Source organism: Moschus berezovskii, chromosome X (genome assembly GCF_049115385.1).
Source record: "Moschus berezovskii isolate FMDL1 chromosome X, NW_MosBer_1.0, whole genome shotgun sequence".
Classification (NCBI taxonomy): Eukaryota; Metazoa; Chordata; class Mammalia; order Artiodactyla; family Moschidae; genus Moschus; species Moschus berezovskii.
The window spans coordinates 3,283,250-3,405,145 of NC_142488.1; the positions used below are offsets into that span (position 1 = coordinate 3,283,250).

Here is a 121,896-nt window from a genome sequence, read left to right on the forward strand (position 1 = left end):
ACCCACCAGAGACTCCCGGACACCCATAGGCAATCAGGGACAGTCTCCTCTGGGGTCACTGTTCCTTTTTCCTGGGTCCTGGTGCACAAATTCCTGCTGTGCCCTACAAGAGTCTATTTCGAGTCCTGTGTAAGTTATGGCAACTCTATGGTGGGGTTAATGGCGGCCTCCTCCAGGAGGAATTATGCCATACCAACACCCAGGGCCCCTGTCCCTTGAAACTCCCAGAAGCGTCCTTCTGATGAAGCAGAACGAGAAAACAGGAAGATGTGCCAAGCAGTACTTAGCATTATTTGGACGTAGTTATAGCAGTAAACTTTATGTAAGATGGTTCTAGTTTTATTTATTATTCTATCGCCTACATTTTCACCAATATTAAAGAGAATTGGGATGAAAGGGCATACAAGACCTTTCAGAACAAAGCAATAGGATTTTTTTTATCAGTTTCCTTAAGAATGAAATCTTATATCTTTTCTATTCTCTCTTTTAATTGGTGGAGAATGTTTTACAATGTTCTCTGGGCTCCTGCCATACAACATTGGAAATCAGCTGTAATTATTCATTAATCACCCCCTTTTTGAGCCCCTTCCCCTCACCGCATCTCACCCCTCCAGGTCACCACAGAGAGCCTCTCTGGGCTCCGTGTTTCACCAACTTCTCATCAGCTACATATCGTTTGCAGGGAAGAAACAGAGAGGCAGATATAGAGAACAGAGTGTGAGCACAGGGAGGGAAGAAGAGTGCTGAGACCAGTGGAAACCAACACGATTACTACAACTGTCGCAAGAATCTCTGAGAAGAACTAGTGTCTAAGTTCCACTTGATTGGTTGTTAGAAAGACTTCCTAAGATGGGATGGGCATAGGATACACTCCCAGGGGACACACGTTGATAAGAGTCCAAAAGGAAACCCTGGGAATGCTGGCGGTACAAAATAGAGATGGAAGGGTGATGATGGGTTGATAAGGGGTGTTATCTGGGATCACAGGACCACTCAAATTTACCCGAGTCAGGGACTTCTCTAGTGGTCCAGTGGTTAGGATCCTGTCCTTCCCCTGCACAGAGTATAGGGTTCATAGGGGTTTCATCCCTGTTGGAGAACTAAGAACCTGCATGCTGCATGGGGCAGCCTAGATGAAGAAACAGACAAAAAAAAAAAAAAAAGAAAGAAAGAAAATGAATATCTGGGTCAAAGACCAAAGAGAGGAAACGGTTTCAGGATATTCAGAGATATGAAACCTTCAATCACGCAAACTTTCCAGCTGAAAATATGACACGATAATATACAGAGTAATGCAGGAACAATGGAGATAACATGATTTTGTAACTGAAAGAAAAGAGAGTAAAAGGAGAAAATATAGATACTATTTTCGGTCCATGTGAACATGAAGGGAAGTGATCCTCTGAGGATGTGAGATGAGGACGTCCTTGAGACGACAATGTCTCCTCAAAGGTCTGAATTCAATCCAAATGAAGGAATCTGAGCTCCAATCAGTCCCAGGAGCAAACAGCACTGGGTCAGTTCTCACTTCGTTGACTCAGGAAATCTGAATCTCATTTCTTCTTTTCTGTACTCAGAAAAAAATAAATCTTTTAAAGTATTTATTTGACAAAAAAACAGTGAATAAAGATGAAAATAAGTAAATTTTGATTAAAAATGATGAACAAAATGACTCGCTATTTCTGTGATCTTGAGTTAGGAAATTTGTTTTTTCCATTAAAAATTCTAAAACTTTCAAGAACTGCTGTCCAGCCTTTTTTGCATACTCGGAGAAACAACTGAGTTAGCGAGTAAATATAATATAAAGGATTAAATGGGTAAAAGGGGGTCTGTACAGAAATCACTGAAAATAAACTACTGATATGTCTTCTTCAGATGACTTTAAGCAGTGTATTACCAGATCGACTTCTTAATACTTAGTAGGAAAGAAGCCAACATTGGGGAAGGAGAAATTGACAAATACACTGTGCTGCCCTGCTCCCCACCTCAGAATAATAGGATTCTTTCCTAGGGTCTCTTTGGAAATAGTGTTCCCTTGGCTAAACCACACAATCTTTACTTTTAGAAAATAAATATTACACTATCACCTGCATATTAACAGAACCATGCAGAAGTGAGGGATATGTACCTTGGACAGCTCATCTCATTTTGGATCTCATGATAAGCAGGAAAATAACTAATTGTCCTCTTGCAATATCGGATGTACTGCAGTTTCTCACTTTAATGGTCAAATGCCCACAACCACATATGCTTCTCTTAAAACAAATATCATTATTAAAATGACAGAATGCCAGAAAATTTTATCTCTACCAACCAGGATACTGAAGGTGCCGTCTGTTTTAACTGTGGTCATATGACGAACAACCATTGGTTCACGATGTGTCACACCAACAGATGCAGGCGATAAAAGTGGCAGCACTTTTGCATCCTTTCCAACCCCTGGGACACCCTCAGCTTCTAGAGCAGAAGGGCCACGAGAGTCAACATGATGAAGGCTCTGCTGTTCAGTCTTGTCCTTGGACTACTTGTTGCCAGTCAAGATGAAGCTCAGACAGACGTCTCACAGGTACCAGGGCATTTGCACGGTGGTCCAAGCTTGGGAGGAGTTCTTAGCGTGTATCCGTGTGAGTGTCCTTTTTGAGGTTTGGTCATGTGGCCTGCTAAGTCTCGCCATCTCCCTGCAACTGAAAATTGCTCCATTCACTGGCTCTATGCCTGCTGTTTGTGAGGTCTGTATCATCTCTACCATCCATTCATCGGCTCACATGTATGTTCACTACTCTTGTAAAACCGAAGCATGATCTCACAGCTCTTGGATTGGGTTTCCTGCATTTGACAACATAGCTCAAGCTATCTCATTAATACCTCAATTATTTCCTTTATCTGAATTGAGTTTTCAAGTGATTTTATACGTAGGACTGTGTTCATAAAGATAAGTAACTTCTGCTAAGCGAAAGCACAGGGAATCTCCTGAGGGATGATGTCGAGCAGAATTTATAGAGATGGACTAGGGTTTCTGAAGGGAATTTTGCTTTTAGCTTACAGGAAGATGGTTAACCCAATACGTGCAGCGAGTACCAAAGAGAAGATCACCGAGGGGGGGCCATTCCACGCTTTCATGCGTTACATTGAGCTTGATGAAGAAAATGGAACAATACTGATGCACTTTTATGTCAAGTAAGTAAAAGTCACCGAAAAGGAAAACACCTGTATACTCTAGACTGGGGGAGGGTGTCTCTTCCCCATCTGCAGGCAGCTCTCTGGGTGATGATGAGAGGAAGACGCCCTGAGATGTGGGGCTGAGCAGGGATCCTGGGCTGGGGGGAGGGCAGTTTCACTGTGAGCACCAGAGAATGTCCCGTAAGTCTGCGGAGAGGGGGAACCAGAAGCTCACTGTCATCAACTCATTACAGTAAAAAGGGACCCAGCCGAGGGAAGAGGCTCATGTCCTGGAACCCACAGTGCCCACCAGGCGCTTTGACCCCTTCCTGCAGAATTTGTAAGAGACGGTTCCCACTGAGCCCAGAAGTGAGAGCAGGGGGAGAGCACACAGTGAGCTCTGCACTCGGGGCTTCCTCATGGGAGGTTTCAATATCACTGAGTGTCCCAAAGCCGTCAGAGCCCCTAGTAACTTTCCCAAGTCCCTTCTCAGGCGCTGCCATTGCACGTGACAGCAGTTCGATCACTGGGTCTGGAAGATCCCCTGGAGGAGGAAATGTTGACCCACTTCAGTATTCTAGCCTGGAGAATCCCATGAACAGAGATGCCTGCTGGGCTATAGTCCAGGGGTTCGCAATAGGTCAGACAGGACTGAGCAACCAAGCACACATACACAGAGATCCAAGTACCATTCATGGAATGACCACTATACTGCAGATGGTTTCTTAGGAACATGCAAAGTATGGCAGAAATCAACACATTTGTTCAGCAATTATCTCCCACCCCACCCCAACCCACCCGAAAAAAACAAACCAGAACATGTAAACTCAGGTATACATTGTGAGGAATAAAAGTATTAAGAACAGAAACAACTAAATATTTTATGCTTGGAGATATTGCTTTATAAATATATATCACCGATTATGTATTGTATATAACCATATGGCTCATAGCATCAGTTCATTCGCTCAGTCGTGTCTGTCTCTTTGCGACCCCATGAACTGCAGGAAGTCAGGCCTCCCTGTCCATCAACAACTCTCAGACTTCACACAAACTCATGTCCATTGAGACGGTAATGACATCCAACCATCTCATCCTTTGTCAACCCATTCACCCCTTACCCTCAATCTTTCCCATCATCAGGGTTTTATCCAAGGAGTCAGTTCTTTGCATCAGGTGGCCAGAGTATTGGAGTTTCAGCTTAGCATGAGCCTTGCCAATGAATATTCAGGACTGATTTCTTTATGATGGACTAGTTGGATCTCCTTGCAGTTCAAGGGACTCTCAAGAATCTTCTCCAATACCACAGTTCAAAAGCATCTATTTTTTGGTGCTCAGCTTTTTTTTGCAGTCCAAGCCTCACATCCATATATGACAACTGGAAACACCATAGCCTTGACTAGATAGACCTTTGTTGGCAAAGTAACGTCTCTGCTTTTTAATATGCCATCTCGATTGGTCTTAACTTTCCTTCCAAGGAGTAAGCGTCTTTTAATTTCATGTCTGCAATCAGGATCTGCAGTGATTTTGGAGCCCCAAAAAATAAAGTCTGACACTGTTTCCACTGCTTCCCCATCTATTTCCCATGAAGTGATGGGACCGGATGCCAGGATCTTAGTTTTCTGAATGTGAAATTTCAAGCCAACTATTCCACTCACCTCTTTCACTTTCATCACGACGCTCTCTAGTTCTTCTTTATTTTTGCCATTAGGGTGGTGTCATCTGCACATCGGTGGTTATTGATATTTTTCCTGGCAATCTTGATTCCAGCTTGCACTTCTGCCAGCCCAGTGTTTCTCATGATGTACTCTGCATGTAAGTTAAATAAGCAGGGTGATAGATACAGCCTTGACGAACTCCTTTTCCTATTTGGAACCAGTCTGTTATCCCATGTCCAGTTCTAACTGTTGCTTTCTGACCTGCATATACGTTTCTCAAGAGGGAGGTCAGGTGGTCCAGGGTTTCCATCTCTTTAAGAATTTTCCACGGTTTATTGTGATTCACAATGTCAAAGGCTTTGGGCATAGTCAGTAAACTCGAAATAGATGGTTTACTGGAACTCTTTTGCTCTTTTGATGATCCAACAGATGTTGTGAGTTTGATCTCTGGTTCCTCTGCCTTTCCTAAAACCTTCTGGAACTTCTGGAAGTTCACGGTTCATGACTTGTTGATGTCTGTTGTGGAGAATTTTGAGCATTATTTTGCTAGTGTGTGAGATGAGTTCAACTGTTTGGTAGCTTGAGCGTTCTTTGCTATTCCCTTCCTTTGGCATTGGGATGAAAGCTGGCATTTTCCTGTCCTGTGGCCACTGCTGAGTTGTCCAAATGTATTGCCATATTGAGTGCAGCACTTTCATAGCATCATCGTTTAGTATTTGCGATAGCTCAACAGGAATTGAATCATCTCCACTAGCTTTGTTCATGGTGATGCTTCCGAAGGCCCACTTCATTTCACATTCCCGGATGTTTGGCTCCTGGTCAGTGATCACACCATCGTGATTATCTGGGCCAAAAAAGTTCTTTTTGTATAGTCTTCTGTGTATTCTTGCCACCTCTTCTTAATATCTTCTGCTTCTGTTCGGTCCATTTCTGTCTTTATTTTGCCCATCTTTTCATGGAATGTTCCCTTAGTATCTCTACTTTTCTTGAAGAGATCGCTAGTCTTTCGCATTATATTATTTTCCTCTATTTCTCTGCATTGATCACTGAGGAAGGCTTTCTTATCTCTCCCTGCTATTCTTTGGAACTCTGCATGAAAACGAGTGTATCTATCTTTTTCTCCTTTGCTTTTTGCTTCTCTTCTTTTCACAGCTATTTGTAAGGCCCTTCAGACAGCCATTTTGCTTTTATTCATTTCTTTACACTGGGGATGATCTTGCTCCCTGTCTCCCATAGTATGTCACGAACCTCCATCCATAGTTCATCAGGGACTCTGTCTATCAGATCTAGTCCCTGAAATCTATTTCTCACTTCCACTGTTTAATCAGAAGGCATTTGATTTAGGTCATATCTGAATGGTCTAGTGGTTTTCCCTACTTTCTTCAATTTAAGTCAGAATTTGGCAATATGGATTTCACGATCTGAGCCACAGTCAGGTCCCACTCTTTTTTGCCGGACTGTATATAGCTTCTCCATCTTTGGCTGAAAGAACATAATCTTCAGCCAGATCCAGACATCCTAGACTGAGAAGTTAAGTGGGTCTTAGGAAGCATTATGAAACAATGCTAGTGGAGGTGACAGAATTCAAGCTGTGGTCTTAAAATCCTAAAAAGTGATGCTGTTAAAGGACTGCAGGCAATGTGTCAGCAACTTTGCAAACCTTCACAGTGGCCACAGAACTGGAAGAGGTCAGTTTCCATTTCAATCTCCAAGAAGGACCATGATAAACAATGTTCAAACTACCGCACGGCTATGCTCACTTCACATGCGAGCAAGGTTCAGTTCAGTTCAGTTCAGTCCCTCAGTCGTGTCTGACCCTTTGCGACCCCATGAATCACAGTACGCCAGGCCTCGCTGTCCATCACCAACTCCCAGAGTTCACTCAAACTCATGTGCATCGAGTCGGTGATGCCATCCAGCCATCTCATTCTCTGTCGTCCCCTTCTCCTCCCTCCCCCAATTCTTTCCAGCATCAGAGTCTTTTCCAGTGAGTGTTCAAGATCCTTCAAGTCAAGATTCAGTGGTACATGATCAGGCAACTTCCAGAAATATAGGCTTTATTTCGAAAAGGCAGATGAACCCGATCAAATTGTCAACATTCACTGGATCATGGAGAAAGCAAGGCAATTCCAGAAAAAAAAAAAAAAAACAAACAATTTTTTTTCTGCTTCATTGACTATGGTAAAACTTTTCACTTTGTGGATCACAACAAACTGTGGAAAATTCTTCAAGATATGGTAATACTGGATTGCCTTAGCAGGCTTCAGAGAAACCTGTATGTGGATCAGTCAGCAATAGTGAGAACTGGACATGTAACAAAAGATTGGTTCAAAACTGGGAAAAGAGTACAAGATAGTATAGACGGTCATGCAGCTTCTATAACATATATACAGAGTACATCATGCTGAGTGTCAGGTTGGATGAATGACAAGCTGGAATCAAGATTGCTGGAAGAAATAGCAACAGCATCAGATATCCAGATGATACAACTTTATGGCAGAGAGTGAAGAGGAACTAAAGAGTCTCATGATAACGGTGAAAGAGGAGACTGAAAAAGCTGGTCTCAAACTCAACATTCAAAACCAGGAAGATCATGGCCTCTGGTCCCCTCACTTCATGTCAAATAGAAAGTGCAAGAGTGGATGCAGTGACAGATTTTCTCTTCTTGGACTCGAAAATCTCTGTGGATTGTGACTTCAGCCACGTAATTAACGATGATATTTGAAAAGAAGGCCATGACAACCCAAGAGAGCTTATTAAAATGCAGATACATCACTTTTCCAACAAAGGTCCGTTTAGTCAATAGTATGTTTACTTTTTTCCCCACATTTATGTATGGATTTGAGCGTTGGACCATAAAGAATGGTGCGCACCAAAGAACTGATGCTTTTGAGTGGTGGTGCTGGAGAAGACTCTTGAGAATGACTTGGACTGCAAGGAGATCAAACCAGTCCATTCTAAAGGAAACCAGTCCTGAATATTCATTGGAGGGACCGATGCTGAAGCTGACGTCCCAGTACATTGGCCACCTGATGGAAAGAACTGACTCATTGGAAAAGACCCTTATACTGGGAAAATTTGAAGGCGGGAGGAAAAGGGGATGACAGAGGATTATATGGTTGGATGGCAGGATCGACTCAAAGTACATGAATTTGAGCAAATTCTGGAAGATCATGGAGGCCAGGGAACTTGGTGCAGTACAGTTCATGGGGTCATGGAGAGTCAGACATGACATAGCAATTTAATGTCAACAAGAACAACGTGGCTAACCATGAGTGTGTAATTTCTATTTTGTAGGAGTCTCACAGATAATTTACAACTGGTTTATGAACTAAGATCACGGGGTCTATATTGAGATGGCACATTAACGCCATTCACTTTTTTAAATTTATTTTTAATTTTAATGGAGGCTAATTACTTTACATTACTGTATTGGTTTTGCCATATATTGACATGAATCTGCTCCGGGTGAATATGGGTTCCCCGTCTTGAACCCCCCTCCCACCTCCCTCCGCATCCCATCCCTCTTGTTCATCCCAGTTCACCAGCCCCGAGCATCACTTTTTAAAGACAATCTTATAATATCTGAGTCCATTCAACGTTAGATGGATGAACTTGAACTCAAGGAAATCATCGAGAGTTCAACCATAAAGGCAGCTTCTATACAAAGCAAAAAACATGCTGGTTAAGCTTTGTATCTCTGAGCTCTTTATAATGGCCCTAAATAGAATTATTATTTTCACACAGCCTAAAGGAAACATGTTTGATTAAAATGTAAACACATCAATATGTGATCACAACCCTTTCCTAAACGAAGAAGAAACACAGTACATATGCGATAGCCACAAATTAGTAAAATTCATGCCTGAAATATTTCCCCATACTTTGATGGATAGCTTCTGATATTTGAAGTTTTCAAAATTGTGCTTTCATTTTTCTTATTCCCACTATACGGTTTCTTTTGGCCAAATCATGAACGCTTCCACTGTCTTTACTCTTCTCCATTTTTGCAATCCATTTTAGCTTGAATTTTACACAGTGACTTAAGAAGGAAGACAACAAAAGTGCAAGACTTCTTGGAAGGTCTCTAGGTAACCAACCATTGCAGGCTTCCGGTTTGTTTAGAAACGGTGAAGTGAAGCTACCTCAGGCCCAGTTACCAGCAGTGGCCTTGATGGTGACCTGATGCCCTGAAGATAGCTTTGTTCTCACTTTCCTATCACCTTCATTAACATCACAGTCAATTCATTGATGTTGCTATGTCCACCTCGGTAAATCCATGGTGAACCACAAGTGGTCACTGATAATCTGAGGACATTCATAGTCTGAATTAAGCTGTCCCAACGTGAGCAAGGCTGGTGGACTCAGCTTGGCCTTGGGAAAATTGCATATTCTTGTCAGGGCTATGAGAGTCTGAAGCTGCTTTGGATGCCTTCTTTTTTTTTTTTTTTTTAAGCACACTGATAATTTTCAGAGGCTCAGACACTGAGCAGTGGTTTTTGCAGGCTTCGGGAATACAGATGTGCATTTTTACATTCCATGTTGCTGAGTGATTGCAGGAAGGTGAGATAGAGGCCAGGAGAGAGAGAATGGACATAGGGGGTGTGGCGGTGACACACAGTAGGTCAGAGCTGCTTCTTGTCCAGACATGCGGGCAGGGCAGAGTGGAGGGGCAGAGCTCCAGGTGGGGAAGGAGCTCACCATTAGGAGGTCACTGCTTACCTGTCCCAGCAGGTAAGCTGTCTTCACACCAACAGACACGACAGGGGGCTGTGTCATAGTCCAGTGTGAGAGGCTTGAGAAAAACAATACTTAAAGTGCTCAAAAGGTGACCTGCCTGATGCAACCACTCAGGATCAGAAGGTGATGAACACAAGGTAGGCTGACATTTGCCAATAGAAACCAATTCCATGGCTGGGGTCACAGCAATACAAATAATTTTTGAACCTGGATTGGATAATATGTGTATGCTGCTTAAAACACTCTCGGGGACTTCCCTGGTGGTCCCGCGGATAAGAATCTGCCAGCCAGGGCAGGAAACATAGGTTCAATCCCTAGTCCAAGAAGATCTCACATGGCGTGTGGGAACTAAGCTCATGTACCACAACTACTGATCCTGCTCTCTAGAACCCCAAGCTGTAACTACTGAAGCTCATGCACCCCAGCACCTATGCTCAGCAACAGAGAAGCCACTGCAATGAGAAGCTCGCACACCACAATTAGACTGTACTCCACCTTCACCACAAGTGGAGAAAGCCCACGGGCAGCAGGGAAGGCTCAGCAAATCAAAAAATAAATACTTAAAAATGCAGAAAAGCAATCTGTTAGGTTTATCAGCACACACGTTCTATAAAGCATCTTAGTAAGATAGCAAGGAGTGACTGGTTAATTGTAGGAAAAGGTGGGGATGAGGAAAATCGTACCTCCTTCTGTGGCCATGGTTAACGGTAGCATTCTGTGCAGGATGAAGTGAGTGGGTCCATACAGGATGGACCATTCTTCATGCCCGCCGTGTGCCACAATAATCTAACTGACAACAAGTTAAGATGGGGCTGTTTGTACCTTTTCTCTCTCTCACAGACGCGGGTCACAGTGAATTTCAGCTCCTTAGTGGGGACGAGAACACGCTCTTAGTGTAAGATGTCAACGTGGATGGACATGGCAAGGAGACAAAACTGGTGGGATTATTTGGTAGGTATGATATTCTAAAATTCCCGTAACCATTGTCATGTAACACTTACACTGTCAGGATTTTCCTTCAGAATATCAGGAGGTGCTGCTGACAGCATTCCATATTCAGGGTGCAAGGCCTGCGTGTTTATGCTCACCAAATTAAGGATCCTGGAAGGTAATCTACCAAGAAACAGGAGGCCATAGGGTGCAGAATATCACATCATCAGGCATTTCACAATGATTCGTATGTGTTGAAATCTTTAAAAATGAAGTTTTACTAGAATATTTTATTTTACATATGTCAACAAATTTCAAGCCATGTCTGTAATGAAGCTGACTTTATTTAGTGTTTAAAATTTTATTTATTTTTTAATAGAAGGATAACTTCTTTATAGATTGTACTGTTTTCTGCCAAATACCAACATGAATCAGCCATAGGTATACATATGCTTGTGTGAATGTTGCTCAGTCATGTCTGACTCTTTGTGACCCCATGGACTATACAGTCCATAGACTTCATCAGGCCAGAATACTGGAATGGGTAGCCTTTCCCTTCTCCAGGGTAACTTCCCAACCCACAGATCAAGCCCAGGGCACCACATTACAGGAGAGTCACAGGGAAGTCAATAGGTATATATATGTCCCTTCCCTTTTGAAAATGAATCCCATCTCCAACCCACCCCTCTAGGTTGATTTAGAGCATATGTTTGAGTTCCCTGAGACATACAGCAAATTCCCATTGGCTATCTATTCTACATATGGTCATGTCAGGTTGCATATTTAACTGTCCATACATCTCACTGTCTCCTCCCCTCTCCCCACGCACATACGTCTCTTCTCTATGACTGATTCCCCACTGATGCCCTGCAAATAAGTCCATTATCAGTACCATCTTTCTAGGTTTCATAGATATTCAGATTCCATATGTATGTGCTAGTATATGATATCAGTTTTCTGATGCACTGTAAGCCTTGGAATAGACACTTATAAATCTTGGTCCTGTTCCACGTTTTAAATACTTTGTTCTCATGAACACTGACATCACCCTCTCAAGTAACCACACAGAAGCACTGAGATTGTGTGTGCCATGGGGACAACAGGTGTCTATTCAGAAAAGGTTATTGGGTACAATGGCAGGTTCATGAAAGAGTACATCATGCCCTGTTATTATGTGTAATCAGGTGAATGTGTCCATGGAAGCGGAGGAAGGTGCTTCCTACTAAGTTTGGTGTACAAACAGATATGAGATGCAGGTATATATGCGAGGATGGTGAGACAAGCAAGTAGGTTCCATATTAGGATGGACTCAGCCCCAAATTCATGAAGATCCTGGCAAGTTTTTGGGGTCCAGGTCCTGATGCTGAGGAGTAGGGTGTCTTACTCACCACGTTGGACTGGGGTCAATTCTTAAGACAGAAAGCACGTTTGTGTTGTGGGAACCACTGAAAGCTCTTAGATTCTAAAAGTGAACCTCTGATTGTCACGTTCCATTTCTTCTGTAGATTCAGAAATTTCCATGGGTTCCCGGGGGTCGACAATTCTGTTTTTTGCTCGGTGATCTTACAGGCAAAGGAAATAATGGAGACTCGAAATACAAAGAGAAGGTCGACAACACGGTGAGAGAAAACGGGATTCCGGAAGAAAATGTCCTGAACTTACTCGACATTGGTAAAGGAATTATACTTTTTCCCCTGCCCATACCATTCACCTGTTGTGTATAAACCAGAAAACAAGTCAACTTATTCAAAATGTCTTCTTCCACAAGTAATCTCTTTTAATATCCGTTATTAAAACAAAGGAAGGAAGGAAGGAAGAAAACTTGGAAATGCTGGGGAATGTTACTAATCGGTGGCTCTTTCATTTCTCCCATTTTGTTTTTCCCTAGATAACTGTCCAGAGGAGTGAAAAAAAGTGACTCTGACACTCTTGTAAGTAAACACAGTCCATTACTAATGCCGCCTTTCTAGAAGAAGCAATAACTGAACACTGTTATTTCATATGTGTGAAATGTTTGTTCCACCACTTTAAATGTATGACTAAAGAATTTTTTGTTCCATAATGTCTCTGCTCTTGAGCCATATTATTGCAAACACTTTGATTAATTAACGCCAAGCAGCTGTGGTGAGAGAGTCTTATCCTGCAGGAATCTTGCAGACCAGAGTCATCTGACAGCAGCAGGAATCCCCATGAGTTGGTGATAATTATTAGTGTTCCCATCAGTCTTGACCTCGTGGTTGTCCCCACACAGTCCTCCCCCAAGTGAATAGGTATGAAACAGAGCTCTGCTTCTCTGAAGCAGGGCTTCCCTGATACCTCAGTTGGCAACGAATCCGCCTGCAATGCAGGAGACCCCGGATCTATTTCGAGGTCTGGAGGATCTGCTGGACAAGGGAAAGGCTACCCACTCCAGTATTCTTGGTCTTCCCTTGTGGCTCAGTGGGGGAGAGACCTGGGTTGGATCCCTGGGTTGGGAAGATTCCCTGGAGAAGGGAAACGTTTCTCCAGTATACTAGTGTGGTGAATTCCATGGATTGTCTCGGTCCATGTCATTACAAGGAGTTGGAGATGACCGATCGGCTTCCACTCTCACACTTTTCGCAAGACTAGCGTTTGATCTCATATGATTCTGAGAGAATCAGTAGATGCCTTCCCACCACACTGTCTGAAACATGCGTTTGCAGTATATTCCTACTCAGATGTTCCAAAGGGAGATATTTAAACTTTCTAAACTAATAAAACCTCTATAAAGGACACTGATCCAAGCTAAGGTATGGCGTTTAATGTTCTGTCGAGAAAGAATCTTAACAAAAAGAGTGATTAAAAGCACGAGCATCCAGGTGAATGTGATAACAACGATGTGGTACCTATATTCAATGGAACATTACTCAGCCAGGAAAAGAAGCAACTAACTCTATTTACACCAACATGGATGGACCTAGATGTTTGTCACTTTGAGTGAAAGAAGTCAGAAAGAGAAAGACCAATACCAGAAATGTCACTTATAGTTTTCAGTTTAGTTCACTAACTGTCATATCCAACTCTTTGTGACCGCATGGACTGCCGTATTCCAGGCCTCCCTGTCCATCATGAACTCTCGGAGCTTAATCTAACTCATGTCCATTGAGTCAGTGATGACATCCAACCATCACATCTTTTCTCGTCCCCATCTCCAACCCTCTCGAATCATACCCAGCATCAGGATGTTTTCAAATAGGTCATTTATTGGCATTAGGTGGAAAAGTATTCGAGTTATAGCTTCTGTATCAGTACTTCCAATGAATATCAGGACTGATTTCCTTTAGGATGGAGTGGTTGGATCTCCTTGCAGTCCAAGGGACTCTCAAGGGTCTTCTCCAACTCCACAATTCAAAAGCATCAATTCTTTGGTGCTCAGCTTTCTTTAGAGTCCACCTTTTAGTTTAGTGTAGATAAAATGCCATGGTGCAGATGGTCACAAATTTGCCAACAATGCAGGAGACCCACATTCGATCCCTGTTTCAGGAAGATCCCCTGGAGAGTGAAATGGCAACACACTCCAGTATTCTTACCTGGAGCATATCCATGGACAGAAGAACCTGGTGGGCAACAATCCAAGGGGTCATGGAGAGTTAGACACGACTGAGTGACTTTCACTTGTGCATAGATATCACTTCTGCTTGGAATCTAAACCATGACACGGAGGAACTTATTTACAAAACGGAAACAGGCTCACAGGTGTAGAAAACAGACTTGTGGTTGTCAAGTCGGAGGGACTTTGGTAAGAGAAGAATCGGGAGGTTTGTGGTTGAAAAGAGAAAGTGAAAGAAAGGGCTAGTTGCTCAGTCATGTCCCAATCTCTGCGACCCATGCACCATAGCCTTCCAGACTCCTCTGTGCATGGGATTCTGTAGGGAAAGATACTGGCGAGGGTAGCCATTCCCTCCTATGTAGGATCTCACCAACACAGGGATTGAACCTGGGTCTCCTGAATTGTTTGCAGATATCTTACACTCTGAGAAGTGTGGGGTTAGTAGATGCAAACTATTATATACAGGATGGATAGAGAACAATTTTCAACTGCATAGCACAGGAGACTGTACGCAATACTCTGTAAAACCTAAATGGGAAAAGAATCTGAAAAAGAATAGATCCTAGTTTTTGTATGTATAATCACTTGGCTGTACACCTGAAATCAATGCAACATTGATAATCAACTATACTCTATAATTTAAAAAGCAAAGAAGTTAATTCTTGAGGACCCAAAAGACAAAACTTGCAGGATTAGAGTTGTCTGCTGCAATTACCGAGCCTTAAAACCATCACTAGAGGAAGATGTACATGCATTGTGAAATCATTACTCATAGAACCAATCCCCATGGGGAATTTCCAACCTTGTGTACATCCTAGGACAATTCCACAGGCAACCCTCTGTCACAGAGGTGGAGTGTTGAGGTCCACCTGGAATTGGACACTGGATCAGCTACCACCTCCCTGTAACCTGGACAGCTGACTTCCTGAAGCTCACCCCTGTCAGCCATCACACCGTTGACTGTACTAAACCTCTGGTTCTCTTTTATTCACCTAGAAAAAGAGTCACTGAGACAAGATATGTCCTTGTGTCCGTGGAATCAAGATCAACAACACGAAGATGACTTTCCTGGTTCTTGATTAACATGATCCTGCTCTCTTCACACTCACACTCCCTCTTCCACCGCATCGCTCCCCGTCACTACATCATGTCTTGATTCGTGTTATTTGATTGTTGAGGGTTTAAATAAATAGATTGAATATCTACCCTGCACACGCATGTCTGTGCAAAGTCACCTCATTTAAAACACACAAAGTCCACACTAAGTATCCAGGAAACTGTGCCTTTCATAGGACAGGGGTTCATCAGAGACACTCCTTATGTAGATTTGGTAGATATGCCCTCAGATGTCCAGGGAAGAGGGAGAAAGGAGACTAAAGAATCATCATGGGGCAGAGTTATGGATCTTCCACCATACGGGCTTCTCTGATGGATCAGATTGTAAAGAATCTGCTGGCAATGCAGAAGACCCAAGGTCTATCCTTGGGTGAGGAAGATCCTCGGGAAGAGGAAACGGTAACCCACTCCAGTGAAGAATGCCATGGACAGAGGAGCCTGGTTGGCTACAGTCCATAGCATTCTAAAGAGATGGACAGGCCTGAACAACTAATACTTTCACTTTCTGTCTCCTGTTCGGAAGGGGGCAGTCTGATCAAAGGAAAGTGTCTCAAATGCATCTTATTCATTCCCAAGAAAGGAAAATACATTCCACTCACTAAGGCTTGTGCACAGAAAGCGCAGGATGACATTACTGTTCTGTTCAGTTCAATTATTCAGTTGTCTCTAAATCTTTGAAACCCCATGAATCGCAGCATGCCAGGCCTCCCTATCCATCACCAACCTCCAGAGTTCACCCAAACTCATGCTCATTGAGTCGGTGATGCCATCCAGCCATCTCATCCTCTGTCGTCCCCTTCTCCTCCTGCTCCCAATCCCTACCAGCATAAGGGTCTTTCCCAGTGAGTCAACTCTTCACATGAGGTGGCCAAACTATTGAAGCTTCAGCTTCAGCTTCAGTCCTTCCAAGGAACACCCAGCACTTATCTCATTTAAGATGGACTGCTTGGATCTCCTTGCAGTCCAAGGGACTTTCAAGAGTCTTCTCCAACACCACAGTTCAAAAGCATCAATTCTTCAGTGCTCAGCTCTCTTTTATAGTCCAACTCTCACATCCATACATGACCACGGGAAAACCCATAGCCTTGGCTAGATGGACCTTAGCTGACAAAATAATATCTCTGCTTTTTAATATGCTATGTAGGTGGGTCATAACTTTCCTTCCAATGAGTAAGCGTCTTTCCATTTCATGGCTACAATCACCATCTGCAGTGATTTTGGAACCCAAAAAATAAAGTTTGACACTGTTTCCCCCTCAAGTTCCCATGAAGTGCTGGAACCAGATGCCATGATTTTGGTTTTCTGAATGTTGTGATTTCAGTCAACTTTTTCACTCTCCTCTTTCACTTTCACCAAGAGGCTCTTTAGTTCCTCTTCACTTTCTGCCATAACAGTGGTGTCATCTGCATACCTGAGGTTATTGACCATGTATCCTTGAGGCAACCTGGAATTTTGAGTGGCCAAGATCAATAGGCCTCCTAGCAGTGTTAAGTTAGGAATTGTGCAATCTAAAATGTAAAAACAGTGGTTACAGAAAAAAAAAAAAAAAAGAAAGAAAGAAAAGAAACCAGAAAAGTAAAACAAAATTAATAATCTGTTGTTAGAGGCTTCTCAGTTACAAAAACGTGAATGAATTTGAGGAGAAAACAGGAAGATGTACCAAGCAGTACTTAGCATTATTTGTAAGGAGTTACAGCAGTAAAAATTTTGTAAGATGGTTCTGGTTTTATTTACTATTCTATTGCCTACATTTTGACCAATATTAATGAGAGTTGGGATGAAAGGGTAAAAGAGACCTTTCAGTACAAAGCAATAGAATTATTTTTTTATCAGTTTCCTTAGGAATGAAATCTTATTTCTTTTCTATTCTATCTTTTAGTGAGTGGAGAATGTTTTACAATGTTCTCTTGGCTTCTGCCATGCTGCTGCTGCTGCTAAGTCGCTTCAGTCGTGTCCAACTCTTTTGCGACCCCATAGAGGGCAGCCCACCAGGCTTCCCCGTACCCGGGATTCTCCAGGCAAGAACACTGGAGTGGGTTGCCATTTGCCATACAACAGTGCAAATCAGCAAAAATTATTATTTACTCACCTGCCTTTTGAGCTGCTCCCCTCACACCATCTCACCTTTCCAGAACATCACAAGCGCCTCTCTGGGCTCCGTGTTTCACCAACTTCTCATCAGCTACATATCGTTTGCAGGGAAGAAACAGAGAGGCAGATATAGAGAACAGAGTGTGAGCACAGGGAGGGAAGAAGAGTACGGAGACCAGTGGAAACCAACACGATTACTACAACTGTCGCAAGAATCTCTGAGAAGAACTGTGTCTAATCTCCCCTTGATTGGCAGTTAGAAAGACTTCCTAAGATGGGGTACACGTGTGTCTAATCTCCCCTTGATTGGCAGTTAGAAAGACTTCCTAAGATGGCATGGGCCTAGGATACACTCCCAGGGGACACACGTTGATAAGAGTCCAAAAGGAAACCCTGGGAATGCTGGCGGTAAAAACATAGAGATGGAAGGGTGATGATAAGGGGTGTTAGCTGGGATCACAGGACCACTGAAATTTATCCAAGTCAGGGACTTCTCTGGTGGTCCAGTGGTTAGGATCCTGTCCTTCCCCTGCACAGAGTATAGGGTTCATAGGGGTTTCATCCCTGTTGGAGAACTAAGAACCTGCATGCTGCATGGGGCAGCCTAGATAAAGAAACAGACAAAAAAAAAAAAAAAAGAAAGAAAGAAAATGAATACCTGGGTCAAAGACCAAAGAGAGGAAATGGTTTCAGGATACTCCGAGACATGAAACCTTCAATCACGCAGACTTTCCAGCTGAAAATATGACAGGATAATATACAGAGGAATGCATGAACAAAGGAGATAACATGATTTTGCAACTGAAAGAAAAGAGAGCAAAAGGAGAAAATATAAATACTATTGTTGGTCCATGTGAACATGAAGGGAAGTGATCCTCTGAGGATGTGAGCTGAGGATGCCCTTGAGAGGACAAAGTCTCCTCAAAGGTCTGAATTCATTCCAAATGAAGGAATCTGAGCTCCAATCAGTCCCAGGAGCAGACAGCACCGGGTCAGTTCTCACTTAGTTGACTCGGGAAATCTGAATCTCATTTCTTCTTTTCTATACTCAGAAAAACATCTCTTCACAGCCGCTCCAGCAAAGTGCAGCCACTGTACCTTACCTTGGACGAGGAGTTTTTCCTCAAGGCCGCCCCTCCTGACCTTGAACACGGAGTAGCTCCTCTCGGCCCTCCTGTGCCCGCTCAGCCACTGCCTGTTGGACGTGGGGTCTCTCCTCTTGGCCGCTGGCCCTGGCATCAGGCGTGGGGTAGCTCCTCTCGGCCGCGCCTCTTTGCCTGGTCGGCTGCAAAGGGGCCGGCATCTCTCGCGTGAAGGTAAGAAAAACACAAATAAGACGGTAGGTATTGCGAGGGGGCATCAGAAGGCAGACACACTGAAATCATAATCACAGGAAACTAGTCGATCTGATCACATGGACCACAGCCGAATGTGGTCCACTGGAGAAGGGAATGGCAAACCACTTCAGTATACTAGCCTTGAGAACCCCATGAAGAATATCAAATGGCAAAATGATAGGATACTAAATGAGGAATTCCCCAGGTCGGTAGGGGCCCAGTATGCTACTGGAGATCAGTGGAGAAGTAACTCTAGAAGGAATAAAGGGATGGAGCAAAAGCAAAACCAATACCCAGTTGTGGATGTGACCGGTGATGGAAGCAAGTTCCGGTGCTGTAAAGAGCAATATTGCATAGGAACCTGGAAAGTTAGGTCCATGAATCAAGGCAAATTGGAAGTGGTCAACCAGGAGATGGCAAGAGTGAATGTCGACATTCTAGGAATCAGTGAACGAAAATGGACTGGAATGGGTGAATTTAACTCAGATGGCTATTATATCTACTACTGTGGGCAGGGATCCCTTAGAAGAAATGGAGTAGCCATCATGGTCAACAAAAGAGTCCAAAATGCATTACTTGGATGCAATCTTAAAAACGACAGAATAATTTCTTTTCGTTTCCAAGGCAAACCATTCAATATTACAGTAACCCAAGCCTATGCCCCAACCAGTAACCCTGAAGAAGCCGAAGTTGAACAGTTCTATGAAGAACTCCAAGACCTTTTAGAACTAACACCCAAAAAAGATGTCCTTTTCATTTTAGGGGACTGGAATGCAAAAGTAGGAAGTCAAGAAACACATGGAGTAACAGGCAAATTTGGCCTTGGAGCACGAAATGAAGCAGGGCAAAGGCTAATAGAGTTTTGCCAAGAGAACGCACTGGTCATAGCGAACACCCTCTTCCAACAACACAAGAGAAGAATCTACACATGGACATCACCAGATGGTCAACACCGAAATCAGATTGATTACATTCTTTGCAGCCAAAGATGGAGAAGCTGTATGCAGTTAGCAAAAACAAGACCAGGAGCTGACTGTGGTCAGATCATGAACTCCTTATTGCCAAATTCAGACTTAAATTGAAGAAAGTAGGGAAAGCCACTAGACCATTCAGATATGACCTAAATCAAATCCCTTATGATTACAGAAATAGATTTAAGGGTCTAAATCTGATAGATAGAGTACCTGATGAACTCTGGACAGAGGTTCCTGACATTGTACAGGATACAGGGACCAAGACCATCCCCATGGAAAAGAAATGCAAAAAAGCAAAATGGCTCTCTGAGGAGACCTTACAAATAGCTGTGAAAAGAAGAGAAGCGAAAAGCAGAGGAGAAAAGGAAAGATATAAGCATGTGAATGCAGAGTTCGAAAGAATAGCAAGGAGAGATAAGAAAGACTTCCTCAGTGATCAATGCAAAGAAATAGAGGAAAACAACAGAATAGGAAAAACAAGAGATCTCTTCAAGAAAATTAGAGATTTCAAGGGAATATTTCATGCAAAGATGGGCTCGATAAAGGACAGAAATGGTATGGACCTAACCGAAGCAGAAGATATTAAGAAGAGGTGGCAGGAATACACAGAAGAACTGTACAGAAAAGATCTCCACGAATAAGATAGTCACGATAACGTGATCACTGACCTAGAGCCAGACATCTTGGAATGTGAAGTCAAGTGGGCCTTAGAGAGCATCACTACGAACAAAGCTAGTGGTGGTGATGGAAATCCAGTTGAGCTATTTCAAATCTTGAAAGATGATGCTGTAGAAGTGCTGCACTCAATATGCCAGCAAATTTGGAAAACTCAGCAATGGCCACAGGACTGGAAAAGGTCAGTCTTCATTCCAATCCCAAAGAAAGGCAATGCCAAGAACGCTCAAACTACCGCACAATTGCACTCATCTCACACGCTAGTAAAGTCATGCTCAAAATTCTCCAAGCCAGGCTTCAGCAATATGTGAACCGTGAACTTCCAGATGTTCAAGCAGGTTTTAGAAAAGGCAGAGGCACAAGAGATCAAATTACCAACAACCGCTGGATCATGGAGAAAGCAAGAGAGTTCCAGAAAAACATCAATTTCTGCTTCATTGACTATGCCAACGCCTTTATGTGTGGATCACAATAAACTGTGGAACATTCTGAAAGAGATGGGAATAGCAGACCACCTGACCTGCCTCTTGAGAAACCTGTATGCAGGTCAGGAAGCAACAGTTAGAACTGGACATGGAACAACAGACTGGTTCCAAATAGGAAAAGGAGTGCGTCAAGGCTGTATTTTGTCACCTTGTTTATTTAACTTATATGCAGTGTACATCATGAGGAACGCTGGGCTGGAAGAAGCACAAGCTGGAATCAAGATTGCTGGGAGAAATATCAATAACCTCAGATATGCAGATGACGATGCCCTTATGGCAGAAAGTGAAGAGGAACTCAAAGCTTCTTGATGAAAGTGAAAGAGGAGAGTGAAAAGGTTGGCTTGAAGCTCAACATTCAGAAAACAAAGATCATGGCATCTGGTCCCATCACTTCCTGGGAAATAGATGGAAAAACAGTGGAAACAGTGTCAGACTTTATTTTTTTGGGCTCCAAAATCACTGCAGATGCTGATTGCAGCCATGAAATTAAAAGACGCTTACTCCTTGGAAGGAAAGTTATGACCAACCTTGATAATATACTAAAAAGCAGAGACATTACTTTGCCAACCAAGGTCCGTCTAGTCAAGGCTATGGTTTTTCCCTTGGTCACGTATGGATGTGAGAGTTGGACTGTGAAGAAAGCTGATGGCCGAAGAATTGATGCTTTTGAACTGTGGTGTTGGAGAAGACTCTTGAGAATCCCTTTTACCGCAAGGAGATCCAACCAGTCCATTCTAAGGGAGACCGCTCAAGGGTGTTCATTGGAAAGACTGATGCTAAAGCTGAAACTGCAATACTTTGGCCACCTCATGCGACGAGTTGACTCACTGGAAAAGATTCTGATGCTGGGAAGGTTTGGGGGCGGGAGAAGAAGGGGACGACCGAGAATGGGATGGATGGATGGAATCACCGACTCTGTGAACATGAGTTTGAGTGACCTCTAGGAGTTGGTGATGGACAGGGAGGCCTGGCGTGCTGTGATTCATGGGGTCGCAGAGAGTCGGACACGACTGAGCAACTGAACTGAACTGAACTGATACTCAGAAAAAAAAAATCTTTTAAAGTATTTATTTGCCTATTAACAGTGAATGAAGATGAAAATAAGTAAATTTTGATTAAAAAGGAAAAAAAAAGACTCACTGTTTCAGTGACCTTGTGTTAGGAATTTGCTTTTTCCATTAAAAACTCTAAGAATTGCAGGAACTGCTATTCAGATTTTTTTTTGCTCAAGGGAGAAAGAACTGAGTAAGTGAGTAAATATTATATTAAGGATTAAATTGGTAAAAGGGTGTCTAGACAGAAATCGCTGAAAATAAACTACTGATATGCCTTCATCAGATGACTTTAAGCAGCATATAACCAGATCGCCCTCTTAGTACTTAGGAGGAAAAAGCCCACATTGGGGCAGGAGAAGGTGACGAATACTCTGTGCTACCTGCTCCCCACCTCAGAATAATAGGATTCTTTCCAAGGGACTCTTTGGAAATAGTGTTCCCTTGGCTAAATCACAAAGTCAATCTTTACTTTTAGAAAATAAATCTTACACTATCTCCTCCATATTAACAGAACCTTGCAGAAGTGAGGGATATGTAACTTGGACAGCTCATCTCATTTTGGATCTCGTGATAAGCAGGAAAATAAATAATTGTCTTCTTGCAATATTGGATGTACTGCAGTTTCTCACTTTAAAGGTCAGATGCCCACATCCACATATGCTTCTCTTAAAACAAATATCATTATTAAAATGACAGAATGCCAGAAAAGTTTATCTCTGCCAACCAGGATACTAAAGGTGCCGTCTGTTTTAACTGTGGTCATTTGACGAACAACCATTGGTTCACGATGTGTCACGCCAACAGATGCAGGCTATAAAAGTGGCAGTACTTTTGCATCCTCTCCAACCACTGGGACACCCTCAGCTTCTAGAGCAGAAGGGCCACGAGAGTCAACAAGATGAAGGCTCTGCTGTTCAGTCTTGTCCTCGGTCTGCTTGTTGCCAGTCAAGGTGAAGCTCAGACAGACGCCTCACAGGTACCAGGGCATTTGAACGGTGGACAAGCTTGGGAGGAGTTCTTAGCGTGTGTCCGTGTGAGTACCCTTTTCGAGGTTTGGTCATGGGGACTGCTAAGTCTCGCCATCTCCCTGCAACTTAAAATTGCTCCATTCACTGGCTCTATGCCTGCTGTTTTTGAGGTCTGTATCATCTCTACCATCCATTTATCGGCTCTCTTGTATGTTCACTACTCTTGCAAAACTAATGGATGATCTCTCAGCTGTTGGATTGGGTCTCTTGCATTTGACAACATAGCTCAAGCTATATCAGTAATACCTCAATTATTTCCTTTATCTGACTTGAGTTTTCACGTGATTTTATACCTAGGGCTGTGTTAGTAAAGATAGGTAACTTCTGCTAAGTGAAAGGGCAGGGAAACTCCTGAGGGGTGGTATCGAGCAGAATTTACAGAGATGAACTAAGATTTCTGAAGGCAATTTTGCTTTTAGTTAACAGGAAGATGGTTAACCCAATACACGTCAGCCAGTAACATGGAGAAGATCACCGAGGGGGCGCCATTCCACGCTTTCATGCGTTACATTGAGCTTGATGAAGAAAATGGAACAATACTGATGCACTTTTATGTCAAGTAAGTAAAAGTCACGCAAAAGGAAAACACCTCTAAACTCTGGCCTGAGGGAGGGTGTCTCTTCCCCGTCTGCAGGCAGCTCTCCGGCTGATGTTGAGAGGAAGACGCCGTGAGCTGTGGGGCTGAGCAGGGATCCTGCGCTGGGAGGAGGGCAGTTTCACTGTGAGCACCAGGGAATGTACTGAAAATTCTGCAGATTGGGGGAACCAGAAGCTCACTGTCATCAACTCATTACAGTAAAGAGGGACACAGCCGAGGGAAGAGGCTCATGTCCTGGAACCCACAGTCCCCACCAGGCGCTTGACCCCTTCCTGCAGAATTTGTAAGAGACGGTTCCCACTGAGCCCAGAAGTGAGAGCAGGGGGAGCCGACACAGTGAGCTCTGCCTTTGGGGCTTCCTCATGGGAGGTTTCAACATTACTGAGTTTCCCAAAGTCGTCAGAGCCCCTAGTGACTTTCCCAAGTCTTTTCCCAGGCGCTGCCATTGCACGTGACAGCAGTTCAATCCCTGCGTCAGGAAGATCCCCTGGAGAAGGAAATGGTGACCCACTTCAGTATTTTTGCCTGGAGAATCTCATGAACAGAGATGCCTGCTGGGCGATAGTCCAAGTGTTCGCAATAGGTCAGACAGGACTGAGCAACCAAGCACACACACACAGAGATCCAAGTATCATTCGTGGAATGTCCACTATACTGCAGATGGTTTCCTAGGAACGTGCAAAGTATGGCAAAAATCAACACATTTGTTCAGCCATTATCTCCCACCCCACCCCACCCCACCCGAAAAAAACCAGAACATGTAAACTCAGGTATACATTGTGAGGAATAAAAGTATTAAGAACAGAAACAACTAAATATTTTATGCTTGGAGATATTGCTTTATAAATATATATCACAGATTATGTATTATATATAACCATATGGTTGATAGCATCAGTTCATTCGCTCAGTCGTGTCTGTCACTTTATGACCCCATGAACTGAAGCAAGCCAGGCCTTCCTGTCCATCAACAACTCTCAGACTTCACACAAACTCATGTCCATTGAGACGGTAATACCATCCAAGCATCTCATCCTCTGTCGTCCCATTCACCTCTCGCCCTTAATCTTTCCCAGCATCAGGGTTTTTTTGTCCAAGGAGTCAGTTCTTTACATCAGGTGGCCAGAGTATTGGACTTTCAGCTTAGCATCAGCCTTTCCAATAAATATTCAGGACTGATTTCTTTAGGATGGACTGGTTGTGTGTCCTTGCAATTCAAGGGACTCTCAAGAATCTTCTCCAATACCACAGTTCAAAAGCATCTATTTTTTGGTGCTCAGCTTTGTTTTACAGTCCAAGCCTCACATCCGTACATGACAACTGGAAACACCATAGCCTTGACTAGATAGACCTTTGTTGGCAAAGTAACGTCTCTGCTTTTTAATATGCCATCTCGATTGATCTTAACTTTCCTTCCAAGGAGTAAGCATCTTTTAATTTCATGTCTGCAATCAGGATCTGCAGTGATTTTGGAGCCCCCAAAGATAAAGTCTGACAGTGTTTCCACTGCTTCCCCATCTATTTCCCATGAAGTGATGGGACCGGATGCCAGGATCTTACTTTTCGGAATGTGGAGTTTCAAGCCAACTTTTCTACTCTCCTCTTTAACTTTCATCATGAAGCTCTCTAGTGCTTCTTTATTTTTGCCATTAGGGTGGTGTCAACTGCACATCTGTGGTTATTAATATTTTTCCTGGCAATCTTGATTCCAGCTTGCACTTCTGCCAGCCCAGTGTTTCTCATGATGTATTCTGCATATAAGTTAAATAAGCAGGGTGATATATACAGCCTTGACAAACTGCTTTTCCTATTTGGAACCAGTCTGTTGTTCCATGTCCAGTTCTAACTGTTGCTTCCTGACCTGCATATACGTTTCTCAAGAGGCAGGTCAGATGGTCCGTTATTCCCATCTCTTAAAGAATTTTCCACAGTTTATTGTGATTCACACAGTCAATGGCTTTGGCATAGTCAGTAAACACGAAATAGATGTTTTGGAACACTTTTGCTCTTTTGATGATCCAACAGATGTTGTCATTTTGATCTCTGGTTCCTCTGCCTTTTCTAAAACCTTATGGAACTTCTGGAAATTCACGGTTCATGACTTGTTGAAGTCTTTCTTGGAGAATTTTGAGCATTACTTTGCTAGTGTGTGAGATGAGTTCAATTGTTTGGTAGTTTGAGCATTCTTTGCTATTCCCTTCCTTTGGCATTGGGATGAAAGCTGGCATTTTCTTGTCCTGTGGCCACTGCTGAGTTCTCCAAATTTATTGCCATATTAAATGCAGCATTTTCATAGCATCATAGTTTAGTATTTGAGATAGCTCAACTGGAATTGCATCACCTCCACTAGCTTTGTTCATAGTGATGCTTCCGAAGGCCCAGTTCACTTCTCATTCCTGGATGTCTCTCTCCTGGTCAGTGATCACACTATCGTGATGATCTGGGCCGAAAAGGTCTTTTTTGTACAGTTCTTCTGTGTATTCTTGCCAACTCTTCTTAACATCTTCTGCTTCTGTTCGGTCCATTTCTGTCCTTTATTTTGCCCATCTTTGCATGGAAAGTTCCCTTAGTATCTCTACTTGTCTTGAAGAGATCTCTAGTCTTTCACGTTATATTATTTTCCTCTATTTCTCTGCACTGACCACTGAGGAAGGCTTTCTTATCTCTCCCTGCTATTCTTTGGAACTCTGCATGGAAACGGGTATATCTGTTTTTTTCTCCATTGCTTTTTGCTTCTCTTCTTTTCACAGCTATTTGTAAGGCCCTTCAGACAGCCACTGTGCTTTTATTCATTTCTTGACCTTGGGGATGATCTTGCTCCCTGTCTCCCATGCAATGTCACCAACCACCATCCATAGTTCATCAGGCACTCTTTCTATCAAATCTAGTCCCTGAAATCTATTTCTCACTTCCACTGTTTAATCATAAGGGATTTGATTCAGGTCATATCTGAATGGTCTAGTGGTTTTCCCTACTTTCTTCAATTTAAGTCAGAATTTGACAATATGGAGTTCATGATCTGAGCCACAGTCAGGTCCCACTCTTCTTTTGCCGGACTGTATACAGCTTCTCCATCTTTGGCTGAAAGAACATAATCTATCTGATCTCAGTGTTGGCCATCTGGTGATGTCCACGTGTAGAGTCTTCTCTTGTGCTGTTGGAAGACGCTGTTTGCTAAGACCAGTTCGTTCTCTTCGCAAAGCTCTATTAGCCTTTGCCCTGCTTCATTCTGTACTCCAAGTCCAAATTTACTTGTTACTCCAGGTGTTTCTTGACTTCCAATTTCTCCATTCAAGTACCCTATAATGAAAAGGACATCTTTTTGGGATGTTACTTCTAAAACATCTTGTAGGTCCTCATAAAACCGTTCTATTTCAGCTTCTTCAATGTTACTGGTTGGGGCATAGACTTGGATTACTGTTCTGTTGATTGGTTTGCCTTGGAAACAAACAGAGGACATTCTGTCGTTTTTGAGATTGCATCCAAGTTCTGCATTTCCAACTCTTTTGTTGACTATGATGGCTACTCCATTTCTTCTAAGGGATTCCTGCCCACAGTAGTAGATACAATGGTCATGTGAGTTAAATTCACCCATTCCATATCCATTTTAGTTCACTGATTCCTAGAGTGTCAATGTTCACTCTTGCCATCTCTTGTTTGACCACTTCCAATTTGTCTTGACTCATGCACCTAACAGTCCAGGTTCCTATGCAATATAGCTCTTTACAGCATCAGACCTTGCTTCTATCACCAGTAACATCCCCAAATGGGCGTTGTTTTTGCCATCCCTTCATTCTTTCTGGACTTCTTTTTCTACTGATCTCCAGTATCATATTGGGCACCTACTGACCTTGGGAGTTCACCTTTCAGTGTCCTATTATTTGCCTTTTCATACCACCCTTTTCTTTACTCGTTATTATATGTCTACGCCTAGAGCCATAGGTAAGAACAGATCTGCATATTCTAAACTTTTCTGGCTCTTCACGTGAGAAAATTATGCACTCTGAATCATATTCCCCACCTTCCCTCTCTCAGCACAAAGTTTAAAGATGTTATCAGCGTCTGCATATGCAAGACGTTTTCCAAGCCAAATGAAAGGAGTTTGTCTGCTCAGATAAAATGTTGTGTATTTGCAGTTATGTTGGATAATTGCTGTGTTCCCACTTTGTGGTTGGTTTTCAGTGAGTTCAATGCATTTCAATTCCCTAATGACTAAGAGGGCTTCCCTGATAGCTCAGGTGGTAAAGAATCTGCCTGCAATGCAGGAGACCCTGGTTCAATTCCTGGGTCAGGAAGATGCTCTGGAGAAGGGATAGGCTAACAACTCCAGTATTCTGGCCTGGAGAATTCCATGGACTGTATAGCCCATGGGGTCACAAAGAGGCAACATGAATGAGTGACTTGCATTTTCACTTTCAATGACTAAGAACACTCACCACACTTCACTGTGGGCATTCTTTTCCAAGGTGTCTGTTCAAAAATCAATCCAGTTCCTGTAGAGTTATTTACCTTTTAGTATTTGTTTCATGAAAATTCTTTATATGGGCCAAATACACATTTATCACGTACATATTCAGTATGTGAAGCCACGTACTCCTGTTATAGAGGTGACAATATATACTTATCATATACTATATCCATAAATTTCTTCATGATATCATACAAACACATCGTGTGTTTTTAAGTGTTTACTTGTGTAAGTGTCCGTGAGAGTGCAAAATGTTTCTGTATACAGACATGTGTCTTTCAAGTTTAATCCTCATATGGTATTGAGATGGAGGAAGAGTGTGTGTTTGGAGAAAATTAAACTTTCTTTAAATTTTGTGATTTTGGGGTCTCATATTGTCTAATGAGGGCTTCCCTGGGGGCTCTTATATTGTGTAAGAAAGCCTGGTGGATTTCATATTGTCTAATAAGTTCTGGCGGCTCTCATATTGTCTAAAAAGGGCTTTCTCTGGTGTCTCAGAGGGTAAAGAATCTGTCTATAATGCAGGAGACCTGGATCCGATCTCAGGGTCAGGAAACTCCCATGCAGAAGGATTTCGCAACCCACACCAGTCTTCTTGCCTGGAGTTTCCCACAGACAGAGGAGGAGACTGGTGGGCTACAGTCCATGGGGTCGCAGAGAGTCAGACACAACTGAATGACAAACACTTTCCCTTTCATTGTCTAATAAATCAGTGCCAGGGTTGTGACAATGCTCAAGGTTTGTCTTGATGGCTAAGCCTCTTATTTTTCAGAAACCATATTAATGAAAAGTTCATTCTTTTTCTTTCTTCCTAAAATTCTACATTTTGCCATGTTTATTGTCTTTGCACACTACCTGTTTTGTATCTGTGGTTACCTTTGGAACGACTAGTCAGATTTAGCTTGTAGACAGATCATCCTTGTGGCTTGATATATGCTGGATCTGAGACAACATATTTTGTCTCTTTTGAAGGTCAAATTGTTCACCAGCACTGAGGTGATACCTCACACATATTCTTGGGTGTCACAAAGAAAGAATCCTAAATATACATCAAATTTTTATTATGCTAATCAACCAACATGAACATATTTTGTTTTTAAGGAAGAATGGAGAATGCATAGAAAAATACCTCTCAGGCACAAAGGAAGGAAACGTTTATGCTCTTGACTGTAAGTATGAATGTTTCAGTGGAAAGACGACGTTCAGGTAGAAATCTTGGTCTCAGCTTTCCTCACTAACCCCATACACCTGAATTCTACTCCCACTAAATTCAGAGGTCAGGGACTGGATAGCCTTTCCTCAACGGAGTGTTACTCAGAGAGACCAGATCCAGACATCCTAGACTGAGAAGTTAAGTGGGTCTTAGGAAGCATTATAAAACAACGCTAGTGGAGGTGACAGAATTCAAGTTGTCTTCTTTAAAATCCTGAAAAATGATGCTGTTAAAGGGCTGCAAGCAATGTGTCAGCAACTTTGGAAACCTTGGCAGTGGCCAAGGACTGGAAAAGGTCAGTTTCCATTTCAATCTCAAAGAAGGACCATGACAAAAAATGTTCAAACTACCGCACTGCTGTGCTCATTTCACATGCGAGCAAGATAGTGCTCAAGATCCTTCAAGTTAGATTCAGAGGTATATGATCAGAAAACTTCCAGAAATATAGGCTTGATTAAGAAAAGGTAGAATAACACGATGAAATTGTCAACATTCAGTGGGTCATGGAGAGAGCAAGGCAATTCCAGAAAAAACAATTTTTTTCCGGCTTCATTAGGGGAAAGCTTTTGACTTTGTGGATCACAACAAACTGCGGAAAATTCTTCAAGATATGGTAATACTGGATTGCCTTACCAGGCTTCAGAAAAACCTGTATGTGGATCAGTCAGCAACAGTGAGAACTGGACAGGGAACAACATATTGGTTCAAAATTGGGAAAAGAGTACAAGATAGCAAATACGGTCATGCGGCTTCTATAACTTATATGCAGAGTACATCATGCTAAACCCCAGGCTGGATGAATGACAAACTGGAATCAAGATTGCTGGAAGAAAAAGCAACAGCATCAGACATGCAGATGATACAACTTTATGGAAGAGAGTGAAGAGGAACTAAAGAGTCTCATGATAACGGTGCAAGAGGAGACTGAAAAAGCTGGTCTCAAACTCAACATTCAACACCAGGAAGATCATGGCCTCTGGTCCCTCACTTTATGGCAAATAGAAAGTGCAAGAGTGGACGCAGTGACAGGTTTTATCTTCTTGGGCTCGAAAATCTCTGAGGATTGTGACTGTAACCACGTAATTAAAGATAACTGATACTGGGAAGGACAGCTATGACAACCCAAAACGGCTTATTAAAATGCAGAGACATCACTTTACCAACAAAGGTCGTTTTAGTCAACTGAATGTTTTTTTTTTTTTCCCCGTATTTATGTATGTATTTGAGAGTTGGACCATAAAAAAGGCTGCGCACCAACGAATTGATGCTTTTGAATAGTGGTGCTGGAGAAGACCCTTGAGAGTCCCTTGGACTGCAAGGAGATTCAACCAGTCCATCTTAAAGGAAATCAGTCCTGAATATTCATTGGAAGGAATGATGCTGAAGCTGAAGTCCCAGTCCTTTGGCCACCTGATGTGAAGAACTGACTCATTGCACAAGACCCTGATGCTGGGAATATTTGAAGGCTGGTGGAGAAGGGGATGACAGAGGATTAGATGGTTGGATGTAATTATCGGCTCAAAGTACACGAATTTGAGCAAAATCTGGAAGCTCATAGAGGACAGGGAACTTGGTGTGGTACAGCTCATGGGGTAATGGAGAGTCAGACATGACATAGAGATTTAATATCAACAAGAAGGATGTGGTAAACTTGAGTGTATATCGATTTTGTAGGATTCTCACAGATAATTTTCAACAGATTTATGAACTGAGGTCCTGCACACCACAACTAGACTGTACTCCACCGTCACCACAAGTGGAGAAAGTCCACGGGCAACAGGGAAGACTCAGAAAATCAAAAATAAATAAATAAAAATCAGAAAAAGAATCTGTTAGGTTTATCTGCACGCACGTTCTATAAAGCATCTTAGGCTTCTCAGAACACACATTCTATAAAGCATCTTAGTAAGACAGCAAGGAGTGGCTGGTTAACTGTAGGAAAAGGTGTGGATGAGGAAAATCGTACCTCCTTCTTTTGCCATGGATAACGGTAGCATTCTGTCCAAGCATAAAGTGAGTGGGTCTATACAGGATGGACCGTTCTTCATGCCCGCCATGTGCCACAATAATCTAACTGACAAGTTAAGGGTGGGCTGCTTGTATCTTTTCTCTCTCTCACAGATGCGGGTCGCAATGAATTTCAACTCATTAGTGGGGATGAGAACACTCTCTTAGTGTATAATATCAAGGTGGATGGACATGGCAAGGAGACAGAACTGGTGGGATTATTTGGTAGGTATGATATTCTAAAATTCCCATAACCACTGTCATGTAACAGGTACACTCTCAGGACTTTCATTCAGAATATCAGGAGGTGCTGACAGTATTCCATATTCAGGGTGCAAGGCCTGCGTATTTATGCTCACCAAATTAAGGATCCTGGAAGGTAATTTACCAAGAAACAGGAGGCCATAGGGTGCAGAATATCACATCATCAGGCATTTCACAATGATTCCTATGTGCTGAAATCTTAAAAAAAATGAAGTTTTGCTAGAATATTTTATTTTACATATGTCAACAAATTTCAAGCCATGTCTGTAATGAAGCTGACTTCATTTCATGTTTAAAATTTTATTTATTTTTTAATTGAAGGATAACTGCTTTATAGATTGTACTGTTTTCTGCCAAATATCAACATGAATCAGCCATAGGTAAACATATGATTGTGTGAAAAGTACTCAGTCTTGTCTGACTCTTTGTGACCCCATGGACTATACATTCCATCGAATTCATCAGGTCTGAAAACTGGAATGGGCAGCCTTTCCCTTCTCCAGGGTAACTTAACAACACACAGATCAAACCCAGGGCTCCCACACTACAGGAGAGTTCTTTACTAGCAGAGTCAGAGGGAAGTCAATAGGTATATATATATATACACACACATATATGTCCCTTCCATTTTGAAACTGCCTCCTATCTACCTCCCACCCCTCTAGGTTGAGATAGAGCCCCTGATTGAGTTCCCTGAGACATACAGCAAATTCCCATTGGCTATCTATTTTTCATATGTTCATGTCATTTTGCATATTTCTCTGACCATACATCTTACCGTCTCCTCCCCTCTCCCCATGCACATATGTCTCTTCTCTATGACTGATTCTCCACTGATGCCCTGCAAATAAGTCCATTATCAGTACCATCTTTCTAGATTCCATAGATATGCAGATTCCATATGTATATGTTAGTATACAATAACAGTTTTTTGATACACTGTAAGCCTTGGAACACTTATAAGATAAACCTTTGACATGTTCCATGTTTCAAATGCATTGTTCTTATCAACACTGATATCTCCCCGTCAAGTAACCACACAGGAGCACTAAGAGGTGTGTGTGCCATGCGGACAACAGGTGTCTATTTCAGAAAATGTTACTGGGTAGAATGGTAGGTTCATGAAAGAGTAAATCACGCCCTGTTATTATGTGTGATCAGGTGAATGTGTCCGTGGAAGGAGAGAAAGGTGGTTCCTACTAAGCCTGGTGTACAAACAGATATGAGAGGCAGGTATATACGCAAGGAAGGTGAGACAAGTAAGTAGGTTCCATAGTAGGATGGGCTCAGCCCCAAATTCATGAAGATCCTGGCAAGTTTTTTGGGTCCAGCTCCTGATGCTGAGGAGTAAGTTGTTCTACTAACCAAGTTGGACTGGGGTCAATTCTTAAGACAAAAGCACATGTTTGTGTCGTGGGAACCATTGAGATCTCTTGGATTCTACAAGTGAACATCTGATTGTCACGTTCCATTTCTTCTTCTGTAGATTGAGAAATTTCCATGGGTTCCCAGGGGTCGACAATTCTGTTTTTTGCTCGGTGATTTTACCGGCAAAGGAAATAATGTAGACTCGAAATACAAAGAGAAGTTCGACAAGGCGGTGGGAGAAAAAGGGATTCCAGAAGAAAATGTCCTGGACTTCATCGACATTGGTAAAGGAATTAAAATTTTCCCTGCACATACCATTCACCTGTTGTGTATAAACCAGAAAACAAGTCAACTTATTCAAAATGTCTTCTTCCACAAGTAATCTCTTTTAAGATCAGTTATTAAAACAAAGGAAGGAAGGAAGGAAGAAAACTTGGAAATGCTGGGGAATGTTAGTAATCGGTGGCTCTTTCATTTGTCCCATTTTGTTTTTCCCTAGATAACTGTCCAGAGGAGTGAAAAAAAGTGACTCTGACACTCTTGTAAGTAAACACAGTCCATTTTTAACGCTGCCCCTTTCATATGAAGCAACAAGTAACACTATTATTTCATATTTGTGAAATGTTAGTTCCACCACTTTAAATGTATCACTAAAGAATTTTTTGTTCCATAATGTCGCTGCTCTTGAGCCATATTATTGAAAGCACTTTGATTAATTAACGCCAAGCAGCTGTGGTGAGAGAGTCTTACCCTTCAAAAATCTTGCAGACCGGAGTCATCTGACAGAAGCAGGAATCCCCATGAGTTGGTGGAAATTATTAGTGTCCCCATCAGTACTGACCTGGTGATTGTCCCCACACATTCCTCCCCCAAGAGAATCGGTATGAAACAGAGCTCTGCTTCCCTGAAGCAGGGCTTCCCTGATACCTCAGTTGGTAAAGAAACCGCCTGCAATGCAGGAGACCCCGGATCGATTCCTGGGTCTGGAGGATCTGCTGGAGAATGAAAGGCTACCCACTCCAGTATTCTTGGGCTTCCCTTGTGGCTCAGTGGGGGAGACCTGGGCTGGATCCCTGGGTTGGGAAGATTCCCTGGAGAAGGGAAAGGCTTCTCCAGTATACTGGTGTGGTGAGTTCCATGGACTGTCATGGTTCATGGCATTACAAGGAGTTGGAGATGACCAAGCGACTTCCACTTTCACACTTTCCGCAAGACCACTGTTTGATCTCATATGATTCCGAGAGAAACAGTAGATGTCTTCCCACCACACTCTCTGAAACATGCATTTGCGATATATTCCTTCTCTGGTCTCACCTCCTAGTGGTGAGTTCCTTCCCCACCTGGAGCGCTGCCCCTCCGCTCTGCCCTGCCTGCGTGTCTGAACAAGAAGCAGCTCTGACCTACTGTGTGTCACCGCCACACTCCCTATGTCCTGGCCTCCATCTCACCTTCCTGCAATCACTCAGCAACGTGGAATGTAAAAATGCACATCTGTATTCCCGAAGCCTGCAAACACCACTGCTCAGTGTCTGAGCCACTGAAAATTATCAGTGTGCTTAATAAAAAAAAAGGAAAAAAAAAAAAAGAAGGCATCCAAAGCAGCTTCAGACTCTCATAGCCCTGACAAGAATATGCAATTTTCCCAAGGCCATGCTGAGTTCACCATCCTTGCTCACGGTAGGACAGCTTAATTGAAACTATGAATGTCCTCAGATTATCAGTGACCACTTGTGGTTCACCATGGATTTACCGAGGTGGACATAGCAACATCAATGAATTGACTGTGATGTTAATGAAGGTGAAAGGAAAGTGAAAGCAAAGCTATCTTCAGGGCGTCAGGTACCATCAAGGCCACTGCTGGTAACTGGGCCTGAGGTAGCTTCACTTCACCGTTTCTAAACAAACCTGAAGGCTGCAATGATTGGTCCCCTAGAGACCTTCCAAGAAGTTTTGCACTTTTGTTGTCTTCCTTCTTAAGTCACTGTGTAAAATTCAAGCTAAAAAGGATTGCAAAAATGGAGAAGAGTAAAGACAGTGGAAGCATTCATGATTTGGCCAAAAGAAACCGTATAGTGGGAATAAGAAAAATGAATCTTGACTTGAAGGATCTTGAGCACTCACTGGAAAAGACTCTGATGCTGGGAAGGATTGGGGGAGGGAGGAGAAGGGGACGACAGAGAATGAGATGGCTGGATGGCATCACCGACTCGATGCACGTGAGTTTGAGTGAACTCTGGGAGTTGGTGATGGACAGCGAGGCCTGGCGTACTGTGATTCATGGGGTCGCAAAGGGTCGGACACGACTGAGGGACTGAACTGAACTGAACTGAACCTTGCTCGCATGTGAAGTGAGCATAGCCGTGCGGTAGTTTGAACATTGTTTGTCATGGTCCTTTTTGGAGATTGAAATGGAAACTGATCTTTTCCAGTTCTGTGGCCACTGCGAAGGTTTCCAAAGTTGCTGACACATTGCCTGCAGCCCTTTAACAGCATCACTTTTTAGGATTTTAAAGAGCACAGCTTGAATTCTGTCACCTCCACTAGCATTGTTTCATAATGCTTCCTAAGACCCACTTAACTTCTCAGTCTAGGATGTCTGGATCTGGCCTCCCTGAGTAACACTCCGTTGAGGGAAGGCTATCCAGTCCCTGACCTCTGATTTTTAGTGGGAGTAGAATTCAGGTGTATGGGGTTAGTGAAGAAAGCTGAGACCAAGATTTCTACCTGAACGTCGTCTTTCCAGTGAAACTTTCATACTTACAGTCAATAGCATAAACGTTTCCTTCCTTTGTGCCTGAGACATATTTTTCTATGCATTCTCCGTTCTTCCTTAAAAACAAAATATATTCATGTTGGTTGATTAACATAATAAAAATTTGGTTTCTTTCTGTATGTCACCCAAGAATATGTGTCAGGTATCACCTCAGTGCTGGTGAACAATTTGACCTTCAAAAGAGATAAAATATGTTGTCTGAGATCCAGCATATATCAATCGGCAAAGATGATTTGTCTACACGCTAAATTTGACTAGTAGTTACAGAGATAACCACAGACACAAAGCAGGTCGTGTGTAAAGCAATAAACATGGCGAAATCTAGAATTTTAGGAAGAAAGGAAAAGAATGAACTTTTCCTTTATATGGATTCTGAAAACTGAGAGGCTTAGCCATCAAGACAAACCTTGAGCATGGTCACAACCCTGGAAGTGATTCATTAGACAATGACAGTGAAAGAGTTTGTCATTCAGTTGTGTCTGACTCTCTGCGAACCCATGGACTGTAGCCCAACAGTCTCCTCCTCTGTCTGTGGGAAACTCCAGGCAAGAAGACTGGAGTGGGTTGCCATTTCCTTCTGCATGGGAATTTCCTGACCCAGAGATCGAATCCGGGTCTCCTGCATTACAGGCAGATTCTTTACCCTCTGAGACACCAGGGAAAGCCCTTATTAGACAATATGAGAGCCACCAGGCCTTATTAGAAAACATAAAATCCACCAGGCTTTCTTTCACAATATACGAGGCCCCAGGGAAGCCCTCATTAGACAATATAAGAGCCCAAAATAACGCAATTTAAAAAAAGTTTAATTTTCTCCAAACACACACTCTTCCTCCATCACAATACCATATGAGGATTAAACTTGAAAGACACGTGTCTGTATACAGACAGATTTTACACTCACACGGACACTTAACAAGCAAAAATTTTAGTACACACGATGTGTTTGTACGATATCATGAAGAAATTTATGGATACACTATATGATAAGTATATATTGTCAGCTCTATAACAGGAGTACGTGGCTTCACATATGTCCTCTCTACATGTATGTGAAAAAGGTGTATTTGGCCCATATAAAGGATTTTCATGAAACAAATACTAAAAGGGAAATAACTCTACAGGGACTGGATTTATTTTTGAACAGACACCTTGGAAAAGAATGCCCACAGTGAAGTGTGGTGAGTGTTCTTAGTCATTGAAAGTGAAAGTGCAAGTCATTCAGGTATGTTACCTATTTGAGACCCCATGGACTATAGATTCCATGGAATTCTCCAGGCCAGAATACGGGAGTTGTAGCCTATCCCTTTTCCAGGGCATCTTCCTGACCCAGGAATTGAACCAGGGTCTCCTGCATTGCAGGCAGATTCTTTACCACCTGAGCTATCAGGGAAGCCCTCTGAGTCATTAGGGAATTGAAAGGCATTGAACTCACTGAAAAACAACCACAAAGTGGGAACACAGCAATTATCCAACATAACTGCAAATACAAAAAAATTTTATCTGAGCAGACAAACTCCTTTCATTTGGCTTGGAAAACGTGATTCCTTGCATATGCAGACACTGATAACTGTTTTAAATTTTGTGCTGCGAGAGGAAGGTGGGGAAGATGATTCAGACTGCATAATTTTCTCACGTGAAGAGCCAAAACTTTTGCAATATGCTGATCTGGTCTTACCTCTGGCTCTAGGCATAGACATTTAATGATGAGTAAAGAAAAGGACAGTATGAAAAGGCAAAAAATAGGACACTGGAAGGTGAACTCCCTAGGTCGGTAAGGGCATAGTATGCTAGTGGATATCAGTAGAGAAAGAAGTCCAGAAAGAATGAAGGGATGCCGAAAACAACGCCCATTTGGGGATGTTACTGGTGATAGAAGTAAGGTCTGATGCTGTAAAGAGCAATATTGCATAGGAACCTGGACTGTTAGGTGCATGAATCAATACAAATTGGAAGTGGTCAAACAAGAGATGGCAAGTGTGAACATTGACACTCTAGGAATCAGTGAACTAAAATGGACTGGAATGGGTGAATATTAACTCAGATGAACAATAAACTTACCACTGTGAGCAGGAATCCCTTAGAAGAAATGGAGTAGCCATCATGATCAAGAAAAGAGTCGGGAATGCAGAACTTTGATGCAATCTCAAAAACGACAGAATGATCTCTGTTCATTTTGAAGGAAAGCCAATCAACATTACGGTAATCCAAGTCTATGCCCCAACCAGTAACATTGAAGAAGCTGAAATAGAATGGCTTTATGAGGACCTACAAGACGTTTTAGAACTAGCATCATAAAAAGAATTCCTTTTCGTTATAGGGGACTGGAATGGAAAAGTTGGAAGTCAAGAAACAGCTGGAGTAACAAGCACATTTGGCCTTGGAGTACAGAATGAAGCAGGGCAAAGTCTAATAAGCTTTGCGAAGAGAACGAACTGGTTATAGCAAACAGCCTCTTCCAACAGCACAAGAGAAGACTCTACATATGGACATCACCAGATGGCCAACACTGAGATCAGATAGATTATGTTCTTTCAGCCAAAGATGGAGAAGCTGTATACAGTACAGCAAAAGAAGACCAGGAGCTGACTGTGGCTCAGATCATGAACTCCATATTGCCAAATTCTGACTTAAATTGAAGAAAGTAGGGAAAACCTTTAGACCATCCAGATATGACCTAAATCAAATGCCTTCTGATTAAACAGTGGAAGTGAGAAATAGATTTCAGGGACTAGATCTGATACACAGAGTCCCTGAAGAATTATGGACGGATGTTCGTGACATTGCATGGGAGACAGGGAGCAAGATCATCCCGAAGGTAAAGAAATGAATAAAACCAAAATGGCTGTCTGAAGGGCCTTACAAATAGCTGTGAAAAGAAGAGAAGCAAAAAGCAAAGGAGAAAAAGACAGATATACCCATTTGCATGCAGAGTTCCAAAGAATAGCAGGGAGAGATAAGAAAGCCTTCCTCAGTGGTCAGTGCAAAGAAATAGAGGAAAATCATAAAATGCGAAAGACTAGCGATCTCTTCAAGAAAAGTACAGATCCTAAGGGAACATCCCATGCAAAGATGGGCACAATAAAGACAGAAATGGACCGAACAGAAGCAGAAGATATAAAGAAGAGGTGGCAAGAATACACAGAAAACTATACAAAAAAGACCTCTTCCGCCCAGATATCATGATGGTGTGATCACTGACCAGGAGCCAGACATCCAGGAATGTGAAGTGAAGATGGCCCACGGAAGCATCACTATGAACAAAGCTAGTGGAGGTGATGCAATTCCAGTTGAGCTATCTCAAATACTAAACGATGATGCTATGAAAGTGCTGCACTCAATATGGCAATACATTTGGACAACTCCGCAGTGGCCACAGGACAGGAAAATGCCAGCTTTCATCCCAATGCCAAAGGAAGGGAATAGCAAGAAATGCTCAAACTACCAAACAATTGAACTCATCTCACACACTAGCAAAGTAATGCTCAAAAATCTCTAAGACAGACTTCAACAAGTCATGAACCGTGAACTTACAGAAGTTCCAGAAGGTTTTAGAAAAGGCAGAGGAACCAGAGATCAAATTGACAACATCTGTTGGATCATCAAAAGAGCAAAATAGTTCCAGAAAACCATCTATTTCGAGTTTACTGACTATGCCAAAGCCTTTGACTGTGTGAATCACAATAAACTGTGGAAATTCTCAAAGAGATGGAAATACCGGATCATCTGACCTCCCTCTTGAGAAATGTATATGGAGGTCAGGAAGCAACAGTTAGAACTGGACATGGAACAGCAGACTGGTTCCAAATAGAAAAAGCAGTTTGTCAAGGCTGTATATATCACCCTGCTTATTTAACTTATATGCAGAATACATCATGAGAAACACTGGGCTGGCAGAAGTGCAAGCTGGAATCAAGATTGCCAGGAAAATTATTAATAACCACAGATGTGCTGTTGACACAACCCTAATGGCAAAAATAAACAAGAACTAGAAAGCCTCGTGATGAAAGTGAAAGAGGAGAGTGGAAAAGTTGGCTTGAAACTCCACATTCCGAAAAGTAAGATCCTGGCATCCGGTCCCATCACTTCATGGGAAATAGATGGGGAAGCAGTGGAAACAGTGTCAGACTTTATTTTTGGGGGCTCCAAGATCACTGCAGATCCTGATTGCAGACATGAAATTAAAAGACGCCTGCTCATTGGAAGAAAGTTATGACCAATCAAGGTGGCATATTAAAAAGCAGAGACATTACTTTGCCAACAAAGGTCTATCTTGTCAAGGCTATGGTTTTTCCAGTTGTCATGTATGGATGTGAGGCTTGGATTGTAAAAAAAGCTGAGCACCAAAAAATAGATGCTTTTGAACTGTGGTATTGGAGAAGATTCTTGAGAGTCCCTTGAAGTGCAAGGAGATCCAACCAGTCCATCCTAAAGAAATCAGTCCTAAATATTCATTGGAAAGGCTGATGCTAAGCTGAAAGTCCAATACTCTGGCTACCTGATATAAAGAACTGACTCCTTGGAAAAAACCCTGAAGCTGGGAAAGATTGAGGGCAAGAGGTGAATGGGACGACAGAGGATGAGATGGTTGGATGGTATTACCGTCTCAATGGACATGAGTTGGGTGAAGTCTGAGAGTTGTTGATAGACAGGGAGGCCTGGCTTGCTGCAGTTCATGGGGTCGCAAAGTGACAGAAACGACTGAGCGAATGAACTGATGCTATCAACCATATGGTTATATATAATACATAATCGGTGATATATATTTATAAAGCAATATCTCCAAGCATAAAATGTTTAGTTGTTTCTGTTCTTAATACTTTTATTCCTCACAATGTATACCTGAGTTTACATGTTCTGGTTTTTTTCGGGTGGGGTGGGGTGGGAGATAATTGCTGAACAAATGTGTTGATTTTTGCCGTACTTTGCACGTTCCTAGGAAACCATCTGCAGTATAGTGGACATTCCATGAATGGTACTTGGATCTCTGTGTGTGTGTGGTTGGTTGCTCAGTCCTGTCTGACCTATTGCGAACACTTGGACAATAGCCCAGCAGGCATCTCTGTTCATGGGATTCTCCAGGCAAGAATACTGAAGTGGGTCACCATTTCCTTCTCCAGGGGATCTTCCTGATCCAGGGATCGAACTGCTATCACGTGTAATGGCAGCGCCTGGGAAAGGACTTGGGAAAGTCACTAGGGGCTCTGACGACTTTGGGAAACTCAGCAATGTTGAAACCTCCCATGAGGAAGCCCCGAAGTCAGAGCTCACTGTGTGCTCTCCCCCTGCTCTCACTTCTGGGCTCAGTGGGAACCGTCTCTTACAAATTCTGCAGGAAGGGGTCAAGCGCCTGGTGGGGACTGTGGGTTCCAGGACATGAGCCTCTTCCCTGGCTGTGTCCCCCTTTACTGTAATGAGTTGATGACAGTGAGCTTCTGGTTCCCCCTCTCCGCAGAGTTTTCGGGACAATCCCTGGTGCTCACAGGGATACTGACCTCCCCCCAGCTCAGTATCCCTGCTCAGCCCCACAGCTCAGGGCGTCTTCCTCTCAACATCAACCAGAGAGCTGCCTGCAGATGGGGGAGAGACACCCTCCCTCAGGCCAGAGTTTAGAGGTGTTTTCCTTTTGGGTGACTTTTACTTACTTGACATAAAAGTGCATCAGTATTGTTCCATTTTCTTCATGAAGCTCAATGTAACGCATGAAAGCGTGGAATGCCCCCCCCCGCTCGGTGATCTTCTCTTTGTTACTGGCCGCCACGTATTGGGTTAACCATCTTCCTGTAAGCTAAAAGCAAAATTCCCTTCAGAAATCTTAGTCCATCTCTGTAAATTCTGCTCGATACCATCCCTCAGGAGATTCCCTGCCCTTTCACTTAGCAGAAGTTACCTATCTTTATGAACACAGCCCTAGGTACGAAATCACGTGAAAACTCAAGTGAGATAAAGGAAATAATTGAGGTATTACTGAGATAGCTTGAGCTATGTTGTCAAATGCAAGAGACCCAATCCAACACCTGTGAAACCATCCTTCGGTTTTACACGAGTAGTGAACATACATGAGAGCCGATGAATGGATGGTAGAGATGATACAGACCTCACAAACAGCAGGCATAGAGCCAGTGAATGGAGCAATTTTCAGTTGCAGGGAGATGGCGAGACTTAGCAGTCCACATGACCAAAACCTCGAAAAGGACACTCACACGGATACACGCTAAGAACTCCTCCCAAGCTTGGACCACCGTTCAAATGCCCTGGTACCTGTGAGGCGTCTGTCTGAGCTTCACCTTGACTGGCAACAAGCAGACCGAGGACAAGACTGAACAGCAGAGCCTTCATCTTGTTGACTCTTGTGGCCCTTCTTCTCTAGAAGCTGAGGGTTTCCCAGTGGTTGGAGAAGATGCAAAAGTGCTGCCTCTTTTGTAGCCTGCATCTGTTGGCGTGACACATCATGAACCAATGCTTGTTTCTCTTATGACTACAGTTAAAACATAAGGCACCTTCAGTATCCTGGTTTGCAGAGATGAACTTTTCTGGCATTCGGTCATCTTAATAACGATATTTGTTTTAAGAGAAGCATATGTGGATGTGGGCATTTGACCATTAAAGTGAGAAACTGCAGTACGTCCAATATTGCAAGAGGACAATTATTTATTTTCCTGCTTATCACGAGATCCAAAATGAGACGAGCTGTCCAAGGTACATATCCCTCACTTCTGCATGGTTCTGTTAATATGCAGGTGATAGTGTAAGATTTATTTTCTAAAAGTAATGATTGACTGTGTGGTTTAGCCAAGGGAACACTATTTCCAAAGAGACCCTTGGAAAGAATCCTATTATTCTGAGGTGGGGAGCAGGTTAGCACAGAGTATTTGTAACCCTCTCCTGCCCCAATGTGGGCTTTTTTCCTCTAAGTAGTAAGAAGTCGATCTGGTAATGCACTGCTTAAAGTCATCTGAAGAAGGCATATCAGTAGTTTATTTTCAGTGATTTCTGTAGAGACCCCCTTTTACCCATTTTAACCTTAATATAATATTTACTCACTAACTCAGTTGTTTCTCCCAGTGAGCAAAAAAGGCTGGACAGCAGTTCTTGAAATTTTTAGAATTTTTAATGGGAAAAAAAAATTTCCTAACTCAAGATCACAGAAACAGTGAGTCATTTTGTTCATTTTTTAAATCAAAATTTACTTATTTTCATCTTTATTCACTGTTTTTTTTTTGTCAAGTAGATACTTTAAAAGATTTATTTTTTTCTTAGTACAGAAAAGAAGAAATGAGATTCAGATTTCCTGAGTCAACGAAGTGAGAACTGACCCAGTGCTGTCTGCTCCTGCGACTGATTGGAGATAAGATTCATTCATTTCAATTGAATTCAGACCTTTGAGGAGAGTTTGTCGTCTCAAGGGCGTCCTCAGCTCACATCCTCAGAGGATCACTTCCCTTCATGTTCACATGGACCGAAAATAGTATCTATATTTTCTCCTTTTACTCTCTTTTCTTTCAGTTGCAAAGTCATGTTATCTCCATTGTTCATGCATTCCTCTGTATATTATCGTGTCATATTTTCAGCTGGAAAGTCTGTGTGATTGAAGGTTTCATGTCTCTGAATATCCTGAAACCGTTTCCTCTCCTTGTTCTTTGACCCAGATATTAATTTAATTTTTTTTTTTGAGTCTGTTTCTTTATCTAGGCTGCCCCATGCAGCATGCAGGTTCTTAGCTCTCCAACAGGGATGAAGCCCGTATGAACCCTATAGTCTGTGCAGGGGAAGGACAGTATCCTAACCACTGGACCACCAGAGAAGTCCCTGACTCGGATTAATTTCAGTGGTCCAGTGATCCCAGCTAACACTCCTTATCAACCCATCATCACCCTTCCATCTCTATTTTGTACCACCAGCATTCCCAGGGTTTCCTTTTGGACTCTTACCAACATGTGTCCCCTGGGAGTGTATCCTAGGCCCATCCCATCTTAGGAAGTCTTTCTAACTGCCAATCAAGGGGAGATTAGACACGAATTCTTCTCAGAGATTCTTGCGACAGTTGTAGTAATCGTGTTGGTTTCCACTGGTCTCCGTACTCTTCTTCCCTCCCTGTGCTCACATTCTGTTCTCTATATCTGCCTCTCGGTTTCCTCCCCGCAAACGATAGGCAGCTGATGAGAAGGTGGCGAAACACAGGGAGCCCAGAGAGGCGCTCTGTGGTGACCTGGAGGGGTGAGATGCAGTGAGGGGAGGAGGCTCAAAAAGGAGGTGATTAATGAATAATTACGGCTGATTTCCAATGTTGTATGGCAGGAGCCCAGAGAACATTGTAAAACATTCTCCACCAATTAAAAGATAGAATTGAAAAGAAATAAGATTTCATTCTTAAGGAAACTGATGTAAAAAATCCTATTGCTTTATACTGCAAAGTCTCGTATGCCCTTTCATCCCAACTCTCTTTAATATTGGTGAAAATGTAGGCAATAGAATAATAAATCAAACCAGAACCATCTTATAAATACAGTACTGCTGTAATTCCCTCCAAATAAGCCTAAGTACTGCTTGTTACAGCTTCCTGTTTTCTCCTCAAATTTATTCATATTTTTGTAACTGAGAAGCCTCTAACAACAGGTTATTAATTTTGCTTTACTCTTCTGTTTTTTCTTTTTTTAAATTTTTCTTTCTGTAACCACTGTTTTTACATTTTAGATTGCGCAACTCCTAACTAAACAGTGCTAGGAGGCCTATTGATCTTGGCCACTCGAAATTCCAGGTTGCCTCAAAGATACATAGTCAAGGTTGCAATGCATTTAGAGTCTAAAGTTGAACCAACAAAACACAAGCCCACTGTTTTTAAGAAAGTAATTGTGTATATGACATTTATTACAAAAATATAGTACTAGATTTATTTCTCCATTAATTTATTTGTCTGCACCAGGTCTCAGTTGCTGCACGTAAAATCTTTGTTTCATCATAGCTGGGGTCTTTAGTCATGGCACACGGACTCTCTAGTTGTGCTACTGACAGACCAGTGAACCCGAGAAAGGTGGTGGGGAGGCAAGCAATAGGAATTACTTTGGACAGTCGGCTGAGAAGGTGGTAGAAGAATGTCTCGAAGTAACCATCTTGTCAGGGTCTGGAGGCCAGGTTCTTGTATAGAGCCAGAGGGAGAGCAGTGATGACAAACTAAAGTCAAAAGGCAGAATAGCACGTTAGAGTCAGTGAGGAAGTAAAGTAAAAAGGATTTTCAGTCTTGCAGATCATCCCAGGATGGGCCAGCCTTCGGAATGTGTGTGGTAATTTCTTTTATTTATTTAATTTATTTTTATTGAAGGCTAATTATTTTACAATATTATATCGGCTGCTTTTGCCACACATTGACATGAATCTGCCCCGCCTGTACATGAGTTCCCCTTCTTCAACCCCTCCCTCCTCCCCTTATGCTTCCTCTGGGTCATCCCCGCACAACAGCCCTGAGCATCCTGTAACATGCATCGACCCTGAACTGGCGATTCATTTCACATATGATAATATACATGTTTCAATGCCATTCTCCCAAATCATCCCACCCTCACCCTCTCCCACAGAGTCCCAAAGGCTGTTCTATACATCTGTGTCTCTTTTGCTGTCTTGTATACAGGGTTGTCATCTCCATCTTTCTAAATTCCAAATATATGCATTAGTATACTGTATTGGTGTTTTTCTTTCTGGCTTACTTCACTCTGTATAATAGGCTCTAGTTTCATCTACCTCTTTAGAACTGATTCAAATGCATTCTTTTTAATGGCTGAGTAATACTCCATTGTGTTCATGTATCGAAGCTTTCTTTTCCATTCGTCTGCAGATGGACATCTAGGTTGCTTCCATGTCCTGACTATTATAAACAGTGCTGCGATGAACATTGGGGTACACGTGTCTCTTTCAATTCTGGTTTCCTCATTGTGTATGCCCAGGAATGCGATTTCTGGATCATATGGCAGTTCTATTTCCAGTTTTTTGAAGAATCTCCACACTGTTTTCCATAGTGGCTGTACTAGTTTGATTTCCCACCAACAGTGTAAGAGGGTTCCCTTCTCTCCACACCCTCTCCAGCATTTATTGCTTGTAGACTTTTGGATAGCAGCCATTTTGCCTGGTGTGAAATGGTATTTCATTGTGGTTTTGATTTTCATTTCTCTGATTATGAGGGATGTTGACAATTTTTTCATGTGTTTGTTAGCCACCTGTATGTCTTCTTTGGAGAAATGTCTGTTTAGTTCTTTGGCCCATTTTTTGATTGGGTCGTTTATTTTTCTGCAATTGAGCTGCAGGTGTTTCTTGTATATTTTAGAGATTAATTCTTTGTCAGTTATTTCATTTGCTATGATTTTCTCCCATTCTGAAGGCTGTCTTTTCATCTTGCTTATACTTTCCTTAGTAGTGCAGAAGCTTTTAATTTTAATTAGGTCCCATTTGTATGTTTTTGCTTTTATTTCCAATATTCTGGGAGGTGGGTCATGGAGGATCCTGCTGTGATTTATGTCGGAGTGTGTTTTGCCTATGTTCTCATCTAGGAGTTTTATAGTTTCTGGTCTTACATTGAGATATTTCATCCATTTGGAGTTTATTTTTGTGTATGGTGTTAGGAAGTGTTTTGGTTTCATTCTTTTACAAGTGGCTGACCAGTTTTCCCAGTATCACTTGTTAACGATACTGTCTTTACTCCATTTTATATTCTTGCCTCCTTTGTCAAAGGTAAGGTGTCCATAAGTGCCTGGATTTATCTCTGGGCTTTCTATTTTGTTCCATTGATCTATATTTCTGTCTTTCTGCCAGTACCATACTGTCTTGATGACTGTGGCTTTGTTATACAGCCGGAAGTCTGGCAGGTTGATTCCCCCGGTTCCATTTTTCTTCCTCAAGATTGCTTTGGCTATTCGAGGTTTTCTGTATTTCCATACAAATTGTGAGATTATTTGTTCTAGCTCTGTGAAAAATATCGTTGGTAGCTTGATAGACATTGGATTGAATGTATAAATTACTTTGAGTAGTATACTCATTTTCACAATATTTTTTCTCCAATCCTCGAACATGGTATATTTTTCCATCTATTAGTGTCCTCTCTGATTTCTTTCACCAGGGTTTTATAGTTCTCTATGTACAGGTCTTTTGTTTCTTTAGGTAGATATATTCCTAAGTATATTATTCTTTTCGTTGCAACAGTGAATGGAATAGTTTCCTTAATTTCTCTTTCTATTTTCTCATTATTAGTGTATAGGAATGAAGGGATTTCTGTGTGTTAATTTTATATCCTGCAACTTTACTGTATTCATTGATTAGCTCTAGTAGTTTTCTCGTAGAGTCTTTAGGGTTTTCTGTGTAGAGGATCATGTCATCAGCGAACAGTGAAAGTTTTACTTCTTTTCCAATGTGGATTCCTCTTATGTCTTTTTCTGCTCTGACTGCTGTGGCCAAAGCTTCTTAAACTATGTTGAATAGTAGTGGTGAGAGTGCGCACCCTTGTCTTTTCCTGACTTTAGGGGAAATGCTTTCAGTTTTTCACCATTGAGGATAATGTTTGCTGTGGGTTTGTCATATATAGCTTTTATTATGTTGAGATATGTTTCTTCTTTTCCCAACTTCTGGAGGGTTTTTATCATAAATGGATGTTGAATTTTTTCGAAGGCTTTCTCTTCATCTATTGAGATAATCATATGATTTTTATTTTTCAGATTGTTAATGTGGTGTATTACGTTGATTGATTTGCGAATATTGAAGAATCCTTGCATCCCTGGGATAAAGCCCATATGTTAATGATGTATGATCTTCTTATTGTGCTGTTGGATTCTGATTGCTAGAATTTTGTGAAGGCTTTTTGCATCTATGTTCATCAGTGATATTGGCCTGTAGTTTTCCTTTTATGTGGGATCTTTACCAGGTTTTGGGATTGGTGTGATGGTGGCCACTTAGAATGAGTTTGGAAGTTTCCCTTCCTCAGCAATTTTCTGGAAGAGTTTGAGTAGAATAGGTGTTAGCTCTTCTCTAAAATTTTGGTAGAATTCAGCTGTGAAGCCGTCTGGACCTCCGCTTTTGTTTGCTGGAAGATTTCTGATTACCGTTTCAATTTCTATGCTTGTGATGGGTCTGTTCAGATTTTCTGTTTCTTCCTGGTTCAGTTTTGGAAAGTTGTACTTTTCTAAGACTTTGTCCATTTCTTCCAAGTTGTCCATTTTATTGCATATAATTGTTGATAGTATTCTCTAATGATCCTTTGTATTTCTGTGTTGTTGGTTGTGATCTCTCCATTTTCATTTCTAATTTTATTGATTTGGTTCTTGTCCCTTTGTTTCTTGATGAGTCTGGCTAGTGGTTTGTAATTTTATTTACCCTCTCTAAGAACCAGTTTTCGGTTTTGTTGATTTTTGCTATGGCCTCTTTTCCTTCTTTTGCATTCATTTCTGCCCTAATGTTTCAGATTTCTTTCGTTCTACTAACCCTGGGGTTCTTCATTTCTTCCTTTTCTAGTTTCTTTAGATGTAGGGTTAGGTTATTTTGTTGACTTTTTTCTTGTTTCTTGAGGTGTGCCTGTATTGCTCTGAACCTTCCCCTTAGCACTGCTTTTACAATGTCCCAGACGTTTTGGGTTGTCGTGTTTTCACTTTCATCATTTCTATGCATATTTTGATTTCTCTTTTGATTTCTTCTGTGGTTTGTTCATTATTCAGCAGCGTGTTGTTCAGCCTCCATTTGTTGGCATTTTTAATAGTTTTTCTCCTGTAATTGAGATCTAATCTTACTGCATTGTGGTCAGAAAAGATTTTTGGAATGATTTCAATGTTTTTTAATTTACCAAGGCTAGATTTATGGCCCAGGATGTGATCTATCCTGGAAAAGGTTCCGTGTGCGCTTGAGAAAAAGGTGAAATTCATTGTTTTGGGGTGAAATGACCTATAGATATCTATTAAGTCTACCTGGTCTATTGTATCATTTAAAGTTTGTGTTTCCTTGTTAATTTTCTGTTTAGTTGATCTATCCATAGATGTAAGTGGGGTACTAAACTCTCCCACTATTATTGCATTATTGTTAATATCCTCTTTCATACTTCTTAGTAATTGCCTTACATATTGCAGTGCTCCTATGTTGAGTGCATAAATATTTATAATTGTTATATATTCTTCTTGGATTGATCCTTTGATCATTATGTAGTTTTCTTCTTTGTCTCTTTTCACAGTCTTTGTTTTAATCTCTATTTTATCAGATATGAGTATTGCTACTCCTGCTTTCTTTTGGTCTCTATTTGCATGGAATATCTTTTTCCAGCCCTTCACTTTCAGTCTGTATGTGTCCCTCGTTTTGAGGTGGGTCTCTTGTAGACAACATATATGGGGGTCTTGTTTTTGTATCCATTCAGCCAGCCTTTGTCTTTTGTTTAAGGCATTCAACCCATTTACGTTTAAGGTAGTTATTGATAAGTATGATACCATAGCCATTTTCTTTATTGCTTTGGGTTCAAGTTTATACACCCCTTCTGTGCTTGCTGTCTAGAGAAGATCCTTTAGCATTTGTTGGAGAGCTGTTTTGGTGATGCTGAATTCTCTCAGCTTTTACCGTCTGTAAAGCTTTTGATTTCTCCTTCATATTTGAATGAGATCCTTGTTGGGTACAGTAACCTGGGCTGTAGGTTATCTTCTTTCATCACTTCAAGTATGTCTTGCCATTCCCTCCTGGCCTGAAGAGTTTCTGTTGAAAGAATAGCTGTTATCCATATGGGAATCCCCTTATTTGCAATTTGCTGCTTTTCCCTTGCTGCTTTTAATATTTGTTCTTTGTGTTTGATATTTATTAATTTGATTAATTTGTGTCTTGGGGTATTTCTCCTTGGGTTTTTCCTGTTGGGGACTCTCTGGGTTTCTTGGACTTGGGTGATTATTTCTTTCCCTATTTTAGGACAGTTTTCAACTATTATCTCCTCATGGTCTTTCTTTTTGTCTTCTTCTTCTTCTCGGAATCCTATGATTCGAATGTTGGGACGTTTAGCATTGTCCCAGAGTTCTCTAAAATTGTCCTCATTTCTATCAATTCGTTTTTCTTTTTTCCTCTCTGGTTCATTTATTTCTACAATTCTATCTTCTAGCTCGCTTATCCTGTCTTCTGCCTCTGTTATTCTACTGTTTGCTCCCTCCAGAGTGTTTCTGATCTCATCTATTGCATTTTTCATTGTATATTGACTTTTTATTTCCTCTAAATCCTTATGGAATCTTTCTTGCATCTTCTCAATCCTTTTCTCCAGGTTTTCTATCTGTAACTCCATTTTGCTTTCAAGATTTTGAATCATTTTCACCAGCAATATTCAAGATTCTTTATCGGGTAGATTCCCTATATCTTCCTCTTTTGTTTGTATTGGTGGGCATTTATCTTGTTCCTTTACTTGCTGGATATTTCTCTGCCTCTTCATCTTGCTTATATTGCTTTGCTTGGGGTGGTCTTTCCATCTTCTGGCAGTTTGTGGAGTTCTCTTTATTATGTAGTTTCCTTGCTGTGTGTGGGGTTTGTTGGGTGGCTTGTCAAGGTTTCCTGGTTAGGGCAGCTTGTGTCAGTGTTCTGGTGAGAGGAGCTGGATTTCTTCTCTCTGGAGTGTAATGAATTGTCCAGTAATGAGTTATGAGATGTCAGTGGGTTTGGAGTGACTTTTGGCAGCCTGTATATTGAAGCTCAGGGCTATTTTCCTGTGTTGCTGGAGAATTTGCGTGGTATGTCTAGCTCTGGAACTTGTTGACCCTTGGGTGGTGTTTGGTTTTAGTGTAGGTATGGAGGCAGTTGATGAGCTCCTATCGATTAATGTTCCCTGGAGTCAGGAGTTCTCTGATATTTTCAGGATTCGGGCTTAAGCCTCTTCCCTCTGGTTTTCGGTCTTATTCTTGGAGTAGCCCCTAGACTTCTCTATCTGTCATTTCCAAGGTGGTTCCCTCTGTATTAGCTTCTGCTTGGTGGTCTCTTCCGTGTCTAATTTCAGCCCTGACACTAGGGGGCGGTGGTGGACACTTTTTAAGGGTCAGTTTGTCAGTCCTGTTCTGGGAAGGGAGGAACGCTGCAGACAAATATCTCTGGCGTCTGTGGGGAGTTCTCGCAGTGTCTCAGCCACAATGGGTTTGTCCCCACTCACAGCATGTGTGCTGTCCCAGTCTACAATGCACAGTCTCTAGGTGCTCTGCTGGGAACTGTCTGAGGCCAGAGCTGGGTTGTATGCACTTCCCAGGTCTGAGCGGGTCAAGTTCAGTTTCTTGGGTACTCCACACAGGCGCAGGCTTCGTTGGGCCTGCGTTTTGTGCCTTCCCCGGTCCAAGCAGCTCAGGTGACCAGATGTTTTGTCAGTGCGGTCTCTGTAAGTTATGGCCTCCCCAGTCTCTGCCATTTGGTTTTCTGTGTGTACAACCGACGCAATTTTTGAGGTGGATATCTACCGGCCCGAGCGCAAGAAGTCTTGATTAGCAACAAAGCCAGCCTGCAGTTTGGTATCGGATGCGTTTCTGAGGCCGCGGTTGCCCCCTCTGGCTCTGGTTGCCCTCCCTGCCTGTCTCGGTGGGGGATGGGGTTCTTTTTTATGTGAGCGGGGCTGGCAGAGTCTTAGGTTAGGTCTTTCCACCTTTTCACGAGGGAAGCTATCCCAGTCTGCTTTGCTATCCCCAGTTAGTTTTCTCAGATGGTTCTCGTGGCATTCATGCCCAGTCCTCTCTCTAAGCAGTTCAGCCGACCCCTCCCTGCCCAGCCCCGTCTTGCTAATGGCGGATGCAGGCGTCTGCACTGCTTCTCCTCTTGGAGTTAATGTTTGGCGGGTAATCTGTGGGTTTTAATTCTTTCTTTCTTTTCCTGCTGGTAATGTGGCCCTCTGAGGTTCCAAGGCTTGCCACAGACTCGCCAGTGAGTGTTTCCTGGTGTTTGGAAACTTCTCTCTTTTTAAAGCCTCCCTAGCCTGGACGGAGCACTGTTCTTACTTCTTTTGTCTCTCTTTTTATCTATTGGTTTTTCCTACCTCATTTTGAAGACAATGGGCTGCTTTTCTGGGTGCCTAATGTCCTCTGCCAGCATTCAGAAGTTGCTTGGTGGACTTTACTCCAAGTTCAAATGTTCTCTTGATGAATTTGTGGGGGAGAAATTGGTCTCTCCGTCCTGTTCCTATGCTATCTTGTTCCCTTCCCCTGGGTAATTTCTTCTTTTCATAGCTGGGTAGGGTCAGTTTATCTCCCTGTGAGCTGAGAAAAGGCACTTTCACAGTCAGGCTGAAGGGTAGGGCATTCGGAGGCAGGCCACAAGGTATGATTATAGTAAGAATGGCAACAGAAAGCAAGTCAAAGAAACAGTTCCAACTGGAGTCACCTTTGGTTCTTCGCTAAGTTCGACACTCTCACAGTCCATTCCACAATCTTATGGAAAAAGAGGGTAGTGGCTGTTCTGCTTCATCAGAAGGACGCTTCTGGGAGTGTCAAGGGACAGGGGCTCTGAGTGTGGGTATGGCATAATTCCTCCTGGAGGAGGCCGCCATTAACCCCACGATAGAGTGGCCAGAACTTACACAGGACTCGAAATAGACTCTTGGAGGGCACAGCAGGAATTTGTGCACCAGGACCCAGGAAAAAGGAACAGTGACCCCAGAGGAGACTGTCCCGGACTTGCCTGTGGGTGTCTGGGAGTCTCTGGTGGGTGAAAGTGTGGATTGGTGTGGCCTGCTTCAGGGTTAAGCACAGGAACTCTAGCAGTACATGCATGGGACCATTTGAGGGAGGTCACCATTATCTTCAATACTTGCACCATAGTTTGGACCCAGAGGGAACACAGCTCCACCCATCAACAGAAACCTGGATTAAAGATTTACTGAGCAGGGTCTCACCAATCAAAACATGACCCAGTATCCCCCTCATTGAGACTATCCCATCAGGAATCTTTCATAAGCTTCTGATCCTTTTCCATCAGAGGTCAGATAAACTAAAAATCACAATCATAGAAAACTAAACAATCTAATCACATGGACGACCACTTTGTCTAACTCAATGAAATATGAGCCAGGCTCTGTAGGGCCAGCCAAGATGGACAGGGCGTGGTGGAGACATATGACAAAATGCGGTCCATTGGAGAAAGGAATGGCAAACCACTTCCGAATTCCTGCGTAGAGAACCCCATAAACAGTAAGAAAAGGCAAAAAGATGCGGCACTGAACGATCACCTCCCCAAGTCAGTAAGTGACCATTAGGCTACTGGAGATCAATGGAGAAATATCTCCAGAAAGAATGAAGAGACGGAGCCAAAGCAAAAACAGTACCCTGCTGTGGATGTGACTGGTGATACAAGCAATGTCCAATGCTGTAAAGAGCAATATTGAAGGAACCTTGAATGATAGTTCCATAAATCACGCTAAATTGGAAGTGATCAAACAGGAGGTGGCAAGAGTGAATGTCGACATGTTAGGAACCAGCGAACTAAAATAGACTGGATTGAGTGAATTGAGCTCAGATGACCATTATATCGAGGTCTGTGGGCAGGAATCCCTTAGAAAATGGAGCAGCCATCAGAGTCAACCAAAGAGTCCAAAATGCGGTACTTGGATGCAGTCTCAGAAACGACAGAAGGATCTCTGTTCATTTCCAAGAGAAACTATTCAATATCACGGTAATCCAAGTCTATGCCCAGACCAGTAATGTTGAAGAAGCTAGAGTTCAACAATACTATGAAGACCCACAAGACCTTCTATAACTAACAAAATAAAAAAAGATGTCCTTTTCATTGTAAGGCCTGGAAGACAAAGTAGGATGTCAAAACGCACCTGGAGTAACAGGCACATTTGATTTGGAGTACAGAATGGAGCTGGACAAAGGCTAACAGAGTTCTGCCCAGAGAATGCACTGGTCATAGCAAGTACCCTCTTCCAAAAATACAAGAGAAGATCCTACACATGGACATCATCAGACAGTCAAAACTGAAGTCAGATTGATCATATTCTTTGGAGCCAAAGATAGAGAAACTCTATGCAGTCAGCAAAAACAAGCCCAGCAGCAGACTGTGGCTCAGATCGTGAACTCTTTATTGCCAAAGTCAGCCATAAAATGAAGAAAGTAGGGAAAACCACTTGACCATTCAGTTCAGTTCAGTCGCTCAGTCGTGACCCTAGGAATCACAGCACTCCAGACCTCCCTGTCCATCACCAACTCCCGGAGTTCACTCAAACTCATGTCCATCGAGTCGGTGATGCCATCCAGCCATCTCATTCTCTGTCGTCCCTGTCTTCTCCCACCGCCAATCCTTCCTAACATCAGATTCTTCCAGTGAGTCAACTCGTTGCATGAGGTGGCCAAAATATTGGAGTTTTAGCTTTAGAATCAGTCCTTCCAATCAACACTCAGGATTGATCTACTTTAGAATGGACTGGTTGGATATCCTTGCAGTCCAAGATACTCTCAAGCATCTTCTGCAGCACCAGAGTTCAAAGGCATCAATTCTTCGGTGATCAGCTTTCATCACAGTCCAACTATCAGATTCAAATATGACCACGGGGAGGAATGACCTAAATCATATCCCTAACGATTACACAGTGGAAGTGAGAAATAGATTTAAGGGACTAGATCTGATAGACAGAGTTACTGAAGAACATTGGACAGAGGTTCATGACCTTGTACTCAAGACAGGGAGCAAAACCATCCCCAAGAAAAATAAATGAAAAAAAAAAAAGGTGTCTGAGGAGGCCTTACCAATAGTTGTGAAAAGAAGAGAAGCAAAAGGAAGAGGAGAAAAGGAAAGATATAAGCATCTGAATGCAGAGTTCCAAAGAATAGCAAAGAGAGGTAAGAAAGACTTCCTGAGTAATCAATGCAAAGGAATAAAGAAAAACAATAGAGTAGGAAAGACTAGAGATCTTTTCAAGAAAATTAGAGGTATCAAGGGAATATTTCATGCAAAGATGGGCTGTAGAAAGGACTGGAATTGTAGGGACCTAACAGAAGCAGAAGATATTAAGAAGAGGGGGCAAGAATGCATAAAACAACTGTACAAAGAAGATCTTCAAGACCCAGATAATCACGATGGTGTGATCACTCACATAGAGTCAGACATTCTGGAATGTGAAGTCAAGTGGGCCTTAGGAAGCCTCACTAAGAAGAAACCCAGTGGAGGTGATGGAGTTCAGGATGAGCTCTTTGAAATCCTGAAAGATGATGATGTGAAAGTGCTTGACTAATTATGCCAGCAAATTGGGAAAACTCAGCAGTGGACACAGGAATGAAAAAGCTCAGTTTTCATTCCAACCCTAAAGAAAGATAATGCCAAAGAATGCTGAAAGTACCACAAAATAGCACTCATCTCACATGCTAGTAAAGTCATGCTCAAAATTCTCCAAGCCAGATTTCAGCAATATGTGAACCGTGAACTTCCAGATGTTCAAGCTGGTCTTAGAAAAAGCAGAAGAACCAGAGATCAAATTGCCAACATCTGCTGAATCATCGAAAAAGCAAGAGAATTCCAGAAAAATATCTATTTCTGCTTTATTGACTATGCCAAAGCATTTGACTGTATGGATCAGAATAAACTATGAAACTTCTGAAAGAGATGGGAATAGCAGACCACCTGACCTGCCTTTTGAGAAACCTGTATGCAGGTCAGGAACCAACATTTAGAACTGGACATGGAACAACAGACTGGTTCCCAAAAGGAAAAAGAGTCCGTCAAGGCTGTATATTGCCACCCTGCTTATATAACGTAAATGCAGAGTACATCATGAGAAATGCTGGGCTGGAAGAAGCACAAGCTGGAATCAAGACTGTCGGGACAAATATCAATAACCTCAGATAAGCAGATGACCCCACCATTGTGGCAGAAAGTGAAGAGGAACTAAAGAGCCTCTTGATGAAAGTGAAAGAGGAGAGTGAAAAAGTTGGCTTAAAGCTCAACATTCAGAAAACCAAAATCAGTGCATCTGGTTCCATCACTTCATGTGAATTAGATGGGGAAACAGTGGAAGCAGTGTCAAACTTTATTTTTTGGGTTCCAAAATCACTGCAGATGGTGACTGTAGCCATGAAATGAAAAGACGCTTTCTCCTTGGAAGGAAAGTTATGACTCACCTACATAGCCTATTAAAAAGCAGAGATATTATTTTGTCAGCCAAGGTCCATCTAGTCAAGGCTATGTTTCCTCTAGTGGTCATGTACGGATGTGAGAGTTGTACTGAAAAAGAGAGCTGAGCACTGAAGAATTTATGCTTTTGAACTGTGGTGTTGGAGAAGACTCTTGAGAGTCCCTTGGACTGCAAGGAGATCCACGCAGTCCATCCTAAATGAGATCAGTCCTGAGTGTTCATTGGAAGGACTGATGCTGAAGTTTAAGCTCCAATATTTTAACCACCTCATGTGAAGAGTTGATTATGGTGGGAGTAATTGGGGGCAGGAGGAGAAGGGGAAGACAGAGGATGAGATGGCTGGATGGCATCTCCGACTCGATGGACATGACTTTGGGTGAACTCCGGGAGTCGGTGATGGACAGGGAGACCTGGGTGCTGCGATTCATAGGGTCACAAAGATTCGGCCACGACTAAGCGATTGAACTGAACTGAATACTAATGTCATCCTGCGCTTTCCGTGCACAAACCTTAGTGAGTGGAATGTATGTTCCTTTCTTGGGAATGAATAGGATGCATTTTAGGCATTCTCCGTTGATCAGACTGACCCCTTCCATACAGTACCCTGGAAGTGAAAGTGTTAGTCGCTCAGGCCTGTCCATCTCTTTAGGATGCTATGGACTGTAGCCAACCAGGCTCCTCCGTCCATGGCATTCTTCACTGGAGTGTGTTACCGTTTCCTCTTCCCGAGGATCTCCCTCATTCAAGGATAGACCTTGGGTCTTCTGCATTGCCGGCAGATTCTTTACCATCTGATCCATCAGAGAAGCCCGTATGGTGGAGGATCCATAACTCTGACCCATGATGCTTTAGTCTCCTTTCTCCCTCTTGCCTGGACACCTGAAGGCATGTCTACCAAATCTACATAAGGAGTGTCTCTGATGAACCCCTGTCCTGTGAAAGGCACAGTTTCCTGGATACTTAATGTGGACATTTGTGTGTTTTAAATGAGTTGACTTTTGCACAGTCATGCATGTGCAAGGCAGATATTCAATCGATTTATTTAAACCCTCAGCAATCAAGTAACACGAATCAAGACATGATGCAGTGATGGGGAACAATACGATGTGAGAGGGAGTGTGAGTGTGAAGAGAGCAGGATCATGTTAATTAGGAATCAGGAAAGTCTTCGTGTTTTTGATCTTGATTCCACAGAGACAAGGACATGTCTGGTCTCAGTGAATCTTTCTGTAGGTGAATAAAACAGAACCAGACGTTTAGTAGAGTTGACCGTGTGATGGCTGACAGGGGTAGGCCTCAGGCAGTCAGCTGTTCAGGGTACAGGGAGCTGGTCGCTGAGCCAGTGTACAACTCCAGCTGGATGTCAGCACTCCAGACCTCTGTGACAGTAAGTTCCCTGTGGAATTGTCCCTAGGATGGACACAAGGTTGGAAATTTCTTTGGGGATTGATTCTATGAATAATGATTTCCCAATGCATGTACATTTTCATCTAGTGATGATTTTAAGGCTTGGTAATTGCAGCAGACAAATCAAATACTGTAAGTTTTGTCTTTTGGGTCTTCAAGAATTAAATTCTTTACTTTTTTAAATATTAGAGTATAGTTGATTATCAATGTTGCATTGATTTCAGGTTTATAGCCAAGTAATTATACATACAAAAATTAGTATCTATTATTTTTCTGATTCCTTTCCCATTTAGGTTTTACAGAGTATTGCGTACAGTCCTCTGTGCTGTGCAGTTGAAAACTGTTCTCTATCCATACTGTATATAATAGTTTGTATCTAATAACCCCACACTTCTCAGAGTGTAAGGTATCTGCAAACAATTCAGGAGACCCAGGTTCGATCCCTGTGTTGGTGAGATCCTATATATGATAGAATGGCTACCCTCGCCAGTATTTTTACCTGCAGGATCCCATGCACAGTGAAGTCTGGAAGACTATGGTGCATGGGGTCACAGAGGTTTGGATATGACTGAGCAACTAGCCTTTACTTTCACTTTCTCTTTTCAAGCACAAACCTCCCTACTCTTCTCTTCCCCAAGTCCCTCCGAATTGACAACCACAAGTCTGTTGTCCACGTCTGTGAGCCAGTTTCTGTTTTGTAAATAAATTCCTCCATGTCATGGTTTAGATTCCAAGCAGAAGTGATATCTATGAGAAAGTGAAAGTCACTTAGTCGTGTCCAACTCTCCGTGACCCCTTGGACTGTAGCCCACCAGGTTCTTCTGTCCATGGAGATGCTCCAGTTAAGAATACTGGAGTGTGTTGCCATTTTAGTCTCCAGGGGATCTTCCTGAAACAGGGATCGAATGTGGGTCTCCTGCATTGTTGGCAAATTTGTGACCATCTGAACCATGTCATTTTATCTACACTAAAATGAAAGGTGGACTCTAAAGAAAGATTAGCGCCAAAGAATTGATGCTTTTGAACTGTGGAGTTGGAGAAGACTCTTGAGAGTCCCTTGGATTGCAAGGAGATCCAACCATTTCATTCTAAAGGAAATCAGTCTTGATATTCATTGGAAGTGCTGATGTAGAAGCTATAACTCCAATACTTTGGCCACGTAATGCGAATAAATGACCTATTTGAAAACATCCTGGTGCTGGGGATGATTGGACGGTTTGGAGACGGGGACGAGAAAGGATGAGATGGTTGGAGGTCATCACTGACTCAATGGACATGAGTTAGAGCAAATTTCGGGAGTTCATAATGGACAGGGAGGTCTGGATTATGGCAATCCATGTGGTCACAAAGAGTTGGATATGACAGGTAGTGAACTAAACTGAAGACTATAAGTGATATTTCTGGCATTGTTCTTTCTCTTTCTGACTTGTGCATCCATGTTGCTGTTAATAGAGGTAGTTGCTTCTTTTTCTGGCTGAGAAATGTTCCATTGACTATAGGTACCACATCTGCTCGTGCTTTTAGTCACTATTTTCGTTAAGATTCTTTCTCAACAGAGCATTAAACGCCATAATTTAGCTTAGATCAGTGTCCTTTCTGGAGATTGTATTAGTTTAGAAAGCTTAAATATCTCCCTTTTGGAACATCTGAGTAGGAATACATCGCAAATGCATGTTTCAGACAGTGTGTTGGGAAGGCATCTACTGTTTCTTTCGGAATCATATGAGATCAAACAGTGGTCTTGCGGAAAGTGTGAAAGTGGAAGTCTCTCGGTCATCTCCAACTCCTTGTAATGCCATGGACCACGACAGTCCATAGAACTCACCACACCAGTATACTGGAGAAGCCTTTCCCTTCTCCAAGGAATCTTCCCAACCCAGGGATCCAACCCAGGTCTCCCCCACTGAGCCACAAGGGAAGCCCAAGAATACTGGAGTGGGTAGCCTTTCCTTTCTCCAGCAGATCCTCCAGACCCAGGAATCGATCCGGGGTCTCCTGCATTGCAGGCGGTTTCTTTACCAACTGAGGTATCAGGGAAGCCCTGCTTCAGGGAAGCAGAGCTCTGTTTCATACCGATTCTCTTGGGGGAGGAATGTGTGGGGACAACCACGAGGTCAGGACTGATGGGAACACTAATAATTTCCACCAACTCATGAGGATTCCTGCTTCTGTCAGATGACTCTGGTCTGCAAGATTTCTGCAGGATAAGACTCTCTCACCACAGCTGCTTGGCGTTAATTAATCAAAGTGCTTTCAATAATATGGCTCAAGAGCAGTGATATTATTGAACAAAAAATTCTTTAGTGATACATTTAAAGTGGTGGAACTAACATTTCACAAATATGAATAACAGTGTTACTTATTGCTTCATCTGAATAGGGCAGCGTTAATAATGGACTGTGTTTACTTACAAAAGTGTCAGAGTCACTTTTTTTCACTCCTCTGGACAGTTATCTAGGGAAAAACAAAATGGGAGAAATGAAAGAGCCACCGATTACTAACATTTCCCAGCATTTCCAAGTTTTCTTCGTTCCTTCCTTCCTTTGTTTTAATAACGGATCTTAAAAGAGATTATTTGTGGAAGAAGACATTTTGAATAAGTTGACTTGTTCTCTGGTTTGTACACACCAGGTGAATTGTATGTGTAGGGAAAAAATTTAATTCCTTTACCAATGTCGATGAAGTTCAGGACATTTTCTTCTGGAATCCCTTTTTCTCTCACCGCGTTGTTGAACTTCTCTTTGTATTTTGAGTCTACATTATTTCCTTTGCCGGTAAAATCACCGAACAAAAAACAGAATTGTCGACCCCTGGGAACCCACGGATTTTTCTGAATCTATAGAAGAAGAAATGAAACGTGACAATCAGATGTTCACTTGTAGAATCCAAGAGCTCTCAATGGTTCCCATGACACAAACATGTGCTTTTGTCTTAAGAATTGACCCCAGTCCAACTTAGTTAGTAGGACACCTTACTCCTCAGCATCAGGAGCTGGACCCCAAAAACTTGCCAGGATCTTCATGAATTTGGGGCTGAGCCCATCCTACTATGGAACCTACTTACTTGTCTCATCTTCCTTGCGTATATACCTGCCTCTCATATCTGTTTGTACACCAGGCTTAGTAGGAACCACCTTTCTCTCCTTCCACGGACACATTCACCTGATCACACATAATAACAGGGCATGATTTACTCTTTCATGAACCTACCATTCTCCCCAGTAGCCTTTTCTGAAATAGACACCTGTTCTCCCCATGGCACACACACCTCTTAGTGTTCCTGTGTGGTTACTTGAGGGGGTGATATCAGTGTTGATAAGAACAATGCATTTGAAACATGGAACAGGTCAAAGGTTTATCTTACAAGTGTTCCCAGGCTTACAGTGTATCAGAAAACTGATATTGTATTCTAACACATACATATGGAATCTGCATATCTATGGAATCTAGAAAGATGGTACTGATAAAGGACTTATTTAGAAAGATGGTACTGATAATGGATTTATTTGCAGGGCATCAGTGGAGAATCAGTCATAGAGGAGAGACTTATGTGCATGTGGAGAGGGGAGGAGACGGTAAAATGTATGGACAGAGAAATATGCAAAATGACATGGACATATGAAAAATAGATAGCCAATGGGAATTTGCTGTATGTCTCAGGGAACTCAAACAGGGGATCTATCTCAACTTAGAGGGTTGGGAGGGAGATAGGAGGCAGTTTCAATATGGAAGGGACATATATATATATATCTATTGACTTCCCTGTGACTCTGCTAGTAAAGAACTCTCGTGCAGTGTGGGAGCCTTGGGTTTGATCTGTGTGTTGGGAAGTTACCCTGGAGAAGGGAAAGGCTACCCATTCCATTATTCTGACCTGATGAATTCAATGGACTGTATAGTCCATGGGGTCACAAAGAGTCATACATGACTGAGCAACTTTCACACAAGCATATGTATACCTATGGCTGATTCATGTTGGTATTTGGCAGAAAACAGTACAATCTATAAAATAGTTATCCTTCAATTAAAAAATAAATAAAATTTTAAACATGAAATAAAATCAGCCTCATTACAGACATGGCTTGAAATTTTTCACATATGTAAAATAAAATATTCTGGTAAAATTTCATTTTTTAAGATTTCAACACATAAGAATCATTGTGAAATGCCTGATGTGATGTTCTGCACCCTATGGCCTCCTGTTTCTTGGTAAATTACCTTCCAGGATCCTTAATTTGGTGAGCATCAACACGCAGGCCTTGCACCCTGAATATGGAATACTGTCAGCACCTCCTGATATTCTGAATGAAAGTCCTGACAGTGTACCTGTTACATGACAGTGGTTATGGGAATTTTAGAATATCATACCTACCAAATAATCCCACCAGTTCTGTCTCCTTGCCATGTCCATCCACGTTGATATTATACACTAAGAGAGTGTTCTCGTCCCCACTAATGAGTTGAAATTCATTGTGACCCGCATCTGTGTGAGAGAGAAAAGATACAAGCAGCCCAACCTTAACTTGTCAGTAAGATTATTGTGGCACACGGCGGGCATGAAGAACAGTCCATCCTGTATGGACCCACTCAATTCATGTGTGCACATAATGCCTCCGTTAACCATGGACACAGAAGGAGGTACGATTTTCCTCATCCACAACTTTTCCTACAATTAACCAGCCACTCCTTGCAGTCTTACTAAGATGCTTTATAGAATGTGTGTTCTGAGAAGCCTAAGATGCTTTATAGAACGTGTGTGCTGATAAACCTAACAGATTCTTTTTCTGATTTCTGTTTATTTATTTATTTTTGATTGGCTGAGTCTTCCCTGCTGCCCATGGGCTTTCTCCACTTGTGGTGACGGTGGAGTACAGTCTAGTTGTGGTGAGCGGGACCCCGAGACCTCAGTTCATAAACCTGTCGATAATTATCTGTGAGAATCCTACAAAATCGATATACACTCATGTTTACCACATCCTTCTGGTTGATATTAAATCGCTATGTCATGTCTGACTCTCCATGACCCCATGAACTGTACCACACCAAGTTCCCTGTCCTCCAAGATCTTCCAGAATTTGCTGAAATTCATGTACTTTGAGCCGATAATTCCATCCAGCCATCTAATCCTCTGTCATCCCCTTCTCCTCCAGCCTTCAAATATTCCCAACATCATTGTCTTTTGCAATGAGTCAGTTCTTCACATCAGGTGGCCAAAGTACTGGGACTTCAGCTTCAGCATCGTCCTTCCAAAAAATATTCAGGACTGATTTCCTTTAGGATGGACTGGTTGGATCTCCTTGCAGTCCAAGGGACTCTCAAGGGTCTTCTCCAGCATCACCATTCAAAAGCGTCATTTCTTTGGTGCGCAGCCTTCTTTATGGTCCAACTCTCAAATCCACACATAAATACAGCAAAAAAAAAAAAAAAATATATATATATATATATATATATATATATACATACATATAAATATTCAGTTGAGTAAAACGACCTTTGTTGGTAAAGTGATGTCTCTGCATTTTAATAAGCTGTTTTGGGTTGTCATAGCTGTCCTTCCCAGTATCAATTGTCTTAATTATGTGGTTGCAGTCACAATCCTCAGAGATTTTCGAGCCCAAGAAGATAAAACCTGTCACTGCGTCCACTCTTGCACTTTCTATTTGCCATAAAGTGAGAGACCAGAGGCAATGATCTTCCTGGTGTTGAATGTTGAGTTTGAGACCAGCTTTTTCATTCTCCTCTTGCACCGTTAACATGAGGCTCTTCAGTTCCTCTTCACTCTCTTCCATAAAGTTGTATCATCTGCATATCTGATGCTGTTGCTATTTCTTCCAGCAATTTTGATTCCAGTTTGTCATTCATCCAGCCTGACACACAGCATGATGTACTCTGTATATATGTTATAGAAGTCGCATGACCGTATATACTATCTTGTATTCTTTTCCCAATGTTGAACCAATCTGTTGTTCCATGTCCAGTTCTCACTATTGCTGACTGATCCACATACAGGTTTCTCTGAAGCCAGGTAAGGCAATCCAGTATTACTATATCTTGAAGAATTTTCCACAGTTTGTTGTGATCCACAAAGTCAAAAGTTTTACCATAGTCAATGAAGCAGAAAAAAAATTGTTTTTTCTGGAATTGCCTTTCTCTCTCCATGACCCACTGAATGTTGACAATTTGATCGGGTTATTCTACCTTTTCTTAATCAAGCCTATATTTCTGGAAGTTGTCCGATCATGTACTGCTGAATCTTGACTTGAAGGATCTTGAGCACTATCTTGCTCGCATGTGAAATGAGCACAGCAGTGCCGTAGTTTGAACATTCTTTGTCATGGTCCTTCTTGGAGATTGAAATGGAAACTGACCGTTACCTCAGTGCTGGTAAACAATTTGACCTTCAAAAGAGACAAAATATGTTGTCTCAGATCCAGTAATAATTAAGTGGCAAGGATGATTTGTCTACACACTAAATCTGACTAGTAGTTCCAAAGATAACCGCAGACACAAAACAGGTCGTGTGTAAAGCAATAAACCTGGTGAAATCTAGAATTTTAGGAAGAAAGAAAAAGAATGAACTTTTCCTTTATACGGTTTCTGAAAACTGAGAGGCATAGCCATCAAAACAAACCTTGAGCATGGTCACAACCCTGGCAGTGATTCATTAGACAATGACAGTGAAAGAGTTTGTCATTCAGTTGTGTCTGACTCTCTGCGACCCCATGGACTGTAGCCGAACAGTCTCCTCCTCTGTCTGAGGGAAACTCTAGGCAAGAAGACTGGACTGGGTTGCCATTTCCTTCTGCATGGGAATTTCCTGACCCAGAGATCGAATCCTGGACTCCTGCATTACAAGCAGATTCTTTACCTTCTGAGACACCAGGGAAAGCCCTTATTAGACAATATGAGAGCCACCAGGCCTTATTAGACAACATGAAATCCACCAGGCTTTCTTACACAATATACGAGGCCCCAGGGAAGCCCTCATTAGGCAATATGAGAGCCCAAAATCACACAATTTAAAAATACTTTAATTTTCTCTAAACACACACTCTTCCACCATCACAATACCATATGAGGATTAAAATTGAAAGACACGTGTCTGTATACAGACATATTTCACACTCACACGGACCCTTAACAAGCAAACACTTTAGTACACACGATGTGTTTGTATGATATCATGAAGAAATTTATGGATACACTGTATGATAAGTATATATTGTCAGCTCTATAACAGGAATACGTGGCTTCACATATGTCCTATGTACATGTATGTGAAAAAGGTGTATTTGGCCCATATAAAGAATTTTCATGAAACAAATACTAAAAAGGAAATAACTCTACAGGGACTGGATTAATTTTTGAACAGACACCTTGGAAAAGAATGCCCACAGTGAAGTGTGGTGAGTGTTCTCAGCCATTGAAAGTGAAAGCAAGTCATTCAGTCATGTTTCCTATTTGCGACCCCATGGACTATAGATTCCATGGAATTCTCCAGGCCAGAATACGGGAGTTGTAGCCTATCGTTTCTCCAGTGAATCTTCCTGACCCAGGAATTGAACCAGAGTCTCCTGCATTGCAGGCAGATTCTTTACCACCTCAGCTATCAGGGAAGCCCTCTGAGTCGTTAGGGAATTGAAAGGCATTGAACTCACTGAAAAACAACCACAAAGTGGGAACACAGCAATTATCCAACATAACTGCAAATACAAAAAAATTTTATCTGAGCAGACAAACTCCTTTCATTTGGCTTGGAAAACGTGATTCCTTGCATATGCAGACACTGATAACTGTTTTAAATTGTGTTCTGAGAGAGGAAGCTCTGGAAGATGATTCAGACTGCATAATTTTCTCACGTGAAGAGCCAAAACGTTTGCAATATGCTGATCTGTTCTTACCTCTGGCTCTAGGCATAGACATTTAATGATGAGTAAAGAAAAGGACAGTATGAAGAGGCAAAAAATAGGACACTGGAAGGTGAACTCCCTAGGTCGGTAAGGGCACAGTATGCTACTGGAGATCAGTAGAGAAAGAAGTCGAGAAAGAATGAAGGGACGGCAAAAACAACGCCCATTTGGGGGTGTTACTGGTGATAGAAGTAAGGTCCGATGCTCTAAAGAGCAATATTGCATAGAAACCTGGACTGTTAGGTGCATGAATCAAGACAAATTGGAAGTGGTCAAACAAGAGATGGCAAGAGTGAACATTGACACTCTAGGAATCAGTGAACTAAAATGGACTGGAATGGGTGAATATTAACTCAGATGAACAATAAACCTGTCACTGTGGGTAGGAATCCCTTAGAAGAAATGGAGTAGCCATCATGAACAACAAAAGAGTCGGGAATGCAGAAATTTGATGCAATCTCAAAAACGACAGAATGATCTCTGTTCATTTCCAAGGCAAGCCAATCAACAGTATGGTAAACCAAGTCTATGCCCCAACCAGTAACATTGAAGAAGCTGAAATAGAATGGCTTTATGAGGACCTACAAGACGTTTTAGAACTAGCATCATAAAAAGAATTCCTTTTCATTATAGGGGACTGGAATGGAAAAGTCGGAAGTCAAGAAACACCTGGAGTAACTAGCACATTTGGCCTTGGAGTACAGAATGAAGCAGGGCAAAGGCTAATAATCTTTGCGAAGAGAACGAAATGGTTATAACAAACAGCCTCTTCCAACAGCACAAGAGAAGACTCTACATATGGGCATCACCAGATGGCCAACACTGAGATCAGATAGATTATGTTCTTTCAGCCAAAGATGGAGAAGCTGTATACAGTACAGCAAAAGAAGACCAGGAGCTGACTGTGGCTCAGATCATGAACTCCATATTGCCAAATTCTGACTTAAATTGAAGAAAGTAGGGAAAACCTTTAGACCATTCATATATGACCTAAATCAAATGCCTTATGATTAAACAGTGGAAGTGAGAAATATATTTCAGGGACTAGATCTGATACACAGAGTCCCTGATGATGTATGGAGGGAGGTTCGTGACATTGCATGGGAGACAGGGAGCAAGATCATCCCGAAGGTAAAGAAATGAATAAAAGCAAAATGGCTGTCTGAAGGGCCTTACAAATAGCTGTGAAAAGAAGAGAAGCAAAAAGCAAAGAAGAAAAAGACAGATATACCCATTTGCATGCAGAGTTCCAAAGAATAGCAGGGAGAGATAAGAAAGCCTTCCTCAGTGGTCAGTGCAAAGAAATAGAGGAAAATCATATAATGCGAAAGACTAGCGATCTGTTGAAGAAAAGTAGAGATACTAAGGGAACATTCCATGCAAAGATGGGCAAAATAAAGATAGAAATGGACCGAACAGAGCAGAAGATACAAAGAAGAGGTGGCAAGAATACAGAGAAAACTATACAAAAAAGACATTTTCGGCCCAGATATCATGATGGTGTGATCACTGACCAGGAGCCAGACATCCAGGAATGTGAAGTGAAGATGGCCCACGGAAGCATCACTATGAACAAAGCTAGTGGAGGTGATGCAATTCCAGTTGAGCTATCTCAAATACTAAACGATGATGCTATGAAAGTGCTGCACTCAATATGGCAATACATTTGGACAAATCAGCAGTGGCCACAGGACAGGAAAATGCCAGCTTTCATCCCAATGCCAAAGGAAGGGAATAGCAAAGAATGCTCAAACTACCAAACAATTGAACTCATCTCACACACTAGCAAAGTAATGCTCAAAATTCTCCAAGACAGACTTCAACAAGTCATGAACCGTGAAATTCCAGATGTTCCAGAAGGTTTTAGAAAAGGCAGAGGAACCAGAGATCAAATTGACAACATCTGTTTTATCATCAAAAGAGCAAAATAGTTCCAGAAAAGCATCAATTTCGAGTTTACTGACTGTGCCCAGAGCCTTTGACTGTGTGAATCACAATAAACTGGGAAATTCTTAAAGAGGTGGAAATAACGGACCATCTGACCTCCCTCTTGAGAAACGTATATGCAGGTCAGGAAGCAACAGTTAGAACTGGACATGGAACAACAGACTGGTTCCAAATAGAAAAAGCAGTTTGTCAAGGCTGTATATATCACCCTGCTTATTTAACTTATAATCAGAATACATCATGAGAAACACTGGGCTTGCAGAAGTGCAAGCTGGAATCAAGATTGCCAGGAAAAATATTAATAACCACAGAGGTGCAGTTGACACCACCCTAACGGCAAAAATAAACAAGAACTAGAGAGCCTCGTGATGAAAGTGAAAGAGGAGAGTGGAAAAGTTGGCTTGAAACTCCACATTCCGAAAAGTAAGATCCTGGCATCCGGTCCCATCACTTCATGGGAAATAGATGGGGAAGCAGTGGAAACAGTGTCAGACTTTATTTTTGGGGGCTCCAAAATCACTGCAGATCCTGATTGCAGACATGAAATTAAAAGACGCTTTTTCATTGGAAGAAAGTTATGACCAATCAAGACGGCATAGTGAAAAACAGAGACATTACTTTACCAACAAAGGTCTATCAAGTCAAGGCTATGGTTTTTCCAGTTGTCATGTATGGATGTGAGGCTTGGACTGTAAAAAAAGCTGAGCACCAAAAAATAGATGCTTTTGAACTGTGGTATTGGAGAAGATTCTTGAGAGTCCCTTGAAGTGCAAGGACACCCAACCAGTCCATCCTAAAGAAATCAGTCCTGAATATTCATTGGAAAGGCTGATGCTAAGCTGAAAGTCCAATACTCTGGCCACCTGATGTAAAGAACTGACTCCTTGGAAAAAACCCTGAAGCTGGGAAAGATTGAGGGCAAGAGGTGAATGGGACGACAGAGGATGAGATGGTTGGATGGTATTACCGTCTCAATGAACATGAGTTTGTGTGAAGTCTGAGAGTTGTTGATGGACAGGGAGGCCTGGCTTGCTGCAGTTCATGGGGTCGCAAAGAGACAGACACGACTGAGCGAATGAACTGACGCTATGAACAATATGGTTATATATAATACATAATCGGTGATATATATTTATAAAGCAATATCTCCAAGCATAAAATATGTAGTTGTTTCTGTTCTTAATACTTTTATTCCTCACAATGTATACCTGAGTTTACATGTTCTGGTTTTTTTCGGGTGGGGTGGGGTGGGAGATAATGGCTGAACAAACGTGTTGATTTCTGCCGTACTTTGCACGTTCCTAGGAAACCATCTGCAGTCTAGTGGACATTCCATGAATGGTATTTGGATCTCTGTGTGTGTGTGCTTGGTTGCTCAGTCCTGTCTGACCTACTGCGAACCCTTGGACTATCGCCCAGCAGGCATCTCTGTTCATGGGATTCTCCAGGCAAGAATACTGAAGTGGGTCACCATTTCCTCCTCCAGGGGATCTTCCCTACACAGTGATCGAACTGCTGTCACGTGCAATGTCAGCGCCTGGGAAAGGACTTGGGAAAGTCACTAGGGGCTCTGACGACTTTGGGAAACTCAGTAATGTTGAAACCTCCCGTGAGGAAGCCCCGAGGGCAGAGCTCACTGTGTGCTCTTCCTCTGCACTCACTTCTTGGCTCAATGGGAACCGTCTCTTACAAATTCTGCAGGAAGGGGTCAAGCGCCTGGTGGGGACTGTGGGTTTCCAAGACATGAGCCTCTTCCCTCGGCTGTGTCCCTCTTTACTGTAATGAGTTGATGACAGTGAGCTTCTGGTTCCCCCTCTCCGCAGAGTTTTCGGGACAATCCCTGGTGCTCACAGGGAAACTGCCCTCCCCCCGGCTCAGTATCCCTGCTCAGCCCCACAGCTCAGGGCGTCTTCCTCTCAACATCAGCCAGAGAGCTGCCTGCAGATGGGGGAGAGACACCCTCCCTCAGGCCAGAGTTTACAGGTGTTTTCCTTTTGGGTGACTTTTACTTACCTGACATAAAAGGGCATCAGTATTGTTCCATTTTCTTCATCAAGCTCAATGTAACACATGAAAGCGTCGAATGGCCCCCCTCGGTGATCTTCTCTTTTTTTCTGGCCACAACATATTGGGTTTACCATCTTCCTGTAAGCTAAAAGCAAAATTCCCTTCAGAAATCTTAGTCCATCTCTGTAAATTCTGCTCGATACCATTCCTCAGGAGATTCCCTGTCCTTTCACTTAGCAGAAGTTACCTATTTTTATGAACACAGCCCTAGGTATAAAATCACGTGAAAACTCAAGTCAGATAACGGAAATAATTGAGGTATTACTGAGATAGCTTGAGCTATGTTGTCAAATGCAAGAGACCCAATCCAACAGCTGTGAGATCATCCTTCGGTTTTACAAAAGTAGTGAACATACATGAGAGCCGATGAATGGATGCTAGAGATGATACAGACATCACAAACAGCAGGCATAGAGCCAGTGAATGGAGCAATTTTCAGTTGCAGGGAGATGGCGAGACTTAGCAGTCCACATGACCAAACCTCGAAAAGGACACTCACACGGATACACACTAAGAACCCCTCCCAAGCTTGGACCACCGTTCAAATGCCCTGGTACCTGTGAGGCGTCTGTCTGAGCTTCACCTTGACTGGCAACAAGCAGACCGAGGACAAGACTGAACAGCAGAGCCTTCATCTTGTTGACTCTCTTGGCCCTTCTACTCTAGAAGCTGAGGGTGTCCCAGTGCTTGGAAAGGATGCAAAAGTTCTGCCCCTCTTATAGCCTGCATCTGTTGGCGTGACACATCATGAAACAATGCTTGTTTCTCTTATGAACACAGTTAAAACAGAAGGCACCTCCAGTATCCTGGTTGGCAGAGATAAACTGTTCTGGCATTCTGTCATTTTAATAAGGATATTTGTTTTAAGAGAAGCATATGTGGGTGTGGGCATTTGACCTTTAAAGTGAGAAACTGCAGTACGTCCAATATTGCAAGAGGACAATTATTTATTTTCCTGCTTATCACGAGATCCAAAATGAGAAGAGCTGTCCAAGGTACATATCCCTCACTTCTGCATGGTTCTGTTAATATGCAGGTAATAGTGTAAGGTTTATTTTCTAAAAGTAAAGATTGACTGTGTGGTTTAGCCAAGGGAACACTATTTCTAAAGAGACCGTTGGAAAGAATCCTATTATTCTGAGGTGGGGAGCAGGTCAGCACAGAGTATTTGTCACCTTCTCCTGCCCCAATGTGGGCTTTTTTCCTCCTAAGTACTAAGAGGGCGATCTGGTAATACACTGCTTAAAGTCATCTGAAGAAGGCATATCACTAGTTTGTTTTCAGCGATTTCTGTACAGACCCCCTTTTACCCATTTAATCCTTAATATAATATTTACTCACTAACTCAGTTGTTTCTCCCAGTGAGCAAAAAGCCTGGAAAGCAGTTCTTGAAATTTTTAGAATTTTTAATGGTAAAAACAAATTTCCTAACTCAAGATCACAGAAACAGTGAGTCATTTTGTTCATCTTTTTTTAATCAAAGGTTACTTATTTTCATTTTTATTCAATGTTTGTTTTTTGTCAAATAAATACTTTAAAAGATTTATTTTTTTCTGAGTACAGAAAAGAAGAAATGAGATTCAGATTTCCTGAGTCAATGAAGTGAGAACTGACCCAGTGCTGTCTGCTCCTGAGACTGATTGGAGATCAGATTCATTCATTTCGATTGAATTCAGACCTTTGAGGAGAGTTTGTCGTCTTAAGGGCGTCCTCAGCTCACATCCTCAGAGGATCACTTCCCTTCATGTTCACATGGACCGAAAATAGTATCTATATTTTCTCCTTTTACTCTCTTTTCTTTCAGTTGCAAAGTCATGTTATCTCCATTGTTCATGCATTCCTCTGTATATTATCGTGTCATATTTTCAGCTGGAAAGTCTGTGTGATTGAAGGTTTCATGTCTCTGAATATCCTGAAACCGTTTCCTCTCCTTGTTCTTTGACCCAGATATTAATTTAATTTTTTTTTTTGAGTCTGTTTCTTTATCTAGGCTGCCCCATGCAGCATGCAGGTTCTTAGCTCTCCAACAGGGATGAAGCCCGTATGAACCCTATAGTCTGTGCAGGGGAAGGACAGTATCCTAACCACTGGACCACCAGAGAAGTCCCTGACTCGGATAAATTTCAGTGGTCCAGTGATCCCAGCTAACACCCCTTATCAACCCATCATCACCCTTCCATCTCTATTTTGTACCACCAGCATTCCCAGGGTTTCCTTTTGGATTCTTACCAACATGTGTCCCCTGGGAGTGTATCCTAGGCCCATCCCATCTTAGGAAGTCTTTCTAACTGCCAATCAAGGGGAGATTAGACACGAATTCTTCTCAGAGATTCTTGCGACAGTTGTAGTAATCGTGTTGGTTTCCACTGGTCTCCGTACTCTTCTTCCCTCCCTGTGCTCACATTCTGTTCTCTATATCTGCCTCTCGGTTTCCTCCCCGCAAACGATAGGCAGCTGATGAGAAGGTGGCGAAACACAGGGAGCCCAGAGAGGCGCTCTGTGGTGACCTGGAGGGGTGAGATGCAGTGAGGGGAGGAGGCTCAAAAAGGAGGTGATTAATGAATAATTACGGCTGATTTCCAATGTTGTATGGCAGGAGCCCAGAGAACATTGTAAAACATTCTCCACCAATTAAAAGATAGAATTGAAAAGAAATAAGATTTCATTCTTAAGGAAACTGATGTAAAAAATCCTATTGCTTTATACTGCAAAGTCTCGTATGCCCTTTCATCCCAACTCTCTTTAATATTGGTGAAAATGTAGGCAATAGAATAATAAATCAAACCAGAACCATCTTATAAATACAGTACTGCTGTAATTCCCTCCAAATAAGCCTAAGTACTGCTTGTTACAGCTTCCTGTTTTCTCCTCAAATTTATTCATATTTTTGTAACTGAGAAGCCTCTAACAACAGGTTATTAATTTTGCTTTACTCTTCTGTTTTTTCTTTTTTTAAATTTTTCTTTCTGTAACCACTGTTTTTACATTTTAGATTGCGCAACTCCTAACTAAACAGTGCTAGGAAGCCTATTGATCTTGGCCACTCGAAATTCCAGGTTGCCTCAAAGATACATAGTCAAGGTTGCAATGCATTTAGAGTCTAAAGTTGAACCAACAAAACACAAGCCCACTGTTTTTAAGAAAGTAATTGTGTATATGACTTTTATTACAAAAATATAGTACTAGATTTATTTCTCCATTAATTTATTTGTCTGCACCAGGTCTCAGTTGCTGCACGCAAAATCTTTGTTTCATCATTGCTGGGGTCTTTAGTCATGGCACACGGACTCTCTAGTTGTGCTACTGACAGACCAGTGAACCCGAGAAAGGTGGTGGGGAGGCAAGCAATAGGAATTACTTTGGACAGTCGGCTGAGAAGGTGGTAGAAGAATGTCTCGAAGTAACCATCTTGTCAGGGTCTGGAGGCCAGGTTCTTGTATAGAGCCAGAGGGAGAGCAGTGATGACAAACTAAAGTCAAAAGGCAGAATAGCACGTTAGAGTCAGTGAGGAAGTAAAGTAAAAAGGATTTTCAGTCTTGCAGATCATCCCAGGATGGGCCAGCCTTCGGAATGTGTGTGGTAATTTCTTTTATTTATTTAATTTATTTTTATTGAAGGCTAATTATTTTACAATATTATATCGGCTGCTTTTGCCACACATTGACATGAATCTGCCCCGCCTGTACATGAGTTCCCCTTCTTCAACCCCTCCCTCCTCCCCTTATGCTTCCTCTGGGTCATCCCCGCACACCAGCCCTGAGCATCCTGTAACATGCATCGACCCTGAACTGGCGATTCATTTCACATATGATAATATACATGTTTCAATGCCATTCTCCCAAATCATCCCACCCTCACCCTCTCCCACAGAGTCCCAAAGGCTGTTCTATACATCTGTGTCTCTTTTGCTGTCTTGTATACAGGGTTGTCATCTCCATCTTTCTAAATTCCAAATATATGCATTAGTATACTGTATTGGTGTTTTTCTTTCTGGCTTACTTCACTCTGTATAATAGGCTCTAGTTTCATCTACCTCTTTAGAACTGATTCAAATGCATTCTTTTTAATGGCTGAGTAATACTCCATTGTGTTCATGTATCGAAGCTTTCTTTTCCATTCGTCTGCAGATGGACATCTAGGTTGCTTCCATGTCCTGACTATTATAAACAGTGCTGCGATGAACATTGGGGTACACGTGTCTCTTTCAATTCTGGTTTCCTCATTGTGTATGCCCAGGAATGCGATTTCTGGATCATATGGCAGTTCTATTTCCAGTTTTTTGAAGAATCTCCACACTGTTTTCCATAGTGGCTGTACTAGTTTGATTTCCCACCAACAGTGTAAGAGGGTTCCCTTCTCTCCACACCCTCTCCAGCATTTATTGCTTGTAGACTTTTGGATAGCAGCCATTTTGCCTGGTGTGAAATGGTATTTCATTGTGGTTTTGATTTTCATTTCTCTGATTATGAGGGATGTTGACAATTTTTTCATGTGTTTGTTAGCCACCTGTATGTCTTCTTTGGAGAAACGTCTGTTTAGTTCTTTGGCCCATTTTTTGATTGGGTCGTTTATTTTTCTGCAATTGAGCTGCAGGTGTTGCTTGTATATTTTAGAGATTAATTCTTTGTCAGTTATTTCATTTGCTATGATTTTCTCCCATTCTGAAGGCTGTCTTTTCATCTTGCTTATACTTTCCTTAGTAGTGCAGAAGCTTTTAATTTTAATTAGGTCCCATTTGTATGTTTTTGCTTTTATTTCCAATATTCTGGGAGGTGGGTCATGGAGGATCCTGCTGTGATTTATGTCGGAGTGTGTTTTGCCTATGTTCTCATCTAGGAGTTTTATAGTTTCTGGTCTTACATTGAGATATTTCATCCATTTGGAGTTTATTTTTGTGTATGGTGTTAGGAAGTGTTTTGGTTTCATTCTTTTACAAGTGGCTGACCAGTTTTCCCAGTATCACTTGTTAACGATACTGTCTTTACTCCATTTTATATTCTTGCCTCCTTTGTCAAAGATAAGGTGTCCATAAGTGCCTGGATTTATCTCTGGGCTTTCTATTTTGTTCCATTGATCTATATTTCTGTCTTTCTGCCAGTACCATACTGTCTTGATGACTGTGGCTTTGTTATACAGCCGGAAGTCTGGCAGGTTGATTCCCCCGGTTCCATTTTTCTTCCTCAAGATTGCTTTGGCTATTCGAGGTTTTCTGTATTTCCATACAAATTGTGAGATTATTTGTTCTAGCTCTGTGAAAAATATCGTTGGTAGCTTGATAGACATTGGATTGAATGTATAAATTACTTTGAGTAGTATACTCATTTTCACAATATTTTTTCTCCAATCCTCGAACATGGTATATTTTTCCATCTATTAGTGTCCTCTCTGATTTCTTTCACCAGGGTTTTATAGTTCTCTATGTACAGGTCTTTTGTTTCTTTAGGTAGATATATTCCTAAGTATATTATTCTTTTCGTTGCAACAGTGAATGGAATAGTTTCCTTAATTTCTCTTTCTATTTTCTCATTATTAGTGTATAGGAATGAAGGGATTTCTGTGTGTTAATTTTATATCCTGCAACTTTACTGTATTCATTGATTAGCTCTAGTAGTTTTCTCGTAGAGTCTTTAGGGTTTTCTGTGTAGAGGATCATGTCATCAGCGAACAGTGAAAGTTTTACTTCTTTTCCAATGTGGATTCCTCTTATGTCTTTTTCTGCTCTGACTGCTGTGGCCAAAGCTTCTTAAACTATGTTGAATAGTAGTGGTGAGAGTGCGCACCCTTGTCTTTTCCTGACTTTAGGGGAAATGCTTTCAGTTTTTCACCATTGAGGATAATGTTTGCTGTGGGTTTGTCATATATAGCTTTTATTATGTTGAGATATGTTTCTTCTTTTCCCAACTTCTGGAGGGTTTTTATCATAAATGGATGTTGAATTTTGTCGAAGGCTTTCTCTTCATCTATTGAGATAATCATATGATTTTTATTTTTCAGATTGTTAATGTGGTGTATTACGTTGATTGATTTGCGAATATTGAAGAATCCTTGCATCCCTGGGATAAAGCCCATATGTTCATGATGTATGATCTTCTTATTGTGCTGTTGGATTCTGATTGCTAGAATTTTGTGAAGGCTTTTTGCATCTATGTTCATCAGTGATATTGGCCTGTAGTTTTCCTTTTATGTGGGATCTTTACCAGGTTTTGGGATTGGTGTGATGGTGGCCACTTAGAATGAGTTTGGAAGTTTCCCTTCCTCAGCAATTTTCTGGAAGAGTTTGAGTAGAATAGGTGTTAGCTCTTCTCTAAAATTTTGGTAGAATTCAGCTGTGAAGCCGTCTGGACCTCCGCTTTTGTTTGCTGGAAGATTTCTGATTACCGTTTCAATTTCTATGCTTGTGATGGGTCTGTTCAGATTTTCTGTTTCTTCCTGGTTCAGTTTTGGAAAGTTGTACTTTTCTAAGACTTTGTCCATTTCTTCCAAGTTGTCCATTTTATTGCATATAATTGTTGATAGTATTCTCTAATGATCCTTTGTATTTCTGTGTTGTTGGTTGTGATCTCTCCATTTTCACTTCTAATTTTATTGATTTGGTTCTTCTCTCTTTGTTTCTTGATGAGTCTGGCTAGTGGTTTGTAATTTTATTTACCCTCTCTAAGAACCAGTTTTCGGTTTTGTTGATTTTTGCTATGGCCTCTTTTCCTTCTTTTGCATTCATTTCTGCCCTAATGTTTCAGATTTCTTTCGTTCTACTAACCCTGGGGTTCTTCATTTCTTCCTTTTCTAGTTTCTTTAGATGTAGGGTTAGGTTATTTTGTTGACTTTTTTCTTGTTTCTTGAGGTGTGCCTGTATTGCTCTGAACCTTCCCCTTAGCACTGCTTTTACAGTGTCCCAGACGTTTTGGGTTGTCGTGTTTTCACTTTCATCATTTCTATGCATATTTTGATTTCTCTTTTGATTTCTTCTGTGGTTTGTTCATTATTCAGCAGCGTGTTGTTCAGCCTCCATTTGTTGGCATTTTTAATAGTTTTTCTCCTGTAATTGAGATCTAATCTTACTGCATTGTGGTCAGAAAAGATTTTTGGAATGATTTCAATGTTTTTTAATTTACCAAGGCTAGATTTATGGCCCAGGATGTGATCTATCCTGGAAAAGGTTCCGTGTGCGCTTGAGAAAAAGGTGAAATTCATTGTTTTGGGGTGAAATGACCTATAGATATCTATTAAGTCTACCTGGTCTATTGTATCATTTAAAGTTTGTGTTTCCTTGTTAATTTTCTGTTTAGTTGATCTATCCATAGATGTAAGTGGGGTACTAAACTCTCCCACTATTATTGCATTATTGTTAATATCCTCTTTCATACTTGTTAGTAATTGCCTTACATATTGCAGTGCTCCTATGTTGAGTGCATAAATATTTATAATTGTTATATATTCTTCTTGGATTGATCCTTTGATCATTATGTAGTTTTCTTCTTTGTCTCTTTTCACAGTCTTTGTTTTAATCTCTATTTTATCAGATATGAGTATTGCTACTCCTGCTTTCTTTTGGTCTCTATTTGCATGGAATATCTTTTTCCAGCCCTTCACTTTCAGTCTGTATGTGTCCCTCGTTTTGAGGTGGGTCTCTTGTAGACAACATATATGGGGGTCTTGTTTTTGTATCCATTCAGCCAGCCTTTGTCTTTTGTTTAAGGCATTCAACCCATTTACGTTTAAGGTAGTTATTGATAAGTATGATACCATAGCCATTTTCTTTATTGCTTTGGGTTCAAGTTTATACACCCCTTCTGTGCTTGCTGTCTAGAGAAGATCCTTTAGCATTTGTTGGAGAGCTGTTTTGGTGATGCTGAATTCTCTCAGCTTTTACCGTCTGTAAAGCTTTTGATTTCTCCTTCATATTTGAATGAGATCCTTGTTGGGTACAGTAACCTGGGCTGTAGGTTATCTTCTTTCATCACTTCAAGTATGTCTTGCCATTCCCTCCTGGCCTGAAGAGTTTCTGTTGAAAGAATAGCTGTTATCCATATGGGAATCCCCTTATTTGCAATTTGCTGCTTTTCCCTTGCTGCTTTTAATATTTGTTCTTTGTGTTTGATATTTATTAATTTGATTAATTTGTGTCTTGGGGTATTTCTACTTGGATTTTTCCTGTTGGGGACTCTCTGGGTTTCTTGGACTTGGGTGATTATTTCTTTCCCTATTTTAGGACAGTTTTCAACTATTATCTCCTCATGGTCTTTCTTTTTGTCTTCTTCTTCTTCTCGGAATCCTATGATTCGAATGTTGGGACGTTTAGCATTGTCCCAGAGTTCTCTAAAATTGTCCTCATTTCTATCAATTCGTTTTTCTTTTTTCCTCTCTGGTTCATTTATTTCTACAATTCTATCTTCTAGCTCGCTTATCCTGTCTTCTGCCTCTGTTATTCTACTGTTTGCTCCCTCCAGAGTGTTTCTGATCTCATCTATTGCATTTTTCATTGTATATTGACTTTTTATTTCCTCTAAATCCTTATGGAATCTTTCTTGCATCTTCTCAATCCTTTTCTCCAGGTTTTCTATCTGTAACTCCATTTTGCTTTCAAGATTTTGAATCATTTTCACCAGCAATATTCAAGATTCTTTATCGGGTAGATTCCCTATATCTTCCTCTTTTGTTTGTATTGGTGGGCATTTATCTTGTTCCTTTACTTGCTGGATATTTCTCTGCCTCTTCATCTTGCTTATATTGCTTTGCTTGGGGTGGTCTTTCCATCTTCTGGCAGTTTGTGGAGTTCTCTTTATTATGTAGTTTCCTTGCTGTGTGTGGGGTTGGTTGGGTGGCTTGTCAAGGTTTCCTGGTTAGGGCAGCTTGTGTCAGTGTTCTGGTGAGAGGAGCTGGATTTCTTCTCTCTGGAGTGTAATGAATTGTCCAGTAATGAGTTATGAGATGTCAGTGGGTTTGGAGTGACTTTTGGCAGCCTGTATATTGAAGCTCAGGGCTATTTTCCTGTGTTGCTGGAGAATTTGCGTGGTATGTCTAGCTCTGGAACTTGTTGACCCTTGGGTGGTGTTTGGTTTTAGTGTAGGTATGGAGGCAGTTGATGAGCTCCTATCGATTAATGTTCCCTGGGGTCAGGAGTTCTCTGATATTTTCAGGATTCGGGCTTAAGCCTCTTCCCTCTGGTTTTCGGTCTTATTCTTGGAGTAGCCCCTAGACTTCTCTATCTGTCATTTCCAAGGTGGTTCCCTCTGTATTAGCTTCTGCTTGGTGGTCTCTTCCCTGTCTAATTTCAGCCCTGACACTAGGGGGCGGTGGTGGACACTTTTTAAGGGTCAGTTTGTCAGTCCTGTTCTGGGAAGGGAGGAACGCTGCAGACAAATATCTCTGGCGTCTGTGGGGAGTTCTCGCAGTGTCTCAGCCACAATGGGTTTGTCCCCACTCACAGCATGTGTGCTGTCCCAGTCTACAATGCACAGTCTCTAGGTGCTCTGCTGGGAACTGTCCGAGGCCAGAGCTGGGTTGTATGCACTTCCCAGGTCTGAGCGGGTCAAGTTCAGTTTCTTGGGTACTCCACACAGGCGCAGGTTTCGTTGGGCCTGCGTTTTGTGCCTTCCCCGGTCCAAGCAGCTCAGGTGACCAGATGTTTTGTCAGTGCGGTCTCTGTAAGTTATGGCCTCCCCAGTCTCTGCCATTTGGTTTTCTGTGTGTACAACCGACGCAATTTTTGAGGTGGATATCTACCGGCCCGAGCGCAAGAAGTCTTGATTAGCAACAAAGCCAGCCTGCAGTTTGGTATCGGATGGGTTTCTGAGGCCGCGGTTGCCCCCTCTGGCTCTGGTTGCCCTCCCTGCCTGTCTCGGTGGGGGATGGGGTTCTTTTTTATGTGAGCGGGGCTGGCAGAGTCTTAGGTTAGGTCTTTCCACCTTTTCACGAGGGAAGCTATCCCAGTCTGCTTTGCTATCCCCAGTTAGTTTTCTCAGATGGTTCTTGTGGCATTCATGCCCAGTCCTCTCTCTAAGCAGTTCAGCCAACCCCTCCCTGCCCAGCCCCGTCTTGCTAATGGCGGATGCAGGCGTCTGCACTGCTTCTCCTCTTGGAGTTAATGTTTGGCGGGTAATCTGTGGGTTTTAATTCTTTCTTTCTTTTCCTGCTGGTAATGTGGCCCTCTGAGGTTCCAAGGCTTGCCACAGACTCGCCAGTGAGTGTTTCCTGGTGTTTGGAAACTTCTCTCTTTTTAAAGCCTCCCTAGCCTGGACGGAGCACTGTTCTTACTTCTTTTGTCTCTCTTTTTATCTATTGGTTTTTCCTACCTCATTTTGAAGACAATGGGCTGCTTTTCTGGGTGCCTAATGTCCTCTGCCAGCATTCAGAAGTTGCTTGGTGGACTTTACTCCAAGTTCAAATGTTCTCTTGATGAATTTGTGGGGGAGAAATTGGTCTCTCCGTCCTGTTCCTATGCTATCTTGTTCCCTTCCCCTGGGTAATTTCTTCTTTTCATAGCTGGGTAGGGTCAGTTTATCTCCCTGTGAGCTGAGAAAAGGCACTTTCACAGTCAGGCTGAAGGGTAGGGCATTCGGAGGCAGGCCACAAGGTATGATTATAGTAAGAATGGCAACAGAAAGCAAGTCAAAGAAACAGTTCCAACTGGAGTCACCTTTGGTTCTTCGCTAAGTTCGACACTCTCACAGTCCATTCCACAATCTTATGGAAAAAGAGGGTAGTGGCTGTTCTGCTTCATCAGAAGGACGCTTCTGGGAGTGTCAAGGGACAGGGGCTCTGAGTGTGGGTATGGCATAATTCCTCCTGGAGGAGGCCGCCATTAACCCCACGATAGAGTGGCCAGAACTTACACAGGACTCGAAATAGACTCTTGGAGGGCACAGCAGGAATTTGTGCACCAGGACCCAGGAAAAAGGAACAGTGACCCCAGAGGAGACTGTCCCGGACTTGCCTGTGGGTGTCTGGGAGTCTCTGTTGGGTGAAAGTGTGGATTGGTGTGGCCTGCTTCAGGGTTAAGCACAGGAACTCTAGCAATACATGCATGGGACCATTTGAGGGAGGTCACCATTATCTTCAATACTTGCACCATAGTTTGGACCCAGAGGGAACACAGCTCCACCCATCAACAGAAACCTGGATTAAAGATTTACTGAGCAGGGTCTCACCAATCAAAACATGACCCAGTATCCCCCTCAGTGAGACTATCCCATCAGGAATCTTTCATAAGCTTCTGATCCTTTTCCATCAGAGGTCAGATAAACTAAAAATCACAATCATAGAAAACTAAACAATCTAATCACATGGACGACCACTTTGTCTAACTCAATGAAATATGAGCCAGGCTCTGTAGGGCCAGCCAAGATGGACAGGGCGTGGTGGAGACATATGACAAAATGCGGTCCATTGGAGAAAGGAATGGAAAACCACTTCTGAATTCCTGCGTAGAGAACCCCATAAACAGTAAGAAAAGGCAAAAAGATGCGGCACTGAACGATCACCTCCCCAAGTCAGTAAGTGACCATTAGGCTACTGGAGATCAATGGAGAAATATCTCCAGAAAGAATGAAGAGACGGAGCCAAAGCAAAAACAGTACCCTGCTGTGGATGTGACTGGTGATACAAGCAATGTCCAATGCTGTAAAGAGCAATATTGAAGGAACCTTGAATGATAGTTCCATAAATCACGGTAAATTGGAAGTGATCAAACAGGAGGTGGCAAGAGTGAATGTCGACATGTTAGGAACCAGCGAACTAAAATAGACTGGATTGAGTGAATTGAGCTCAGATGACCATTATATCGAGGTCTGTGGGCAGGAATCCCTTAGAAAATGGAGCAGCCATCAGAGTCAACCAAAGAGTCCAAAATGCGGTACTTGGATGCAGTCTCAGAAACGACAGAAGGATCTCTGTTCATTTCCAAGAGAAACTATTCAATATCACGGTAATCCAAGTCTATGCCCAGACCAGTAATGTTGAAGAAGCTAGAGTTCAACAATACTATGAAGACCCACAAGACCTTCTATAACTAACAAAATAAAAAAAGATGTCCTTTTCATTGTAAGGCCTGGAAGACAAAGTAGGATGTCAAAAAGCACCTGGAGTAACAGGCACATTTGATTTGGAGTACAGAATGGAGCTGGACAAAGGCTAACAGAGTTCTGCCCAGAGAATGCACTGGTCATAGCAAGTACCCTCTTCCAAAAATACAAGAGAAGATCCTACACATGGACATCATCAGACAGTCAAAACTGAAGTCAGATTGATCATATTCTTTGGAGCCAAAGATAGAGAAACTCTATGCAGTCAGCAAAAACAAGCCCAGCAGCAGACTGTGGCTCAGATCGTGAACTCTTTATTGCCAAAGTCAGCCATAAAATGAAGAAAGTAGGGAAAACCACTTGACCATTCAGTTCAGTTCAGTCGCTCAGTCGTGACCCTAGGAATCACAGCACTCCAGACCTCCCTGTCCATCACCAACTCCCGGAGTTCACTCAAACTCATGTCCATCAAGTCGGTGATGCCATCCAGCCATCTCATTCTCTGTCGTCCCTGTCTTCTCCCACCGCCAATCCTTCCTAACATCAGATTCTTCCAGTGAGTCAACTCGTTGCATGAGGTGGCCAAAATATTGGAGTTTTAGCTTTAGAATCAGTCCTTCCAATCAACACTCAGGATTGATCTACTTTAGAATGGACTGGTTGGATATCCTTGCAGTCCAAGATACTCTCAAGCATCTTCTGCAGCACCAGAGTTCAAAGGCATCAATTCTTCGGTGATCAGCTTTCATCACAGTCCAACTATCAGATTCAAATATGACCACGGGGAGGAATGACCTAAATCATATCCCTAACGATTACACAGTGGAAGTGAGAAATAGATTTAAGGGACTAGATCTGATAGACAGAGTTACTGAAGAACATTGGACAGAGGTTCATGACCTTGTACTCAAGACAGGGAGCAAAACCATCCCCAAGAAAAATAAATGAAAAAAAAAAAAGGTGTCTGAGGAGGCCTTACCAATAGTTGTGAAAAGAAGAGAAGCAAAAGGAAGAGGAGAAAAGGAAAGATATAAGCATCTGAATGCAGAGTTCCAAAGAATAGCAAAGAGAGGTAAGAAAGACTTCCTGAGTAATCAATGCAAAGGAATAAAGAAAAACAATAGAGTAGGAAAGACTAGAGATCTTTTCAAGAAAATTAGAGGTATCAAGGGAATATTTCATGCAAAGATGGGCTGTAGAAAGGACTGGAATTGTAGGGACCTAACAGAAGCAGAAGATATTAAGAAGAGGAGGCAAGAATGCATAAAACAACTGTACAAAGAAGATCTTCAAGACCCAGATAATCACGATGGTGTGATCACTCACATAGAGTCAGACATTCTGGAATGTGAAGTCAAGTGGGCCTTAGGAAGCCTCACTAAGAAGAAACCCAGTGGAGGTGATGGAGTTCAGGATGAGCTCTTTGAAATCCTGAAAGATGATGATGTGAAAGTGCTTGACTAATTATGCCAGCAAATTGGGAAAACTCAGCAGTGGACACAGGAATGAAAAAGCTCAGTTTTCATTCCAACCCTAAAGAAAGATAATGCCAAAGAATGCTGAAAGTACCACAAAATAGCACTCATCTCACATGCTAGTAAAGTCATGCTCAAAATTCTCCAAGCCAGATTTCAGCAATATGTGAACCGTGAACTTCCAGATGTTCAAGCTGGTCTTAGAAAAAGCAGAAGAACCAGAGATCAAATTGCCAACATCTGCTGAATCATCGAAAAAGCAAGAGAATTCCAGAAAAATATCTATTTCTGCTTTATTGACTATGCCAAAGCATTTGACTGTGTGGATCAGAATAAACTATGAAACTTCTGAAAGAGATGGGAATAGCAGACCACCTGACCTGCCTTTTGAGAAACCTGTATGCAGGTCAGGAACCAACATTTAGAACTGGACATGGAACAACAGACTGGTTCCCAAAAGGAAAAAGAGTCCGTCAAGGCTGTATATTGCCACCCTGCTTATATAACGTAAATGCAGAGTACATCATGAGAAATGCTGGGCTGGAAGAAGCACAAGCTGGAATCAAGACTGTCGGGACAAATATCAATAACCTCAGATAAGCAGATGACCCCACCATTGTGGCAGAAAGTGAAGAGGAACTAAAGAGCCTCTTGATGAAAGTGAAAGAGGAGAGTGAAAAAGTTGGCTAAAAGCTCAACATTCAGAAAACCAAAATCAGTGCATCTGGTTCCATCACTTCATGTGAATTAGATGGGGAAACAGTGGAAGCAGTGTCAAACTTTATTTTTTGGGTTCCAAAATCACTGCAGATGGTGACTGTAGCCATGAAATGAAAAGACGCTTTCTCCTTGGAAGGAAAGTTATGACTCACCTACATAGCCTATTAAAAAGCAGAGATATTATTTTGTCAGCCAAGGTCCATCTAGTCAAGGCTATGTTTCCTCTAGTGGTCATGTACGGATGTGAGAGTTGTACTGAAAAAGAGAGCTGAGCACTGAAGAATTTATGCTTTTGAACTGTGGTGTTGGAGAAGACTCTTGAGAGTCCCTTGGACTTCAAGGAGATCCACGCAGTCCATCCTAAATGAGATCAGTCCTGAGTGTTCATTGGAAGGACTGATGCTGAAGTTTAAGCTCCAATATTTTAACCACCTCATGTGAAGAGTTGATTATGGTGGGAGTAATTGGGGGCAGGAGGAGAAGGGGAAGACAGAGGATGAGATGGCTGGATGGCATCTCCGACTCGATGGACATGACTTTGGGTGAACTCCGGGAGTCGGTGATGGACAGGGAGACCTGGGTGCTGCGATTCATAGGGTCACAAAGATTCGGCCACGACTAAGCGATTGAACTGAACTGAATACTAATGTCATCCTGCGCTTTCCGTGCACAAGCCTTAGTGAGTGGAATGTATGTTCCTTTCTTGGGAATGAATAGGATGCATTTTAGGCATTCTCCGTTGATCAGACTGACCCCTTCCATACAGTACCCTGGAAGTGAAAGTGTTAGTCGCTCAGGCCTGTCCATCTCTTTAGGATGCTATGGACTGTAGCCAACCAGGCTCCTCCGTCCATGGCATTCTTCACTGGAGTGTGTTACCGTTTCCTCTTCCCGAGGATCTCCCTCATTCAAGGATAGACCTTGGGTCTTCTGCATTGCCGGCAGATTCTTTACCATCTGATCCATCAGAGAAGCCCGTATGGTGGAGGATCCATAACTCTGACCCATGATGCTTTAGTCTCCTTTCTCCCTCTTGCCTGGACACCTGAAGGCATGTCTACCAAATCTACATAAGGAGTGTCTCTGATGAACCCCTGTCCTGTGAAAGGCACAGTTTCCTGGATACTTAATGTGGACATTTGTGTGTTTTAAATGAGTTGACTTTTGCACAGTCATGCATGTGCAAGGCAGATATTCAATCGATTTATTTAAACCCTCAGCAATCAAATAACACGAATCAAGACATGATGCAGTGATGGGGAACAATACGATGTGAGAGGGAGTGTGAGTGTGAAGAGAGCAGGATCATGTTAATCAGGAATCAGGAAAGTCTTCGTGTTTTTGATCTTGATTCCACAGAGACAAGGACATGTCTGGTCTCAGTGAATCTTTCTGTAGGTGAATAAAACAGAACCAGACGTTTAGTAGAGTTGACCGTGTGATGGCTGACAGGGGTAGGCCTCAAGCAGTCAGCTGTTCAGGGTACAGGGAGCTGGTCGCTGAGCCAGTGTACAACTCCAGCTGGATGTCAGCACTCCAGACCTCTGTGACAGTAAGTTCCCTGTGGAATTGTCCCTAGGATGGACACAAGGTTGGAAATTTCTTTGGGGATTGATTCTATGAATAATGATTTCCCAATGCATGTACATTTTCATCTAGTGATGATTTTAAGGCTTGGTAATTGCAGCAGACAAATCAAATACTGTAAGTTTTGTCTTTTGGGTCTTCAAGAATTAAATTCTTTACTTTTTTAAATATTAGAGTATAGTTGATTATCAATGTTGCATTGATTTCAGGTTTACAGCCAAGTAATTATACATACAAAAATTAGTATCTATTATTTTTCTGATTCCTTTCCCATTTAGGTTTTACAGAGTATTGCGTACAGTCCTCTGTGCTGTGCAGTTGAAAACTGTTCTCTATCCATACTGTATATAATAGTTTGTATCTAATAACCCCACACTTCTCAGAGTGTAAGGTATCTGCAAACAATTCAGGAGACCCAGGTTCGATCCCTGTGTTGGTGAGATCCTATATATGATAGAATGGCTACCCTCGCCAGTATTTTTACCTGCAGGATCCCATGCACAGTGAAGTCTGGAAGACTATGGTGCATGGGGTCACAGAGGTTTGGATATGACTGAGCAACTAGCCTTTACTTTCACTTTCTGTTTTCAAGCACAAACCTCCCGACTCTTCTCTTCCCCAAGTCCCTCCGAATTGACAACCACAAGTCTGTTGTCCACGTCTGTGAGCCTGTTTCTGTTTTGTAAATAAATCCCTCCATGTCATGGTTTAGATTCCAAGCAGAAGTGATATCTATGAGAAAGTGAAAGTCACTTAGTCGTGTCCAACTCTCCGTGACCCCTTGGACTGTAGCCCACCAGGTTCTTCTGTCCATGGAGATGCTCCAGTTAAGAATACTGGAGTGTGTTGCCATTTTAGTCTCCAGGGGATCTTCCTGAAACAGGGATCGAATGTGGGTCTCCTGCATTGTTGGCAAATTTGTGACCATCTGAACCATGTCATTTTATCTACACTAAAATGAAAGGTGGACTCTAAAGAAAGATTAGCGCCAAAGAATTGATGCTTTTGAACTGTGGAGTTGGAGAAGACTCTTGAGAGTCCCTTGGATTGCAAGGAGATCCAACCATTTCATTCTAAAGGAAATCAGTCTTGATATTCATTGGAAGTGCTGATGTAGAAGCTATAACTCCAATACTTTGGCCACGTAATGCGAATAAATGACCTATTTGAAAACATCCTGGTGCTGGGGATGATTGGAGGGTTTGGAGACGGGGACGAGAAAGGATGAGATGGTTGGAGGTCATCACTGACTCAATGGACATGAGTTAGAGCAAATTTCGGGAGTTCATAATGGACAGGGAGGCCTGGATTACGGCAATCCATGTGGTCACAAAGAGTTGGATATGACAGGTAGTGAACTAAACTGAAGACTATAAGTGATATTTCTGGCATTGTTCTTTCTCTTTCTGACTTGTGCATCCATGTTGCTGTTAATAGAGGTAGTTGCTTCTTTTTCTGGCTGAGAAATGTTCCATTGACTATAGGTACCACATCTGCTCGTGCTTTTAGTCACTATTTTTGTTAAGATTCTTTCTCAACAGAGCATTAAACGCCATAATTTAGCTTAGATCAGTGTCCTTTCTGGAGATTGTATTAGTTTAGAAAGCTTAAATATCTCCCTTTTGGAACATCTGAGTAGGAATACATCGCTAATGCATGTTTCAGACAGTGTGTTGGGAAGGCATCTACTGTTTCTTTCGGAATCATATGAGATCAAACAGTGGTCTTGCGGAAAGTGTGAAAGTGGAAGTCTCTCGGTCATCTCCAACTCCTTGTAATGCCATGGACCACGACAGTCCATAGAACTCACCACACCAGTATACTGGAGAAGCCTTTCCCTTCTCCAAGGAATCTTCCCAACCCAGGGATCCAACCCAGGTCTCCCCCACTGAGCCACAAGGGAAGCCCAAGAATACTGGAGTGGGTAGCCTTTCCTTTCTCCAGCAGATCCTCCAGACCCAGGAATCGATCCGGGGTCTCCTGCATTGCAGGCGGTTTCTTTACCAACTGAGGTATCAGGGAAGCCGTGCTTCAGGGAAGCAGAGCTCTGTTTCATACCGATTCTCTTGGGGGAGGAATGTGTGGGGACAACCACGAGGTCAGGACTGATGGGAACACTAATAATTTCCACCAACTCATGAGGATTCCTGCTTCTGTCAGATGACTCTGGTCTGCAAGATTTCTGCAGGATAAGACTCTCTCACCACAGCTGCTTGGCGTTAATTAATCAAAGTGCTTTCAATAATATGGCTCAAGAGCAGTGATATTATTGAACAAAAAATTCTTTAGTGATACATTTAAAGTGGTGGAACTAACATTTCACAAATATGAATAACAGTGTTACTTATTGCTTCATCTGAATAGGGCAGCGTTAATAATGGACTGTGTTTACTTACAAAAGTGTCAGAGTCACTTTTTTTCACTCCTCTGGACAGTTATCTAGGGAAAAACAAAATGGGAGAAATGAAAGAGCCACCGATTACTAACATTTCCCAGCATTTCCAAGTTTTCTTCGTTCCTTCCTTCCTTTGTTTTAATAACGGATCTTAAAAGAGATTACTTGTGGAAGAAGACATTTTGAATAAGTTGACTTGTTCTCTGGTTTATACACACCAGGTGAATTGTATGTGTAGGGAAAAAATTTAATTCCTTTACCAATGTCGATGAAGTTCAGGACATTTTCTTCTGGAATCCCTTTTTCTCTCACCGCGTTGTTGAACTTCTCTTTGTATTTTGAGTCTACATTATTTCCTTTGCCGGTAAAATCACCGAACAAAAAACAGAATTGTCGACCCCTGGGAACCCACGGATTTTTCTGAATCTATAGAAGAAGAAATGAAACGTGACAATCAGATGTTCACTTGTAGAATCCAAGAGCTCTCAATGGTTCCCATGACACAAACATGTGCTTTTGTCTTAAGAATTGACCCCAGTCCAACTTGGTTAGTAGGACACCTTACTCCTCAGCATCAGGAGCTGGACCCCAAAAACTTGCCAGGATCTTCATGAATTTGGGGCTGAGCCCATCCTACTATGGAACCTACTTACTTGTCTCATCTTCCTTGCGTATATACCTGCCTCTCATATCTGTTTGTACACCAGGCTTAGTAGGAACCACCTTCCTCTCCTTCCATGAACACATTCACCTGATCACACATAATAACAGGGCGTGATTTACTCTTTCATGAACCTACTATTCTACCCAGTAACCTTTTCTGAAATAGACATCTGTTGTCCCCATGGCACACACACCTCTTAGTGTTCCTGTGTGGTTACTTGAGGGGGTGATATCAGTGTTGATAAGAACAATGCATTTGAAACATGGAACAGGTCAAAGGTTTATCTTACAAGTGTTCCCAGGCTTACAGTGTATCAGAAAACTGATATTGTATTCTAACACATACATATGGAATCTGCATATCTATGGAATCTAGAAAGATGGTACTGATAAAGGACTTATTTAGAAAGATGGTACTGATAATGGATTTATTTGCAGGGCATCAGTGGAGAATCAGTCATAGAGGAGAGACTTATGTGCATGTGGAGAGGGGAGGAGACGGTAAAATGTACGGACAGAGAAATATGCAAAATGACATGGACATATGAAAAATAGGTAGCCAATGGGAATTTGCTGTATGTCTCAGGGAACTCAAACAGGGGATCTATCTCAACTTAGAGGGTTGGGAGGGAGATAGGAGGCAGTTTCAATATGGAAGGGACATATATATATATATCTATTGACTTCCCTGTGACTCTGCTAGTAAAGAACTCTCGTGCAGTGTGGGAGCCTTGGGTTTGATCTGTGTGTTGGGAAGTTACCCTGGAGAAGGGAAAGGCTACCAATTCCATTATTCTGACCTGATGAATTCAATGGACTGTATAGTCCATGGGGTCACAAAGAGTCATACATGACTGAGCAACTTTCACACAAGCATATGTATACCTATGGCTGATTCATGTTGGTATTTGGCAGAAAACAGTACAATCTATAAAGCAGTTATCCTTCAATTAAAAAATAAATAAAATTTTAAACATGAAATAAAGTCAGCCTCATTACAGACATGGCTTGAAATTTTTGACATATGTAAAATAAAATATTCTAGTAAAACTTCATTTTTTAAGATTTCAACACATAAGAATCATTGTGAAATGCCCGATGTGATGTTCTGCACCCTATGGCCTCCTGTTTCTTGGTAAATTACCTTCCAGGATCCTTAATTTGGTGAGCATCAACACGCAGGCCTTGCACCCTGAATATGGAATACTGTCAGCACCTCCTGATATTCTGAATGAAAGTCCCGACAGTGTACCTGTTACATGACAGTGGTTATGGGAATTTTAGAATATCATACCTACCAAATAATCCCACCAGTTCTGTCTCCTTGCCATGTCCATCCACGTTGATATTATACACTAAGACAGTGTTCTCGTCCCCACTAATGAGTTGAAATTCATTGCGACCCTCATCTGTGTGAGAGAGAAAAGATACAAGCAGCCAAACCTTAACTTGTCAGTTACATTATTGTGACACACGGCGGGCATGAAGAACGGTCCATCGTGTATGGACCCACTCAATTCATGTGTGCACAGAATGCCTCCGTTAACCATGGACACAGAAGGAGGTATGATTTTCCTCATCCCCAACTTTTCCTACAAATAACCAGCCACTCCTTGCTGTCTTACTAAGATGCTTTATAGAATGTGTGTTCTGAGAAGCCTAAGATGCTTTATAGAACGTGTGTGCTGATAAACCTAACAGATTCTTTTTCTGATTTCTGTTTATTTATTTATTTTTGATTGGCTGAGTCTTCCCTGCTGCCCATGGGCTTTTTCCACTTGTGGTGACGGTGGAGTACAGTCTTGTTGTGGTGAGCGGGACCCCGAGACCTCAGTTCATAAACCTGTTGATAATTATCTGTGAGAATCCTACAAAATCGATATACACTCATGTTTACCACATCCTTCTTGTTGATATTAAATCGCTATGTCATGTCTGACTCTCCATGACCCCATGAACTGTACCACACCAAGTTCCCTGTCCTCCATGATCTTCCAGAATTTCTCAAATTCATGCACTTTGAGCCGATAATTCCATCCAGCCATCTAATCCTCTGTCATCCCCTTCTCCTCCAGCCTTCAAATATTCCCAACATCAGGGTCTTTTGCAATGAGTCAGTTCTTCACATCAGGTGGCCAAAGCACTGGGACTTCAGCTGCAGCATCATCCTTCCAAAAAATATTCAGGACTGATTTCCTTTAGGATGGACTGGTTGGATCTCCTTGCAGTCCAAGGGACTCTCAAGGGTCTTCTCCAGCATCACCATTCAAAAGCGTCAGTTCTTTGGTGCGCAGCCTTCTTTATGGTCCAACTCGCAAATCCACACATAAATACGGCAAAAAAAAATATGTATATATATATACATACATATATATATTCAATTGAGTAAAACGACCTTTGTTGGTAAAGTGATGTCTCTGCATTTTCATAAGCTGTTTCGGGTTGTCATAGCTGTCCTTCCCAGTATCAATTGTCTTTAATTATGTGGTTGCAGCCACAATCCTCAGAGATTTTCGAGCCCAAGAAGATAAAACCTGTCACTGCGTCCACTCTTGCACTTTCTATTTGCCTTAAAGTGAGAGGACCAGAGGCCATGATCTTAGAGTTGTTGAATGTTGAGTTTGAGACCAGCTTTTTCAGTCTCCTCTTGCACCGTTAACATGAGGCTCTTCAGTTCCTCTTCACTCTATTCCATAAAGTTGTATCATCTGCATATCTGATGCTGTTGCTATTTCTTCCAGCAATCTTGATTCCAGCTTGTCATTCATCCAGCCTGACACTCAGCATGATGTACTCTGTATATATGTTATAGAAGTCGCATGACCGTATATACTATCTTGTATTCTTTTCCCAATGTTGAACCATTCTGTTGTTCCATGTCCATTTCTCACTATTGCTGACTGATACACATACAGGTTTCTCTGAAGCCAGGTAAGGCAATCCAGGATTACCATATCTTGAAGAATTTTCCACAGTTTGCTGTGATCCACAAAGTCAAAAGTTTTACCATAGTCAATGAAGCAGAAAAAAAATTGTTTTTTCTGGAATTGCCTTGCTCGCTCCATGACCCACTGAATGTTGACAATTTGATCGGGTTATTCTACCTTTTCTTAATCAAGCCTATATTTCTGGAAGTTGTCCGATCATGTACCGCTGAATCTTGACTTGAAGGATCTTGAGCACTATCTTGCTCGCATGTGAAATGAGCACAGCAGTGCGGTAGTTTGAACATTCTTTGTCATGGTCCTTCTTGGAGATAGAAATGGAAACTGACCGTTTCCAGTTCTGTGGCCACTGCCAAGGATTCCAAAGTTGCTGGCACATTGCTTGCAGCCCTTTAACAGCATCACTTTTTAGGATTTTAAAGAGCACAGCTTGAATTCTGTCACCTCCACTAGCGTTGTTTTATAATGCTTCCTAAGACCCATTTAACTTCTCAGTCTAGGATGACTGGATCTGGTCTCGCTGAGTAACACTCCGTTGAGGGAAGGCTATCCAGTCCCTGACCTCTGATTTTTAGTGGGAGTAGAATTCAGGTGTATGGGGTTAGTGAAGAAAGCTGAGACCAAGATTTCTACCTGAACATAATCTTTCCAGTGAAACATTCATACTTACAGTCAATAGCATAAACGTTTCCTTCCTTTGTGCCTGAGACATATTTTTCTATGCATTCTCCATTCTTCCTTAAAAACAAAATATATTCATGTTGGTTGATCACCATAATAAAAATTTGGATTCTTTCTGTATGTCACCCAAGAATATGTGTCAGGTATCACCTCAGTGCTGGTAAACAATTTGACCTTCAAAAGAGATAAAACATGTTGTCTCAGATCCAGTAATAATCAAGTGGCAGGGATGATTTGTCTACACACTAAATCTGACTAGTATTTCCAAAAATAACCACAGACACAAAGCAGGTCGTGTGTAAAGCAATAAACATGGCGAAATCTAGAATTTTAGGAAGAAAGAAAAAGAATGAACTTTTCCTTTATATGGTTTCTGAAAACTGAGATGCTTAGCCATCAAGACAAACCTTGAGCATGGTCACAACCCTGGCAGTGATTCATTAGAGAATGACAGGGAAAGAGTTTGTCACTCAGTTGTGTCTGACTCTCTGCGAACCAATGGACTGTAGCCCACCAGTCTCCTTCTCTGTCTGTGTGAAACTCCAGGCAAGAAGACTGGAGTGGGTTGCCATTTCCTTCTCCATGGGAATTTCCTGACCCAGAGATCGAATCCTGGTCTCCTGCATTACAGGAGATTCTTTACCCTGTGAGACAGCAGGGAAAGCCCTTATTAGACAATATGAGAGCCACCAGGCCTTGTTAGACAGCATGAAATCCACCAGGCTTTATTACACAATATAAGAGCCCCCAGGGAAGCCCTCATTAGACAACATGAGAGCCCCAAATCATAAAATTTTAAAAAAGTTTAATTTTCTCCAAACGCACACTCTTCCTCCATCACAATACCATATGAGGATTAAACTTGAAAGACACAAGTCTGTATACAGACACATTTCCCACTCACACGGACACTTACACAAGCAAACACTTAAGTACGCATGAGGTGCTTGTACGATATCATGAAGAAATTTATGGATATAGTATATGATAAGTATATATTATCAGCTCTCTAATAGGAGTACATGGCTTCACATATGTCCTCTGTACATGTATGTGAAAAAGGGGTATTTGGCCCGTATAAAAAATTTTCATGAAACAAATACTAAAAGGGAAATAACTTTACAGGGACTGGATTGATTTCTGAACAGACAGCTTGGAAAAGAATGCCCACAGTGAAGTGTGGTGAGTGTTCTTCGTCATTGAAAGTGAAAGTGCAAGTCACTCAGTCATGTTACCTATTTGCGACCCCATGGACTATAGATTCCATGGAATTCTCCAGGCCAGAATACGGGAGTTGGTAGCCTATCCCTTCTCCAGTGCATCTTCCTGACCCAGGAATTGAACCAGGGTCTCCTGCATTGCAGGCAGATTCTTTACCAACTGAGCTATCGGGGAAGCCCTCTTAGTCATTAGGGAATTGAAATGCATTGAACTCACTGAAAACCAACCACAAAGTGGGAACACAGCAATTATCCAACATAACTGCAAATACACAACATTTTATCTGAGCAGACAAACTCCTTTCATTTGGCTTGGAAAACGTGATTCCTTGCATATGCAGACACTGATAACTGCTTTAAACTTTGTGCTGAGAGAGGGAAGGTGGGGAACATGATTCAGAGTGCATAATTTTCTTACTGAAGAGCCAGAAAAGTTTAAAATATGCAGATCTGTTCCTTCCTGTGGCTCTAGGTATAGACATTAATGATGAGTAAGAAAAAGATAAAGCACAGTATGAAAAGGCAAAATATAGGACACTGAAACGTGAACTCACCAGGTCGGTAGGTGCCCAATATGCTACTGAAGATCAGTAGGGAAATAACTCCAGAAAGAATGAACGGATGGCAAAAACAACGCCCATTTGAGGATGTTACTGGTGATAGAAGCAAGGTCCAATGCTGTAAAGAACAATATTGCATAGGAACCTGGAATGTTAGGTCCCCTGGAGAAGGGAATGGCAAACCACTTCAGTATACTTGCCTTGAGAACCCCATGAACAGTAACAAAGGGCAAAATGATAGGATACTGAATGAGGAATTCCCCAGGTCAGTAGGTGCCCAGTATGCTACTGGAGCTCAGTGGAGAAATAACTATAGAAGGAATAAAGGGATGGAGCAAAAGCAAAACCAATACCCATTTGAGGATGTTACTGGTGATAGAAGCAAGGTCCAATGCTGTAAAGAACAATATTGCATAGGAACCTGGAATGTTAGGTCCATGAATCAAGGCAAATTGGAAGTGGTCAAACAGGAGATGGCAAAAGTGAATGTCGACATTCTAGAAATCAGTGAACTAAAATGGACTGGAATGGGTGAATTAACCTCAGATGACAATTATATCTACTACTGTGGGCAGGAATCCCTTAGAAGAAAAGGAGTAGCCCTCATAGTCAAAAAAAGAGTCCGAAATGCAGAAATTGGATGTAATCCCCAAAACGACAGAATGATCTCTGTTAGTTTCCAAGGCAAAACAATCAATAGTATGGTAATCCAAGTCTATGCCCCAACGTGTAACGTTGAAGAAGCTGAAATAGAACGGTTTCATGAGGACCTACAAGACATTTTAGAACTAACATCCTAAAAAGATGTCCTCTTCATTATAGGCGACTGGAATGCAAAAGTTGGAAATCAAGAAACACTTGGCATAACAGGCAAATTTGTCCTTGCAATATAGAATGAAGCAGGGCAAAGTCTAATAGAGCTTTGCGAAGAGAACGAACTGGTCATAGCAAACAGCGTCTTCCACCAGCACAAGAGAAGACTCTACACGTGGACATCACCAGATGGCCAACACTGAGGTCAGATAGATTATGTTATTTCAGCCAAAGATGGAGAAGCTGTATACATTCCGGCAAAAGAAGACCGGGAGCTGACTGTGGCTCAGATCATGAACTCCATATTGCCAAATTCTGACTTAAATTGAAGAATGTAGGGAAAACCAATAGACCATTCAGATATGACCTGAATCAAATCCATTATGATTAAACAGTGGAAGTGAGAAATAGGTTTTAGGGATTAGATCTGATAGACAGAGTGCCTGATGAACTATGGATGGCGGTTGATGACGTTGCATGGGAGACAGGGAGCAAGATCATCCCCAAGGTAAAGAAATGAATAAAAGCAAAATGGCTGTCTGAAGGGCTTTACAAATAGCTGTGAAAAGAAGAGAAGCAAAAAGCAAAGGAGAAAAACACAGATATACCCATTTCCATGCAGAGCTCCAAAGAATAGCAGGGAGAGATAAAAAAAGCCTTCCTCAGTGATCAGTGCAAAGAAATAGAGGAAAATAATATAATTTGAAAGACTAGCAATCTCTTCAAGAAAAGTAGAGATCGGCCCAGATAATCACGATGGTGTGATCACTGACCTAGAGCCAGACATGCAGGAATGTGAAGTGAAGTGGGCCTTCGGAATCATCAATGTGAACAAAGCTAGTGGATGTGATGGAATTCCAGTTGAGCTATCTCAAATACTAAACGACGATGCTATGAAAGTGTTGCATTCAATATGGCAATAAGTTTGAACAACACAGCAGTGGCCACAGGACAGGAATAATGCCAGCTTTCATCCAATGCCAAAGGAAGGGAATAGCAAAGAATGCTCAAACTACCAAACAGTTGAACTCATCTACACACTACCAAAGTAATGTTCAAAATTCTCCAAGAGAGACTTCAACAAGTCATGAACCGTGAACTTCCAGATGTTCCAGAAGGTTTTAGAAAAGGCAGAGGAACCAGAGATCAAATTGCCAACATATGTTGGATCATCAAAAGAGCATAAGAGCTCCAGAAAAACATGTTTCTAGTTTACTGACTATGCCAAATCCTTTGACTGTGTGAATCACAATAAACTGTGGAAAATTCTTTAAGAGATGGGAACACCGGACCACCTGACCTGCCTCTTGAGAAACCTGTATGCAGGTCAGGAAGCAACAGTTAGAACTGGACATGGAACAACAGACTGTTTCGAATTAGGAAAAGGAGTACGTCAAGGCGGTATACTGTCACCCTGCTTATTTAACTTATATGCAGAGTACATCATGAGGAACGCTGGGCTGGAAGAAGCACACACTGGAATCAAGATTGGCGGGAGAAATATCAATAACCTCATATATGCAGCACACACCACCCTTATGGCAGAAAGTAAAGAGGAACTAAAAAGCCTCTTGATGAAAGTGAAAGAGGAGAGTGGAAAAGTTGGCTTATAGGTCCACATTCAGAAAACTAAGATCATGGCATCTGGTCCCATTACTTCATGGCAAATAGATGGGAAAGCAGTGGAAGCAGTGTTAGATTTTATTTTTCTGGGCTCCAATATCACTGTAGATGCTGACTGCAGCCATGAAATTACAAGATGCTTACTCCTTGGAAGGAAAGTTATGACCAACGCAGACGGCATATTAAAAAGCAGAGATATTACTTTGCCAACAAAGGTCTATCTAGTCAAGGCTATGGTTTGTCCAGTAGTCGTGTATGAATGGGAGGCTTGGACGGTAAAAAAAAACTGAGTGCCGAAGAATTAATGTTTCTGATCTGTGGTGTCAGAGAAGACTCTTGAGAATCCTTTGGACTGCAAAGAGATCCAACCAGTCCATCCTAAAGAAATCAGTCCTGAATATTCATTGGGAAGGCTGATGCTAAGCTGAAACTCCAATACTCTGGATACCTGATGCAGAAAACTGACTCCTTGAAAAAGAACCTCATGCTGGAAAATACTGAGGGCAGGAAGAGAATGGGATGACAGAGGATGAGATGGTTGAATGGCATCTCCGTCTCAATGGACATGAGTTTGAGCACGTTGTGGGAGTTGGTGATGGACAGGGAGGCCTGGCTTGCTGCAGTCCATGGGGTAACAAAGAGTCGGACAAGACTGAGAGACTGAAATGATGCTATGAAACATATGGTTATATAGAAAATATAATCTGTTATATATATTTATAAAGCAATATCTCCAAGCATAAAATGTTTAGTTGCTTCTATTATTAATATTTTTATTCCTCACAATGCATACCTGAGTTTACAAGTTCTGGTTTGTTTTTTTTTTTTTTTTGGATGGGGTTGGGTGGGGGATAATTGCTGAACAAATGTGTTGTTTTCTGCCATACTTTGCATGTTCCTAGGAAACCATCTGCAGTATAGTGGACATTCCATAAAAGGTACTTGGATCTGTGTCCGTGTGTGCTTGGTTGCTCAGTTCTGTCTGACCCTTTGTGACCCCTTTGACTATAGCCCAGCAGGCATCTCTGTCCATGGGATGCTCCAGGCAAGAATACTGAAGTGGGTCAACATTTCCTCCTCCAGAGGATCTTCCTGACCCAATGATCACACTGCTTTCACGCGCAATGGCAAGCGCCTGGGAAGGAACTTGGAAAAGTCACTAGGGACTCTGACGGCTTTGGGAAACTCAGGGAAGATGAAATATCAAGTGAGGACTCCCCGAGGGCAGAGCTCACTGTGTGCTCTCCCCCTGCTCTCACTTCTCAGCTCAGTGGGAAACGTCTCTTTCAAATTCTTCAGGAAGAGATCAAGCCCCTCGTGGGGACTGTGGGTTCCAGGACACCAGCCTCTTCCCTCTGCTCTGTACTTCTTTCCTTTAATGAGTTGATGCCAGTGGAGCTTCTGGGTTCCCTCTCTACGCAGAATTTTCAGGACATTCCCTGGAGGTCCAAAGGGGAACTGACCTCCGACCCCAGTTCAGAGAACCTGCTCAGCCCCACAGCTCAGGGCGCCTTCCTCTCAACATCACCCAGAGAGTTGCCCTCAGACGGGGAAGAGACACACTCCCTCAGCCCAGAGTTTACAGGTGTTTTCCTTTTGGGTGACTTTTACTTACTTGAGATAAAAGTGCATCAGTATTGTTCCATTTTCTTCATCAAACTCATGGTAACGCATGAAAGCATGGAATGGCGCCCCCTCGGTGATCTTCTCTTTGTTACTGGCTGATGTGTATTGGGTTAACCATCTTCCTGTAAACTAAAATCAAAATTCCCTTCAGAAATCTTAGTCCATCTCTGTAAATTCTGCCCGAAATCATCCCTCAGGAGGTTCTCTGCCTTTTCACTTAGCAGAAGTTACTTATCTTTATGAACACAGCCCTAGGTATAAAATCATGTGAAAACTCATGTCAGATAAAGGAAATAATTGAGGTATTACTGAGATAGCTTGAGCTATGTTGTCAAATGCAAGAGACCCAATACAACACCTGTGAGACCATCCTTCGGTTTTGCAAGAGTAGTGAACATATATGAGAGCCGATGAATGGATGGTGGAGATGATACAGACATCACAAACAGCAGGCATAGAGCCAGTGAATGGAGCAATTTTCAGTTGCAGGGAGATGGCGAGACTTAGCAGTCCGCATGACCAACCTCGAAAAGGACACTCACACGGATACACCTAAGAACCCCTCCCAAGCTTGGACCACCGTTCAAATGCCCTGGTACCTGTGAGGCGTCTGTCTGAGCTTCAGCTTGACTGGCAACAAGCAGACCGAGGACAAGACTGAACAGCAGAGCCTTCATCTTGTTGAATCTAGTGGCCCTTCTTCTCTAGAAGCTGAGGGTGTCCCAGTGGTTGGAAAGGATGCAAAAGTGCTGCCACTTTTGTAGCCTGCATCTGTTGGCGTGACACATCATGAACCAATGCTTGTTTCTCCTATGACCACAGTTAAAACATAAGGCACCTTCAGTATCCTGGTTGGCAGAGATGAACTTTTCTGGCATTCTCTCATTTGAATAATGATATTTGCTTTAAGAGAAGCATATGTGGATGTGGGCATTTGATCTTTAAAGTGAGAAACTGCAGTACCTCCAATATTGCAAGAGGACAATTATTTATTTTCCTGCTTATCACGCAATCCAAAATGAGATGAGCTGTCCAAGGTACATATCCCTCACTTCTGCATGGTTCTATTAATATGGAGGAGATAGTGTAAGATTTATTTTGTAAAAGTAAAGATTGACTGTGTGGTTTAGCCAAGGGAACACTATTTCCTAAGAGAACCTTGGAAAGAATCCTATTATTCTGGGATGGGGAGCAGGTCAGCACAGAGTATTTATCACCTTCTCCTGCCCCAATGTGGGCTTTTTTCCTCCTAAGTACTAGGAGGGCGATCTGGTAATACACTGCTTAAAGTCATCTGAAGAAGGCATATCTGTAGTTTGTTTTCAGTGATTTCTCTCCAGACACCCTTTTACACATTTAATCCTTAATAAAATATTTACTCACTAACTCAGTTGTTTCTCCCAGTGAGCAAAAAAGGCTGGACAGCAGTTCTTGCAAGTTTAACAATTTTTAATGGAAAAAACAAATTTCCTAACTCAAGATCACAGAAACAGTGAGTCATTTTCTTCATCTTTTTTTTTTCATAAAAATTTACTTATTTTCATCTTCATTCACTGTTATTTGGCAAATAAATACTTTAAAAGATTTATTTTTTTCTGAGTATAGAAAAGAAGAAATGAGATTCAGATTTCCTGAGTCAACGAAGTGAGAACTGACCCAGTGCTGTCTGCTCCTGGGACTGATTGGAGCTCAGATCCCTTCATTTAGATTGAATTCAGACCTTTGAGGAGACTTTGTCGTCTCAAGGGCGTCCTCAGCTCACATCCTCAGAGGATCACTTCCCTTCTTGTTCACATGTACTGACAATCCGTTCCGTTCCGTTGCTCAGTCGTGTCCGACTCTATGCGACCCCGTGGAGTGTAGTCTACCAGGCTTCTAGGTACATGGGATTCTCCAGGCAAGAATACTGGAGTGGGTTACCGTTTCCTTCTCCAGGGGATCTTCCCGACCCAGGGATCGAACCCGGGTCTCCCACATTGGAGGCAGACGCTTTAACCTCTGAGCCATCAGGGAAGCCGACAATAATATCTATATTTTTTCCTTTTACACTCTTTTCTTTCAGTTGCAAAATCATGTTATCTCCATTGTTCATGCATTCCTCTGTATATTATCCTGTCGTATTTTCAGCTGGAAAGTCTGCGTGATTGAAGATTTCATGTCTCAGAATATCCTGAAACCGCTTCCTCTCTTTGGTCTTTGACCCAGATATTCATTTTCTTTTTTTTTTTTTGTCTGTATCTTTATCTTGGCTGCCCCATGCAGCATGCAGGTTCTTAGTTATCCAACAGGGATGAAACCCGTATGAAAACTATACTCTATGCAGGGGAATGACAGAATGCTAACCACTGGACCACCAGAGAAGTCCCTGACTCGGATAAATTTCAGTGGTCCTGTGATCCCAGCTAACACCACTTATCAACCCATCATCACCCTTCCATCTCTATTTTGTACCGCCAGCATTCCCAGGGTTTCCTTTTGGACTCTGACCAACATGTGTCCCCTGGGAGTGTATCCTAGGCCCATCCCATCTTAGGAAGTCTTTCTAACTGCCAATCAAGGGGAGATGAGACACTAGTTCTTCTCAGAGATTCTTGCGACAGTTGCAGTAATCGTGTTGGTTTCCATTGGTCTCCGTACTCTTCTTCCCTCCCTGTGCTCACATTCTGTTCTCTATATCTGCCTCTCTGTTTCTTCCCTGCAAACCATATGTAGCTGATGAGAAGTGGGAGAAACACGGGGAGCCCAGAGAAGCGCTCTGTGGTGACCTGGAGGGGTGAGATGCGGTGAGGGGAAGGGGCTCAAAAAGGAGGTGATTAATGAATAATTACAGCTGATTTCCCATGTTGTATGGCAGGAGCCCGGAGAACATTGTAAAACATTCTCCACTAACTGAAAGATAGAATAGAAAAGAAATAAGATTTCATTCTTAAGGAAACTGATTTAAAAAAAAAATCCTATTGCTTTGTACTGAAAGGTCTCTTTTACCCTTTCATCCCAAGTCTCATTAATATTGGTCAAAATGTACGCAATAGAATAATAAATAAAACCAGAACCATCTTACAAAAAGTTTACTGCTGTAACTCCGTCCAAATAATGCTAAGTACTGGTTGGTACATCTTCCTGTTTTCTCCTCAAATTCATTCATATTTTTTTAACTGAGAAGCCTCTAACAACAAGTTATTAATTTTGTTTTACTTTTCTGGTTTCTTTTCTTTCTTTTTTTTTCTGTAACCACTGTTTTTACATTTTAGATTGTGCAACTCCTAACTTAACACTGCTAGGAGGCCTATTGATCTTGGCCACTCAAAATTCCAGGTTCCCTCAAGGATACATGGTCAAGGTTGCAATGCAGTTAGAGTCTAAAGTTGAGCCAATGAAACACAAGCCCACTACTTTAAAGAAAGTAATTGTGTATGACTTTTAATACAATAATATAGTATTAGATTTATTTATTTGTGCATTAATATATTTGTCTGCACCAGGCCTTAGTTTCTGCATGCAAAATCTTTGTTTCATCACAGCTGGGGTCTTTAGTCATGGCACATGGACACTCTAGTTCTCCTACTGACAGACCAGTGAGTCTGAGAAAGGTGGTGGGGAGGCAAGGAATAGGAATTACTTTGGACAGTCGGCTGAGAAGATGGTAGACGAATGTCTCGAAGTAACCATCTTGTCAGGGTCTGGAGGTCAGGTTCTTGTATAGAGCCGAGGGAGAGCAGTGATGACAAACTAAAGTCAAAAGGCAGAATAGCGCATGAGAGTCAGTGAGGAAGTGAAGTAAAAAGAATTTTCAGTCTTGCAGATCATCCCAGGATGGGCCAGCCTTCGGAATGTGTGTGGAAATTTCTTCTTTTCATAGCTGGGCAGGGTCAGTTTATCTGCCTGTGAGCTGAGAAAAGGCATTTTAATAGTCAGGCTGAAGGGTAGGGCCTTCTGAGGCAGGCCATGATGTATGATTATAAAAAGAATAATATTTATTATAATAATAAGAATTATAATAAGAATCGCAAAAGGCAATGGCAAGCCACTCCAGTACTCTTGCCTAGAAAATCCCATGGATGGAGGAGCCTGGTAGGCTGCAGTCCGTGGGGTCGCAAAGGGTTGGACACGACTGAGCGATTTCACTTTCCCTTTTCACTTTCACACATTGAAGAAGGAAATGGCAACCCACTCCAGTGTTCTTGTCTGGAGAATCCCAGGGATGGGGGAGCCTGGTGGGCTTCCGTCTATGGGGTCACACAGAGTCGGACACGACTGAAGTGACTTAGCAGCAGTAGCAGTAGCAGCATAATAAGAATGGCAACAGAAAGCAAGTCAAAGAAACAGTTCCAAGTGAAGTCACCTTTGGTTATTCGCTAGAGTTTGACACTCTCAAAGTCCATTCCACAGTGTTGTGGAAAAAGAGGGCAGTGGCCATTCTGCTTCATCAGAAGGACGCTTCTGGGAGTGTCAAGGGACCGGGGCTCCTGGTGTGGGTGTGGCATAATTCCTCCTGGAGGAGGCCGCCATTAACCCCACCATAGAGTTGCCAGAACCTACGCAGGACTCGAAATAGACTCTTGGAGGGCAGAGCAGTAATTGGTGCACCAGGACCAAGGAGAAAGGAACAGTGACCCCACAGGAGACTGCCCGGGACTTGCCTGTGGGTGTCCGGGAGTCTCTGGTGGGTGAAGGTGTGGGTCAGTGTTGCCCTGCTTCATGGTTAAGCACAGGGACTCTAGCAGTACATGCATGGGACCATTTGAGGGAGGTCACCATTATCTTCAATAATTGCACCATAGTTTCACCCCAGACAAATATCAAGGAAGGAACACCGCTCCACCCATCAGTAGAAAATTGGATTAAAGATTTACTGAGCAGGGCCTCACCAATCAGAACAAGACCCAGTATCCCCCTCAGTGAGTCTATCCCATCAGGAATCTTTCATAAGCTTCTGATCCTTTTCCATCAGAGGGCAGATAAACTAAAAATCACAGTCATAGAAAACTAAACAATCTAATCACATGGACGACCGCCTTGTCTAACTCAATGAAACTATGGTTCAGGCCGTGTAGTGTCACCCAGGATGGACAGGTCATGGTGGAGAGATATGACAAAATGTGGTCCATTAGAGAAAGGAATGGCAAACCACTTCAGAATTCCTGCCTAGAGAACCCCATAAAGAGTATGAAAAAGCAAAAAGATACGGCACTGAACAATCACCTCCCCAAGTCAGTAGGTGACCAATAGGCTACTGGAGATCAATGGAGAAATATCTCCAGAAAGAATAAAAAGACGGAGCCAAAGCAAAAACAGCAACCTGCTGTGGATGATACAAACAATGTCCGATGCTGTAAAGAGCAATATTGCATAGGAACCTGGATGATAGTTCCATAAATCAAGGTAAATTGGAAGTGATCAAACAGGAGGTGGCAAGAGTGAATGTCGACATTTTAGGAACCAGCGAACTAAAATAGACTGGATTGAGTGAATTGAGCTCAGATGACCATTATATCGACTTCTGTGGGCAGGAATCCCTTAGAAGAAATGGAGCAGCCATCATAGTCAACAAAAGAGTCCAAATACGGTACTTGGAAGCAGTCTCAAAAACGACAAAATGAACTCCTTTCATTTCCAAGAGAAACTATTCAATATCACAGTCATCCAAGTCTATGCCCAGATCAGTAATGTTAAAGAAGCTAAAGTTGAACAATTCTATGAAGACCTACAAGAACTTCTATAACTAACAAAATAAAAAAGATGTCCTTTTCATTATAGGGCCTGGAAGGCGAAGGAAGAAGTAATAAAACACCTGGAGTAGCAGGCACATTTGACTTGGAGTACAGAATGAAGCTGGACAAAGGCTAACAGAGTTCTGCCCAGAGAATGCACTGGTCATAGCAAATACCCTCTTCCAAAAATACAAGAGAAGTCTAGACACATGGATAGCATCAGATGGTCAACACTGAAATCAGATTGATTAGATTGATTATATTCTTTGCAGCCAAAAATAGAGAAACTCTATGCAGTCAGCAAAAACAAGACTGGGAGCAAACTGTGGCTCAGATCGTGAACTCCTTATTGCCAAAGTCAGCCAGAAAATGAAGAAAGTGGGGAAAACCACTAGACCATTCAGGAATGACCTAAATCATATTCCTAATGAGTATACAGTGGAAGTGAGAAATAGATTGAAGGGACTAGATCTGACAGACAAAATTCCTGAAGAACAATGGGTGGAAGTTCATGACATTGTACAACAGATAGGGAGGAAAATCATCCCCAAGAAACATAAATGAAAAAAAAAAAAATAGGCTGTTTGAGGAGGCCTTACCAATAGCTGTGAAAAGAAGAGAAGCAAAAGGCAAAGGAGAAAAGGAAAGATATAAGCATCTGAATGAAGAGTTCCAAGGAATAGGAAAGAGAGATAAAGAAGACTTCCTGAGTGATCAGTGCAAAGGAATAAAGGAAAACAATAGAATGGGAAAGACTAGAGATCTTTTCAAGAAAATTAGAGATACCAAGGGAACATTTCATGCAAAAATGGGCTCAATAAAGGACAGAAATGGTATGGACCTAACAGAGCGGAAGATATTAAGAGGAGGTGGCAAGAATACACAGAAGAACTGTACAGAAAAGATCTTCATGACCAAGATATCACGGTGGTGTGATCACTCACCTAGAGCCAGACATCCTGGAATGTGAAGTCAGGTGGGCCTTCGGAGGCTGACTATGAAGAAACCTAGTGGAGGTGATGGAGTTCCAGTTGAGCTATTTCAAATCCTGAAACATGATGATATGAAAATGCTTGAATCATTATGCCAGCAAATTGGGAAAACTCATCAGTGGCCACAGGACTGGAAAAGATCAGTTTTCATTCCAATTGAAAAGAAAGGTAATGCCAAAATGTGCTCTAACTACTGCACAATTGGCACTCATCTCACATGCTAGTAAAGTAGTGCTCAAAATTCTCCAAGCCAGACTTCAGCAATACGTGACCCGTGAGCCTCCAGATGTTCAAGCTGGTTTTAGAAAAGGCAGAGGAACCGGAGATCAAATTGTCAACATCTGCTAAATCACCGAAAAAGCAAGAGAATTCCACAAATATATAGATTTCTCCTGCATTGACTATGCCAAAGCCTTTGACTGTATGGATCAGAATAAGCTATGAAAATTCTGAAAGAGATGGGAATAGCAGACCACCTGACCTGCCTTTTCAGAAACCTGTATGCAGGTCAGGAAGCAAGAGTTAGAACTGGACATGGAACAATAGACTGGTTCCCAATATGAAAACGAGTCCGGCAAGGCTGTATATTGCCACCCTGTTTATATAATGTATTCTCAGAGTACATCATGAGAAATGCTTGGTTGGTAGAAGTACAAGCTGGAATCAAGATTATCAGGAGAAATATCAATAACCTCAGGTATGCAGATGACACCACTGTTATGGCAGAAAGTGAAGAGGAACTAAAGAGCCTCTTGATGAAAGTGAAAGAGGAGAGTGAAAAAGTTGGCTTAAATCCCAACATTCAGAAAACCAAAATCATGGCATCTGGTTCCATCACTTCATGGGAACTTGATGGGGAAACAGTGGAAACAGTGTCAAACTGTATTTTTTGGGTTCCAAAATCACTGCAGATGGTGATTGTAGCCATAGAATGGAAAGACGCTTACTCATTGGAAGGAAAGTTATGACCCACCTACAGAGCATATTAAAAAGCAGAAATATTATTTTGTCAACTAAGGTCCGTCTAGCCAAGGCTATGGATTTTCCCGTGGTCATGTATGGATGCGAGTTGGACTATAAAAGAGAGCTGAGCACTGAAGAATTGATGCTTTTGAACTGTGGTGTTGGAGAAGACTCTTGAAAGTCCCTTGGACTGCAAGGAGATCCAAGCAGTCCATCTTAAATGAGATCAGTCCAGGGTTTTCCTTGGAAGGACTGAAGCTGAAGCTGAAGCTTCAATAGTTTGGCCACCTCAAATGAAGAGTTGACTCACTGGGAAAGACCCTTATGCTGGTATCGATTGAGGGCAGGAGGAGAAGTGGCCGACAGAGGATCAGATGGCTGGATGGCATCACCGACTCAATGAGCATGAGTTTGGGTGAACTCCGGAGGTTGGTGATGGACAGGGAGGCCTGGCATGCTGCGATTCATGGGGTCGCAAAGATTCAGAGATGACTGAATAATTGAACTGAACAGAACAGTAATGTCATCCTGCGCTTTCTGTGCACAAGCCTTAGTGAGTGGAATGTATTTTCCTTTCTTGGGAATGAATAAGATGCATTTTAGACACTTTCTTTGATCAGACTGACCCCTTCCGAACAAGAGACAGAAAGTGAAGGTGTTAGTCGCTCAGGCCTGTCCATCTCTTTAGCATGCTATGGACTGTAGCCAACCAGGCTCCTCTGTCCATGGCATTCTTCACTGGAGTGGGTTACCGTTTCCTCTTCCCGAGGATCTTCCTCACCCAAGGATAGACCTTGGGTCTTCTGCATTTCATTCAGATTCTTTACCATCTGATCCATCAGAGAAGCCCGTATGGTGGAGGATCCATAACTCTGCCCCATGATGCTTTAGTCTCCTTTCTCCCTCTTGCCTGGACACCTGAGGGCATATCTACCAAATCTATTTAAGGATCGTCTCTGATGAACCCCTGTCCTATGAAAGGCACAGTTTCCTGGATACTTAATGTGGACATTTGTGTGTTTTAAATGAGTTGACTTTTGCACAGACATGCGTGTGCAGGGCAGATATTGAATCGATTTATTTAAACCCTCAGCAATCTAATAACATGAATGAAGACATGATGTCGTGACGGGGAGCGATGAGGTGGAAGAGGGAGTGTGAGTGTGAAGAGAGCAGGATCATGTTAATCAGGAACCAGGAAAGTCGTCTTCGTGTTGTTGATCTTCATTCCACGGAGACAAGGATATTATGGTCTCAGTGAATCTTTCTGTTGGTGAATAAAAGAGAACCAGAGGTTTGCTAGAGTCGACCATATGATGGCTGACAGGGGTGAGCCTCAGGCAGTCAGCTGTCCAGGGTACAGGGAGTTGGTTGCTGATCCAGTGTCCAATTCCAGATGGACCTCAACACTCCACATCTCTGTGACAGCAAGTTCCCTGTGGAATTGTCCCTAGGATGTACACAAGGTTGGAAATTTCCCATCGGGGATTGATTCCATGAGTAATGATTTCACAATGCATGTACATCTTCACCTAGTGGTGAGTTAAAGGCTCGGTATTTACAGCAGACAACTCTAATCCTGCAACTTTTGTCGTTTGGGTCCTCAAGAATTAACTTCTTTACTTTTTTAAGTTTATGGTTGATGATCAATGTTGCATTTATTTCAGGTGTACAGCCAAGTGATTATACATACAAAACCTAAGATCGATTTTTTTTTTCAGATTCTTTTCCCATTTAGGTTTTACAGAGTATTGCGTACAGTCCCCTGTGCTATGCAGTTGAAAATTGTTCTCTATCCATCCTGTATATAATAGTTTGCATCTACTATCCCCACACTTCTCAGAGTGTAAGATATCTGCAAACGATTCAGGAGACCCAGGTTCGATCCCTGTGTTTTCAGATCCTATAGAGGAGGGAATGTCTACCCTCTCCAGCATTTTTACCTACAGAATCCCATGCACAGAAGAGTCTGCAAGGCTATGGTGCATGGGTCACAGAGATTCGGACATGACTGAGCAACTAGTCCTTTCTTTCACTTTCTCTTGTCAACCACAAACCTCCCGATTCTTCTCTTCCCAGAGTTCCTCTGACATGACAACCACAAGTTTGTTCTCCACGTCTGTGAGCCTGTTTCCATTTTGTAAATAATTTCCTCCATGTCATGGTTTAGATTCAAAGCAGAAGTGATATCTATGCAAAAGTGAAAGTCACTCTGTCGTGTGCAACTCTCGGTGACCCCTTGGACTGTAGCCCACCAGGTTCCTGTCTCCATGGAGAATCTCCAGGCAAGAATATTAGAGTGTGCTACCATTTCACATCCCAGGGGATCTTCCTGAAACAGGGATCAAATGTGGGTCTCCTGAATTGTTGGCAAATATGTGACATCTGAACCATGGCCTTGTATCTACACTAAATGAAAGGTGGACTCTAAAGAAAGCTGAGCGCCAAGGAATTGATGCTTTTGAACTGTGGAGTTGGAGAAGACCCTTGAGAGTCCCTTGGACTGCTAGGAGATCCAACCAGTCCACCCTAAAGGAAATCAGTCTTGACATTCATTGAAAATACTGATGAAGAAGCTATAACTCTAATACTTTGGCCACCTAATGCGAATAAATAACCTATTTGAAAACATCCTGATGCTGGGGATGATTGGAGGCGTTGGAGACGGGGAGGAGAAAGGATGAGATGGTTGGATGTCATCACTGGCTTAATGGACATGAGATAGAGCAAGCTTCGACAGTTCATGATGGACAGGGAGCCCTGGAATATGGCAGTCCATGCGTTAACAAAGAGTTGGGTATGACAATTAGTGAACTAAACTGAAAACTATAAGTGACATTTCTGGCATTGGTCTTTCTCTTTCTGACTCTTTCACTCAGCGTGACAAATATCTTGGTCCATCCATGTTGCTGTAACTAGTGTTAGTTGCATCTTTTCTGGCTGAGTAATGCTCCATTGAATATAGGTACCACATTATTGTTATCACATTCACATGGATGCTCGTGTTTTTTAGTCACTCTACTCTTTTTGTTAAGATTCTTTCTCGACAGAGCATTAAACGCCATACTTTAGCTTAGATCAGTGTCCTTTCTGGAGGTTGTATTAGTTTAGAAAGTTTAAATATCTCCCTTTTGGAACATCTGAGAAGGAATATGTCGCAAATGCATGTTTCAGACAGTGTGGTGGGTAGGCATCTACTGTTTCTCTCTGAATCATATGAGATCAAACGCTAGTCTTGCAAAAAGTGTGAGAGTGGAAGTCACTCGGTCATCTAACTCCTTGTAATGCCATGGACCATGACAATCCATGATATTCACCACACTAGTATACTGGAGAAACGTTTCCCTTCTCCAGGGAATCTTCCCAGCCCAGGGATCCAACCCAGGTCTCCCCCACTGAGCCACAAGTGAAGCCCAATAATACTGGAGTGGGTAGCCTTTCCATTGTCCAGCATATCCTCCAGACCCAGGAATTGATCCGGGGTCTCCTGCATTGCAGGCAGATTCTTTAGCAACTGAGGTATCAGGGAAGCCCTGCTTCAGGGAAGCAGAGCTCTGTTTCATACCGATTCACTTGGGGGAGGAATGTGTGGGGACAATCACGAGGTCAGGACTGATGGAAACACTAATAATTTCCACCAACTCATGGGCATTCCTCCTTCTGTCAGATGACTCTGGTCTGCAAGATTTCTGCAGGATAAGACTCTCTCATCACAGCTGCTTGGTGTTAATTAATCAAAGTGTTTGCAATAATATGGCTCAAGAGCAGGGACATTATGGAACAAAAAATTCTTTAGTGATACATTTAAAGTGGTGGAACAAACATTTTACACATATGAAATAACAGTGTTACCTTATTGCTTCATCTGGAAGATGTAGCGTTAATAATGGACTGTGTTTACTTACGAGAGTGTCAGAGTCACTTTTTTTTCACTCCTCTGGACAGTTATCTAGGGAAAAAAAAAATGGGAGAAATGAAAGCGCCACCGATTACTAACATTCCCCAGCATTTCCAAGTTTTCTTCCTTCCTTTCTTCCTTTGTTTTAATAACGGATCTTAAAAGAGATTACTTGTGGAAGAAGACATTTTGAATAAGTTGACTTGTTTTCTGGTTTATACACACCAGGTGAATGGTATGGGCAGGGGAAAAAGTATAATTCCTTTACCAATGTCGAATAAGTTCAGGACATTTTCTTCCGGAATCCCTTTTTCTCTCACCGCGTTGTCGAACTTCTCTTTGTATTTCGAGTCTACATTGTTTCCTTTGCCTGTAAAATCACCGAGCAAAAAACAGAATTTTCAACCCCCGGGAACCCACGGAAATTTCTGAATCTACAGAAGAAGAAATGGAATGTGACAATCAGAGGTTCACTTGTAGAATCTAAGGGCTCTCAATGGTTCCCATGACACAAACATGTGCTTTCTGTCTTAAGAATTGACCCCAGTCCAATTTGGTGAGTAGGACACCCTACTGTTCAACATCAGGAGCTGGGCCACAAAGACCTGCAAGGATCTTCATGAATTTTGGGCTGACTCCATCCTAATATGGAACCTACTTGCTTCTCTCATCTTCCTCGCATATGTACCTACCTCTCATATGTTTTTGTACACCAAGCTTAGTAGGAACCACCTTTCTCCCCTTCCACGGACATATTCACCTGATCGCATGTAATAACAGGGCGTGATTTACTCTTTCATGAACCTACCATTCTACCCAGCAAACTTTTCTGAAATAGACACCTGTTGTCCGCATGGCACACACACCTCTTAGTGCTCCTGTGCAGTTACTTGAGGGGATATCAGTGTTCATAAGAACAATGCATTTGAAACATGGAACAGGACCAAGATATTTCTTACAAATGTCTGGTTCCAAGGTTTACAGTGCATCAGAAAACTGATATTGTATACTAGGACATACATATGGAATCTGCATATGTATGGAATCTAGAAAGATGGTACTGATAATGAACTTATTTGCAGGGCATCAGTGGGGAATCAGTCATAGAGAAGAGATGTATGTGCATGGGGAGAGGGAAGGAGATGGTGAGATGTATGGACAGAGAAATATGCAACCTGATATGACCATATGTAGAATAGATAGCCAATGGAAATTTGCTGTATGTCTCAGGGAACTCAAGCACAGGCTCTATATCAAGCTAGAGGGGTGGGAGGGAGATGGGAGGCAGTTCAAAAGGGAAGGGGCATATATATACCTATTGACTACCCTGTGACTCTGCTAGTAACGAACTCTCCTGCAATGTGGCTTGATCTGTGGGTTTGGAAGTTACCCTGGAAAAAGGAAAGTCTACCGATTCCAGTATTCTGGCCTGAAGAATTCTATGGACTGTTAGTCCATGGGGTCACAAAGATTCAGACATGACTGAGCAACATTCACACAAGCATATTTAAACCTATGGCTGATTCATGTTGGTATTTGGCAGAAAACAGTACAATCTATAAAGAAGTTATCCTTCCATTAAAAAATAAATAAAATTTTAAACATGAAATAAAGTCAGTTTCATTACAGACATGGCTTGAAATATGTTGACGTATGTAAAATAAAATATTGTAGGAAAACTTCATTTTTTAAGATTTGATCACATAGGAATCATTGTGAAATGCCTGATGATGTGATATTCTCCACCGTATGGCCTCCTGTTTCTTTGTGGATTACCTTCCAGGAACCTTAATTTGGTGAGCATAAACACGCAGGCCTTGCACCCTGAATATGGAATGCTGTCAGCACCTCCTTATATTCTGAATGAAAGTCCTGACAGTGTATGTGTTACATGACAATGGTTATGGGAATTTTAGAATATCATACCTACCAAATAATCCCACCAGTTCTGTCTCCTTGCCATGTCCATCCACGTTGACATCATACACTAAGAGCCTGTTCTCGTCCCCACTAAGGAGTTGAAATTCATTGTGACCCGCGTCTGTGAGAGAGAGAAAAGATACAAACAGCCCCACCTTGACTTGTTGTTAGTTAGATTATTTTGGCACACGGTGAGTATGAAGAACGTCCATCGTGTATGGACCCACTCACTTCATGCTGCACAGAACGCTACCATTAACCATGGCAACAGAAGGAGGTATGATTTTCCTCATCCCCACCTTTTCCTACAATTAACCAGTCACTCCTTGCTGTCTTACTAAGATGCTTTATAGAGTGTGTTCTGAGAAGCCTAAGATGCTTTATAGAACGTGTGTGCTGATAAACCTAACAGATTCTTTTCCTGCATTTATAATTAATTATTTTTGATTTGCTGAGTCTTCCCTGCTGCCCGTGGGCTTTCTCCACTTGTGGTGACGGTGGAGTACAGTCTAATTGTGGTGTGCGAGCTTCTCACTGCAGTGGCTTCTCTTGTTGCTGAGCATAGGCGCTGGGGTGCATGAGCTTCTGTAGTTACAGTTCGGGGTTCTAGAGAGCAGGATCAGTAGTTGTGGTACATGAGCGTAGTTCCCACACGGCATGTGGGATCTTCTTGGACAAGGGACTGAACCTATGTTTCCTGCCCTGGCTGGCAGATTCTTATCCGCGGGACCACCAGGGAAGTCCCCGAGAGTGTTTTAAGCAGCATACACATATTATCCAATCCAGGTTCAAAAATTATTTGTATTGCTGTGACCCCAGCCATGGAATTGGTTTCTATTGGCCAATGTCAGCCTACCTTGTGTTCATCACCTTCTGTTCCTGAGTGGCTACATCAGGCAGGCCACCTTTTGAGCACTTTAAGTATTGTGTTTCCCGACCCTTCACACTGGAGTATGACACAGCCCCCTGCGGTGTCTGTTGGTGTGAAGACAGCTTACCTGCTGGGACAGGTAGGCAGTGACCTCCTAGTGGTGAGCTCCTTCCCCACCTGGAGCGCTGCCCCTCCGTTCTGCCCTGCCCGCGTGTCTGGACAAGAAGCAGCTCTGACCTACTGTGTGTCACCGCCACATCCCCTATGTCCATTCTCTCTCTCCTGGCCTCCGTCTCACCTTCCTGCAATCACTCAGCAACATGGAATGTAAAAATGCACATCTGTATTCCCGAAGCCTGCATACACCACTGCTCAGTGTCTGAGCCACTGAAAATTATCAGTGTGCTAAAAAAAAAAAAAAAAGAAGGCATCCAAAGCAGCTTCAGACTCTCATAGCCCTGACAAGAATATGCAATTTTCCCAAGGCCATGCTGAGTCCACCAGCCTTGCTCACGTTGGGACAGCTTAATTCAGACTATGAATGTCCTCAGAATATCAGTGACCACTTGTGGTTCACCATGGATTTACCGAGGTGGACACAGCAACATCAATGAATTGACTGTGATGTTAATGAAGGTGATAGGGAAGTGAGAGCAAACCTATCTTCAGGGCATCAGGTCACCATCAAGGCCACTGCTGGTAACTGGGCCTGAGGTAGCTTCACTTCACTGTTTGTAAACAAACCTGAAGGCTGCACTGGCTGGCCCCCTAGAGACCTTCCAAGAAGTCTTGCACTTCTGTTGCCTTTCTTCTTAAGTCACTGTATAAAATTCAAGCCTAAATGGATTGCAAAAATGGAGAAGAGTAAAGACAGTGGAAGCGTTCATGATTTGGCCAAAAGAAACCGTATAGTGGGAATATGAGAAATGAAAGCACAATTTTGAAAACCTCAAATGTCAGAAGCTATCCAGCAAAGTATGTGGAAATATTTCAGGCATGAATTTTACTAATTTGAGTCTATCGCATATGTACTGTGTGACTTCTTCGTTTAGGAAAGGGTTGTGATCACATATTGATATGTTTAAATTTTAATCAAACATAATTCCTTTAGGCTGTGTGAAAATAATAATGTTTTTTAGGGTCATTATAAAGAGCTCAGAGATACAAACTTAGCCACCATGCCCATTGCATTGTATAGAAGCTGCCTTTATGATTGAACTCTCGATGATTTCCTTGAGTTCAAGTTCCTCCATCTAACTTTGAATGGACTAAGATATTATAAGATTGTTTTTAAAAAGTGATGCTCGGGGCTGGTGAACTGGGATGAACCAGAGGGATGGGATGAGGAGGGAGGTGGGAGGCGGGTTCAAGATGGGGAACACATGTACACCCGGAGCAGATTCATGTCAATGTATGGCAAAACCAATACAATAATGTAAAGTAATTAGCCTCCAATTAAAATTTAAAATAATTTTTAAAAACGTGAATGGCACTAATGTGCCATCTCAGTATAGACCCCGTGATCTCAGTTCATAAACCAGTTGTAAATTATCTGTGAGATTCCTACAAAATAGAAATTATACACTCATGATTAGCCACGTTGTTCTCGTTGATATTAAATCGCTATGTCATGTCTGACTCTCCATGACCCCATGAACTGTACTGCACCAAGTTCCCTGTCCTCCATGACCTTCCAGATTTTGCTCAAATTCATGTACTTTGAATCGATACTGCCATCCAACCATATAATCCTCTGTCATCCCCTTGTCCTCCCGCCTTTAAATTTTCCCAGCATAAGGGTCTTTTCCAATGAGTCAGTTCTTTCCATCAGGTGGCCAACGTACTGGGACGTCAGCTTCAGCATCGGTCCTTCCAATGAATATTCAGGACTGGTTTCCTTTAGAATGGACTGGTTTGATCTCCTTGCAGTCCAAGTCATTCTCAAGAGTCTTCTGCACCACCACCATTCAAAAGCGTCAGTTCTTTGGTGCGCAGCCTTCTTTATGGTCCAACGCTCAAATCCATAAATAAATGCGGGAAAAAAAATAAACATACTGTTGACTAAACGGACCTTTGTTGGCAAAGTGATGTATCTGCATTTTAATAAGCTCTCTTGTGTTGTCATAGCCTTCTTTCCAAATATCAGTTATCTTTAACTACGTGGCTGAAGTCACAATCCATAGAGATTTTCGAATCCAAGAATAGAAAATCTGTCACTGCATCCACTCTTGCACTTTCTATTTGCCATAAAGTGAGGGGACCAGAGGCCATGATCTTCCTGGTTTTGAATGTTGAGTTTGAGACCAGCTTTTTACGTCTCCTCTTGCACCATTATCATGAGACTCTTTAGTTCCTCTTCACTCTCTTCCATAATGTTGTATCATCTGAATATCTGATGCTGTTGCTATTTCTTCCAGCAGTCGTGATACCAGCTGGTCATTCATCCAGCCTGACACTCAGCATGATGTACTCTGTATATATGTTATAGAAGTCGCATGACCATATATACTATCTTGTATTCTTTTCCAAATCTTGAACCAATCTGTTGTTGCCTGTCCAGTTCTCACTATTGCTGACTGATCCACATACAGGTTTCTCTGAAGCCTGGTAAGGCAATCCAGGATTACCATATCTTGAAGAATTTTCCACAGTTTGTTGTGATCCACAAAGTGAAAAGTTTTACCATAGTCAATGAAGCAGGAAAAAAATTGTTTTTTTTTTCTGAAACTGCCTTGCTTTCTCCATGATCCAGTGAATGTTGACACTTTGATCGGGTTCATCTGCCTTTTCCAAATAAAGCCTATATTTCTGGAAGTTGTCTGATCATGTACCGTTGAATCTTGACTTGAAGGATATTGAGCACTCACTGGAAAAGACTCTGATGCTGGGAAGGATTGGGGGAGGGAGGGGAAGGATTGGGGAAGGGAGGAGAAGGGGACGACAGAGAATGAAATGGCTGGATGGCATCACCGACTCGATGCACATGAGTTTGAGTGAACTCTGGGAGTTGGTGATGGACAGGGAGGCCCGGCGTACTGTGATTCATGGGGTCGCAAAGGGTCGGACACGACTGAGGGACTGATCTGAACTGAACTGAACCTTGCTCGCATGTGAAGTGAGCATAGCCGTGCGGTAGTTTGAACATTGTTTGTCATGGTCCTTCTTGGAGATTGAAATGGAAACTGACCTTTTCTAGTTCTGTGGCCACTGCCAAGGTTTCCAAAGTTGCTGACACATTGCTTGCAGCCCTTTAACAGCATCAGTTTTTAGGATTTTAAAGAGCACAGCTTGAATTCTGTCACCTCCACTAACATTGTTTCATAATGCTTACTAAGACCCACTTAACTTCTAAGTCTAGGATGTCTGGATCTGGTCTCCCTGAGTAACACTCCGTTGAGGGAAGGCTATCCAGTCCCTGACCTCTGATTTTTAGTGGGAGTGGAATTCAGGTGTATGGGGTTAGTGAAGAAAGCTGAGACCAAGATTTCTACCTGAACGTCATCTTTCCAGTGAAACTTCCATACTTACAGTCAATAGCATAAACGTTTCCTTCCTTTGTGCCTGAGAGGTATTTTTCTATGCATTCTCCGTTCTTCCTTAAAAACAAAATATATTCATGTTGTTTGATTAACATAATAAAAATTTGGATTCTTTCTGTATGTCACCCAAGAATATGTGTCAGGTATCACCTCAGTGCTGGTGAACAATTTGACCTTCAAAAGAGACGAAATATGTTGTCTGAGATCCAGCATATATCAATCGGCAAGGATGATTTGTCTACCCGCTAAATCTGACTAGTAGTTCCAAAGATAACCACAGACACAAAGCAGGTCGTGTGTAAAGCAATAACTGTTGCGAAATCTAGAATTTTAGGAAGAAAGGAAAAGAATGAACTTTTCCTTTATATGGATTCTGAAAACTGAGAGGCTTAGCCATCAAGACAAACCTTGAGCATGGTCACAACCCTGGCAGTGATTCATTAGACAATGACAGTGAAAGGGTTTGTCACTCAGTTGTGTCTGACTCTCTGCGACCCCATGGACTGTAGCCCACCAATCTCCTCCTCTGTTGTGGGAAACTCCAGGCAAGAAGACTGGAGTGGGCTGCCATTTCCTTCTGCATGGGAATTTCCTGACCCAGAGATGGAATCCGGGTCTCCTGCATTACAGGAAGATTCTTTACCCTCTGAGACACCAGGGAAAGCCCTTATTAGACAATATGAGAGACACCAGGCCTTATTAGACAACATGAAATCCACCAGGCTTTCTTTCACAATATACGAGGCCCCAGGGAAGCCCTCATTAGACAATATGAGAGCCCAAAATCACACAATTTTAAAAAAGTTTAATTTTCTCCAAACACACACTCTTCCTCCATCACAATACCATATGAGGATTAAACTTGAAAGACAAGTGTCTCTATACAGACATATTTCACACTCACACGGACACTTAACAAGCAAACACTTTAGTACACACGATGTGTTTGTACGATATCATGAAGAAATTTTTGGATACACTATATGATAAGTATATATTGTCAGCTCTATAACAGGAGTACGTGGCTTCACATATGTCCTCTGTATATGTATGTGAAAAAGGTGTATTTGGCCCATTTAAAGAATTTTCATTAAACAAATACTAAAAGGGAAATAACTCTACAGGGACTGGATTAATTTTGGAACAGACACCTAGGAAAAGAATGCCCACAGTGAAGTGTGGTGAGTGTTCTTAGTCATTGAAAGTGAAAGTGAAAGTCACTCAGTCATGTTACCTCTTTGCGACCCCATGAACTATAGATTCCATGGAATTCTCCAGGCCAGAATACGGGAGTTGGTAGCCCATCCCTTCTCCAGTGCATCTTCCTGACCCAGGAATTGAACCAGGGTCTCCTGCATTGCAGGCAGATTCTTTACCACCTCAGCTATCAGGGAAGCCCTCTGAGTCATTAGGGAATTGAAAGGCATTGAACTCACTGAAAAACAACCACAAAGTGGGAACACAGCAATTATCCAACATAACTGCAAATACAAAAAAAATTTTATCTGAGCAGACAAACTCCTTTCATTTGGCTTGGAAAACGTGATTCCTTGCATATGCAGACACTGATAACTGTTTTAAATTTTGTGCTGAGAGAGGAAGGTGGGGAAGATGATTCAGACTGCATAATTTTCTCACGTGAAGAGCCAAAACTTTTGCAATATGCTGATCTGTTCTTACCTCTGGCTCTAGGCATAGACATTTAATGATAAGTAAAGAAAAGGACAGTATGAAAAGGCAAAAAATAGGACACTGGAAGGTGAACTCCCTAGGTCGGTAGGTGCACAGTATGGTACTGGAGATCAGTAGAGAAAGAAGTCCAGAAAGAATGAAGGGATGGCAAAAACAACGCCCATTTGGGGGTGTTACTGGTGATAGAAGTAAGGTCCGATGCTGTAAAGAGCAATATTGCATAGGAACCTGGACTCTTAGGTGCATGAATCAAGACAAATTGGAAGTGGTCAAAAAAGAGACGGCAAGAGTGAACATTGACACTCTAGGAATCAGTGAACTAAAATGGACTGGAATGGGTGAATATTAACTCAGATGAACAATAAACCTACCACTGTGAGCAGGAATCCCTTAGAAGCAATGAAGTAGCCATCATGGTCAACAAAAGAGTCTAGAATTCAGAACTTTGATGCAATCTCAAAAACGACAGAAAGATCTCTGTTCATTTCCAAGGCAAACCAATCAACAGTACGGTAATCCAAGTCTATGCCCCAACCAGTAACATTGAAGAAGCTGAAATAGAATGGCTTTATGAGGACATACAAGACGTTTTAGAACTAGCATCTTAAAAAGAATTCCTTTTCATTATAAGCGACTGGAATGGAAAAGTTGGAAGTCAAGAAGCACCTGGAGTAACAAGCACATTTGGCCTTGGAGTACAGAATGAAGCAGTGCAAAGGCTAATAAGCTTTGCGAAGAGAACGAACTGGTTATAGCAAACAGCCTCTTTCAACAGCACAAGAGAAGACTCTACATATGGACATCACCAGATGGCCAACAGTGAGATCAGATAGATTATGTTCTTTCAGCCCAAGATGGAGAAGTTGTATACAGTCCGGCAAAAGAAGAGTGGGACCTGACTGTGGCTCAGATCATGAACTCCATATTGCCAAATTCTGACTTAAATTGAAGAAAGTAGGGAAAACATTTAGACCATTCAGATATGACCTAAATCAAATGCCTTATCATTAAACAGTGGAAGTGAGAAATAGATTTCAGGGACTAGATCTGATACACAGAGTCCCTGATGAAGTATGGAAAGAGGTTCGTGACATTGCATGGGAGACAGGGAGCAAGGTCATCCCCAAGGTAAAGAAATGAATAAAAGCAAAATGGCTGTCTGAAGGGCCTTACAAATAGCTGTAAAAAGAAGAGAAGCAAAAAGCAAAGGAGAAAAAGACAGATATACCCATTTGCATGCAGAGTTCCAAAGAATAGCAGGGAGAGATAAGAAAGCCTTCCTCAGTGGTCAGTGCAAAGAAATAGAGGAAAATCATATAATGCGAAAGACTAGCGATCTCTTCAAGAAAAGTAGAGATACTAAGGGAACATCCCATGCAAAGATGGGCACAATAAAGACAGAAATGGACCGAACAGAAGCAGAAGATATAAAGAAGACGTGGCAAGAATACACAGAAAACTGTACAAAAAAGACCTTTTTGGCCCAGATATCATGATGGTGTGATCACTGACCAGGAGCCAGACATCCAGGAATGTGAAGTGAAGATGGCCCACGGAAGCATCACTATGAACAAAGCTAGTGGGGGTGATGCAATTCCAGTTGAGCTATCTCAAATACTAAATGATGATGCTATGAAAGTGCTGCAGTCAATATGGCAATAAATTTGGACTACTCAGCAGTGGCCACAGGACAGGAAAATGCCAGCTTTCAACCCAATGCCAAAAGAAGGGAATAGCAAAGAATGCTCAAACTACCAAACAATCGAACTCATCTCACACACTAGCAAAGTAATGCTCAAAATTCTCCAAGACAGACTTCAACAAGTCATGAACCGTGAACTTCCAGAAGTTCCAGAATGTTTTAGAAAAGGCAGAGGAACCAGAGAACAATTTGACAACATCTGCTGGATCATCAAAAAAGCAAAAGAGTTCCATAAAAGCATCTATTTCGAGTTAACTGACTAGGCCCAAAGCCTTTGTCTGTGTGAATCACAATAAAATGTGGAAATTCTTAAAGAGGTGGAAATACCGGGCCATCTGACCTCCCTCTTGAGAAACGTATATGCAGGTCAGGAAGCAACAGTTAGAACTGGACATGGGATAACAGACTGGTTCCAAATAGGAAAAGGAGTTCGTCAAGGCTGTATCTATCACCCTGCTTATTTAACTTACATGCAGAGTACATCATGAGAAACACTGGGCTTGCAGAAGTGCAAGCTGGAATCAAGATTGCCAGGAAAAATATTAATAACCACAGTTGTGCAGTTGACACCACCCTAATGGCAAAAATAAACAAGAACTAGAGAGCCTCGTGATGAAAGTGAAAGAGGAGAGTAGAAAAGTTGGCTTGAAACTCCACATTTCGAAAACTAAGATCCTGGCATCCGGTCCCATCACTTCATGTGAAATAGATGGAGAAGCAGTGGAAACAGTGTCAGACTTTATTTTTGGGGGCTCCAAAATCACTGCAGATGCTGATGGCAGACAGGAAATTAAAAGACGCTTGCTCATTGGAAGAAAGTTATGACCAATCAAGACGGCATATTAAAAAGCAGAGACATTACTTTGCCAACAAAGGTCTATCTTGTCAAGGCTATGGTTTTTCCAGTTGTCATGTATGGATGTGAGGCTTGGACTGTAAAAAAAAGCTGAGCACCAAAAAATAGATGCTTTTGAACTGTGGTATTGGAGAAGATTCTTGAGAGTCCCTTGAACTGCAAGGACACCCAACCAGTCCATCCCAAAGAAATCAGTCCTGAATATTCATTGGAAAGGCTGATGCTAAGCTGAAAGTCCAATACTCTGGCCACCTAATGTAAAGAACTGACTCTTTGGAAAAAACCCTGAAGCTGGGAAAGATTGAGGGCAAGAGGTGAATGGGACGACAGAGGATGAGATGGTTGGATGGTATTACCGTCTCAATGGACATGAGTTTGGGTGAAGTCTGAGAGTTGTTGAAGGACAGGGAGGCCTGGCTCGCTGCAGTTCATGGGGTCGCAAAGAGACAGACACGACTGAGCGAATGAACTGATGCTATGAACCATATGGTTATATATAATACATAATCGGTGATATATATTTATAAAGCAATATCTCCAAGCATAAAATATTTAGTTGCTTCTGTTCTTAATACTTTTATTCCTCACAATGTATACCTGAGTTTACATATTCCGGTTTTTTTCGGGTGGGGTGGGGTGGGAGATAATGGCAGAACAAATGTGTTGATTTTTGCCATACTTTGCATGTTCCTAGCATACCACCTACATTATACCACTATACCATGTGGTATACTGGTATACCACATTCCATGAATGGTACTTGGATCTCTGTGTGTGTGTGCTTCGTTGCTCTGTCCTGTCTGAACTATTGCGAACCCTTGGACTATAGCCCAGCAGGCATCTCTGTTCATGGGATTCTCCAGGCAAGAATACTGAAGTGGGTCAACATTTCCTTCTCCTGGGGATCTTCCTGACCCAGTGATCGAACTGCTGTCAAGTGCAATGGCAGCGCCTGGAAAAGGACTTGGGAAAGTCACTAGGGGCTCTGACGACTTTGGGAAACTCAGTTATGTTGAAACCTCCCATGAGGAAGCCCGGAGGGCAGAGCTCACTGTGTGCTCTCCCCCTGTTCTCACTTCTGGGCTCAGTGGGAACCGTCTCTTACAAATTCTGCAGGAAGGGGTCAAGCGCCTGGTGGGGACTGTGTGTTCCAGGACATGAGCCTCTTCCCTCGGCTGTGTCCCTCTTTACTGTAATGAGTTGATGACAGTGAGATTCTGGTTCCCCCTCTCCGCAGAGTTTTCGGGATAATCCCTGGTGCTCACAGGGAAACTGCCCTCCCCCCACCTCAGTATCCCTGCTCAGCCCCACAGCTCAGGGCGTCTTCCTCTCAACATCAGCCAGAGAGCTGCCTGCAGATGGAGGAGAGACACCCTCCCTCAGGCCAGAGTTTAGAGGTGTTTTCCATTTGGGTGACTTTTACTTACTTGACATAAAAGTGCATCAGTATTGTTCCATTTTCTTCATCAAGCTCAATGTAACGCATGAAAGCGTGGAATGGCCCCCCCTCGGTGATCTTCTCTTTGTTACTGGCTGATGTGTATTGGGTCAACCATCTTCCTGTAAGCTAAAAGCAAAATTCCCTTCAGAAATCTTAGTCCATCTCTGTAAATTCTGCTCGATACCATCTCTCAGGAGATTCCCTGCCCTTTCACTTAGCAGAATTTACCTATCTTTATGAACGCAGCCCTAGGTGTAAATCACGTGAAAACTCAAGTCAGGTAAAGGAAATAATTGAGGTATTACTGAGATAGCTTGAGCTATGTTGTCAAATGCAGGAGACCCAATCCAACAGCTGTGAGATCATCCACTGGTTTTGCAAGAGTAGTGAACATACATGAGAGCCGATGAATGGATGCTAGAGATGATACAGACATCACAAACAGCAGGCATAGAGCCAGTGAATGGAGCAATTTTCAGTTGCAGGGAGATGGCGAGACTTAGCAGTCCACATGACCAAACCTCGAAAAGGACACTCACACGGATACACGCTAAGAACTCCTCCCAATCTTGGACCACCGTTCAAATGCCCTGGTACCTGTGAGGCGTCTGTCTGAGCTTCACTTTGACTGGCAACAAGCAGACCGAGGACAAGACTGAAAAGCAGAGCCTTCATCTTGTTGACTCTCGTGGCCCTTCTGCTCTAGAAGCTGAGGGTGTCCCAGTGGTTGGTGATGATGCAAAAGTGCTGCCACTTTTGGAGCCTGCATCTGTTGGCGTGACACATCATGAACCAATGCTTGTTTCTCTTATGACCACAGTTAAAACAGAGGGCACCTTCAGTATCCTGGTTGGCAGAGATAAACTTTTCTGGCATTCTGTCATTTTAATAACGATATTTGTTTTAAGAGAAGCATATGTGGATGTGGGCATTTGACCTTTAAAGCGAGAAACTGCAGTACGTCCAATATTGCAAGAGGACAATTATTTATTTTTCTGCTTATCACGAGATCCAAAATGAGATGAGCTGTCCAAGGTACATATCCCTCACTTCCGCATGGT

The 121,896-nt window shown here is 42.2% G+C and overlaps 2 protein-coding genes across 2 annotated transcripts; both read right to left on the minus strand.

Annotated features, from left to right (window-relative positions):
- Positions 1-59,433: 59,433 nt before the first annotated feature.
- LOC148773199 (odorant-binding protein-like) lies at positions 59,434-97,927 on the minus strand. Its single transcript, XM_088833999.1, has 7 exons — positions 97,850-97,927; positions 97,240-97,379; positions 91,398-91,465; positions 61,371-61,481; positions 61,251-61,256; positions 59,670-59,765; positions 59,434-59,453 (listed from the first exon to the last, which is right to left on the minus strand). Exons 1-7 carry the CDS (start codon positions 97,925-97,927, stop codon positions 59,434-59,436), a joined length of 519 nt encoding a protein of 172 aa, XP_088690125.1.
- A 2,996-nt stretch (positions 97,928-100,923) lies between these two features.
- Positions 100,924-121,510, minus strand: LOC148773200 (odorant-binding protein-like). Its single transcript, XM_088834000.1, has 6 exons — positions 121,433-121,510; positions 120,822-120,961; positions 115,134-115,201; positions 110,745-110,855; positions 109,083-109,184; positions 100,924-100,979 (listed from the first exon to the last, which is right to left on the minus strand). Exons 1-6 carry the CDS (start codon positions 121,508-121,510, stop codon positions 100,924-100,926), a joined length of 555 nt encoding a protein of 184 aa, XP_088690126.1.
- Positions 121,511-121,896: the final 386 nt, after the last annotated feature.

Excerpts from the sequence above, each read along its gene's own strand:
- LOC148773199 (XM_088833999.1), bottom strand. The coding sequence starts at position 97,927 with ATGAAGGCTCTGCTGTTCAGTCTTGTCCTCGGTCTGCTTGTTGCCAGT. Across the intron at positions 91,466-97,239 it reads CTGATGCACTTTTATCTCAA|GAAGAATGGAGAATGCATAG; the intron begins GTAAGTAAAAGT and ends TTTGTTTTTAAG. Across the intron at positions 61,482-91,397 it reads AAACGTTTATGCTATTGACT|ATGCGGGTCACAATGAATTT; the intron begins GTAAGTATGAAT and ends TCTCTCACACAG.
- LOC148773200 (XM_088834000.1), bottom strand. The coding sequence starts at position 121,510 with ATGAAGGCTCTGCTTTTCAGTCTTGTCCTCGGTCTGCTTGTTGCCAGT. Across the intron at positions 120,962-121,432 it reads CTCAGACAGACGCCTCACAG|CTTACAGGAAGATGGTTGAC; the intron begins GTACCAGGGCAT and ends TTTTGCTTTTAG. Across the intron at positions 109,185-110,744 it reads AGAACTGGTGGGATTATTTG|GCAAAGGAAACAATGTAGAC; the intron begins GTAGGTATGATA and ends GTGATTTTACAG.